This window comes from Labrus bergylta, chromosome 5 (genome assembly GCF_963930695.1).
Source record: "Labrus bergylta chromosome 5, fLabBer1.1, whole genome shotgun sequence".
Taxonomy (NCBI): domain Eukaryota; kingdom Metazoa; phylum Chordata; class Actinopteri; order Labriformes; family Labridae; genus Labrus; species Labrus bergylta.
In genome coordinates, this window is record NC_089199.1 from 5,629,143 (window position 1) to 5,731,973 (window position 102,831).

The 102,831-nt window shown below is 40.3% G+C and overlaps 6 protein-coding genes and 2 non-coding genes across 11 annotated transcripts; all 8 read right to left on the reverse strand.

Annotated features, from left to right (window-relative positions):
• Positions 1 to 8,964: 8,964 nt before the first annotated feature.
• Positions 8,965 to 14,192, reverse strand: LOC109980811 (protein unc-119 homolog B). Its single transcript, XM_020629335.2, has 5 exons — positions 13,744 to 14,192; positions 12,690 to 12,803; positions 12,389 to 12,488; positions 12,011 to 12,183; positions 8,965 to 10,299 (listed from the first exon to the last, which is right to left on the reverse strand). The coding sequence occupies exons 1-5, from the start codon at positions 13,967 to 13,969 to the stop codon at positions 10,187 to 10,189; spliced, it is 726 nt and encodes a 241-aa protein (XP_020484991.1). The 5' UTR covers positions 13,970 to 14,192; the 3' UTR covers positions 8,965 to 10,186.
• A 1,811-nt stretch (positions 14,193 to 16,003) lies between these two features.
• On the reverse strand, positions 16,004 to 17,908 carry LOC109980810 (axonemal dynein light intermediate polypeptide 1-like). Of its 2 annotated transcripts, XM_065954633.1 has the most exons (6): positions 17,734 to 17,908; positions 17,396 to 17,493; positions 17,149 to 17,318; positions 16,753 to 16,931; positions 16,359 to 16,523; positions 16,004 to 16,251 (listed from the first exon to the last, which is right to left on the reverse strand). In XM_065954633.1, exons 1-6 carry the CDS (start codon positions 17,812 to 17,814, stop codon positions 16,216 to 16,218), a joined length of 729 nt encoding a protein of 242 aa, XP_065810705.1. In that variant the 5' UTR covers positions 17,815 to 17,908; the 3' UTR covers positions 16,004 to 16,215. The 2 variants fall into 2 exon arrangements, with proteins under 2 accessions (XP_065810705.1, XP_029132368.2); XM_029276535.2 differs by having other exon boundaries at positions 16,004 to 16,523.
• Positions 17,909 to 28,002: 10,094 nt separating this feature from the next.
• LOC109980876 (inositol hexakisphosphate kinase 2-like) lies at positions 28,003 to 33,485 on the reverse strand. The gene is made up of 5 exons (XM_065954634.1): positions 32,971 to 33,485; positions 31,123 to 31,342; positions 30,334 to 30,518; positions 29,955 to 30,130; positions 28,003 to 29,408 (listed from the first exon to the last, which is right to left on the reverse strand). Exons 1-5 carry the CDS (start codon positions 33,227 to 33,229, stop codon positions 28,791 to 28,793), a joined length of 1,458 nt encoding a protein of 485 aa, XP_065810706.1. The 5' UTR covers positions 33,230 to 33,485; the 3' UTR covers positions 28,003 to 28,790.
• Positions 33,486 to 55,306: 21,821 nt separating this feature from the next.
• On the reverse strand, positions 55,307 to 55,379 carry trnaf-gaa (transfer RNA phenylalanine (anticodon GAA)). The gene has a single exon. It is a non-coding gene; the product is annotated as a tRNA-Phe (tRNA).
• A 2,026-nt stretch (positions 55,380 to 57,405) lies between these two features.
• Positions 57,406 to 57,478, reverse strand: trnaf-gaa (transfer RNA phenylalanine (anticodon GAA)). Its single transcript has one exon. It is a non-coding gene; the product is annotated as a tRNA-Phe (tRNA).
• A 2,864-nt stretch (positions 57,479 to 60,342) lies between these two features.
• LOC109980815 (G-protein coupled receptor 22) lies at positions 60,343 to 75,518 on the reverse strand. Its single transcript, XM_020629338.3, has 2 exons — positions 75,303 to 75,518; positions 60,343 to 62,021 (listed from the first exon to the last, which is right to left on the reverse strand). The coding sequence occupies exon 2, from the start codon at positions 61,914 to 61,916 to the stop codon at positions 60,390 to 60,392; it is 1,527 nt and encodes a 508-aa protein (XP_020484994.1). The 5' UTR covers positions 61,917 to 62,021; positions 75,303 to 75,518; the 3' UTR covers positions 60,343 to 60,389.
• A 1,388-nt stretch (positions 75,519 to 76,906) lies between these two features.
• On the reverse strand, positions 76,907 to 80,973 carry cidec (cell death inducing DFFA like effector c). 3 transcript variants are annotated; one of them, XM_029276523.2, is made up of 6 exons: positions 80,783 to 80,970; positions 80,547 to 80,676; positions 80,295 to 80,436; positions 79,834 to 79,983; positions 79,319 to 79,509; positions 76,908 to 77,847 (listed from the first exon to the last, which is right to left on the reverse strand). In XM_029276523.2, the coding sequence occupies exons 2-6, from the start codon at positions 80,609 to 80,611 to the stop codon at positions 77,667 to 77,669; spliced, it is 729 nt and encodes a 242-aa protein (XP_029132356.1). In that variant the 5' UTR covers positions 80,612 to 80,676; positions 80,783 to 80,970; the 3' UTR covers positions 76,908 to 77,666. The 3 variants fall into 3 exon arrangements, with proteins under 3 accessions (XP_065810708.1, XP_029132356.1, XP_020485073.1); XM_020629417.3 differs by having other exon boundaries at positions 76,909 to 77,847; positions 80,547 to 80,615; positions 80,783 to 80,958; XM_065954636.1 differs by lacking the exon at positions 80,547 to 80,676 and having other exon boundaries at positions 76,907 to 77,847; positions 80,783 to 80,973.
• Positions 80,974 to 89,774: 8,801 nt separating this feature from the next.
• On the reverse strand, positions 89,775 to 95,540 carry uqcrc1 (ubiquinol-cytochrome c reductase core protein 1). The gene is made up of 13 exons (XM_020629437.3): positions 95,388 to 95,540; positions 93,655 to 93,795; positions 93,430 to 93,516; positions 92,821 to 92,950; positions 92,449 to 92,647; positions 92,142 to 92,221; positions 91,932 to 92,047; positions 91,500 to 91,643; positions 90,923 to 91,083; positions 90,725 to 90,810; positions 90,552 to 90,640; positions 90,363 to 90,438; positions 89,775 to 90,278 (listed from the first exon to the last, which is right to left on the reverse strand). The coding sequence occupies exons 1-13, from the start codon at positions 95,448 to 95,450 to the stop codon at positions 90,214 to 90,216; spliced, it is 1,437 nt and encodes a 478-aa protein (XP_020485093.1). The 5' UTR covers positions 95,451 to 95,540; the 3' UTR covers positions 89,775 to 90,213.
• Between the last annotated feature and the right edge of the window lie 7,291 nt (positions 95,541 to 102,831).

Consider the following 102,831-nt stretch of genomic DNA (forward strand, 5'->3'; position numbering starts at 1 on the left):
CTTGTACTGTATGATGTAAATAAGCTGTGATTTGACCCTATATTTGTAATGTGATTTGACCTTACAGTAGCCTATATGATGATGCCAGATATAATCTGTTATGATGTAATGTGATGAAAACCCTTTATTGTGCAATGTAATGGAGAACGTGATCAAAAATGAATACAATGACAGTCACAGTGGTGTACCAGGAAGTGACCCCTTAAACATCCGGTGAGTCGTTTATAGCTGGTTATGAAAAAGATTGAAATGAATGCTGATGCCTCCATATGACATATTAAAGCAAAAATACCATAAGCAGCAATATTGGTTATCTATATATTTGTATTGTTGATGACAGAAACCACTGCTGAGGGGTGGGTATCTGATAAAGTGATTAGCAGCATGAGCAGAAACAGCTTTTTCACTTTTCAACAGCTAAGATTTTTGAGTGTTTACAGGACAAGATCCGCAATGAGAGAAGAGGTTTCACTTTGTCCACAGGTGTCACAAAAAATGGACACAAATTTCTTCCTAACTGAAGCTATGATGCTAAGATGCAATGTAATTTCATTAAATCTGATGTGATTGTGCATGATGTATGTGATATGGTGTGATGCTCTGTGATCTCAGATGGCGTAATAAATGTTATCTTATGTGGTTTTTGTGAATCAATCTAAAAGACGTCATATGACTCTAATGTGCTGATCCTATATATGCTTAAATGTAACATGATTGAATATACAGGAATGTAATGTGAACTGTGACTGTGGGCAATTGATTTAATGTGGTTTAACTTGTAATACACAATGCAATCCTGCATGATGATGTGTGTCATGTTCAAAAATTATATCATGAAATTCAGCGAGGATTTGTTTTATGATATAATGAAATGTGATATGGCTCATGTTCACGATAGGACAATGTCAAAGTATGTGTATTTATGACCTTTGTACAATCCAACCCCTCTAATCAAACTCCATTCTGGCAAGATCACATTCATAATATTGCATGTATTAAACTTCCTATATAGGAAACATTTAGTTTACTTCAATGTAGTGCCCCTTGTGGTCAAAGAAGAACTTCTAACATCATTGCTAATCCTTTTCTGGTTCTGTATTTAACATGTACCGATTTCTGATGAGAAGTCTCATCCTGCTGTCTTTTAACAGTCCAACGTATCACTCACCGTGAAGCTTTGCTGTGGAAAATGTCAATATAGGCTGATTCTGCAGGCTGCTGATAACTCATTATATCAGCTACCAGGCGGCTGTGATACAAGCGTAGAGAAATGAACTATAAAGACATTATACAAATTTTTTGCTTGTTTGCTTTTGTAGGTAACAAAGTGTTCTTAGTTCTTAGTGTTCTTTACGGTCTGTTTCATAACCAGATAAAAAATCTCCTCCCAGGAGCTTTCACCTCATTTCTGTTTTAGTCACCTTCTGGACTTTTTGTCATCATCAGCAAATTTAACTCAACTCCCACATGGTCTTTAAAAACCTATAAGCGACTCTCTGTTTGATTTACTTTCCATTCATCATCACAGCCCGGTCCCAAGCTCACACACCCCTCAGCCCACCTGTTCCTTCTACCCAGCTCTCATCCTCATCCATCACACCCCAAACAGCTGTGATCGACACTCTACACCATTCATTCTCTTCTTACCCAATCACAGCTCAACCCCTCATCTAAACCTGATCTTACTCACTCACTCACTCACTCACTCACTCTCTCACTCTCTCTTTCATCCCACGTGACAAGGCCAACCTAACCAGCTAAGTGGAAGATTAGCAGCATTACCTCTAAGTCAGCCTCTCTCTCTCTCTCTCTCGGCCAGGGCAAGCCTGGTCAGCTGAGCAGTTTCGTCACATACCTCAGCGGCTTGAACAAAAGTGAACCAAGTGCAACCAGAGTTATAATGAGATGCACTTGCTTGTGGTTAACCTTGATATACAGAAAACTTAAATCTCAAAGCTAACACATACTGGCTGTTTTTAAACACAAGGGTCAAAGAGGTTATTTAGTGATATTCTTTTTGGTCATGATAAACCGTTACAAGCTGTCTTTTTTATTTTAGGTTATTTGAACACTTTAATATGACTGTAATGTAACTGAATTAATCATTTATTCGTTTGTGAAACAAGGAAGAAGTGAGACTGATTTAGAGACAGAAACAAGCCGCTCTGCACCTGACAAAGTTTTTGGAGAGGATGAGTTAACATTCCCAGTACCACATGATGATTTCTGCTAGTGAATGTTCTCAGATGTGCTGTGTAGATGTGTGTGTGTGTGTGTGTGTGTGTGTGTGTGTGTGTGTGTGTGTGTGTGTGTGTGGCAGTGGTGGGAGAACAGGGGGAGGGTGTGACGTTGGCCTGGTGGACCATAGCGAGAGAACAGTATGTAGGACAGGGCCTTGCTAACCTATCCTAGCTAGTGCCATGGCTGGGCGTGCTGAATTTCTGCATGCATGATCAATGGCACTGAATAAAAAAGAGAAGAGAAAGACAGCGGCATGGGGGAGGGGAGAGGGCAAGTTAGAGCCACGTGAAAAGATACGGGTAGATAGAACTGAAAAAACTTTTGATTATGACCCTAAAACAAGCACACTTAAACAAATACAATATTGTGAATGGACAGTTGTGATAAAGGTGTCAAGCTCTTCCTAGAAAATATGGCTTATTTCTTCTTGATGCTAAAGCAACAGTTTTTTAGACATTTTCAATTCTGGTAAAGTGCATGAAAAGCTAAAATGGTTATTTTGTGTGAATGTTTGTGCACTATGCTCTCATTGCACTTTTAATCCTGTTCTTTCTCATCTCCCCCCCTCTGTCTTGTTGTCACTTTGTCACCTTGAAACACTGCTTTAGTTTGTTGAATCCGAATCCTCAGTGCTTTTGTTTCCTTGACCAAAGCTGACCCACAGTGGGAACATTCTTTTGTCTGTGAGCAACCTTTGACCAGCAAGGGCCTGGGACCTGTTCTCCACCACCCTCGAGGCAGTTGAAAGAGGGCAGCAGAGAGAGAGAGAATAAAAGAGGTGGAAAGGCAAATTTTGACCATCTGAAAGGCTAGAGGCTGTGGCTGTGTCAGCTGTGTGCTTCAGCTGCAGCAGTTTTTAAAGGCAAAAGCCAACATTTGCATGTGATGCAAAATGTAAACCAGCAACAAGTAGTTCCAGGAAGCTCTTACTGGAATAAATTCAGGCAATGGTTGATAAATAAGGAGCACACTGAGTGTGTTTTTAGTTGAAGACAAACAGCAAAAGCAAAGAGTCTTTTAAAGTGGAAGCCAGAAGGCCTTTTTTTTAAAGCTGTGGGTGTTTTTTTTTTCTTCCACCTGGCAGGTGGCGAGCCAAAGAAATCATTACATGAGAGAAGAGAAGCACACCTGTGGTTGCACCAGCAGCCCCACCTCCGTTCCTCCGATCACAATCCCTCCATCCCCCAGGGGAAGGTGTGGCAAAGGGAGAGACAGACAAAGGGAGGAGAGAAAGGGAGAGGAAGGAAGAGATTGAGGGGGAGATTTACAGGCCTCTTCGAAAAGTTGACTGAAGGTTGTGTTAACCTTTTATTAATCGTACGCACACACAAAGACAAGCTGGAGTGACGGTGGAAGTCTCTGAGAGGCTTCCAAAGGCGGCTGTGGGCTTCCTGCGAGCGCAAACAGACGGCAACCTATTTACCCGGATGACACAGGACTATTTCTGTCTGTCTGCTGTATGAGAGTAAGCAGCAGTGAAGGGCTATGCTGTAATACCACACAGACGGTAGGGCGGACAGACGCAGAGAAACACACACACACACAGCACAGAAGGTGCACAAAAGCGTCTGGTTACAAATCAGTTGAGACCTAACACTTAAAGACAGATTGTCAATACTGCTCTTGCCACCATGAAAATTGGTAGGAGAATCACAGTCTGTTAAAGGCCCATCTATCCATCACTGTAGAATTGAGTGCATTATTAACCCCCTGATAACTAATTATCTGTTATCGTCTGTCGCATCTATAAGCTTTGAATGGCATGACACTAAATTACTAAATCTATTAAAAAGGACGTTCATTCAAAAGAGACTTCAAATAGCTTTCACTCTATGAGTGTTTTAAAATAAGTTATGACAAATCTTTAATTTTTGAAGTGGATGTTTATATTAACATGTGCCACCCTCTGTGTGAGACCTGACCTCTTTTCAGGGCTGACATGATGTCACTAAACCATTGCTGGAAATGACATAATGACACATACAGACGGAGTCACGACCATCTCTGAGACCATCGTCGTGGCGACCTAGAAGACAGGACTGTGGCGTGACTCATCATCTCTTTGTTGGATGACGTACTGCGGGGTAATGCAGTGTTTACACATGATGGACTTCACACCAGGGCCTCGGAGCAAATCGGAGAAGAGGAAGAAAAAGAAGGGGAGAAAAGGAAGCGCCACGCAAAGAAAGGAAGAAAAAGAGAGGATGAGGAAGCGTGTAGTGTAAGTGTGAGAAAGAAAGAAAGAAAGAGGATGGGTGATGGGTATTTTTGTCAAGGGAGGGGGGGGGTCTAAGAGAGAGAGAGTTTTGTTGGTAGAAATCCATACCACCTTTTTTCTAAGTATCTTAGAAGGCACACATACACACACTAACGGACACACAAATACACATGAATCAGTGGAGTAGCAGTGTGTCCCTGTATCTCTTTTAATCCTTTTTCCACTCCCCCCCTCCATTTCTTTTCACAGGACCTATCAACGCCATTCCTGCTACTATTTATAGGCGACCACTGTCCCCCCTGTCCCCGCCTGAGTGTACATCTGTGTGTGTGTGTGTGTGTGTGTGTATTTGTATTTGTGTCAGAGAGAGAGAGTGAGAGTGTATGTGTGTTTCAGGGGGACCTCAATAAAGCAGTGCTTCTCACTCCTAATCTCAACCCGGTGTGATTCACCGAACAGGATATATGGGAAAGCCAATCACAAAGATAGGTGTGTGTGTGTGTGTATGTGTGTGTGTGTGTGTGTGTGTGTGTGTGTGTGTGTGTAGGGGGGAGGGGGAGAATGAGGTTGATTTATCCCACCTGTCCAGTTGTTTCCGGCGCGTGCGTGTCGATCCATGACTGACTGCTGAAATGTATTCCAACAAGGCCTGGGAACACACAAATCATCCCAAAAAAGTGTGTGTATTTATTGCCTTCACTGTGTCTGTGCATGTGCTTTCATTCATTGTAAACACTCTGGACTGGATATATTGGGATTTGTATGATACCAACACGTGGTTCAGTGCAATACAGCTGCATTACGTGCGTACTGCATTGTGCAGGCCCGACAGCCTGATGGAAGGCAGTGGTTATTGATTTATGAGCTCACAATTGTGCCCTGCTTTGTGCTCTAATCAGCAACTGACACATCAGATCTTCACACCATTCATTTTAATGTGTTCAAAAGGAGTGCCTCACTTTCTGATGTAAAATTGTGTAATGTCTAAAGGCTGTTTAAAGCTTGTGATAATAAAACAGGGGTTTTTGTCTTCTATGTTAAGTTGACACCAATAAGTAAAACAGAAAGAATAAAGTAAAAATAGAAATTGAAAGTTCTCCAAAGACAGTAAGCTAGTCAAAATAATCTTGTCTTGGGTATTTTTCTGTTTTGAATATTGCTACTAAAGCCCATTAGAGCTGGACTAATCATATTTAATATAAACAATGGATAACAGAAAAGGCAAGTTTTACCTGAGAGGCCATCACACAGCCAACTCTGCCATTTCAGCCATAGACAGTATAAAAACGTGCGAGTCTCCATGTCAACACCCACCCATTGGTTTCTGAGGAGTGAATTATGGCGGTTGGATATGCTGATTTCCAACCAACTTCTGGCCAAACAAGAAGCAGGCAAAGAGGTGGAGTTGAGTGAATGAATATCTTAGTTGCTTAAAAAACATTCCCATTTCGCTTGACTCCCTTGTCAAGTAAATTCCAAACAAATACAACTTGAACAAAGCTGATTGTGAAAGGTCAGTTACATGATTTAGGTAAAGGTAAGCCTATAGCCTCCTGTCAAACAGCTACAACAACCTGCTTGATAATACAAGCATTACCCCGTCAGTTTTTATTAATAAGAAAATGAGCTATGACCTCTCTAAGACTGATCTTCTTGTTATCCCAGCCAGTCCATCTACAACCACAGATCAATATCCAGATTGGACCAACCAAACTTAACCCATCTGAACCCAGGGTTCATGATTGGCGTCAGCTAACCCTTAGGGCTCATGTGACCCTGATCGCTCAGACATGTCAATATGCCCTCTACAACATCAAAAAGAACAGAACATACCTATCAGAGCATCTCCTGGTAGGCTACAGGCATTTGTAATATCACATATTGACACTGCAACTCCTTGGTAGGTCCTCCTAGCCCATTCAAACCATCCTGTACGCAACAGTGTAACTGGTCTTCAACCAACCCAAAACAGCAAATCATTCCACTGTTCATCTCCCTCCGCTGGCTCCCAGTTGCCGCTCACTTCAAATTGGAAACCCAGTTGCTTGCTTACAAAACAGCAGCAAACACGGATGCTGCCTACCTGAACCTCCTCATTCAGGTGTACTCTCCCTCCCGCCCAGTATACTCTCTGCCAATGAAAGATAGCTGGTCCTATCTTCACAACAAGTCACAAGCTAGACTCTTCTCCTCTTCAGTTCCAATGTGGTGGAATAAATGACCAACCTCTGCAGAGTCCATTTCCACCTTTAAGAAAAAGCTAATCTTTTGTCTGTCGGCACCTGAGTCCGACCTGACTTGATGATGTTTGTTGGCCCTGTTGTTTGCTCTTGTCTAGATCCTTGCTGTTGTTGCACTTACTGTCAGACGTACATTGTTTGAAAAAAAGCATCTGCTAAATAAAATTGTAACAATTTAATATTCTAACAATGCCGTTGACACCAAAACCACTTTTTGTACCAGGCTGTAAACATGTTAATTTCTGCTGGAAAAATAGGCACTTTCATTATCTTTAATGGGGATTCCTAGGTTTCCGGAGCCAGCCTCAAGCAGACACTCGATTCACTCTTCTTTTTTTTTTTGTAGAAAGCCATGGTGTCACCCTTTTTTTAAGGTGAACATCTCAAACCTTCCCTGCTGCATTCGGTCCTACTTGGCAGAGTGGATGTAAGTCAAAGCAACCCACTGCACACTACTTCCCAATTACCGAATAGCAAAGAGATCAAGGTAGCAAATAGCTAGCAAACAAAAACATTAAGAAGCTGAAGACGGGGGCGCCGGTGGTTGAGTGGTTTGCGTGCCCCATGTGTCGGGGCAGGCAGCCTGGGTTTGAGTCCAACCTGTGGGGGCTTTACCGCATGTCATTCTGCCTCTCCCTGATTTCTGGTAGCCCAAAAATCAAAAAGAAGAAACAGCAACGCAAGAAACTCTTTTCAGGTGTCGTGTAGAGCAAATTAAAGTATATTACATTTGGCTGGTGATCACAAACAAAACAAATGCCCCGTATAGTACTGTTTGCGAACATGCTAGCAAATATATTTTTTATATATATATATATATATATATATATATATATATATATATATATATATATATATATATATATATCATATATAAATTCTGTTGCCCAAGAGTGTCAATTATGACAAAATAAAATCTAATTATATCAAACTTATGACAAATTCGGGGCGCTGGTCCTCCAAGCGGGCTGCCCAGGTTCAAATCCAGCCTGTGGCTCCTTTTCCGCACGTCATTCCCCACTCTCTCTCCCTGATTTCCTACTCTTTCCCCTGTCCTCCACAAAAAGCACAAAAATAAATCTTTAAAAAAAATAAAAAAAACATATAATATTCTTAAAACAGCGACTCAAAATGTTAGCATTATTGGAAATCCTGCTATGTGAACATCTCTCAGTGGCCAATCATCTTCGAGTCTGAATCAGATGTAACCAGGATATATTTAAGAGGGATAGTAGGAATGAATTTGAACTGATAAAATTGTCAATGTAAGAACGTTTAAATTAGATTGTCAAGTGTGTAATGTAAGAGAGGAAGTGTCAACTGTTGGTCCTGTAAACAACGTAATGTGCACGTGAACAATGAAAGGTACAAGGACAGGAATGTGTCAGGAATTCAATAATAAGATTTAAGCGGAGAAAATATGAAGAAAGGGGTCATGCAACGAGAAAGTATGTGTGTGTCTGTGTGTGCAGCTGTGCAGGGACAAAGTGAAGGGAGGAGAGAGCAAAGGGGGTCCATTGTGGGACTTTGTGTGGCTCAGATTGTCCTCTTCTCTGGGAAAGTGGAAACTTAACACCCCTCTCCAGAGGTCTGGTTACCAGGTGAGTCAGGAGGAAAGAAAAGGGAAAAACAGAGCGGGAGGAGAGTGAGGGAGGGAGTGAGCGAGAGATGCATAGGTGTGGAGAGAGAGACAGAAAAGGCGAGGGAGGGAGAAAAGGAAATGGAGAGAGGCTGAGAGATCAAGAGAGGAACACAGAGATTGCGATTAACAGCCTGAGACAGAATAAATAGAGGATCAGATTTTGGCTTAAAATCCTAGACACCAAAAATGGATGATCAACAATTCAGAATAAATTGTAAAACGTATCTTCTGCTACGCTAGCCCATCACATGTGGTTTGTAGATGAACTAACGATGTGGATTAAAATGATGTGATTAGATATGTCCTCTCCCTATGAAACCATAGACAAAGTAGAATAGCGAGTGATTAGATCATGATCTCATCTGAAGGTTGAAGCAAATACTGGATATGAATGTCAACACAACCCAACATGATTATAAAACAAATACACTTGCAGCTTCTTTTCAAAAACCAAACATGAAGCTGAACTGGGGGCAGCGATAGCTTAGTTATAATATGACTCCTCCTAGTGGCCACTTTTGGGACTTCAATTGTTGTCTTTCATCCAAGTCAGAGGAACATCCTTCCACTTGTTTCCTCTTCAGAAATGATTCAAACATAACACATCTTATCAGACATTCTGTATTAGAAAATGTACATTTATTTTCTTATAATCACTTTTTACAAACTATACATAGTTTTTTTTTTTTTTTTTACAAACATCACCTTCAACCCTGAACAACAAAGTTTACAAAGTACAAATAGAGGACACCATCTAGCTAGGAGAAAGACCACTCTGTATCCAGACAAATTCCAACTTGATTTTTTTTAAGACATGCGTGACAGAGTCATGATTTAAAAATACAATTAAAATAAACTCAGAAGGCGGAGGAGGGATATCTGATGTGACTTTACAAGAACACTTTTAGTGGCCCAAGTACACTTCTTTTTTTATTTTTCACATATTAAAACCAGATCATTTCTTACAAATATATTGCCTTTTTGTTTGTCATCACATGCATCATGATATCAGATCATTTCTGTCCCTCTCAGAACTTATGGGCATATTCAGCTTTAAAATGTCCTTTTGAAAGCTCATTTGAAGTGGTTTCAGTGTACGGAGATAGCCTTAGAAGGCAACCTTAATGTGATCTATCAGAAAAAAAAAACTTAAAAACCTTTGATCAAACTTTTATACAGTTCTTTCTGTTTATATGTTTAAGTGTGTTTGTATGAAAGCCAGAGAGGAGGGGGAGATGGGAAGGGGGGGTGCTGGAGTGACCATGTGTGTTTGACAGGAGTGTTTTTGTGGATGGTTTCTCCCTTTCTCCCCCGATATTGTCTGGAGTGGATTGTGGAGGCGGCAGCTCTGAGAACAGCTGCTTCTGACACACACTGCATAAACACTATGTGTGTCACTTGGGGATTGAGTGTGTTTGTGTGTGTGTCTATGTGGATGTGTGTTGAGGGGGTGGTAGGACACTTTTAAAATTGCCAAAAGGGACTCTCTAATAACCATTTGGTCTGTTTGAGACACACGTCACATGGCCACTAGAGAGAGGAATCCTCTTTTGGTATTAAACACATCTGTTCATAATTAAAAGAAGATGAATTCACCCCTTTTTTTTAAACCCTTTTGCTTACTGTAGTGTCCTGTTAGTAAAGCAGAGCAGTCCACCTCTAATATCAAATACACTCCCTGATAAGGGAGTACACTGAACTGTGTTTGCTGCAGCTTGTGTCCATGAAAGTGACTGAACTGCATGTATGTTCAGATATGCATGTATGTGTGTATCTATCAGTGTGAGTACATGTTTGTGCATGTGTTTGTTTGTGTGTGTTTGCAAGCTTTCTGGCTGGCAGATATCATTGTCCTCCGTTATAAGCATAGTCTGCCTTGTTGTGCATGACCAGTCTGTTCTCCACAAAATAGAAGCTGTCTGACCGGGTCTCATAAGGACACTCCACCATCTGACGGACTGGAAAACAGACAACAGATGCATGTCAGTGATGCAAACAGAAGCCTTTTCAGTTTCCAAGCAATTACAACTGAACAAGCCGGACACAATTGATCAATTGCTAAAAACTACAAATGCAAGGTGCCTCTGTTGCTCAGTGGAAATAACTTGACTTTTGATTTGGGCCACTATTGCAAATAAGTGACACTAATATACCTCAATAATAACATTACATTTCCAAACTCAGTCATTGGTGCTTGAAAGGCATAATACAACCCTATTTAGAAATATGAACACTTTTTATTCAAGGAATATTAAAGCACAGATTGAAATGTATTTATAGCTGTTCTGACATGCAGATTATTCACACTGGAAAAATCATTTTTACTGATCATTCCTCCACTTCTTGCTGAACTTGCCTTTACACAGTTGTTTCCTAAAGCAACATGTAGCAGTTCAGTCTGAGCTTAAAAAAAAACGAGCTCAGCAGTTTGAATTGTCCAGATCAAGTAAGTGTTATCCAAATTTAGATACTCATGATGATATGCCTTTTTATGTTTCCCCCCCTGGCAGTCTTTTCATAGTTTTACATTTTTGGTGGCGGTATGTGGGTAATGCTGCGACCCAGACAATAAACATTGAAGGACAAAAAGTTACAAGTTACCTTCATGCTAATGTTAGCTTTAGCTGAACTCTGGAGCGAAATTTTCATGGAAGAAATATGGTAACCGCCCCCCCCTCATGTCTTTCGTTGACATTACAAAAGGAAGGGAAGATCATGGATGGAGTGGAGGGATGGTTGCAGCCACTAATGACATTGTCTAAGAACACATGTCTGATATTGCATAGGCACAAAATTCCAAAATGTTCAGGCGTCTGTGTAGGTTGTCAGTCATCTAGGTCATGGTAAATTGGAAGCATGATCCAAAGGCAACTGGACATTATTGAAGATGTTTCACCTCCTATACGGAAGGCTTCTTCAGTTCTAAGCTATCTATTGGATGGACCTAGAAATGTAAACCTCTGTGGATCATTAGCATGCTAATGCTACATCTTCAAGATCTCCAACCAAGTCCAGTTGCCTTTGGATCAAGCTTTGAATTTACCAAACTTTAGGAAAGTAAAGTACTTTTATGAAAACCAATAACATTTCCAGATTATATGTAAGTTAGTGCAGGAAGGAGCTACTAAATCTAATGGGATCATCCAGTCTCGAGTGTGATCATTTGAAGTTAGTATTCATTATTTTTTAAGGGTTTTTGTTTTAGGAGGAATTCACCAATATGTGCAGACAGAACTGCATTCACTACCTTTATAAAATATAAATAAAATCTTTGACAGATCTTTGTCATAAAAATGCAAAAATGGGGCTGGATGACATGAATCCTCCATGCAGCATAAACACAACATGTGATGCTGTCCATAATTATGAATGAAGCACAGCTTGCATAGAGATAAAAGATTTTGTTGCTAATGTGGGTTGAATGTACTTGGCATAAAGTCTTCCTCTATGACACAGGACAAAGGGGGCATCACCAATCTCCATTAACGAGATGTCAACTGAACTTTTGTATCTTCGCTTTTTGCATTATGGACGGATAAAATAAGCTCCTACTACTTTATACTAGACCTTAAAAAATAATGATATGATGTAATGTACACTTGTTTAAAATACCTGTTTTAAACTAGTTTTAAAGTGTTAACTGTTGTGAGCTAGAAGAACACGACTCACCCAGGCTCTCGGACAGCTGAGGAAACTCATAGATGTGCTCACAGGTGTTCCGACTGTTTGGGATACAGAAACCAAAGTCGAAGTCGAAGCTCTTCAGCAGGTGATCGCGGAAGTAGTGTCTCTCGATCATGCGGAAGTTGTTTAGAGGCCTGTTTCCAACTGTGAATTCCACCCTGATTAATGAACACAGAGAGAGGGTAGACTGAGATGTCACTACAGCGCTGTAGCTCTGATTGTGTGCAATAATAATATAATAATATAATGTTATTACAGTCGAACACAGAGACAAAGAGAGCTGCAATTGTATCCAATGTTTGTGAATGGAACAGGTGAGTGTGTTTTCCCTAGGTGTGCGTTGGTGGTGTGTGAGTCACTCACGTAGCTCCCACAGTTCTCAGGCGCAGGAAAGCTGGGGTGAACTGGTAGCGTACAAACCGGCCTGCGCTGGTGTCTGCTTCTCTGTTTTCCTCATCATCGTCTAAGACCAACAACATACGATTCACACTGAGGACTCTTTTATGATCCAAACATCTAGCAATGTTGTTGTTGTTTCTGATTATTACAAAAATGCTTTGAGACTTTGAAGCTAAGAACAAGTAGTCAGCAGAGAACACAGCAATGTTCAGAGAGAAGATTCTTAGCAGTCAACATCTTGATTTTCATTATTAACATACAGTACCTGCATGCGGGGGCTTGGCAATTTCAAACAGGACAGTGCCGGTCTCCAGGTCTCTGATCTTAAAGCGTACAAAGTCAATGTTGTAAATATTTTCCTCAGGTTTACAGAGGTACCCTGTAGCAATGATAGACAGGAGACGAGAGTCATAAATACTGAGAATATTGTCAAGCCATTTTAGTTAAGTCAATATGTAGACAGTCTGCTTGGACACGAACAAAGACAACCTGCAAAACTCTGTGCTTGACTTTATTCAACACTCACACTTAGTTTTGCTTATGCAAAGACACATGCAGTTTTAATTATCCTCACTATAAAAATACATAAGATACTACCATTGTTATCATTTTGTAGCTACAGTAGTAAGTCAATACAGTCATAATGGAAATTACGAACATACAATGACAAAGGGTGTGTTTTGTAAGAAACATTAAATAAAAACACAACTTTGAACTTCCAAGTTCAACTTCATAAACCCACATTCTCTTACAAGAAGCAGATGAAGTGTTTGATTAAATATATAGCTTCCATTCATATCAGATTGTATGTTTCCTCAACAGCTGCAAAAGTAGGCTACAGCAATGGCGACAACCTACTTTCATTTCATACTTTTTTTCGTTTATATATTTCCATACACTGTCGTCCTGACAAATCACATGATGTCACAGAAGTGCACTCCTGCATTTGCATCTGACATTTCCTGAAGACTTGGATGTCATTGCAGGATCTTAAACAGTTAAAGAGACACAGTAGAGGTCTATAGGCTGTTCCATAGGTGAAAGATGGTCCGATGACGTCTAACTTTATGATGTCATATGTAGGCTTATATCTGTCAGATAATTAGACTACAACTTTTATAAATAATTCCATATAGCCAATAAATCGTGCATCCATTTTTGATTAGGCTTACGTAATTTGCTCTATTTTAATTTATCCTAAAACTTACTATATTCTCTTTAGTGTAGGGATTCGGTTACATTATGTTCAAAAAGGCTACTCAATTCAGCATGGGCACCTCTCTAAGCTTCAGTGGTCCACATAAATAAGAGACTCAAACCTCTCGTAGCTACCCGCAGTCCTAACACATCCTCCGGCGTGATGTTCCCACTCTGTGTCCGCAGGTCTTCCTCCGTGACGGGCCTGCTGTCCACCTGACTCCTCCGGGACTTGAGCCTCTTCAGAACCCCTCCGCCGGGCTTACGCTGAGGAGCCGCAGTGCTGTGTCCGCCGCTGGAGACATTGTCAGCAACAGGCGCGTCGCTGCGGGCTTTCGCTCCGCTCATCGCTCGCTCTTTTAGGGCTTCCCTTCTCCTTGTTTTTTGACCGACTATCGGCTGCCTTCTTCGTCCCTGATTAATGCAAGAAGAAGAAGAAGAAGAAGAAGAAGAAGAAGAAGAAGAAGAAGAAGATGGCGTCGTAGATGTCGAATGTCGAGAGAACTGTCGGTGAACGGTCAAGCGCTTGTTTTTGTAAGCACATGCTGTACAGTTGCCATGACAACTCGTCCAGAGGAGCCAGAGGCAGCAGTGAAGTAGTTCTGACATGTCCACCAGGGGGCGACGGACGACCCAAAAATACTGACGCTACTGCTACTGTGGCCTAGCAGTGTTGCCAGGTCCGCTTGTTATAAGCGACTTTGGGCTTGTTTTTCTGTAAAGTCGCTTGCAAATATCGTCAGTCGCGGGTTGTGGGGTTTTAGGCTTGCTTTCTAAAGTGCAGTTGCTTGTTTGGGCTTACTTTGCTCCCTGTACGAACCCCTACTGATTCTCTCCCAACTCTCCACAATAAAGCCAAACAAGATCGCGACAATTTGTCCTTTTCCAGTTGCAATGATTGACAGCGAAACTATAATGTACTCAAACATGGTACATCTATTAAAGTTGTTTTTTTTTCTACTTGTCATGGATTATAACAAGTTGTTTTGTTAAGTTCACATGCTGACTAAAGACATGCTGGTTGTAGCCTACAGTACTCACTGGTGTGGAGTGCTGTGTGTGTGTGTGTGTGTGTGTGTGTGTGTGTGTGTGTGTGTGTGTGTGTGTGTGTTTTGGTTGAAGAATAAGTCATTGTGTGACAAGCCAGCTGTCATGTGTCTCTCATTGACTGGACCACAGCACCTGCAACTGTCCTCTCCTTACTCTCTCTTCTGCATTATGTTTGTCCTCATCCAGAAGTGGGACGGACACCACCCTCCTCAGTTTATGTGGTTGTATCACTGCTGCTATCTTGTGCAGAAATAATGCAGCTATGTTTCCCCCAGGGTGTTTTTAAGATAATGACAACTCATTAGGGAATATTCCTGGAGTGGGGAAAGTCCCTGTCAACTTCTCTACCGTCTTAAACCATTCAAGCATCTTGAACAGCTCGGACAGACATTTACATAATGTAAAAAAAACAATCTTACAAATAGGAGCCAAAGTGTTTCAAAAGTTTGTGGAAGTATCAGTTTAAATCAAAGTGTTTACAGAGGGCATTTGTAAAAACAAGCTAACACCCCTGTTGGATGAGATTTGAGATCCTTTAAGTTAAGTACAGATCCAAGAGCCCATTACAAATGTCAACTCGTATTACCAGTAAAATAAAAGTATTGCTTGTTTTTTTAAAAAGCTTTTCATTTATATACTTTAATATCATTTTGATAACCATTTGTCATTTAACTGTTAACTGTTGAACTTGATCTAAGGGTATAGGTTTATTATCAATGATTTTTTTTGGTTAATTAATCTACTGAGGTTTATATATTTTTATTTTCTGCTTGTTAAAATTCAAATACAATGAAACATATCTAAACAATGGTCCAAAAACCTCTGAATTATTTTATTTGCAGTATTATTCATTTTACCAGAAGATCTGAATTCCCACACCTTGAGAGACTGACTGATATTATTGCATGAAAAATTCAACAACTTACCAATAAACAAATAAAAGAAGAGGATTCAGCTTTGATTTAACTTTCTGTGAAGTTCTATCAAGACTTATTATCAGGTTTTTATAAGAGTCTTTTTAAACACCCCTAGATGTAATTCCTTAACTCGGGTGAACCCTGTCAAATTGGAGGAAACAAACGAAGTACTCAAGAACAGTAAATCTACTTAAAAATGGTACCTGGAGCGCATTTTTAATTACACTATTGAAAAATATGACAGTCAAGGCAACATGTAATGATTCTTTTATTTAAATTAGCCCAAAAAAGGACATATTAATGGAATCAAGAAGTTGAAAGACGGTGGACTTATAACAGGTGTGTATAAAGGGTTTTATCAAGTAGCCACTTGATGCCTTATCCTGACCGTGTGTCCCTCTCGGAACAAAAACTGCCTTCTCAACTTTTTCTCCCCTTCAACCAAGAACTGTGTTTGAATGACTTTTCATTCATCATAAACATGTGTGATGCTCTCTTGATGTTCAAGAGATGTGGACAGTACTTGAGCTGTTCTTGTCATGTCATGCTGTTGGAATAAATGAAATTCTTTCTGATTACACTGTGTGGAATTTTTATTAATAGATATTTAGAAACAAGATGGTGGTGTTACTTATTTGGTGTGTGGCTCAATTTTAGTTGGGTCTAAAGAGGAAAACAAAATAAGAATATTAACATCATAACCACATCCACTACAGGAACAAGTGCAGGGGGAAGATATATTTCTGTGGTATGAAGCCTTGAAACGTCACCTTGAGCTGCAGGTTGGTTCTCTCGAGGAGCTGGATCTGTTCCACATGATTCTTTTCTTCAGTCTGTCGCCTTTCAGTTTCTCTTTTTTCACTGGCATCACATTGAGACTTGACTTTGTTGATTTGCTTCTTCAGCTCCAGTTTCTCATCTTCAAGATCAGTACTCTAGGTGTTTGAAGTTTATTAAAATGCAGGATCAGTGACGTTAAGACCAAACATTATTTTAGAGGAATGCTGCCCTCTGCTGGATACTAAACCAAATAGCATTCAATTGTTATTCCTTCAGTGGCAAATACTGTATATTCTCTATCGATGGATGCCAGTATTGGCAAACACTCCACATTTGTATGCTATCTATTGTTGCTAAACACAACTAAAAAGTGAATGTCCTTACTTTTTTCTGCATGTCAACCTTATCCAGCTCTGACTGAAGGGCTTTCCTCATAGAAAAGGCCACACCGCTTTCATACAGAGTCTGGTAGGTAGCAATAGTCATTCGACTCTCATCTCTGACCCGCGAGAGCAGCCGGCCCCTCTCAGCACACCTGATGGTCATCTGTCTGATGAGCTCATCTTAAAGAAACAGAAAATGAGTAAATGCAACAGTAACATATTTGAGGAGAAAAATGTGCTTTCAGTGGTATACAAAATGCTTCAGAAGAAAGCTGTATGGCAATGAAATTTAAGACATGTGTACACAAAAAACTGGTTCAAATTCTTGTACTTTGATCCTCAATCCTTGTCAACACAATAGCCTCAGTGATCACAAATATCAGAGCCTCCTTCTCACCAAAGCACTGAGAATAGAGCTCCCTACTGACAGGGCATATTCCTATCTGTCTGGGCTGCCTTTGGTGCAGCTTTGTGTCCAGCAGCTCCCCTAGGTGAATAACATCTGTTCTTGTAGAAGGTGCACTGGACACTTGCTGCATCCACAGCCGGGTTCCGCCAGTCCATTCCCTGCAATAACAGAAGTTTAGATAAACTGAGTGGATTGAACTTAATGAATGACACACTGTAGATGGATGCAACTGTACCTGGGTGGAAGGATGGCGTTTAGGATCTCCTGCTTGGTGGTGTCAGTAGAGGTAGACTGTCCCCTCACCTGCTGTGGACCCACTTTTAAAGGGCGCCCCTGTTGTGAAAAGTATTTCATGTTACACAATGAATCAACTTTGCCTGAAATACATGATATAGTATATTCATCATCATTTAATAACTTTAAAAGCTTTGCGGATTGAAAGATGTTGGTAGAAAACATAGAAACAGCAGCCATTATAGCAGGAATATCTGTACGGTCAAAACTATTTCCGCCATCATGCCTAACTTTGACCACTAAACGTCGGCTAAACTCGGCTGGCGTTACTAAACTCACCTTTGGTGACTTTCTGTCAGTGCTTTCCCTGATCAAAACTGGATGATCGTATTTGAGGAGAGATTCGGCTGGTGGATTCATCTTTTTCCTTCTGATAATTTCAGCAACATAAAAGCAGAAACTCCTTTGTCTGTGATTCAGCTACAGGGATATCGCTGCTGTTTTGAAGGATGCTATTCTTGCTCGCTTTTTGTGTTGTTATAGCAACAGCGTCCCAGCGTTGCTTTTCAGTGGGTTAGATTAATATTTAGCAAGTGATTTTGTATCTTTTTTTTTTTGTCAATGCGCCACACATGCATGCTTGTCAGCTCATTTTTCGAGTATTATGTTGCATCGTTTATTTTTTTGGTATAATAATATTATTAAAAAAAAAAAAAAAGCAATACAAAAGACGACAGCTAATGGCAATACAAATGTTCGCTTTTTTTATTATTATATAACCTAACACTCTTAAACGTTTGTTAAAATGTTTTTTTATTTATTTATTTGTTCTCAAGTAACCGAGAAGGAACACACGGAACGATTTACAGTAATGAGATCATTTCAGAGTGATCCGCCAGAAGCGGAAGTTCGTAGTTTGCGCAACAGTAAACACTCCCACCGCCTCCTGTGATAGACCTCACCTGATAGACCTTTGACCTTGAGCCATGAGTGTTGAAGAATGATAAAAATCAGTACTGCAATTGACCAGAAATCTGTTTAAAGTCGTCATAAGTTTACTCTGAAAAACTTCAGAGATTTTGTTTTACCCTTGTTGTTTGAGAAAGACAGGACATTTAGTCTACAATTCTACAATTCACTTAGCAGACGCTTTTATCCAAAGTGACATACATCAGAGAGGAAGTACAACACTAATCCATTCATACACCGCAACTGAAGCAGCGGGAGCAATGCAGGGTTAAGCTGGGGATTGAACCCTTGACATTCCGGTTGAGAGGCAACTGTCAACTGTGCCACAGCAGGCCATTTAGTCACATATGATCATGCATGCAAACATTATGGTGATGTAAATTAAAAGTCTATAATAAGATGAAGAACTTTGTCAACCCTGAAGTATTAATGCCAGATTGCTCCAAAATAACTGCACAACAGTAAGAATAGCACGACAGTGCTGTGAATATAAAGCAGCCTATAAGGGCTAAATGAAAAGAAGCATTAGCAAATAAAATAAACATTGAAGCACAGTAAGTTCAACCCTAAAAAGGCTCTATCAGTAACGTTAAAAATGGTAATGACCATACAGCTCCCAATATTTAAAAGTATTACTGCACATGATAATGAGTTATGGTTAAAATTGCTTATTTTCAAAATTGCTTATTTTCAAAATTGCTATATGGCTTCATGGCATCTGTGTTTTAGTCCATGTGGGGTAATAATCTATGGGGTATTTGTTTTTCTCAGTATTTTCCAATTAGGATCCCTTTATGTGCGCTCATATATTTATTAATTTTCAAATTTTACTTTATTTATTTATTATATTTTATTGCACAGGGACAGTGCATATTAATCAACAATTCACACCAGAGTTAGCCAAAAGGCTAGTTTCCATCAATAGTCCCTCTCCAGATTTTGGAATAGGCCACCTAAAAATAACAAAAAAAAAACAAGAAAGGTTGGTATCAAATATGTATTCAGTGTCTTTTTGTATTTATTCAAATCAACCTGACTAAAATCACAAATTGTTTAAAGTTACTTGCAGTTTCCTGAACAATTGTGAAACTACTCAACAAACCCAGTCTGGTGTCACATAGCACTCAAGATATAGTATTTTTCTTTTGGTCTTTGATTTGTTTTGTTTTGCTTGTTTGTCAAATTAGTTCTAAACTCACTCTGGTAGAATGCATCAAATGGCAACATGTATGTTCAATATTGTACATGGTCCATTTACAAATTGAAGAAAGACAGAATAGAAACGTGGTTTCCCTTTTTTTTTTTCAAGGACCAACATTCAGGGTTTTGCATGAATTGTTTGACACATATTAAATAAATGCGCATAGAATAAGTGGCTGCAGAGAATGCATTTAAACACATGAATACTTACTGAAAAATAATCTATTAAGTAGATTCTTTTAATTTTTGGGAAAAATGTTGATGGCTCCATTTTCACGAAAATTATGGATGAAGCTCTGTTTTTTCTAATGCTGTTATTCCTCCTTTTCCCCTCTAGAGTTCAGTGTTCTTCCAGTGGTGAAATTTAGAGCCACGCTTCTAATGAAAGTGTGTGTGTGTGTGTGTGTGTGTGTGTGTGTGTGTGTGTGTGTGTGTGTGTGTGTGTGTGTGTGTGTTTTCTGTTGAAAATCTAATCAACTGATAGAAGACTGGTCCAGAAAGTTTAGACTGATAAGATACACATGTATGAAGGCTCCAGTCTTTATGCACTATAGTCCGTGATATCATCAATAACACAATTAAAGAAAGTTTCTCACACACACACACACACACACACACACACACACACACACACACACACACACACACACACACACACACACACACACACACACAGACAGAGGTTGGTGGTATAGTCTGCTCATCTGCCTCCAGATAAAGACATATTTGTAAATGAGGTTACATAATGAGCACAGAGCTGTGAGCTAACTTAAAGGTGAGGACATACAAATACCACAAAGCCTTCAACTCACCTCTGCTGCTCTCAGAGTTTTCAACTGCTTGTTATATTTTAGATCTAGTGTATATTTTTCACTGTTTGGGAGACCCCAACTTTGATATGTTATTCAGGAGTTACAGTAACACTGGCTAGAAGAAATGCATTTTTTTCAATTAATATAGTTACTGTTTTATGTTGTCTATTAACTGATGAGATACGTATCTCACATGCTAATCCTGCACTTCAAATTAGTCCCAATGCAAACAATTACACATCGGTAATCCCTGTGATCCCATGAAGTAATGTTCAGTATTTTTCTTAAATGGAAGTAATTATGCCTGTGTGCAACCTCCACTAATGTAAACTCACTAATGTGTCAGTACACGTCTAATACTTTGAACTAAGGCGAAAAAAACCTGGATGATTGTATTTCCACATTTGCATTGAGACTAACATATTCTAGAGTTGGGTGTATAGGCTCAGGTTCTTAAAAATAAAATAATCTGTGTTTTACACTTGAATTCATCAATAAAGCCTTCACATCACATGCAATAAGGTTTCTTAAAATATCCCTTTACTCTACATCCTTTAGTAAAGCCTTTTGATATTTGATCAATAAAATACTGATAAGGACACTCATTGGATGACAATTCATATTTGTTGTTTTTGCTAATCAAAAATAATCCTAACCAGGTTAATATGGAACAATAGTTGCTGCAAATATGTCAGCAATTAAATACTATTTACAGAAATATAGATACATATGTATATTTTGTATCTTGGTACACAGGAAAATGGTCTTTGTAAACAGGAAGTTCACTTTGTGTTCACATGGTACGATAAACAAAATCTTAAAATTGTTTAATTCCTTTACTAGTTATTTCAATAATATATAATAACTTACCCCCTTCATTAAAATATATTGTTAAATCAAGACATAAGGCACCATTGGCTGTGCATAATCAAAATACATTTTATTTATAAAGCACTTTTCAGGGAACTCAAAGACACTGTACATTCTTAAAAAAGAGAGAAAGAAAGATGACAATACAGTACGAACAAAGTAACAACCATTGGAACATTACACACAGGTCATAAAGACAACAACATATAGGACAAACAGAAACAGAAACACATCACATTCATACATTGAAAGCTCTTTTGAAAAGTTGTGTCTTGAGTAATGACTTAAATGTGGACGAGTTAGTGCAGTGATGAATATTTGTGAGCAGGGAGTTCCAGAGATAGAAGCTATAGAGAAGGCTCTGTCCCCCCAGGTCCGGTGCTTGGTTCTAAGTGGGAGAGACAAGAGGTTGGCGTTGGAGGAACGGAGGCTGAAGATGTGTGACGGTGGAGGAGAGCCGTGAGGTAAGAGGGGCCTGGTGGCACTCTGCCTGAGGGTGGTGGAGCTGGAACTTGAACAGGACAACATACTGTCATTAAAAGGCTAGTTTTATCATTTGCATCTGTTCCAGATGAGACACATTTTTTTGTCTCTGCTTTTTCTGAAATGTATAAATCTAAACCACAAACAGTCCCTGCAGGTGTTCAGGTCCTATGCACCTGAGTACAGTCGACTAGTTCAAAGTCTATAAAAAGTGGTCAGTTTGCATATGCTTCATGCATACAGTCCTAAAAACATATCGACTAATCCAAAACAAAATGGCATATGTTTGTTGTGCATTTTGTCGCCTTCAATCATCGTCATGAGTGACTTTTTAATAGACAGCACTCTATTATCAATGTGCACCCATGAATGCAGATCGTGATTCAACTCCAACATGAGCATTTCAAAATAAATGTGTCACTGTATCTGCTGTCCATGTCTGACTGTGGACAGCTCCTTTCATAACACACAAACTATTTCACAATGTTTTCTGTATTCACTGTATCCATCTATTTGTCAACATTAAAGCCACACTGCTGTAATCCTGAGTAATCCAATAGAGGCTTGGCGTGTAATGTGTGCCAGAGTAACACCCATGAACTGATGCAGGAGGGCAGAAAGTCTTCTTTTATTTCACCTTCATGGATGAGCCGTGAATAAAGAGTTTGTTTAGTGTTAATCTGTGCCTCTGATGCTTCATTATAGTAATTAAGAGGTCAGTGTAAATGAGTGTGACAGAGCTGGCTGGCATACTTTGAGTACTGCAGAGGCCTCAGGCCAGCTGGAAGCCTGACGCCTGGTCCACAACGTCACAGCCCGTACCGTTATGTAAGCCTCTAATTACATCTTGGCTTTATTTTGCTCTCCTCTCTTGGTCATTCTTATTGTTTATGTGAATGTCATGAGAAGTTCTTATAAACAGTTATTGTGATTCTATTAAATAGTTAAAGCTTACCACTCCCGGTTCCTGTAAGTATTAACATCGTTTAACTGCAGCGGCTACTTCCCTTTATATGAGAGCAGGATTTTATGAACTGCATGATTTAGTCAGGAATGGGGTTAGGACACCGTTTTAACTTCCACTGATAGATAATCAAGGGATTCTGTTACATCATGTAGTAATATTTGATCTGATTATTTCACAGATCATTCCTGGAAGCATTTTTAATATTTATGATTCCGTTTTTAAAATTGGTTTGTTGCTGAATTATTTCCTGCAACATTGAACTGCTAAGTCATTAGCATTATTATTATTATTGGCTCCTTCAGGAGTTTTGAACGGCACCTCGTTATCTTCCTGAGAGAATGATGCAGTTTTCCCAGCTGCTGGAATACAAAAAAGCCATGGGATGCTCCTGCAGGCTCCACAAAGAGCCAGAAACTAAAGTTTGAGTCACGACTAATTTTAGTCACAATATCAGCATAGCTATAAGCAGTCCAACTTCTTTATTGATTGCCTTAACATGTCTCCATAAAGATGCATGTAAACACTTTCAGATGTTACTTTGAAATTACGGCCATAACTGTACTTTGTACTTGATGCTTCTTAGTATATACTAATAAATCTAAACAAATATATTGTAAAAAGTTAAGTAGCTCAACATCAGTATGTTTTCATTATTGTTGTAGGCCTGGTGGCATACTGTGCTCCTTAAAGCTTGATGAAGCTGCTAGCTTGTCTTATTTTGGATTCAAATTCATGTCATGTCTTTATGTGGAGTGACACATTGGCCTGCTTAGAATAATTTCTCTGTTGGTTTAATCAGGGCAGGAAATGAGAGCTGAACTTAAAAATAGGTCCTTTGTTAAAAAAGAGAAGACCTCGGCTAAAAATTAAGTCTTTATAATAATATTTATGCTGTATATATAATTAATTCCATTGTTTTACAATGGAAACAGGGGGAAACTTGTTTCCAGTTTCAGTGAGATGCTAAGAGCTTAGGAGGTGGATTTGGAGTCAATTATTCAGAAACTGGAGACAGTCTGGCATTATCCCTTTTTAAGTAGTTTTACTCCTTAAGGAATTCAAGTTTTTTTTTATTGTTGTCAAAAAGCCACATTAATTACATTTTAAATAAAAATAAACATGACAGGAAAAAATTGGGATGAACGCCTGTTGTAGGCTGTGCCTATAAAATATGACACACAAAGACAAGCTGTGACCAAACCAGCAGTATTACAGGCCGTGGTCACTTAAATGCAGTGTAGGATTAATGTTCTGTTTTAGATGTTTCTGCTGCTGTATCTGTCTTCTAATCAGCTGCTCTAAATGTCAGTCAAACTGACCTGAAAACCAACTTTTCATCAGTAGGCACACTGAACTGGTGGCTACATTTCAATCAAATCACATACAGATCTTTAAACAGGAGATTTATCCTTGTGTAAACCACAGCACATATGCTTTTCCCCAGCATAATCTGCATGACCGTGAAATGCATTTTTGACATTCTGCCGGCCTTTCATCTCGCCCTCATTACATTATTGACTTGTTTATGTAACTGCCCGCAGAGCTTGTCACCACTGTGTCAGCTCCATTCAGCACCTGTCAAAAAGAGAGGGCTGTATTTGACTTTCAATACTGATCTCGCGTTCTGTCTCTATAGGATGAAAACTTCTAAAACTTTGTACACACTCCACATACAACATAGTCTCTGTGATATTTTTGTGCTTTTGTAGTCAACCTAATCAACTATCATTTAAACAAATTCCAAAATGTGTGTTTGAAAAAGTATCGTAAAGAGGTTTTCGTAAGACGGGCTGGTGCTGTCTTCTATAAATAGTGGAAACTGAATAGTGTAATGTGCTTTGCGACATGCTCACTGGTTTTAAGCCCCCTCTGTTTTCAAGCCTGAGGCAGCACCATCCACTGCATGCTTGTAAACCAGATTGCGTGACTGACAATGGAGCTCTTCCCAGACGGGCAGTGTAGTGAGCAAATGCAAAGGGACATGGTGCAGGGGATAACAAGTTAGAGACAGTAGGCCCGGACATCTCTTGGATTGGTTGTTTTTACTATTTAACCTTCATAATAAAAACCCATAAAATATGTGGGGGTTTTTTGTGCTGTGAGTTAATGAGCATTTAAAAAAGGCAGAGGATGTGGACAACTTTATGCATCGAGAATCAGGCAAGCACATAAGTAATCATTCAAACACTCACAAATTGAGGTAAGTGAGGAAGGATTTACACAGGGTATCAATCACACACACAACACAAAAACACAACCAAAAATTCAAAGATGTTAGAACAATGAAATGTAAATAGAAAGGACTTTTTTCTTGATGTTTTTATATTGTGTCATGACTCCATTTGACAGGCAGTCAGTGACTGTCCTATAAACATCAAGCAGCCACGGGAAAAGTTGATCTGAGCATGAAAAAAAGTCTGGCCTGTCCTCCATTTACAGAAAGGAAGACAAGGACATGGCCTTTCAACAATGTAATAAAGTTAAGTAATTCACAGTGATTAGATTCTCCTCAGCGAATGAGTGAACTGCTGAAAGGAAAAGGAAATGAGTTGATGGTAAGAAACAAACAAGTTAATTATTTTTGCATCATGCATGACCTTCACTTCAGCTGACAGAATGACTTCTGCGATGAGGAGTAAGGGAAATATTGATTTTTGGAGGTTGACATTTCAATCTGTGAGATTTCAATGAAAGTAGCGCCAATATTCCAGTATGAGAGCTTGCACTTGTACACAAACAAACAGAAAATGAAGCAGATTTGATGAATGAACATAGAATGATAAAATTATTTCTCAGGTGTGTGATTCTCGTGGCCCGAAACGCTATGGCACTGTTTCATTTCCAGTAAAGGCTGCGGTTGCCATAGTGATTCCAACTGCTGTTATGCAACTGCTCCACTTGCAGTGGCAACCTTCATAACGCCACTGGTTGGATGCAATTACACACATGTGTTTTACAGTGGAATGCAAGGCCCATGGTATAAAAACAAACAGTGAATCTACAGCATGCATGTTGTGAGCTAAACGTATGAATATACACAATACGATGACAGAATGGGATCATTTTGATGTTTAAAAGCAGCCCACTGACCCTGGGGCTGTTACACAACATGGGCTACCACCCCCCTCTCTTCCCAGTAGAGTAGAAATGGGAGAGCTTATCTTCTCCGTCTCTCCATCCTCTCGTGTATCAGTCCCTCTATCCCTCCGCAGTAATACAGCACATAAACACCACATGCATGCCCATGTCAGGACCCACTGGCTCTGCAGCTGATCTCTAGCAGTCTATTATGGCAAAGATGTGGCCTGAAAGTCTTATGTTAAGTCAGTATGTGCTCATAAACCATCCTAACCCCAGCCCTGACCTAGTGTCTTAAAGATTAAAGTGTCTGTTCTGCTCGGTCAAAGCCTTTAGTGGGTTACATTTAAGTGTTTGACCTTTCATTGTACTGTCCTAATTCACCATAGGAACACGGAATGAGCACAGTCGGTCTTAGAGCAGTCAATCGATGATATCAATGAGAAAACTGTTGTTGTTCATTGTGTTACATATTAAATCTAAGGATCACGTAGATTGTAAAAATAGTTGTTTTGACTCAAATTGTATTCCCAATTTACAATCCAATTGAAAACTTTTAATAAAACAAAGATATACTTCATTAACTTTCCATCCCCGTGTCCCATTTCTAAGTTTTTTTCTATAATCCCTTTTGTGTTACTCTCCAACTCACCACCAGAGGCCCTCTGACTTCTTCTCCTTTCCCCTCTATTCAGGGTTGTAGTTTTCTGACCTTCCCCATCCATCTGCTCATCTATTAACTTCTCCCGTCAATCTCACTACAATTAAAACGGACCAGTTTCCTTTAAATAGTTGGCATTGCAAATCTTGTTGCAGCGTCCATTGTTGCTGCCTTGATCCGTGTTTTTCCTTTGGGGCTTATGTTACTTGAACCTGGACTTGCTTGTTGTTTGCCCGCCTGCTCACCTGCCAGTTATCATCAATATGCTATCTAATGCACCATGAATTATTAAATTGCACCAGTCTGCATGGTACTGTGTGTTTGGACCCTCCTAGACTGCACTCTTGACTTTGACAGAAAAAACTTGAATTTAGCAGATTCATAGTGGAAGTATGTGAGGTGACCTATGTGTCTCTTTACTATGGAAATTTGCATCCTTTAGCCTTTCCTCACTACTTGCATGCTAGAATGCGTCTCAATTTCAGAGATCAAGACATTGCTTCTCGTGTGGGTAGACGACTTTGCACTCAGACAACCTATTCACCTCCGATACGCAGCTAGCATGTGACTGATGGGGATGTGCAGTACTCCTGCAGCAAGAGATCACTATTTTAAGAAATACATTCACATAGCCTCCAAAAAATGATGTACTGTATCCAGCAGGCAAGAAAAAGGCTGGATATGACAGCATTGAAAGCGTGATATTTTTAATGATTAGCATTTGGAAGTCTGCACATTCTGCACTAAGATCTTTGTTACATTGAGTACAAAACGGTGCATTATCATTCAGACTGACTTGAAGTTTGTTTGTTGGATGGATGTCTGTGCTGGCTGTACAGTACATTCCAAAGAGAGAGGACAGTGAAGTGCAATCAGCCCGTGCTCTCTGTTTACACAAGCCAGTGTCTGCCTAATAGCTCATTGCCTGAAGTCCTCTCATCACCGAGACTGCTACACTGAGAGCAGATTGTTTAACTCCACTCTAGCTTACACTGCTTCAGACCGGTTGAAGATGACCAGGACTGGCTGAGGCAGCCTGGGGTGGCGTCATAACCCCCCACCCCACCCTCCGACCAACTCTCCATCTCTATTTTAAAATCTCTACAACTGATAAATTCTGGTAGACAGAGAGGAACGAGTCTATTGACGTGGCTTAAAATTCTTATGTTCTGGCTGCACTCCATAACATTTCAAAATGAATCTCCAAAAAGCCACAGGCTTAGCATGAGCTCTAGTTATTCATCTTCACAACAGGTGGTGAGATTGGGCCAAACAGTGTGCTCATACTAAATGCAGCAGTCTATACATACCTTCCAAAGTATGTGTAGAAAAATGAATGGAGCTTTTATTATGTACTTCTTCTGTGCTCTGAAAGTGCTCTTAAAGCAGCCAATAGCCTCGTACACCCTCAAGGAATGACCTCATAACCAGGATTAATCATAATATTTGATTGATATGACATTACACACATAAATTATGTGAGCCTGGAGTTCCTTTCTTTATCTCTTGACTAAAAAGCTCCTGACATTGTCTGCAAACACACCACATATGAAAGATGACACGGATGCTAGAACAAACCCAAGTCTTTAATTTCTTTCCCAAAAAGACTGGACGACACAAACATACAAGATAGAGGTATCCCAACATGTCAAATAACAATATTAATATCATTATTATAACATTAATAACATGGAATGTAACACGTCTCATTCCCATTTTTAGTTTATTTTATGAAAAATGGCAAATAAAGAAATAACTCTATATCATCTGTCTCTGCTTCTATATGAACATAGCCTGTTTGGGTGAAGAATGAACAGATCAAAGCTGACTACTTCTCCCATTGACTGTCTTCACACACATATTACTATGTCTTTCACAAAGCCCTGTCCCAGTGGTAACACACACTCGTTCAACAGAACTTTTTTTCAGTGCATGTGTGTGTGTGCAAATTGCTGACACTTTCTTTGGATTCAGACACAAGGAAAACGTCTCTCCTATCTCAGACTTCAAACTGATTTTATTTGCTGCCTACCCTTTTTTTTCCCAAACGATGAACTGGGTTGAACAGAACAATGATGATGGTGTATCACTGAATCAGCCACGTCGACGACTCTCCTATGTTACGTGCAGGCCTGTTTCACATCCCATAGATGGACACACACACAATAGAAACATCAAGAAGCACCAACAGCAGAAACAGGAACATGGTCCACTAGATGGCCAGCTACAACAAGGTCATATTTTGAAGTGGAGACAAAAAAATGTCTCCCCAACTTCTGTAGTCCAGACGTCTGCTTGTCTCGCGAGGTGTGTGCGATTTTGTGCATCCTAGTCTGAGTTTGAGTCATGTCAGTCTTTAATCTGTGCTGTGGTTCTCCAGCTCGGAGATGATGGTGATCAGGTTCTGGAGACCAAACATGTAGCCGCTGTCCAGTCCCTCATGCACCACTCTGTCCTCTTGGTAATATTTGCAGGTGGTGTGAGCAAAGTCTATCATCCTCACATCCACCTCGGCGCTGCGGGGGTCTAAGTGAGACAAGCGAGCCTGGCTGACACCTGAACCTCCACTACTGCTGCTGACATCGCTAGACACCGAAGGGCTATGAGGAAAACCAAGGGCATCTGCTACGTCATCCACCTCCTCCTCCTTTTCTGGTTCAACCTCCACCTCTTCGTCCTCTTCTTCTTCTTCTTCTTCTGAGAGGCTGTCTTCATTGTGCTGCCGTGTGTGCTTTCGATGGGCTCCATCGTAGATGATGAGCAGGGAGCTGGAGTAGAAGCGGTAGGACTCACAGGCTTGCAGGGCAGCTTGCATGTCTCTGAGCCTGTGCAGCACTGGAGAGAGGAGTTCACGTCGTAGACGCCGTCCACTGTGGAAGAATTGGAACAAAGCCTCTTTGAAGTCCTGTCTTGTCAGCCTGCGGCCATGGAACTTGCTCATGAACATCAGCTGCCCTGTGTCAGACTGGTACACCTGAAGGGAAGCGGGAAATGGGGATATTAGAAAAGGTTTTCCACTGTAGTCAGTGTTGGAGGGTTGTCAAGTGTACAAGAACAGCAACAGCTAACTTTTCCTCAGCCCTGTTATGTAGTCCTTTTGCATGTTATTTTAAGATTATTACTTTTTTTTTTTAACTGTTTTAGAGAAATGGATAATGAACACAAGTGAATATTATGCAATATTTAGTGTGCTATCAATACTCTAAAATAATATGTATAACAAGAATTATAAATGTTAACAGCTGAGTTGCAGACTAGAGAAGCAGGACAGGTTAATTGCTGCCAGAGGAAACTGCATTGTCATTCCACCATTTTTCTTCTCCACGTAAGGAAATACAACACTTGTAGTTCCCATAATTCAGTTAAAATTCATCAACTTTTTAAAGAGCTTATATTTGTTTTAAGACATTGAACAAACAGCCCAACAATGTTTCCACTGCACTAGAACAGAAGATAGATCAAAATCACAGATGAATTGGACCTGAGGAGCCATAATCACTCAACACAGTCTAAAGCTCACCTGCATGCCAGAGAGGCAGACTCCGAGCGAGGACGCCGTACTCTGCTGGCACCTGCTAATCTTCTTGGCCTTCTTCTCTTCGGTGGCATCGTCTCCATGCTGCTGTGTGCCCATCTTCAGATCCAACACACATGGCAGTGTATGCCGCCATGTCAGGTTTTCTAGCAGGATGAACTCTGGGAAACTGAGTCAAGGAGCCAAGAGTTGAAAAAAAGGCCCTACTCCTTTAATTTCAAAGTGTAGAATTAAGCTCTGAGCTTCACCCTGCATCAGTTTCAAACATTCACATACATGCTGTCATCATTAAAACAGAAACAAAGTCACAGCATTATGCTGAATCTAATTGGGGTACTTGAAACCTCATTCAGTGAAAGGATACTGTACTGGTTGCGGTGCTTGGCGTTCTCTTTCATCCTCTGCAGGTGCTGCTGTTGACAGCTGAGACTCCAGGGGTTGTGTTTGAGCTGGGGTACAGCGTCACTGTGACTGTGCTCCAGTCTGTAATAAAGCACCTCGGCCTGCCGCAGCCACTCCAACCCCACATGCCCCTGCAGCTTGTGAACACTAGACAGCAGAGAGGGAGAGACTTTTCAGTTTTAGGCACAAAGGCGAAAGAAAAATCAAACTCAGCTCCTGCTTCTGTTGGTATCATGTTTGTAAGTTTAGCTTTAGGTAGCAGATCATAAAACCAGTGGTCAGTGATGAACTATGTTAGCTTGAATGAGAAGCCCACTGGTATAGTACCTCTTGTTTGCTACTGTCATATATTTTGCCATCAGATAGCATTATCCTTTCAGTCATTTCATAAAACCAGACGGGGTCTGGCTAAGTTTAGTGTTTGTGTGGATGCACAGACATGTATCTATTCCTGTTACGCAACACTCAGGCTGTGACCCTCTGTGTCGCTGCCAAGGCCAAGGATCAGTCTCTCACAGTATCCAGAGCCAGTTTTGCCTTAGGCTGCAAGTGTCAGTCACTGCGTGCGTCATCAGTTGATTTACGTTAGATTTTAGACTTTAGCTTTACCGTTCCTGGAAACTACAAACTGCTTTCAATGTATCATGGTCATGTAACGGTTGATATAAGTGTGAAAGTCAACTACAAAAATCAACTACACTTATTAATCCAGAGTAAGTGGTCTCTCAGTGCACTGCTTTCTAGGTCTCACCTCTTGTCCCTGTCTTTGCGAGAGTGACGGCTTCGGCTATCTTTGCTGAAATTTTCACTGTCCACAAGCACGGAGGATGAAATCATTTTTCCGCTTTTGGGCTCGCAGTCGGTCGAGGGGTCCTGGTTCTCAAGATCTGCAGCTGGGTCACTCCTGAGTGGGTAAGCGATGAGGCAAATGTTCCCCTCTTCATCCTCCTCAAAGCTCACTGACACCACACCTGGGAGCAGGACACGGAAGGAGACAAAAAGACATCAGTCAGAGATTTGTGTCAAAGAGCAGGTAAGAGAATTTGTGATGAATCTAATCAAAATGAAGCTGCCAAGATAAAACAAAGTGTTAACATAGAGAAGGGTAGTGTGTACAATACAGTATAGAGAGGTTTTTGTTTACACCCTTATTCCTTTATAACATCAAAAAAAAATATATATATATATATATATATATATATCAGACATGAGAGGATGGGATAGATGTACTGAGTGTTAAAAGCCACACAGTAAAATACAGAATTAGAGAACAATGAACCATCTAATCTATGTGTAGTGAATTTAACACAAAAACAAGCCATTTAGTAGATCATATGTTAAAAAGCAGGATGCAACAAAGAGAAAATCACAGCCCAATCACAAATGACACAAGGCTATGAAACATCATTTACTTCGGTTTATTATTGAAAAATGATTCTCACACAAATTGATGAGGAATATACATACAGAATATATCTTAAAGAAACCATTATCACAGACAAACACAGGAAAAAGAACACGATGCTAATCTATAGGCATCAGCTTAAGACAAAAAGAACCACAAATACTAGGAAGTATAAAAAGCAAAGACCCAGAAGTATTCCTAAAGCTTACAGCCTTTTATCCAAAGCAGGATGTGTAATACGGCTGAAGGAGAAGCTAAGGTAGGTAAGGGAGGAAGGAAAGAGAAGTTGAATAAAGAAAAAAAACTAAAAATACTTGTGGAAAGAAGTACTGTTACCGAAAAAAAAAAAGTATGGAACAGTCGATTAAAAAAGAAAGATGGCTGACAGATGTGATGTCATTGAAATGAGGTTGTTTTTTATGAATTCTCAGTCATTTGGAGATTAACATATTTTTTTTAAGGACATTCAGGGACAAGTGTCGGCTAATTCTCACCATACAATTCTCAGGTGGAGAGTGGAGACAAAGAAAAATGGCCACAGTGGCCCCATAGTGGCCCCATGGTGAGGGTCACATTTAAAGGGATGTTATGATACACTTCGACACTGTGACACATTTGAGTGATGAATGTGTACGTTCAGAAGGTGTCACGTTAAACCAATCCAACAGGCTCTTTTCGCTCTCACTCATGACACTCCACTTTTAAAGATCCTAAAAAGGGTGTTTTGAGTCTGTCAGGTTTTTGGGGCTAAGCGACAGGAAACCCATAAATGGGTCAGTTATGTTGACCTTTGTAGATGACCTCATCGTCTGTCGGGTAAAATCTCACTATGTATCCTGTTCACGGTGTTGGCTGTGTACCAGAATAAGAAATGTGGGAGCAGCCTTGACTTACCTGTATAATACCAGCCTCCTACACACAGGACAACAACTACAGGTTGCTTGTTTATAACGGGCTACATTTATTCTCAGCACCCTCTTGTGGCACCATTTTAGACATGCTGCCGACAGACACCTGGAAACAACATGAGCACAACCAGGGAGCTCTGTTTCCTTCAAATCTTCACATGCAACCTTCAAAACATCAATTCCCTCTGACTTGCAAATTTGCCTACAGTGACAGAGAGGGGGGGGGGATGTATAACAACACACACAGCCACAACACATGCTTAAAGAAATGGTAGGATTGTGTTACCTCTATACTGGGGGGTAAACCTCCTTATTGCAGCAGGCAGACTCTTGTAAAACTGATGTTCACGGGGGACCAGGGGCTTGCAGATGGTTTGTTCCCCGAATCGCAGGACACAACAATGTCCCCCCACCTGGTGTATGAAGGGCTCAAGCATCACTCCTTTCTCCGTGTAGCACTGCTGATGCTGCAGCTGGTTCTGCTGGTGCTGCTTTTGTTCTGCATCCATGGCCTTCTGGGTCTGAGCCTCCACAGCCGGACCCATCCTCCTCTTGCCCCGACCACACTGCCGTGGGCATTAGGAAACAGAAGAGAAACAGAATAAAAAAAAGCCAAGATTTAGAGGATATATAATTCCTTTTAAGTCCTTGTCTGGCAGTTTGTGTAGCTGAGTAGAATCAGTCAGATAACCACGAAGTCTCTATATTTGAGGTTTGGGCTAGTGCTGCAGCGGCAGATGAGGGCAACAGACAGATTCTGCTTGTTCCTCTACTGCAGACTCGATGCACACTAACAGCTCAGAGTTGGCTCTCCGCTGGTAAAGCTCTCACAAGCCTGTCACTCGGCCCACCCCCATCCAAAGCAACTGACCAATCAGGAGCAGCCAAAGCAAGTTGTTGGGTGGTAACCCTTCAAGGGAAATGAGAAAGCAAACAAAGGCGGTGGTGGGAGGGCGAGGGGAGGCCTTGGCGGGGGGGGGGAGAGAGGAAAGAAGACTCAAAACAAGGAAATAGAGAGACGCTGAACCCAGCTGTTTTCTTCTCTGTGTGACCGCAGATTCAAAGCGACGTGTCAGGAATGGGACAACAGCACAACACAGGTGTAAAATAAAAATAAAACGAAACTGACATGTGGTTGAAAATATAAATTACCATCTAGCTACAGACCGAACTAGGCTTGAAAGAGCTGTATCAGCACATTTTTGTGTTTTATAGAAAAACATGGTGCACTCATCAAAAACAATCATCATTAGAAGCCACCTTATATGGCTGTAAGTTTGTTTTGACTGACACGACCCTGTCCTGAGGGGCGCTGTCTGGATTTGGGCCTGTCATTTATTAGGATACTGTGGGACACATGAGCACAATCTAAAGTATGTCTTCTGTGCCGGGGTAAGAAGTAGATTTTCGTAAAACATAGTCTGTTTAAACTAAATTCCAATAAAGTCAAATGAATTTTATTGATTAATTTGACACCAACAGTAAACAGCATATGGACTTCCCAGTGACCATGGGACATTCATGCAGTTTTGTGATCTATTGAGTTAGGGGAAAAGCTGTTGAGTATTTATATCATTCATTAAGTCCTTACTTAATTGTGTAACAATCAGTCTGTTTCCATATGTAGCTGTATTTAAGCATCTGTTAAAGTGAATGATATGGTTTCTTCACAGATCATTGTAACCCCTGTCACAGCCCAGACAGCTTTTTTTGTGTGTGGCTGCTTCTCTAACAGGCCCTATGACATGTTAAAGTTATGCATCGTCAAATTTCCAAATGTAATATCTCCAATTATAATCCACCAATGGAAAATGTACGTCTTCAGTAGTTACCCTGTTAAGATCGCTAAATGAAACTTTAGTTCATGAAAAAACACATGTTGTACAAAAGAGACTCAAATTTAAAGCCAAATTTGATGGATTTATAGAAACTGCAAGAGAAGAAGTTGGAAATGCAAATATTAACACAGCTTGGAATGTGATGTAGAGTTAAGATCAGGGAGGATGTTAGGGTAACAGGAAGGGCCTTGCTGGGAGCTCATGCTGTGTAGCCAGTGTGGAAACTATAATCCTCATCCTGCACGTCCAAGCCCTTCTTAAAAATAACATCTGATTAAGCCAGTCACTGACCGATGTCTCCATTCATTTTAATCCACCGTTTAACAACTAGAGAGCAAACACAACACAGAAGAATGCACGGTGTATTACTACACCTGTATTCATGGTGGTGCATGTGTGCGCTTTAATATCCTCATGTGTCTGTTTGTGTATGTGTGATGTGTGTGTTGTACAATACTGTTGGACACTGGCTGGCTGTGCAGGGAGCAGAGTCAGAAAGCTCAGCACTAATCTGTTTAATCTAATCCTGACTCCTCGAACACTCGCGGAAAATAGGCCATGACCAACAAGTGGAAAACAGCCACACTAACTTGTTGTTTTTATACTGTACACGATAATCCATCTGAGGAGTTCTCTCTGATGAGGGACAGAGATGTTGGGCATTTCTTGCATCTCCTAAGCATCCCTTCAAATAACTGACCTGTTATATATCTTTTTTTATCAGTGGACATCGTGAAAAACAATGACTTCCTTTAAACATTTCATTTTTGTGTTTTGGGATAGCCAAACACATATTCTCAATATGTTGTGTTGTTTGTCCCTTTGTCTTTGAACCATGTAGTTGTCGCTTAGTTTGAACATACAGCTATGTTAATGACAAAACCTATATATCATTAAAACACCTAAGAGTTCAAATGATTTACTGTAGATGAATGATAGTTGGCAATGTCAAGTGGCAGACAGAGCAGCCGTCACAAACATAAATGTTCGTTATCAAACAAACATTTCAGTGATTTAAAATACGAGCAATAAACCTTTAAAAGTCTGTGGAGGAAATAACGGGTGCTTGATATACAGTGACACCTAAACTGTAAAGCAGCTGAACTGTGCAGCGGAAATGAGAGACATTTTTGTAGACACAAAAAGAAGAGGAAGGAAAGTGAAAGCTCTGACCTTGAAATAAATTAGTGGAGTGCAGTAAGGGGCGGTTAGCAGGAGCTTTCACAGTGCTGCTGAGGCGTGTGCCAGACACAAACAGAGACGCTGGGATATGCAGTAAACAGGAAGTTGGACACTTTACCTCCAAAAAGGGAGCATCTGACATGGAGTTAGAAAAAGACCTCCTAACATGATCAGAGCTCTCCCAGACTAAAGGGACAGTACAGATTTGAATCAGTCTTTTGAAGCTACATTGGGGAATCAGCTTATAGATTTCTAATTCCTTTGTTTGTGACCTGCTCTCTTCTTCAGCCTCATGACTGTAGGTCAGTCTATAAAGATAATAGTTGCTTCAATAACAGCAAGCAAGGCTCAGGAAGGAAAACAGGCTGAGTCCCCAACTCGTGTCCTGAAATCACTCTGTATCCACACATAATGCACAACATTATGATCATACAGTGTCACAGGGGAGAATTAAGGACAGCGTCTGTAGACATCACCAGTCCATCATAAGCATTACAAGGACTCACAGAAAGAAAATCAAATTTTTCCAAGAAAGTTTCCAGTTACAGAAAGCTGAGGTTCAAAGTCCATAGTTATACAGCATTTGGGTCACCAGTATCAAATGCTGCCTTTTAGCTGTTGCCATGGAAATAAAATGAACTATCAAAACATGTCAATAGGAGATATGGCTCACCAACATATCTATACTGCTTCTCTTATTCTAAATGCTTTTAGCATGTGCACATGGCTTAAGCACTAACAATCTTTACACTTGTACCCTGACTAAAGCAAAGCTGTTTAATGGATAAAATGCAATTTAAGAACAAAAGACGCATGCCTAGGTCATATCATATTTATGTCTTTGGCGAAAGCTGATTGAGGACAACAACACTGATATAAGAAGCATAAATGCAAAAGAAAGGACAAATCAAATCTAACATTGACTTATCCTTCTTGCTGTAACGACGATTGCGCACGATAAATGTTATTATTTATTTCACCTCAGATGTCTTTAACTGTGCTTAAGTTTATGTTCCATATTCAGAGTTAAATAGAGGCAAAGTAATGTGGACAGCTCCCTTAACATCCTCTCTATGATCAACACATTTATGGGGATCAAGGAGCTCACTTAGCAAACTTAATCTGTGAGCTTTCATCCATCAACAATAACAGAGCAGCAGAGGCGACAGAGGGAGAGCAGGTATGAAGTTATCAAGAGGGTCAATGCGTCATTGAAATAAGGGCTGCGGCCGCTCCAGAGGGCTTTACAGCACGTTCAGGCATCTCAAAATGTGATCAGCTGATGTGTGTGTGTTATAAGAGGGCTCCTGAGGGAAATGAGGTGGTAAATGCAGGAAGAAACGATGGATGAGGTTAGTCTTTTGACCGTGTGTTGCCATGGACATCGGAGAAGGAAGCTAATATGAACGTGCTGAGTGAATTAAGTTATAAAACACGTGCATGGTCTTGCAAGTTAGGGAGGGATGTAATGGACAAAGTTTAAAATCATACACAATCACACCCACACAATATAATTGGATGTTTCTTACTTGCAGTAAAAAAAACAATGTTTTAAAAAAGTTCTCGGCCATTTGTGTCATTTATAGATGTGATGCCTTTTGGCTGCACTCTGCTGTCAATTGATCTAAGACATAGTTTGCTGTTTGTTTCTCTACTGATGACCTAATCTACTTCAAGAGCCTTAAAAGGATGAGACAAATAATCTGAAAGAAGGGGCAAGCGTCTGGATTTACCACGACCGATTTACTCATTGAGCAAAGGGAATGTTTAGATATGTCTCAAATTTGGCTCATATTACTTTTCAAGACACTAAAAAGCCAGATCACTCCCAGACAAACTCAGAAAGAGCATAATTAAAAATGCACACTCATACACATACAGTAACAGCCTACACAAAGTGTAAAAACAAAACAAAAACACTCTGACTTTGCATGCCCGGCACCAGGTGCAGGTGTCCTGGAAAAAGGCTAATCTTACCTGTGTGATGATTTGCGGGGTCAATTTCCAGACTGATTACCTAACATCAGCCAAGATAAACCCACTAACCAAATCCTCAAGGGTCACCAAACGACTAAGCCTCCACCAAAAATATCACATGGTGTGAGCAATCCTGGCTGAAAAGTAACTATTAATAGGCTAAGTATGTTCAATGCCAAGAGATACAAATAAACACAACACACAGAAGGAAAACAATTCCCTGGCTGCCGGCAGTGGTAAGAAACTGGTGGCACTCCCTGACTACACATGTAACCACTCAATTGTACAGACTGCATGATAAATCTTATTTTCAATATTATTTCATTATGATCAAATGCAAAGAATACACAAGTAAACATTTCCAGAAATGTAATGTTTAAGAGAAAAAAAACTGTGCAAAAGTATATGTAATGAGACCATTTTATGCTAACACGCACCATCTTTGACCTGTTTCCTTTCTAACATCTCTAATCTCTTCCTGGGAGGGGGGAATAAAATGGTAGAGGACAAATGGAGAGGCAACAGAAAATGAGAAGAGATATTCGTGCTGTGGTAAAGGGAGAAAGAGTCAGATAATGATCAGGACGACTCCACCGGGTTCCTGCTTTGTGATTGGCCTAATTCCCTTGTAATTAGAAACACTAAAAATATCCTTATGTCCTCAATAAAACTTTCACTTTGTCTTCTTTTTCAGAAACGTATGTACGGCGGCTGACAGATGCAAGCACTCGGAAAAGGCTGAATTGACTTACATTTAGAAAAACGTGCAGCAAATTCAAAGCAATGTAAATGTCCTAACCAAAGGTCTCGGCCGAAATGCGCTGGTTTTGATGCCCGACATGGGCACAGGACATAGGTCCACTGGAAGAATGAACTTGTCAGGCCCGGGGCAGGGGGTAACTTGGGGTGGAAAGTTACACTGTTTGATGACAGGGAGTAATGTTAAACCGAAGCCAAGAGCTTAAGAGCGAGTTCAACCTGGACTCTGACTGTGGGGATGGTGAAAGCACAGTGGGTAAGGCTTTGACAGTGGGGGGCATATAAAAGTGTTAGAGAAAGAGCTCATTAGCCCCAAAGCTAGCACTGGTTCCAGGCATCCCGGGCTGCAAGCGACAGAATCCCAGCTCGGCGTGTCTCATCCAAGATCTATTTTTGGGCTTTTGCCTTTATTTAGACAGGACGGTGGATAGAGTAGGAAATCAAGGGGAAAAAGTGGACAATGATATGTAAGAAATGGTTGGACTTGAACACAGGCTGCCCGCTTCTGGCAGAGAACTGCTGACAGGTTCTAATTAATGCTATAGCCTTTTGCACATTGGGGTTTTGTTGTTGGAACAAGATTTCCAATACACTGACAGGGACAGAAATCTCAACAAAACTAATTAATAAGTCAACAAGCTATGAATGTTTTAATTTATTCTGCATCTAAATCTGGTTTCATGCTCATCTGCTGTCTTTATTTTCAATATTTTATGGGCATTGTATTCAAACAATTCAAAACTATTATCCTCCATATACTGTGCAGGCTTGACTATTTCTATGGCCTTTTAGCTCTGTTCCTCTTCTACAGATTAGGAAGGCCAAAGGGCATTGGCTGACCCCACTTTCTAGTTCAGTTTCTAGGAAGCTTCATAGATATGACAATAGTGTAGTTTCTTCTCTGTCCAACAGCCGTGTAGTCTGAATAAAAACAAAACTTTGACTGATTGCCTTTTATAGTGACCACACAAAGACATAAACCTGTAACTGTACTGAGAGAAAAACAATAAGTTATTGTCACCACAGCAATTCCACAGTTGCACAGCCACGAGAATTACACTGAGGGCGCGGTCAAACTGGCAATCAGTACTATGCCTATAAGCATGCTTCACCCCTAAAGTCCAGTTCGTTTGACCAGTGCGACCGCTCCGGGCCGTACTCAACACGGTACACTTCCTTGGCCATGGCACACTTCAGAGAGGTGTGCTTCAGCACGGTACAGTTCATGCACGAGCACAAGCACGCGGGTAAACCACGTTGACAGCCTTTATTAAGGAGAAATCCAGAGTGGTCTGTCTGTATCTGACTAACATGACTCAAAGAAAAAACACAAAGTAGCTGTCATGTTCTCCGATGTGCAGACTCGGCAGTGTGTCTCTGTTTATGGCTGTATCTGATTAAAATGACTCAAAAGAAGACACATCCTCACATTCTCTGTGTTGTTCTCCGATGTGCAGACCTCGACTGTGCATCCCTTTTTAAAAAAAAAAAATCTCGAGCCCGTCTGTTTGTAAACACGCTTCATAATAACATAAAGCCATGCATGTGCTGTTACGAAATTATGTACAAGAGGGGACCGTAAGCGTGCAATCGTGCTTCAGTACAGCACGGTACAGATTGCCGGTGTGGCTGCGCCCTCAGTGGTCCTTTCCAAGAAATGAGGAAAACAACATATGTGTTAAGGTAGAAAGAATGCAAAAGTATCTGTCTTATATTACCATTCTCTTAGCCCACAAATTACCCTGGTCTGTTAAGTGAGACAGTAACATAGTCTGTAGTTGTCTTAGTGTCAGACTAATGTTGACTGAGCCAGGCTGTGGGCAGGTAAAAGTTAGGTCAACCCTAGATACTCACTATATTCCCCATGTGTTTGGCAGGGACCTTAGAGTTGGGTTACATTGTGTGAGCAAGTGATACCTGTCGACACATCAGTGTCTCGAGCATCCAGGCAGACGGACTCCTATTCTACTGTATTGGGGATGAAGCCAGAGTTTGGTTAATCCTAAACATAGGGCCTCTTGACATATTTGTAAGTCAACAACACTCAACACCCAATCAGTGATTTCACATGTTGCTCTGTGACTATATAGACACTTGAAAGCCTGCCAAGTCCATCAAAACATATGCTGCAGTTGTAAAGGCACAAGTAAGGAATAAATACATTTGTGTTTACTGTTTTCAATAGATAGCGTTTTCATCCAGTAATAAATTAGCCGCTGAGGAGTCAGGACCCATGTAAATGGTAAATGGACTTGAGCTTATATAGCGCTTTTCTAGTCTTCTGACTACTCAAAGCACTTTTTACACCACATGTCACACCCACCCAATCACACCCTTTGGTAGTGATCACTATGTAGTGTCATCCATCAGAAGTAACTAATCCATTCATACACCACCACTGAAGCAGCGGGAGCAATTCAGGGTTAAGTGTCTTGCCCAAGGACACAACGGACATGTTGCTCAGCTGGGGATCGAACCCTCAACCTTCTGGAGAGGCGATGACTCTACCAACTGAGCCACAGCCGCCTGTGTCTACTGAATATCTTGCCTGTGTTGCATTGAGGCAAGGGTACCATCATTTCAAAAGCAGCGGAAGTGTGCTTTATTGACAAGGTCCATGTTTTCATGTAACAAGCATGTAGAGATGTAGGGCTTATATGTAAGACAAGTTTCACGTCACCTGGCAAAGGAGCCACAGCTAATAAGATTCTATCCACAAGAATGCAAGCAAAAACATATTTCATCTAGGTGAGGCAAAAAATGTGAGAGAGAGTAAGGGTACATGCTGGTGTACAGAACAGACAAAGGAAGTGTCTGTTTCTAGTGAACTTCACACAACCTGCCTGGCATCATAAGTTAATGTGTTATTTTATTTATTTAGAATGTGTATGTATGTGTGGGTGTCTGTACAGTTTGTGTCACACGTGAGGGGACGAGATTGAAGGTCATCCCAAATATAAACACACACACACACACACCTCTCTTACCATAAATACCAGCACTCACACACCTTATCACACTCTGTTGAAAGCTGGTCGCTGACATAAACACCATGGCATGCTCTCACACTCCAAGGCCAGCTCTCTCCAGACACTCACCACTGAGGAGGTAGAGTGCATTCACTGATGGAAGATCAGCGGTTTGATATCCAAGTGAGCTTGGAAAGGAACTCAACGCCAAAATACTCTTGAGCACAGTGCCATTTGGGGGCGGGGGTGCAGGGGTGTATGTTCATAAGTATAACATAAGTGTTGATCTTACATTCATGTTTTTACTTTGCATAATATTACGTAATGGATGTAGGTACACTAATTTGTACTGAAAATGTCAGCTATATCATGTTCTGTATCCTTAACTTTTCATGCATCCTTGTTATATTTTGGGCAAAAGCACAAAAATGTATATGATTTAATAGAAAAGTGTTCGTCCTGATGAGCAGGTTGGCACGTTGAATTGCAGCCTTAGCCATCATCATTTTAATATATTAGATATTTCTTACCAAAGAAGGCCAGCACTCTTTTAAACTACTGGTATGTATCTATATCATGATATGTCTTCAAAAAGTAAGGACACAGCATTAATCACTCAAGTGCCATTTCCAATCAAAATAATCATGACAAAAAAACTGGATCGAGGAAAATGATGAAGGAACAAGGACCAAGCAGAGGTGTGAAGCAAAGGCTTAAAACTTGATATAGTCATATTAACAGACACAAGACAAGAAACTGCTCTATCCAGGACACCTAATACTGAAATCAACACAGTGTGCAGAAGGCACACAGTCTCAGCCTTTGCCAACTGCTACCAAATGAATATTAATCCTTGGAAAAAGCCAGCACACGTGCAAAAACACAGTGCTGTAATATAAAGCTCCTAGACAGAGTACAGTTACAGCTCAGCAACTTAGAGGCTTGGTACATAGTCACCTCAAGTACGTCTGTGCACGCACTCTTTATATGCACAGGCATATCCAAGCAAGCATCAGCACATACCATTTCACACAGAAGGAAACAAACCTGAAAGTGAGTAGTTCTTTTCTTTGTGACAGAACAAAAGATGCTTGGGGCTAGTGGCTAGATTATGAACTACTTTAAAACTCTGCCGTTCGTTAAAAAGTCCTGTGGCAAGGACAGCAAATAATCTCTTACCCTCAAAGTATGTTTAAGATACAGACGTGTTAGTTAGTTAGTTCTGGTTAGTCTTCATGGAACCTGACTTATGTGGATTTCAGATAAAATGTAATATAGACAGCAAGCCATCACTTGTCCTAGTAAGCGTTCAACATATTTTTTTCCTACATAATATATGCACAACAACACATAGGTGAGAAGTGTAAAATATATGTTTATCCAAATAAATACAAATAGAGCTATTCTCATATTATTTCATATCTTTTAGTTGGAAACCAAATATGGCAACAACTAGTACTGAAAATCTAAGTAGGTCAAGAAGCAAACCATGATCCACATTAGTACTGTGACAGCCGCTGCTAAAGAATAAAGAAAAAATAAACAGTACGTGTGACTTCACGAAGAATATTATATTGTGGCAATTCAGGGTAAAGGAGGGTGAGTGAGCAGAGCATTTAAAGGCTTACAGTAGCACAGGTGAGACACAGAAGGGAGATCTGTTCACCGATCTGTGATGAAGCGCGGTGTGTTTACAGTCTGTGTGTGTGTAGGGACATTGGCTGTTGATACAAAGCAGTGTGGACTGCACTGGCAGCAGTGCGGCGTGTATCTGTGCCATAGTCAGATCTGCACTGCAGTGCTCGAGTGTGCACGTGAGGAAGAGTGCACATGTCAGAGGATTAGAGAAAAGCCCATCCATATCCCCCTCCATAGACCCCCCTCCCTCTTCTGACAAAATCTGCACTTCTTGCTGCAATAATGTAGCCATCATTTTGTTTCCTTTGTCCAGTGAACATTCAGTCCTTAGTTTTCCCCAAATAGCAGCTTTTATGATCTGAATAAGCATTTCAACACCTTTTACCTGCGGCCTGCCTAGCAATCAAACATCATGTAGAAAGCATTCAATCTACTAATAAAATAAATTAGGTCTAAATGTGCAACTTTGTTCTCAAAGCACACCCCATCATTGTCAGTCCACAGCAGCACCCTCATACAACCACTTGTCCATCAGTTATCTTAAAATGTATACACTGTTCTGACTCTCCTCCCATCACTCTTTCCCCTTTTCACCAGAGCTAAAACTCTGTACCTGATAGTAAGCCGTGGAGGTGATTCATAAGCAGGGTGACGGAGTGGGCTCTGAGACCCCTGGGGTTTGGGGTGCCGGGCCTGATGATGGTATCTTCATGGGTGCTGATGGTAAAAAATTGGTCTTGTTCCAAAAGGCTGACTGTACAACACCTGAGGTCCACAGAAAGCCAGAAAGGGAGAGAAAGAGAAAGAGAGAGAGAGAGAGAGAGAGAGAGACAGAGAGAGACGGGGGGTGGGGGGGGGAAATGATGCACAGTGGAAAAGTACTGTACTGCAGCCTCCTCGACAAAACACTGATGTAAGACAAAAAGTGTACACCTGCATGCAGAACACAGACTCCATCCCCCTGTTTGGCATTACATTCCAGGTGATATTTGCAAAAAGCAAAAGACAAACGATATTTGCTTATGAGTGAAAACAGAACAAATGTGCAAGTCTTACTTTTGTCTTGGACTGAAAATAAACAGCAAACATCTGCCCATTCTAACTTCTGTTATGGATAGACTTGAATTGTCTCACAACAGGAACAATGTGTAAGTGGATCTCTTGGAAGGCAACACATCTCATTTGGGCTGCCTTCACAGTCCACATGTTTCCTACATAACATAACTTAAGAACCTAGTAACACCACACCTGAGAGGGGTTAAGGTCAGATAAGGAGGTAGAGAATAAAACCAGGATACAGCGAACAGTGATGGCTGAAATGAGGCGAGTTGCAGGCAGGTGTCCAGAGAGGGTCTTTCCTACCTGAAGCTTTAATAACTTTGGCCTAGCTTGGTGTTCTCAATGGAAAACCCTTGTAGGGTCCAGTTTACCTGCAAAAAAACACAGAAACACATGAACCGTCCAACATCAGAATTGAAAGTGTTCATGTGTTGCATACCAAGGGATCAGCAGGGTTAAACACAGGCACAAACAAAAGCGGGTCCCAAAAATAGAAACAATGTTTCCGTGCCATTGACCCCTTCTACCCTCACAATGTTTTCACCATGGATGATGTTAGTTGAATTTCTCTAGTGGCCAATACCAAACTTACATGTAGTCAAATGGAACAAATTAGAATTCACTTTGCCTGACTCCTTATGCCCTGAGGGAAGGGAACAGTATGGTCCTCAAAAGAAGAGTAATAAGCACACAAACATAAATACATGAATAGTCTCAGACAGGGCATGGAAGATGCACGTGTGTGCAATTCTGCAGATAGACAGAATCACAGTAAGTTGAATTGAGAAAATTTGATGTAAATTTAATCAGGTGCATGATAATGTTGTTAACAGAAGAATACTCAGGTCCTGCAGGTGACCCACGGCTGGGACCACCACAGGGAGAAACTAGGTCCTGCTCTGGCTAAAATAGATCAAGGAGGGAGAGAAGTCCTCGAAACAAAGAGATGCCAGACAGAAAGGCTGACAATGTGGAGGGAGGAGAGTTGGACGCCAGCCAGACACAGATATGGATTCGAAAATAAGCTGGCAGTACCAACAAATGCTTCAGCAGTCCAAGGATATTGCAAACATAGGTTAAATATAAACTCAGTAATCCCTCAACAAAAGGGCTCTTAATGAGAGCCTGCCTGGATGGTGGGATATGAGCTGGAGGGAATGAGGTGGAGGGAGGAATGTTGCTGGCATAGGCCCAAGTTTGTGCCAAAGCTACTCAGAGCAGGTCAGCTACTCATCAAATGGAAGGGCTCCACGCTCAGTGTCCTCTCAATGACAAATACCACACTCTCCTTTTTCCAGCTGGTTTGTCAGGCATAAGCCAAAAAATTCAGCTCGATCCTAAACCTCACAGAATCATACTTCTCATTTCAAACTGGTCTGACACTAACGAATCAGAACATGTAGGCTAGTGAGAGGATTAAGGAATCATTGGGATTAAAACTCATCACACTTTCCATGACCGAGAGAAGATGATTAACTGGTAAAACAACGCCATGCGGGGGAAAGTATCCTAACAGTAACCCTGTGGGATTGGGATGAGAACCTAAAATATTCATAAAGGTCAAAGAAGCACTGCTGGCTTAAGGCCTAGGCCACACTTTGATACTTGAGCCTTAAATGACACAGGGCTACGTTCTCTCCCTAAAACAACCCTGGTGTTGTTTAAGCACATACGTGCGCAGTGTCAGGTATCTGCTTCTCTGTATAGTACATTCTGACCTCAGAGGGAGGCTCTCTTTAATGTAATACACACGGGCCAGGAAAGGCACTGAGGGATCTTTTCTAAAAAAAAAACATGTCACGAAACATTTGCGTGACTCTATGTTCCTCATCACCAGAGAATGTTTTCCAATAAGCCAGTGCTGGCCAGCTACTCATCTGAATGTGACCTCATACACCTCAAAGCTACTGCCAACATGATGACCACATCTTTGTGGCAACTTAGTGTTGAGAGTAAACATACCAGCACTAAGAAATCTACTAAAAAGGTAAAGCAAACCCTTACATACAAACATATACATAAAAACATTCCCATCCTTATGAAACCACCTTAGCTGTTTTTCCAGCTGAAGCATCTAAATCCCAGTTAGCACAATGCCAGCAAACATAGCAGTGCGTATGAGTATGTAATAAGAGCTCTCAGATCAGTGGTTTGGGAGATTAACAGGGGCTGAATGATTGACTGCAAGAAGCTGCATGTCTAAAGCGTGCGTACAGAGAGTAAGATGGAGGTCATGCCGAGGCTTAAGGCTGGGTGTAACTATAAAACAGTACTACAAGGCCAAAGAGTGCTGCAAGGCCTCTTGCATTGTAACTAAAGTGACCCTTTAATGTTTGTAATGCAAAATGAACACATTTGCCATGATCTTAAATATTTCAAAATGCATGCGAATCAAGGTGTATTCTGCCAAACAAGTACTGGTAGTTTGTTCAAGACAATAAATTATTCTTTACAAAAAGGTAACCCTGAGAACCTGCTGTTATTAACCTATGAGGGATTTAAATAGTGCCTGGCTATTAGACTCTATTACTGCAGACTATTCTGGCCTCTGCACTGCCACTGCAGAGTTGATGAGGTATCCATGATCTTTTGATTTATTTAACGGCCCTCAGCCAAGTTGTCAGCAGCTCACCTTCCTTTTGCAGAGTTGCTGCCAGATAAACAGGGGAGATCCCTGTTGTCCAGAGGGACGCCATAACAACAAGGATTTAAGTTCAACCCGCCACATGACCTCAGCAGGCCCTCTGCCAGTTTAAAAGATCTACAGCAGGTTGGTTATCAAATAACTTTAAATGATTTGTCTCTACTGTGACCTGCTCAGTTTGACTTTAAACCAATTATGAAGTGGAATTTAGACTAGGAGAAACCGCTGGTGTTTAAAAATTAAGCCAATGCAGAAGTGCATTAAAAAAAAACTGCCTTAAGCGATTAATTATTATCAAAATAGTTGCAGATTATGTTTCTGTTAATCAAATAATTGTTTTTTCTTTATTTAACAGAATTCTCTATTCAACAGACCACATGCCAAATAAACCCATTAAGTTACTGTACGTAAAACAACATTTTAGACCAAGTCCCAGTAGAAACAAAATGCAGATGAAACCATCGGTGATTACCATGCAATAACTGTGTGATAGAACAGATGGAAGTATGTAACACTAGACCTTTTACAATCAGTATTCAATTTCACCAGGGATTCGTCCGGAAAATTAACCTAATTAGTTTAAATTAGCGTGAATTAAATAAACCCCAAAAATGAATACATTTAACCCAACACAGTTTATCCCAGTACTTATTTTATATTTGTTTGTGAAATCCTCAAAGTAATGTATACCCCACACGGAACGTTGCGTCACCAAACAATTTAATTATAACAAAAATATCCCTTTAATCAATCCCTTTATAACTCCAAAATAAACTAAAAGTCCCCAACTAACTAAACAAATTAAGAACCCCGAAAGTTCACATTGAATTGTCTTTTTGTCTCTTTTTAAAGGTCCTATATGTAACCTTTTATATGTATGAATTGTTTGTCACAACAGACAAAAATGAATTTGCTTTGTATAACAAGCCAGTGTACACATGCACTGTGGGAAAAACATGCAACAGAAAATAAGTGTTACTTTTTAGTACAAACAACAATTTAATTGAACATGACTTCAACAATGTCGACAGTCTTTCCTGAATAACTTAACTACAGTAACGTAGTCTGGTGTGCATTTTCCGGTTTAGACAGAATGCTGTGATTGTGGCCCACTACTCCAGATGTTGCTGGTCAAGCTGTCATGACAACAGGGATGAGTTCCGACAACAATTACATTTTGCAGAACAACAAAATTGAAAATTCATTGTTTTGAGTACACCACAAGTAGCTTACTTACTGCTTCTTATATTAATTTTATTTACTGCAATTTATAGAGTAGTTCCAATTTATTAGATATCCTATACGGTAAATATTCTGCACTCTAGGGTCTAACTATGGCCTTAGATCCACTAGGCCTCTATTCAGCCTTTGTGGTGGCTGTATGCCTGTAACTGCATATTAAACGGTGTTACAAAATCCTGAAAGGTAATGCGTTTCTTGGCTTTAAACTTGTCAAAGTTATGATGCAGTTATCAGACTCTGCTTCACATGGGGAATTTGAAGTAGGCTATAACAATTCTCTTACTTTTTTAAATTATTGCCGTGAAGAAGGCCTTTGTTTTTTTATACCAGCTCTTTAAATTGTTTGTTTACTTAAGGAAATGTGTGACCAGAAAGTGGTGATAAATAATAATTCCTTTTAATTTTCACTGTGAAAAATTATTGTTGTCAGAGGTGTTCATAGTTGTGATGATCCAGTACAATGGTTAATGGTCAGACTTACGTAACAGGTCATGAACTAAGTCTGCAAAGAGAGGGGAGAGGGAGACCAGCCACAAGGCTCCAGACTGATAGCCTAGACAAATGCTTTAGAGGGGACACTCAATCCTACTAAGTTTTTCAGTGTGTGTGCCTGTGTGTGCTTGTGTGTGTGTGTGTGTGTGTGTGTGTGTGTGCCTGTGTGTGTGTGTGTGTGCCTGTGTGTGCCTGTGTGTGTGTGTGTGTGTGTGTGTGTGTGTGTGTGTGTGTGTGTGTGCGTGTGTGTGTGTGTGCGTGCGTGTGTGTGTGCGTGCGTGTGTGTGTTTGTCAGGGTGAGAAGAGGAAGAGACACTTTCCCTGTCTGAAAGTGTTTTCTTCCAAACACCAGTGATAACTCAGTAGGTTCTCTCCAGCAATACTCAGCCTGCATGTAAAGTTTCTCCCCCTAGGCCCTTGAACGATAGGGTAAACACCACAGATGCACCAGCCATGTGAGTAAAAAACACACACAAGCGTGAAAATATCCTGAAATAATGATGCACATATTCACACCAGAGAGGGACAGAACCAGCATGGCAAAACCAACAATGCTGCCATTGGGAAGTGTGATGACTTTACTGACAAATGTTGATGGAGCGTCGCTTAGATAACTGGCATAATGTCACAGTCAGTCATTAACCCCTGTGCCCTCTATGAGTCAGGGGGGAAAGATTTGAAATGTGGATTCATAAGAATGTGATGTGATAGTATATGCGGTCCGAGTTCTTTAATCATACACTGGTCTACAGCACCTGTTAATGTCAGTCCTCAGTCAGGGACGTCAGTAGATCCTCACTGCAGCCTGGGAACAAGCGTTGAAGGGGGTCAGTGAATTACTCATAATCCGTATATGATCTTGTACAGTAGCTCTACAGTAGCCCAATTATTTATTTTACAAAATGAAAGAAGAAAAAATGTATTGAATCTAAAAAAGTCACGACAAAATTTGTTAAATCGAGCACTTAACTTAGCATGAGGAAAAAATGGGTATTAGTTGTTCTATTTGCTAAATTAGTTGTATTATTTTTTTAGTTTCCTAAAAAACACATTTCTCTATTTATGTAATTTTGTTCTCAGTGACACCATCTTATGCATTAGACTTGTTTTAATAGACCAAATGATGTAGGAAAAAGTCATATATAAGAAGTTAATTGGAAAATATAGTTATAATAATATATAATATATAATATATTATAATATAATATGAAGTATAACAATTAAAAAGAATAATGTAAAAAATAAACACATGCCAACCAATTGTATTCAAGACAGACAAAAAAAACTCATACACGATTATAGGAATGGGTGAATTGGGGTTATCATGACATCAACAAACCTACAGTATATAGATAGGTGGCATAATCATAATGAACGCATTTTTGAAACTAATTTAGTATTGTGGGGATTAACAGCAGGAATTCAGACTTTTCATGATATTTGGACTTATTTTGTTACACGATGCCTCAAAGTTCAGTCCCCCTCTTTGTTCTGTGAAGAGAATAACAGCAAACTTTTCTGAATTGAATCTTTGATTTGATGACGTAAAACAGCACCCAGGCATTTGAAAAGGTCAGCCCAATTCAGAGAAAGACCAACACCAATCTGTACGACAACATCTTCACACAGAGGCTCCCCACTGTCCTTGGAGCTTGTTCAAGGAACATTGTGTGGGTTCCTCACTTTCTTCTAAGACAGACTGGGAAGACAATGTCTCCTTTTTTCAACAAGGACAAAACTGAGGTCATACTCTGTTCCCTCAGACAACCTTCCCTTGTCACACTTGGACTGCATGCAACATGGTGGGTTATGTCACAAGAGCTCCACAACAAGAGCATTTCAGAAACACTCTGGCATACTTCTCCTCTGTAGGCTAGATTTCTCCAGTTTGGGCACACACTACTCTGAGCTATCCAACAACTGATGAATAGTTGTTGCTGTCTGTGACAACAGGAAAATGCTGAGTCCCATTCATTTGAGTTCTTGAGCTCTTCTATCACAAATTGATGGAGTTAGAATATGTCAATTGTATGTTTACAACTTCCTTTCAACTACCTACTACACTGAATTAATTGATGCTATCAAGGGTAAGATGGAGTGCACAAGATCCTACACCTAACATAACAAACAGCTTAAATTGTGCATAGATTCACCCACACATAACATGCAGCCTCCTTCTTACAGAACTGTGTTCTATTTGAAAAATTAACCTGATTTAAAAAAAAAAAATGAGGTAAGAATTAAAATATTCCAAGTCATTTTCTGACCTTTATTCTGCAACAGCCATTATTATAAAAAAAATGAATGAATGATTAATTCAGCAAGGCGAAGGAAAGCATTAACTTTAGGATTTTAAACCAGATAAGTATTCACTGCACATTTGTTTGTTACACTTACATATCTGAATCAATACAGTCAATACATAAGCCATAACAGCTCTGTCATGGCTCCTTACAAATACATAATTATGTTAAAAAATTATGGACAATGTCATACATGTTTTATCTAACTACATGTTCTTTTATTGATGTTGTAGTTATCAGTGTTATTAAGCCTTTTATTTAACCTTTATTTCAGCAGGTTATATCATTGGGAAACAAGAGTTCTCACCTTGTATTAAACTGAACTGTGTTTTGAAAGTGTTTTTTTGTTTTTGTTTATTCATATCACCACATGAGAGTGGCAGAGATTGGAAACACCTTTCAATAGAATGCTCTCAAATCAAACGCAATCACCATAAACATGCTCCTGTGTTTGTGGTTTTGGCTGTAGTAGAAATATTATAGAAACAAATGTACATAACTGACTCTAAAAGAATGTCCTACATCCCTCGGGTGCACTTGTAACCGTTTAAAATCATATACCTCTTTCTCTATAAAAAAAAAATGTCTAACTTTATTTTGAGTCAGATTTCCCTATGGTCTGGTGTTAAGACTTCAACCCCTTCACTGCTTGCAGCTCCACCTGTTATGCAACTGGGACAGAATCTGGGGAAAGTTTGCTGAATAGAAGTCACTTCTGCTCCAGTTATGCAAGCCTTCATGCGATGCCAAGCTGACCTGTGCGTCTGTGGGAGCTGCTTGAAAGTGGAACTAGACTGAATAGAGTTTTGATTAATTAGAGCCAAAACATCCTCTCCTTCCCAACAGTCTATCCGTCCGGCTGCATGGACTGTTCTCCACCTGCAGGTTTTATTCAGTCACTTAAGTGAATGGGTTTGGAGCTTGACTGGCATCCTCAGGAATTCTTTGTGGCTTTCCAAGAGCAGTGGAACAAAGCCGCCAGGAAACCAAACCGCAGCAGTGAAAATCGGGAGGAAGACAGAGAGAGGGCGCTTGCATAACCAACAGCACAGGATATTACATGGCAACTAATTACATAGCAACAAATGAGAAAGCAGAATGTCTGTTAGAAATAGACACATGCTTAGCTTGTAATCTGTGTTTTGTATGTGATTAAAGCAAGGAGAATCTGCAGCACTTGCAGCATTGCATTATTGCAACAGAATAAAAACAGATGTCAGGATAAAATGTGTAAGACTTTAGACTTTAGACTTTATTGTCCCCAAGGGGAATAAGGTGTTGGAAGATACAATACAACCTAATATAAGATAAGACATCTTAAATTCAAATCCCTGTTTACATCCCTAGCTCCTACCGCACTTTCAAAAATCTCTACAAAAATGCTAGATTGCTAAAAAACTAGATTTTCTTTGAAAAATATCCACTAAGTAAACGCAGGTGTAAATTAAAAGTGACCATTCATAGGCCTATATATAGACTGAAATTTGAAACTAACTAACTAAAGCAGTCGAACCAGCAAACAGTTCACTTCAGTCACAAGTGAAATCCTGTGAAGTGGGTAACCTGACTGACATTTATCATTTTTGACTTGATACATTGACAATTAAACGTGTTTTTAAGTATACATTGTTAATTTTTATCAAGTATTGTTTGTACCATTAAAAGTAAGTGCTATATGGGGGGGGATGGTGGATGAGCGGTTAGTTTGCGTGTCCAATGCACAGAGGCTGTAGTCTACCAAGCGGGTGGTCTGGGTTCAAATCCATCCTTTGGATACTTTCCCTCATTTCATTCCCCACTTTATCTCTCTGTCCCTGATCTCCAATCCTATCCTCTGTCCTGTCTCTACAATAAAGGCTTAACAATCCCAAAAATACATCTTTTAAAAAGTACTTGTGCTATTAAGGTGTATAGGGTTCTGTATGTGGTTTTTCTACTTTTGTCTTCTGATTTCATTTATCTATAGCTTGTCCCTAGTCCTATTTTTTTCACTTTTCCTCTTTAATGCTTAATTTCCTTCCTGACTATTTTAACTTTTTTTTTTTATTTTAGCTTATAGCTGCTTTTCAATTCTTAACTAAAATGTCAAAGGAATCCCATGAGTCACAGGAATAAGGTGAACTATATGTTTCACTGCATCACTATCACAACTATGCAGCCTTTTAAGTTTGAACAAAATGTCTCAGTTCTCAGCGTATTGTTACTGTTTCTGCCTTTGATTGCAGGCTGGTATTGAAGTGATTGTTAACCTGCAGACATTTTGTTTCTTCAAAATCCCTGCAGCACCCCAGAACATTTTGCACCTTTTCTGTCCCCTCCTGCCAATCTCCCGCGTTGTTAGTTCTCTGAATCGTTTTCTGTCTGTTCATTATCAATGCACTGCTGATTAGCACATCACCACGGAGAGCCGGTTGTCCATTCATTCAGCGTTCAATGGATATGACGCAAATCCCTGACCTTTTGGATGCCCCGTGGCCTGGACCTGCCCTCTTGGATTGTGGCTCTCTTGCCTCTACACGTCCCAGCTGGCACTCAGACAGGTCCGAACAGCTGAGAGGGCCAGAACACTGAAAGTACCAGAGGGGTCCAGTAGACCTGCTGCTGTCCTGCTGAGGTGCTCCTGGCAAGATCTGATGTCTGACTTTAAATATGCAACACAAGATGTGTTTTATTGCATAATGGTTCATTTTACAGCCACACCTGAAAAATACATGTTCAAGAAAAAATAAAGCAGTCTTCAGTGCACTGTAATCACTTCAGTGATGCTTTTAAAGTATCAGGCTATCATAAATCCATCACTTAGAGTTACATACAGATTAAGCGATGTCTCTTTATATGTATTTTTTATACCTTCAGGCTCCTTTTTAATCTGCTGCAAAAGAATCACAGATGCACTGGTCATTTTCAGTTATGACATCTTTCTGCTTAGTCATACAAACATGTAATACAACCACATGACCTCTCTCCCACAATAACAATTTAATGTCCCCACTCCCTCCTCTATCCCCTCATGGAGTTGTTGTAATCAAATATTCCGGAACCCCTTCACAGGCCTATTTAATAACAGAACGTTTCTCCATAAATTATTGTTATCATTGCTGCTTAGGCAAATCACAAGCAGTGATTCTACCTCTACAAATCTCGCCCTATATTTCGTCTTCTTCTTTTATTGTTACCTGTCCTTTCTCAATCTAAAACAAGTGTTGCAAATAATTCCATTGTCTAGCCTGTCACTGGTCTTTATCTGCGTATTATAGTAGCTTACATAATTATCTAGAAATTAGTTTAAGTTATAGTAGCCTATGACAACTGCTCTAGATAATAATAACATTTATTCATTTTTTTTTTTTTTGACGAATATAGGCCTAAGCACTGTTGCTTTAAAACGATTATTTATTTCCGACACCCGGGACCTTCAGATCTTCAGGCTAATGTCTCTGGTCACCCACATTTTTAAAATCTGTTCAGATTTTAAAATTGTCGAGTGTGTGAGCTATCTGGACTACATTCATAGTCGCTCGTGGGCCTGATTATGAGCGAGTGTCCACCAGAGGTCGTTCTAGCACAGGATGTTGTGTCCCAAAAGCACCGTCACTAGAGTTTATCGAAAAGCTTCATTACTTTAGCACATTCGGGATGCTTATCTTGAGTCATGAAATAAGCCGACTATCAACTTCAATGCAAGTTAAATAGGCCTACATTGTAAGCAGTTTTGGGCCCTCTCCCATGGTGCTGATGGTGCTGATGGTGCTGCAGAACCTCCAGAAATCAGGCACAATTAAAACCATCAAATTAGAAAAACATTTTAATTGATGTTAACCCAATTTTATGGCATAAGCGAATAAGTAGATTCAGCACAGCAGTGTGTATAATCTTCTGTTTACTATAGGCTATTAATCTGTAGGCTAAATTAACTTATCTTCAGGCTAAATTAATAATTTATCTTCAAAAGAGTCGCTATTTTATCAAATTGTCATGTAAAAAAAGGCTAAGTATTTGTTACTAAATAACTGATTATTGAGGGGTTATTATAGGCTACATTTCTTTACAACAATGGCTGTATGCTATAATCATTAGTGAGATGTGACCACAAACAAACCACAAGCAGGCCCACGTCTTTTCACAGAAGTGTTTTAGTTTTTAGTATAGAGACTGTCTCCCAGATTTGAAATCAGGTGATGTCCTAGCAGCTACAATCGTTGACCTGGACACCGTGATGTTTGAGTGAGCTTCGGCACTACACTTTTTAATACTGCAGAACAAGTCACTCTCATCAGTAACCAAACCCGCCCAATGCAATTTGTGTTATTATTATTATTATTAGCCTATTAAAAAGGTATAAGACAGCATGCTGGTTGAAAAAATTACAAGACAGTATCTACAGCCTATGTGTTACATGACAGTTCTGACTGACTCGTCTCTACTTCTGATGTTATCCAACGCGTCTCTACTTTATTGTATAATGTTTTGCGCGTCTGAAATAATTAGCCCACTAGCTGGCATGAAAAGCGAGACACGCTGCCGAAACCCGGGATCGAACCAGGGACCTTTAGATCTTCAGTCTAACGCTCTCCCAACTGAGCTATTTCGGCTTGCTGTAAGACTTTCATATGCAATTTGACCAACAGACCACCAGAGGACGGTCTTGCCTCGGATAATGTACTTTATGTCCCACTGACATTTGTCTGTTACTGTTTCATCATTGGGGGAAAAATACCCTTGTGAAATGTAAATGTAAACGGTAGGCTATATTAAAGTAGTAGGATCAAATATTAGGTAGGCTTAATATCTGAAAATAGACCTACACTCCCCTCATACTTACAGTGTTTTCCAAAATGCTGATAAAAGACATATCACTGTTGTATACGCAGGTTGAACCGAAGCCTCAAAGCTTGAGTTGAGCACTAAACTCCTTTACATTTAGGCTATATGCATGTTCTACTTTTGTTTTTTTTGTTTAGGAGCACTGTGTTTGAAATAGCCTACATGCCCTTGCCAACACAGAGCCCAAGACCAGAGCTACGTCAACAATGACCTTTAGCTCTACTTGTGCAAGTTAAGATGTCCAAATCTTAAAGTTCACTTCTGGTGAGATGCCAAACCTCATTTCGTTACTCTATACTTGTATATGTGTAATGACAATAAAGTTGAATCTCATCTCATCTCATGTTAAACCTTGTTTCCATGGACATGATCCTGTGGTTACGCACAAAGAGCTGAATTTTAGTCACCATCACAAACGTTCTTGCTGATGGCCACATATTCATATTTGATCAAGCAAAAGCTATCTGCAAAGGGCCTGCACAACAGGCGATCAATCAAAAAAGAGAGCTGAAAGACTGACATGCAGTGTTAGTTCAACTGAAAAACAGTATTTGAATGAATGTGTTTTAAGGAGACTATACTTTTCAGGTCCTTTCCATGGGTGCTTCTGACCTCATGCATCTTCAGATCAGATAAGAACTTAATGCTCCAACATTAAGACTTTTTCTTTTTTTTTCATAGCAAAGCATCACTAAAGCATTAAAATACACATGGAGGAGCTCAGGGTGTGCTGGATTTCCTCCTGAGAGCTGAGAGAAAACAGAGAGAAGAAAAGGAGGAAAATAATATTATTTCAGATTGTTTTACATACCAACCTAAGAAAATTAATATTCATAGTAGGCCTATTATGCGTTTTGGCATATCATGTGAAGGTAAGGCTGTATCTGCTGTGGGGGTATGCCTGAAGTTGGGTCCTAAACTTCCATCCTGTCACTCCCTGTGCAGCTAAAGAGACACATTTAAGCCTTAGTTTGCCTTTAGGAGGTTATAGAGGAAACAGAGAACAAATATGCCTATATCATACAGACCTTTCAAAGGGTTACTAAAAATGTCAGAAGCCTATTTCAATTTTATTGCCAGTGCAGAGAAGCCAGGACAGGAGTGATGTGGTCCGGTTTAAATTTATTGCCGGTAAATATTGCCGGTTTAAACAGCAAAACACTTTCACGAATAATGTGAATTATAGCCTAAATTTCACAATGTGGGAACATAGAGTTCTATTTTTTTTTAAATGTTAAAGCTGCGGGGTAATGTCAACTCTATGATGTTCCAGACAGCAAAAATGACACTTAAACTAAATTCCAAAAAACACCCAAGTAAAATTCCGTGTATGGCCTATCTGTAGCGTACCTGGCCAGCAAAGCGGATTCTTATTTAGCCTAAAAATGTATTTATCCTTAAATCTTTACCGCGTCATTCTTCTAACAATTTATTGTAGCATACTTTAAGAGGCTGATTTAATTCCCTAATAGGATATTGTAACAAAGTCGATTCCTTACTTGGACGCCACGAATGTAGTGTCTCGAAGTATATGGAGGCCATTGATTGGTTGTGTGTCTTCTAAATGTGCAACGAGTCGTAACAAGCTGTTTGATGATTGGAGGGGCGGGACATGGTCGGGACAGCTACTGAGGGAAAAGACACAAAAAAAACGGGGCTTCACAAGCATTGATACTTTTTATTTACAGTTTATGCTTCACACGAATTTCAAAAACTTTAGTATCCAGGGTTTATGATTAACAATAAGTTCACTAAAAATCACCAAAAAAAAAAAATCACTAAAAGTCATTCGGATGCCGAAACCCGGGATCGAACCAGGGACCTTTAGATCTTCAGTCTAACGCTCTCCCAACTGAGCTATTTCGGCCCGCATGACAGCGGTGTGTAATATCACATTAAATCGATAGAGGCCCCCCGCGAGTTATATATAGTGTTTAATTTGAAGATGTCCTTCATTTTATGGAAAAAATAAATCATAAATTATGAAGTATTATAACCTCATAGCCTGGAGTATTCTAGTAAGTATTTGGTGTAAGTATCTCACGAAATGCAAAAGTAAATAAACAATAGCCTATCATACAAGGAAAAAGTATAGGTCTGATTGTTCTGGCTTTGCCCTGTAGGCTTCATCCCACATATGACCCTTTTTGCAGAGGTCTGGAGCGCATCACTCCCACGCAACACAAAGCCCACGCAAGTTTTCAAAAATCATGCTGGCAGCTTTTCTAGTGCGTGCAGTAGACCTATAAGTCGCTGGATGGGGCAGGGCTTGAACACTGCTGGTTTGAAGCTATGTTTTGATTCACCCACTAAAACAGCAAAGTATGGCTTTATTCTCAACAGAGAACATAAACATAGTTCAGCCTTTGAGCTCGATTTTACAATGCCAACAGTAATAAGACGATGCTAAAATTAACACATTAACACATTGCACCACCTACTCAGTAGCCTTTATTACTGGCTGCTTTCTGATTATTGAATGAGCACAGGCATTAGCATGAGCCTCTTTAAAAACTGACAATCATTACAAATGTCAAACACAAGTAAGTTGATTTATTGGAAGAAATGTACAACTGTGTCCAGAAGGACTCAATGTTCTTTACGTCTGCAGTGTATCTCTGCATGTCCATTTATGTTTCAAGTGAAAAATCATGTGAGCTTCAGAGACAGAGCAGTACATTGTCTCCATGTTGTTCCCATCACAGCAGGTTTCTCATGCAGTTAGCACAGAGACACCCAAGGCTGGGGCTTTTAAGCCGTAAAGCCATGGGAATCTCTGGCCTTAGGCTTTTTGGTCAAAAATATTTTATGTTGCAGTGAAGAAGACATCCCTTGTTGATTCATACAAATATGGAACAAATGTATTTTATATTTATTTCTATACTCCAACATTGCATGGTAACACATTCACATAAAACACCATGAAAGCCAACAACAATGACATATAGTTGGTGTACATTTAATACAGTATACGTATACGTTTCTGGTGTGTTTACATTCAGAAACGCATCCGTTGTGTGTGTGTGAGTGTGTGCCAAATAGAAAGAGAAATCACATTCCTTCTATATTGAGCACCACTCAGAGTACAGAGGACTCAAAGCAGTGAACACACAGGCTGGTAGATCACAGTCAACAACAAAAACTAGTCTGGGCTAAAATGACAGTTACTCTCTTGTGGTTGCTGGTTTGCTGAGGTTGAGTTAAACTATGGGACACATAATCTGAATCAATCCTCAAATGTAGAAAAGTCAGTCCATATTTAAACAGAGGCTGAGTGACAGTAGAGTTCTTCTATAATAAACTCACATGTGCTCAATATTCACATATATGTACATAAGTGTTATTGAAAAGTTTCAAAAATAATCCTTTCAACATTGTAAACCCAAAATTGAACCACAAAGACACCTAAAATAAAAAATATTTTCAAAACAACAGACAAGTGCAATAAAAAATACTAATTATCAGTAGGTTGTCAGTAGTCAATAGTTGATGAGAACGTACTCAGAGAGGTGTCGAGTAAAGTCAGCAGTCAGTTTTGAGGTTTGATTTCTTTGTGATGACCTGGACGGCATGACGTCAAACTTTTTTCTACTTATTTTGTCTGCCACTTGTGTCATCCCCACTAGCTACTTCAGGTGATTTTGTTATAATTCTAATTGACATTCGATTACGTATTAACTTCACTTTAGTCAGAAGAAGGTTTAGCGCTTCGCCTAGCACAAGTTCACCACATGGGGAAACAACTAGACTAACTCTGTCATAGGACAATATGTTATTTGTTTTTAATTCATTTTGATAAAGTGTAGTAACAAGAGTTAAAGGTGTTTTTTTGTACAGAGCCAAGGAAGATGTGTCCTCTGGTTTCCAGTCTTTGTGCTAAGCTAATTAATCTGGCTGTGGCTTCATGTTTGCAGTACAGAAATGAACAGGTTGAATAATTGTTTAAACAGCAGTCTCAACCTTTTTCACGTAGTATTCCCGAAACATCTGTAAGATATTAAACAAATTTATACATTAGGGAGCAAAAAAGTTACATGTATGTGAAAGAACTTTGCAGGTTTTATAAAGACACATTGTAAAATTGACCCTCTGAATTACTACTGTAAAGTAAAACTGCATCTAAATCCCAAAGTAGCCTGTAATTGTTCACTGACTTGTTCCTCACCTTTTCTCTATAGAAAGAGTCTCTTTAGCCATGACTGATTTATATTCTGTCTTCTTTCATGTACTCACTTTGTTTGTATCCAACATGTTCCTCTTTTAGTTCTGAATACACTATAACATCGGATAAAGCTTTCAGAACAGAAGTAAGATAGACACAATATTGAACACATTCAAGGAGTGGGTCAGAGTAATTATCAGAGTGTATAATTGTATCAACATTTCTTTACAGCTGCATCAGATCCGGTGAATTGTTTTTAGATCGCATTATTTGCTAGAGATGTAAGCACCGCTATGAGAATGTGCTATCATTCATATGTAAACAGTTCCTTATACGACAGAGTGTGTGAACTATCTACACCCTATATACACTTGTTTGTTTTTTGTATATTCTTCTTCATATGTAGACGCTGTGCACACCACAGTGACGACAGCATCATGCTGCCACTGCTGCCTGAGGTGAATGGTAGCTGTGTTAAGCCTTTACTGCTGGTTTTATTGAAACACCTCCCAGAGGCAGAAATGTGTTTTTCATGCACTAGTGAGTTTCATAAAAGAACACACCAGTGACTCATTTCTGGTTTTAATTATACAGTTTGTGCCCATGTGTGTCCGTCTCACAGGACCTCTGCCAGGCAACGGTCAGTTCCTTCGCTTGCTTCTAGCCGCACCTGCCGGCTGGTTTTTCTGTTCTCCACCCAGGAGTTGTGTATGACCGTGGCCCCTGGAGAAGGATCCACCTGAAGCAGGGACACCACCCTCTTTTTAACCTTTGAACGAAGAACACGCCGCAGCTTCTGTCGGGTGAAGGCATAGAGCAAAGGGTGGGACACGGTGGTGCCATAGGCCAAGGCAAGGAACCAGAGGCGCACGCTGACCAGGGTGTCACTGGGGCCCAAGCCCAGGATTAGTACATTTGTCACAGAGAGGGGAGCCCAACAACCCAGGAAGGTGGTGATGATGATGAGGGACATCCTGAAAACCCGCCTCTGCCGCTCTCTGCGATCCCTGTGTCGCCTCACTGCCCGCCTCAGGGCAATGATGGCAGACACAGAGGCCTGGACACCCATGGTGGCAGGCATAGGAGTCGCAGCACCTGAGTCTGAGGTCACCAGCGGGGCAGTGGAGGACAGGGCAGGAGGGGAGGTGGCTGTGGGGGTTGGGGAAGGTGAATGTATGAGTGGAGGATGGCTGAGCTGTTTGGTAGCATCCATGGTGCACTGCTCCCCTCCTTTATCCTCGCCATCATTCATTCTGAGCCCTTCCTTCTTTTTCTTTTGTTTCTTTCGGCGCTCTCTGCAGGAGGGGCCCTTGGGCCGCTGGTTCTTCTTCATCTGGGAGCCAATGCGGATGTTTAAAGCCCTCAGTATTTTGGAGTAGGTAAACAACATGACCGCCACTGTGGTAAAGAAGATGGGTACCTGCAGAAGGAGATGGTAATACATGCCCAGGTCTGTGTGATAGCCCTGCCCGCCAACACACAGCAGAGTCTGGTTACGCCACGCTGGCACCACCATGCCATTGACACCATAAGAGGAAAACGACATAGGTGTCTCCTGCCCTCTCTCCTCTGCTCCGTCTCCGGTGGACCATTGCATCTCCAAGAATGGGATAAAAAACACAGCCACAGAGGTGACCCAAACAGCAGCCAGGAGCAGCGTTGCTCTACGTGTGGTCAGCAACCTGTTCGCGGGTCGTACTGAGATGTCATATCGGTCCAAGCTGATTACCAGGATGTTGATGGCTGTGGCTATGCTGGCGAAGGTGACGCAGGCCTCGTGGAAGCAGCAGAGCAGGGCCAGGTTTGGTCCTGGAGGCAGCAGCACAACCACCAGAGTGAGAGGTAGACACAGCACACACACTGCCACATCCAGCACGTGCAGATTCACAGTCACCATGTTGCTCACAGAGTCCACTAAGTTAGATTGAGAGCAGTAGAGCACCAGCACAGTCAGGTTGCTGCTGAAACCCAATACCAGCTCCAGCATGAGGAAGGCGGTGAGTGACACCTGGAAGCCAAGCGAGTACGGCATGTACCAGGACGCAGGACTGATGGACAAGCCCTCTCCTCCCATTCCCTCCAGGCCGGCCGATGACCCTACCCACCCTGTGGTGGCTGGACCTGTGGTGGCGTCCGTCTCCATGACGACCTGTCAGCCCTTATATATTGTATCTGTCAGTCTGAGCTCATATGATGCACCAGACTGAGCGTCCATGATGCAGGGATGACAAACAGCTTGGTGACAGCACTGGGGAGACAGGAACACAATGCAGACAGATGAGAGAGAATCAAACACATTTTCTCCTATACTCTCATACTGCTCTTACCCCTACCCCTTCTTAGACAATATGCATTTGTTCACAAGCAGATGGTGCAAAGCCGGCAAAGACATTGTGAGAAGCTAAACAACTATGTCGACTGACAAGGTACAGTAATATTACCAGATTTTGCGCAAAAATGACTCTGCAAGCGTCTTCAGCCTTTTGTTTGCAAACTGTTTTAATGTGGAGTAGGTGTATGTATATTCAACTGTTGCCATGATATGTACAGGCTGTGGCCAAATTGCTACATTGGAGACAGTTATTTATTATACTAGGTGTGATAGGTTTGTATGGTTCCAAAGTTATTAAGCAAATTTGAAGATTGACAAGGAAAGATGAACTCTGGAATAAGATGGATGTATTGATTTATTTGTCTGCAAAGCTGAGACAAAACTTGGAGCAGATGACTTTCTACACCCGGTAAAGCTACTAAACATGAGATGATGACACCGATATCCATACAGCCAAACATTCTGTCAAAGTCTAGTATGAATAATATCTGACTGCATGGATGTACACTGTTTTTTTTTCCCGGTCCCTCTCTCTTTTTACCTTCTAAGCTTCATCCATCTCCGTCCTCTTCCTCTAGCTCCAGTTATTGTGTCAAACTGCACAGATACCGCCTAACTGGCTTCTTTTTAAAACTGAAGGCTGGTGCGTGAACTAGTACCATAAAGCCATACGCGAGATTACACATTACAAGGATTGCGCTGCATTTTGGGAAACTGGCTTGCAGACAGACGCTTTTCAGCTCTAGGCCTTCATCAGCGATCAGCGCTTTAATGAAGGCCTAGAGCTGAAACACATCTGCTCTTACCCAGATAAAGGAAACTTGAAGGACATTTAGTGTGCTGACTTTTCTGTCTCTTTCTATTTCGAGGATGACAGTGATCCAATTATTTATTTGAAAGACTGCACTTTGCTGTCAGTATCGTAACATTTGATAAAGTCTAAAGTGTTCTCTGCTTTTATTTAGTGCTGCAGCGCACACCTGTTATCTGCTGCAGCAGTCTGACAGAGCCTGTTGGTGTTGGTTTGCACACAGAAAGCATCTCTCTGTATTGACAGCCAGAAGATTAAAGGTTTTGTGTCAAACAGTCCCTCAGTCATTGATTGGAAGGTGATTGCACCTGTGGGAAATCAATTGAGTGATTACAATCACAGCTTCCTTTCCCCTGAATAGATCATGAGGTGAACATTTCTGCATCAAAAGTAAAAAGAACAGAAAACAAACAGCACAGCAAATCAACTCTCAACCGTCATCTTCACAACTCCTCTCTGGCAACAACACATCCAGTCAAGCGATGGACTCTTTCTGCAGTTCTCCCCAGTTTCTGTTGCCGCGGCAACCCCACCACAAGGGCCTAGATTAATGAGGCCACAGGTGCTATAGTTTTGAAGTGTATGACACCTGGCTCGTTGGTAATGTCATGCTGGTGGCAGTGTAACAGTAGACATGTTTAAGTCTCTCAACTACAAAACAAAGAGCTTGTAAAACATGTTACATTACCACAGAAAAACGCAAAAAAAGACACACACAAAAATTTTCATGCTGCTGCATCAGCGTTGGCCTGTTGAAGTTTGAATCAAAATGTCAACTGAATATTGCACTGAGGAAGTGAATGCTGCTAAATTAATGGTTCACCTTGAAACTGATGTATGATACAAAAAACAAATAGCTACTTGTGAGGGGAGAAAAAAAGAAATATTCACATTTGAGAAGAAGGTTAGTGAAAAAACATCAAGTAAAAAGAGGGAGGGGTAGGGGCGCTGGTGGCACAGTGATTAGTGTGTGTATGGAGGCTGCAGTACTCCGGGCGGGTGGCCCAGGTTCGAGTCCCACCTGTGGCTCCTTTCCTGCATGTCATTCCCCAACTCTCTCTCCCTGATTTCCTATCTCTCCATTAAAAGCCCAAAAATAAATATTTGGAAAAAAGGGAGGGGTCAGATTTTTAGTTTAAATTGTTTGTCTTTGTGTCTTTCAGGCTGTTGCAGTATTGTATGCAGGGTTACTTAAAAATCCTTAATTTCAATTCCTCTTTTCCTGACCTCAGCAACAATCGAGAGGTTTGCATCAGGGGATTTGAGGGACTTGGCAGGAACATGAGTTTTAACCACGAAGACAGATAAGACTAATTTAATTCTCTGACCGACAGGTAACTAATGTTTTAAGATTGGAGTAATGTTGCCTCTGCTTTACTTCAGAGCATGTGCTGCTGGAAGACAAATGCAGTAGTCCAGTCTGCTGGAGATAAACGCATATATGAACTTTTTTGTCTAAATAGCAGCAGTATATGTACAGTAGTTCACATTTATATGTCTTAAAAAATAATAATCTAGTCAAAGTAACTGAGAACTTGGACTCTTACTTTTTTCAGTTTCGTTTTAATTAGTTTAACTGTCAGTATTTTCCTGATGAAGGTCTAGTAAGGACACATACCGATAACTGTTTGTTTGCAAGTTTGACAATGTGCAGGAGTAATGATGAAAAGAATATAGTCAGTGAGATTTAACACGCCAAGCACAGAAAACTTAAATACCCTTGATAATAAAGTTGTAAATAAATCCTGCCCACTACGCTCTCCCAATGAAAGGCGTCTGATCCAACCTTCACAACAGGGTCCTAAGTCTCTAACTAGACTCTTCTCCTCTGTCGCCCCCCGGTGGTGGAATGAACTTCCAAACTCCATTGGATCTGCAGAGTCCCTCTGCACCTTTAAGAAAAAGCTAAAGACCAGCTCTTTCATGAATACCTACGACCTTAATGATGACGGTCTCCATATTATTGATGACGATGGTTTTTGTTTGATAACGATGACTTATGAGATGGTTTCTATACTGATTAGAGCTCTCAAGAACTGCGCTCAATGTTGTGCTTTGCCTCTGTGCAATGCCTGTCAGCAAAGCTGATTGTTTGCTCTTACTGACATTGTTCCCTTTTTTCTAGATCCTTGCTTGTGTTGTTCTTACTCTCTGATGTACGTCGCTTTGGATAAAAGCGTCTGCTAAGTGAATTGTAGAATTTTTGAAAACAACGTTTTAAAATCACTGGGATTGAAGCAAAGAATGTAGACAAAAACATTCTGATATTTAAGATTTTTGTCAACAGACTCATATTAGAGACGCATGCAATTGAAGACACTTAGGCTAACTGGCATATGATGTTTAGTATGAACTGAATAAGCGTTTTCTACGAGTGTTGCAAAAAGGTGATGTGTTAAATATTGCCTATTGTAGTCTGTGTAACATTGTCTGTTTGACTTTCAAATGTTGCTGTTCTTCCTGGGCATTTAGATGGCAGACTGGGAATGGAAAGCCCCTCAGATCAACAGCACTCTTCTTTATCTATTTTCAGTAATATAAGCAAATATTAGACTTTATGGAAACAAGCACTACAGCATGAGCTAAATTAATGAGGAACAATTTATAAGTTAATAGTTAATATCTCACGGGAAAATAAGGAGAAATAAAGAGGGGACAGTGGGAACTGTAATTTGTAGAAAAAACAGGGGCTCGGAAAAAAAGCGTACAGTGAACAACTGAAGGTGTGCACAAGTACAGACCTGCAGCCCCTCTCTCAGTTTGCAAGTTTCCAGCTGGTCCGTTCGTGAGCAGACTTTCCGATTTTCATCAGAGGCTGGAATTGGGGGAGAGGGCAGATAAGGAGCAAAGCGGGGTTGTCTGGATGGAGACTGGAGAAAAACTGAAATGGATTCTTGCCAAAAGAGTGCAGGCATCACCTGGAAGTTACAAATCTGAATGCTCCCTAAAAGGCGGGCACAGATTACACAGCATGATAGGAAGGAAGTTGAAAAAAGGCCATAGCCAGCAGCTCAGGTAAACAATAAGTCCCATGGAGCAAAGGTGGCAGATTTTTTTTTTCCACTCTAAAATCTGACATCAACCTCTCCGGGCTGCTGCCGGTTTCCTAGTTGCTTTCAGTACCCAACGGACCACTTCAGTCCCAACAGACTTTGCTCATGATTGCCTGAGTGAAAAGCTGCATGATGACTACACAGGTTAGACTCTTAACGCACAAGGAAAGGGAGGTGGAACACATTTTTTTTTTAAATCAAAAGAGAAAAGTAATCAGGCTCAATGGCCCAGCAGCCAATCATCAATTGAGCCATTACATATTTTTTATATAGAGAGTGATGGCTTTGGTTTGATTTTTATGTAACCTTATTTTTTAGAGGTAATTCTCGACAAAAAGTGCAGTTAAATTGGTTTTCTCTAACCTTATTATATGGAGTCTAAAGAGATATCCATGTGGAAAATAAATCCTTCTTCTGACCCAGCTGTGGCCCAAAATGCCCCATCTGCCTCTGCCATGTTCACACTGTTTCAGCAGGTTATTAGGAATTTCTCCCTCTTTGGAAAACTGAGTCTGACTGACCTCAGGGCCACCAGGTTAGACCGTCTAAGGCTCAGTTCAACTCGAAATCCAGATGAAACCTTGTCAGAAAGCTGCACAACTACTTCTGATTAGTAGCTTTGAGTCAGGTGGTGAATGTGAAACCAAGAACATCTAAAGGTTTCCTAATTAAGTCGCTGCGAGTGGAAGAAGCTCACCAGGGAATGCTCCAGGTGACGTGTGAGAGTGACCTTCTCTAACCTTGTGCAAGGCAATAATGCCACGTAGACCCAGACATACAGAGAGCCGGTAAAATGTCACACCAAGGTGATGACTTTAATCAATGGTAGAGCCATTTTAGCAACACCTTCTGCCTTTACTTCTGACACATTAGGAGATCGATTGTGAGAGCAATGACAGCAGACACTGGAATTCAAGTCAAGACGAGTTGAGCTCCAGTTTAAGTTGAACCTGGAGGATGGAAGTTGCGTGATATACAGACTTCAGATTTGTCACTTTGAATCATGAATCTGAAAAACTGGTTGAAGAAATACATTTGTTGTTTTGGAATATTCACTTGTTATTTTTGTTTAAGAGAGTAGGATGAGAGAGAGTAAGTGAAAGAGAGAGTGGAAATCCATGCCCTTATTTGTTCATTATGAATTTGGCAGCCAGGAGGTTGTTAGTTTGTCTTATCTTAGATTAGCTCAGTTTAGTGTAGGAACTGGAAACAGGCAATCAGATAGCTGGGTTATCTCCACCGGTAATAAAGGAAACCAACCTGCACCTCTAAAGTGTATCAATGAACGCGTATCTGACGAGGAAAAACAACTTAGAAAAGACTTGGTTATGGTTTTGTTGTTGTCTTCGCTGGTCAGGTGATTCACATTATCAACCAAAAAAGAAACTCTGTGTGTCAAAAAAAGCTCTTGTGTTTACATAATAAGTGGGCTTTAGAGGTAGTGGATTTAGTTAGGAAGCCATTCATTATGCCGAGGCCAAGTCCACGGGCTCCTGAATCCAGCTTTATAACTCTACTTTACATGACATTGGTATCTATCCTCTCATCTAAGCTTTGAATGTACAGTATATTTCACTACCTTTCTTAATAATCTATAGCTAAAAAACAACCTTTTCTCCAACATTTCAATGTGTGTGTGTACTATAGTCTCGTTACATGCCATGTCAAGCAAATCAACTGAAACTTATTATGCTGTAACCTTTTGCTTGTTGATACTAAAGGAACACATAGTTAATTGGCCACTCTGCTACAGAGTGTGTGCATCACCTGCCTGTGAACATGCATGTGACATGGCAACCGCCACAGATATGTCATCTGGATGATCGAGGCAGGCATTAAGTATGTGGCTATTTAAATATTAAATATGTGTTTTTAAATTATCAGCAGCACATTGTTCAGGTGCTTTGGCTACAACAGTGGACGAGTTGATTTGCAGTTTAGTTGCTTATCATGAAGAGCTCATAAGCGTAATGTTACATGGGGCACACACTGTGTAGGGTTGGTTAGGACCTTAATGTTATAATCCCTTTGTATCAGGATGGTTTATAGATAACTCTGTTTGAGTTGGAGAATATTGATTTCTGAGCCGTGCCAAACACTTAGCAAACACCACCTCTCTACCTGTTCTCCGTCAACATGTCCATGCTGGTGCTGGAGCTGCCAGTACAGGGCTGGGCAAGTACTGGAAAAATATTGACTGTACAGCACCAATAGTTACTATTATTAATGTTAAATTGTAGCTATACATGAAGTGCACTCCGCATTCGTCTTGTGAAATGTCTTCAATTAATTCACATCTCAATATATGTAGCTGGAAAAAAAGTCTTACAATCTCAGTCTCACAAAATCAAACACTAGAATCTAAGAAAAAAGTGTTTGACGCTCAAATTAGTTGTTTCTAAAAGACAAACATTTCATTGGGAACCCTTTCGACTGCCCCGGGACTCACTCAAAGCCGCTACACTTAAAAACCTATCAAATTGCTGAATCTGGTGTTTTCTTGGTCATTTCTGGCTGCAGCTGATGCCTGATATTTCCAAATATATCTAGATATTCCTTTGTTGCTGCATAGCACTTGACATTACACCTGTGTCCTTAACCCATTCATTGTTCAGTTCAGTTACGAGGAGTGTCTCTTTAATGTGCATCTCATTGTTGTTCTGTTTATGTTCAAACTTATACTGTTGTTTTTATTTGACTGTTTTAAGTAGATTAATAGTGGAAATGATAGAAATTATATCAGCCTTAAATCTATCATCAGAAATATTCATTTTAATCTAAGAGGTACAATAAATAATATCAGCATTTCATTTAATATAATGAATACAAATATTAAAGTGAATCTCTATCAACATACTTGTTACTGCAAATATTACACATACTTTTACCATTATCACTGACAGAGCTAAAAATCTATCTTATCCATTGTTGGTGTTGTTGCTGCTCTGTCACTTCCCTTCTTCCTGCATCTCACTCTATCCCATTTTTCAAGTCCAGCACAGTTCAGCAAATGGCTGTTCATCATGAGTCTGGAACTTTTTTGGGTCTTTGTAGACCCAAAATTGGGTCTTTGTAGATAATATAACAACCAGTAAGGTTTTTTTTGGGGGGGGGGGGGGGGGCTTTTTGTGCATTTAATTGAGATATAGGACAGGGGATAGATTCAGCGAGAGGGAATGACATGTGGGAAAGGAGCCACAGGTGGGATTCAAACATGGGCCACCCGCTTGGAGGAGCAAAGCCTCCTTCACTGCGCCACCAGTGCCCCACTTTTTTTTATTTACAGAAAAAACTCAACAGGGTGCCGATAAGGTGATGACTTCTTTCAAATCCTGCCTCAAAAGCCATAACATTTGTTGAAAATTGGCGCTGAACAAATAAAGATTGATTGATTGACAGAAATGTGTCGTTGACTTTACATCAATGTTCAACAAAAACACAGAGAACTCTAAAAGAAAGAATGCTTTGGATTTGTATGAATCACTATTGGCCCCATTGAAACAGACTTGAATGCAACAATGTAGTTTGGTCCCTGAGGGCTTTAGAAAGTAATTCTGAAAAACACAAGAAATCAATGCAAGTTGAAGACAAGCACAATAAAGACTTTAATTACAACACCTCATCACGAAGCAACTCCCAAACCCTGGAGATGTGTTGGATAATATGAAGGACCCCACCCCCCTACCTTTAACAGTGCATGAAAACCTCAGAAACTGAGGGTTAATTTTCCAAATGATGCAGCATTCAGAGCTTTCATTTTCCGCACAGTGTTAAGCGATGCTTCACAACCTTTCCCACTCAGGGCTAGGGAGCCAGAAAATATGTGACAAGAGACCGTATAGCATGTATAATTGAACAGCTATAGCCACATCAGTATTTCCCAGAAGCAGCAGCACAACGATTGAAAGATGAATGGCAGAGAAGATAATCTTGCTATTCCTGTGAGACCAGCTGATGTAACAGGTTGTCAAAATGACATATAGTGTGTGAAGACAGGAATGCACATTAAGGTACAATGAAAGTAAAGGGGACACTTTTGATGTCAGTTTTATTATGGGAATACTTCTGTGTGCATTTTCCAGTATTTGTATCTACATCTGTACTTATCGGAAGGAAGAAGGAGTCACTAACTTCTAGAAGTATTTAAGCTATGTCATTAAACTAACATTATATCAACCTCTGATACTTTATTGAACTCCATACAGCATTACAGGCTAAACAAAGTTTGCAGTAAATCAGTTTTACTTAATTGAGATGCAAAATTATGCAGCAAGGTGCCAAAAAAAAAATCTAATCAGAGCGTCAACTGAACCGAGTGATGCTGTGGGGAAAGTATGAAGTTTCTGTCATGTTGTGCTGTTGAAAATTAAGAAGACAATGTGGAAGCAGGAAGGAACCAAGTCATTCAGCAAAGTATGGGCGTTCACAATCAAATAATAAAGTGTTTATAATTACATTTGAATCTAGTAGTTGAGGGTGGATTTTGCAGTCATTACAACAGTGTAAAAAAGTGTTTGGTTTTTAGCAGACAAAAGCAGTGCACAATGACAGAAACACTTCTGCAGTACAACAAACTAGGTTGGAGTCAACGTGAGGACACGGAGCATGTTCACTCCCTCTATACCATAATCACATATTTCTGTGTGTCTGTGTGTTTCTGTGTGTAAATAGACTCCCTATTGAGACATCAGGCTTTTTGTGAGCACTTACTCCAGGCGCTGCTCCATGATGGAGACTGTCATGTTGGAGCAAAACACTTGCAGGCCACTGCTGGGCCACAGCACAGGGAGAGGCACATACTCCTATAAAGTACTACACATGCCTCACACAAACTCACACACACACAGTTGTACAACAGGACGCCTGCTGAGTCTGAGTGGTCTTGTGGCTGAAGATGAATACAGAGAGGAGTCTCATCCAAACCAAGAATGGAACATATTACAGGGTTGTAAATGTTAGGGATTATTTTCTTCTGCCAGCAGATGAAATGTAAAGTACAAACTGAATACAGAATTCCCTACTGAATCTATCACCCTTATACGCATGTCTGCCTCGAACACGATAACTCTTTATGCATGACTTTGACCTTTGAATACCCTCCACTACTACAATGACTATATGTCAGCACTCTGGATAGTATAAATAGAAGTCAAATACTGCCCACATACCAACTGTGTACATGTTTAAGACACACAGAGTGTAGCAAAATAAACGTTTGCACACTTACCGGTAATTGTTGTGCACTTGTGGTGAATAGACTATAACTGCATTTCAGCTTATTAAGAAAAGATTACTTTGTATGAATAAAGCATAGATAACAACAGGCACACCACACACAGCATCTGTGCCTCTGTGAAGATTATAGAACCTTTAATCATCATTAATCATATTTACTTTCACATTTTAAAAGTCATTTTAAAAACTTAGTCATGGTCAATTTACATGCTGCTTTTTTAAACATTTATTTTCAACGTCAGTTATGAACGTTCATGCACATCTATGAGGGTGAATGTAGTGTGATCAGCCACGGTCTGTGCTGATTTTATTTTGGTTCAAAATGCCAGTTTATTGCATTTGATATTAAAACCTCCAAACTAAATTACATCAAATTAATGCAATTCAAATTGAGGTTGAAGTGACATGAATCACATGTAAAAAACTGTTGGGATTTTTGCTGTTAGCAATCTAAACTAACTTAAGTTTCACTTTCTGAGTAGGTGGAGACAGATGTTGTAAGGAGACTGATTTCTTTAACCACTTCATGTTGATATTCATCGCTGTGTTAACATGTTTATTTAAATTAATATCTTTATCGTATAATGGAAGATGATATTTTCCTGTCAGTAGCGCAACATAGAAGTTGACAATGCATCTCCTGGACATGACTGCGTGTGTGAAGATTAATTGATGTTCCAACAACAACTTTATCATCTTTTGCAAATGAAAAAAGCTCAATCATTATAATTCACATTCCCTGGACAGAAACTGAATAACATTCAACTGTTTGTAATGGCTCCTACCCTCCAAAATATACATCTCACTGTTAAAGTTGAACATGCTTTCAGCTCTAGACAATTCAACATCTACAATATACCAAAAATACTCATACAGCTGCGTTACAACAATGACGGTACATGAAGGGTTAGGGGTCTGCCTCTCTCTGATTGGTTCATTGACCCTCTGTCCAGGGATTTTATAGCCCTTAATTGTGGCCTTTGTAAAAACAACTATTCCTTCTTTGCAGAAATCCAATTATCATGTCCTTCCAAGACATAAATATTTTGTTTTGTTTTATAACGGAGGTGAAGAGGAGGACAGCAGGCAATGTAGAGAAATACACAACGAGGAGCTATGAGGGAGAGTAAAGTAAAGCAAAAACTTGGCTTTTTCAGAAGACTTATCTTTTATGTATGAATATTTTCAAATGACAGCTAAGACAAATCTGAGAGTGCACCTTTTGCTATCTCAGTCATTGACCAGAATACACTCGGTATTGGGAAACAAATCCATTATTCAGACGGACTCTCCAAACTCCAGGCAATTCAGGTTTGAGCAAAGCACCCAGGCTCGCTGTGGGTCTTTGTCATGTCCTGTTACCTGAATTATTTATTGCCCAGAAAAAATATAGAGCTGAAAAAGCCATTCATTGAAAACCTGAGCGTGGGGAAGAGGATGAGAAAAGGGAAAAGGTGGGAAAGAGCAAATAGAGACAAGTAAAAAAGGTGTAGTGCAGCTGACAGATCCTGTACAGAAAGCCACTCGGGGATAATTCACGAGCTTTTTAAATGCAGAATTAGATAAACAGAGGAAAATCTAAGAACTGGAGCCAGTAAGATGGAAATGGCATGATGATACACACACACACACACACACACCTGCATGTGTCCAGCAGGATTTGTATTTGTCTTCCCTCCTTTATGTTCACAATCAAAGCAGTCCACAACAAAACGCAGGAACGCCACAGAGGAGTAACAGCTCAGACCCAAACGCTTTCGTCAAGACTTCTCTCTTTTTCTCTTTGCCTTCCTCCACCTCCACATTCTCTCATCCAACCCCTCCCTTATCCATTACTGCTCATCTCACCTGCTACGTCTGCATTTAGTTTCATTATTACAGTCTTAATTTGTCTCTTTTAATGTGTCTTTGATTTGTTTCTATATTTACGATAAATAATCAAACTATTGCTTGTAATTGATGGCTGAAAAGGAAATTGGTGAATATAGCATGTGGTTTGTGTGAGTATGAAATAGACTACCGGTAAGGAGGGTTGGCAGTTCTACATTTCTGAGCAGCATTACCCCATCTGACAAACCTCTGATGGTTAATGTTTGTCTGATATGCCCATCTAATATTCTCATTTCTGTTTGTCCTCAACAAAAACTTTATTTCTCTAAAGATTAGCTGCGGTAGCTAACAGAACCACAGTGGCAGCTTTTGTAGCTACCAGGTAGTAAACTGATTCCACAAAAATAATACCCTGGTCATACCAATCCAGAAGGTGCCAGAATTTCTGCATCAGCTGTAGCAGGTCTCTGTAGCTTCAGTAGCAAAGCTAGTTATTTACTATTAGTACTAGTTATTTATTATTAGTTATTTACCATTACAGCTCCCGGTAGCTACAATATCTGCCATGTCAAGCTACCAGAAATACTGGTTGCTACTATAATTGAGCTTGCCCAATGCCCTTGCTGAGTTTTTTTCTACATTTTTTATTTTTATTAAATCATTTATGTAGTAATTTTAGTCATTTTAGTCCCCAAAACATTCTGATTTTGTCACCACTTCCCAAATTAATGCAAATTCATTTTTAGAAGAATACAATTATTGTTTGAGGACTAGAGATGATAATGTTAGACAATAATAGACACTAATTATAGTTGGGAGATGATTTGGGAGCTGGTGTTAATAGCTGCGTGCGGCTACCAGAAACACAGCAGTAGCTTCTTGGGATGTGTTTTGGCAGGCTACCATAATACCCATGGTCATTAAAATCCCCATACAATGAAAAATACATTTAATTAAAATAATTGTCCAAAGGCTGCCAGAATTTCCGTGGCAGCTCTAGCAGGTCTTGGTATCTACTGTAGCGAAGTTACCATTGAAGTTCCTGCTAGCTACCATAAGTGCCCTGTCAAGGTACCAGAAATACCATCTGGTGGTAGGCAGCAGCTACCAACTGTTCACTTGCAGCTGCTGATAGCTGCCGGTAGATATCGAATGTGGTGAGCTAACATACCATAACATCATTGAGCTTGCCCTCTCTCAAAAAAATGTTGATTGACTGGTTTGGTTTGAAACCATTCTGCATGATATAATTCAAAGAAGACCTGAATGAAACCAACTGATGATTATAATTAATTGATTAACTAATTAATTTGAATTTGGCAGGGTGGGGTGGAGGTACTGTTTAATATTTTGGGTAAAACAATGGAGTAGTTGTTAGGTACTGTTATTAGATTTGAATCTCCTCTTCATTTAATCCTTAAATCAATGATAAAGACTTTGATGTAATAACTTGAAGTTGCAGTTTTTTTGTTGGAGCCACAATTAATCAACAAATGGACTCTAATGAGCAGTGAGGAAAAAGGGGAGAGGTTTAATACATAAAAGAATACTTAAAGGGTTGTTTTCCCCCTTGGATGTTAGCACAAATATCATAACTCAAATGCAAAACATGGAAAACAGAAACATTATCCAAACAGACAACCAGGCTCTGATGTACAGTAAGCATGGTGGGATGTTTCCAGCGGACTGCAGCGAGGACTCCCTGAGGAGCGTGGGAGAAACACAGCCTCAGAGCCCGTTACCGTGTCAAGCACCTACTCCCACATGCAGCCCGTTGTTTCTAATAAAACCCTGATTCAACGGCTAAATCAATATTTGTTGGACCTCTGAGTGCCAAACAGGTTGCACGGAAGAAATGCAAGTACCCACTGTTGTAAAAAAATAATAATAATAAAGATAAAGGTAAAAATAATGTACATTACCAACATAATGTTTGAAGATTATACAGTTTACAAACACTAGGCTACAACTATATAATGTTACTGGTTTAAAAAATATACTGCGTAAAAGTTTCACTGATGCATTTTGAAAAGTTAACAGGCTTTTTAGTTTGTGACATTGATAAGCACATCTTTATTACACATAGGCTAATGAAGAACTGACTGGTCGAATCGACTGGACAGATAATGGACTCTTGATGGAGACCTGTGCGCAAAATGCTTGCTCAATTTAAATCTAAATTTATTTTACAACAAAAATGGCGGCATAAAATGTGATTTCTTTACAGCTTCAAAGCGCGTGAACGTTTAAGGAAAACTGCACTCTTACCTCTTGTGTGGAAATCGTGCGCTTAGCGTGACATGTCGGAAACCTGTGTGCTGTTGATGAAGCTTCCCTTCTGTCCTGTGGAGCAGCAGAGCACATTCTCAGCAGCTGCGGCAGCTCCACCAAAAGCATGAGAGAGTTAACCTGCTCAATGGGATGGATGAAGCCATGCACTACCCACGGACAGAGCTCAGGCTCCTGCTGGATGGCATCAAGACTGACAGATGGTGGGAGGTGCCTTATCTATTACCTATGTCACACAGAGAAAAATACTCATAACTGAGAGTAGTCATTGGAATATGAATTTAAAGTCCCAGGCCATTTTTTGTGGGCTTAATTGTCAGTCACATTATATAATGATAGGGGGCAGCTGTTAATGCAATTATTAAAACAAGGGTATAAAGAAAGCAGTTTGAAACGGCAGAAATGTATCAATTAACCCAAGTGATGTCACTTGAATTAGGTGAGGGTTTGAGCTTACAACCCCAAGGTTAACCATTTAATTAGATAGTTGACTTAATGCTTCATTAGCTGCTGCTAGAAGAGTACCTTTTAACAGTTGTTGTGGTTTGTGTGATAGAGTCAAGCTGTAGCAAACTTTAGGAACTTGTGGACTTTAGGAACTTGTGGACTGATTAAATGCCTATTGATGTCTGCATTTAGCAACATCTGAATGCCACTGTGTTGGGTCATCACTGAAGACTGAAGGGGCATGATGGCTGTTCAATCAACTTCATGAAGACAAAATATAATTATGATATACTGTAAAATTGAGAAATAGGCTTACATTGTCATCCCAACACAGGTCATGTAACATTTACATCTGTTGGAGTCCTATTTCCCTCCTCTAGAAAGACAGGCGACCATGATGCTTTGCTTTGCTTTGCGTATATGACAGTCTGAACTATCTGCCTTCAGGTGACATGTCACTAGGTGTTGACAAGGATGAAAAATGCATTGAATTAAAATGAAATATCTTGGGTTATGATGGATCAGTTTGGATCCCTTTCTGAAATAATGTCCATTTGAGTTCACATCCAAAAACAAGTACATTGATTAATTTGTGGACTTATCTTTCAGCGAATACCAGATTCTTATTGTTCTTGTTTTAAAGGAGCTCTCAAAGAATGTGGCAAGTGTAACAAGTCCTGATCATGTGTTTGTTTTAAAGGTTGCAAACTCAAATGACCACAGATTCAGTAAACAACTTAAACGTCATCTGCACACTTTCAGTGAAGTGGAAGAAAATCTAACCTGTCAAACAGAACTGTTCAACAGGTGGAATGTGTACAACCCATCTAAATGCAGAAATTGTACAGAGCTGCAATAAAAACACATTTAAACATCACAAAAGCCCTATTCAGTGTTAACTACAATGAATGTACATTAAAGCAGGAGGCAGCCAGCATGTACAGTATCTCGAGTGTTTTCAGTGCACACAAAGAAAAGCATATGACCAGTGTTAACTTTGACATGGTGTGTATGAGGGTGTGTAGCTAGAGGGCTAGAGGTCATGTATAAATATATAGTTATAAGAACAACTGTGTAAATCTCATATGGTCCATGACTCATTCCATAAACTCTCATGTGTTTCATGTAAATATGGAGCAATCAGAGAAGACTGCTTGCAGTTCTTTTATTTTCTTAATGTTCCTAAATTATCTAAAGTAGATGATGAAACAGAGAAGACACTTGACCCATTGAATATCTCTGCCCCAGACAGTTCAAATCTGTCCTCAGCTTTTTGCTGCAACCTTCCAAGACAAGATGGCAAAAGTGGCACTTCTTCCTCCAGCTAAGGCCATCATCTCTCTCTCTGCTGTTAGGATAATGGATTGTTTCCAACCCCTCGCCCCTTGCAGCTGCTTGCCTTTCCTTCATTCTCTTTCTCTGGTTTTCTGAGGCACCAGCAGGCTGCAGCTGACAGGACGGTGTAGACCAGGGGACAATTAGGGAAGCGTGGGAGAACCAGCTGGACCTGTTGCCAATTATGCTGACTATGACCAGGAACCACACTTCCAAAGCCAACTTAATGGGCTGACCCTGTACATCTTTGTAGACCGATTGTGGACCCTATGTAGACACAAACTGACTGATATAATTTGGAAAATAAAAAGTGTCAGTTTAATTCATTCATCTTTAAAAGGTAAAGTTACACAGCAGTGAGTAAAAGTGCTTTCTCAAGTAAAACTTTTATCTACATATGTGGCAATGAAATGTAACAGAACAAAAGTAACCAAGGAAGGAATCTGAAAAGTCTGCAGACTACGTAGATTACACACACAGGCAGAGATCAGCTGTTTCATCTACATTTTGTCTAAGAGGGAATAATGTGTTTCCTGCCCCGTTGTCAGCTCCTGTGCATCATCAGTGGGCTATCTTCCCCAGCAGCATCCCCTGCAGCTGGCTGATCCTGCTCTCCTGTGGCAGCGTAACGCCGTTCTCCACTCGCTCGTCCTCCTCCAGCAGGTGCTCGATGTAGCAGGAGGAGCCCAGCAGGATGTGGCCTGTAGCCTGCATGGAGAAGATGGTCCATCGCAGAGCCTCCCTGGAGGGAACAGCGCACAGACGAAAAGATGGAATGATTAGTCATAAGAAGAAAACTTTTTTCAGCAGATACAGTTAACACACACAGGGAAGAATCATGAGTAAGAATGAGCATGCATGAATATATGAAGAGAGAAAAAAATAACTTGGAACAACTTGAGTAATTGTTACAGAAAATGAAATAGACAAGCATGACAGGTTAAAAAAATTACTGACAGGATATATTCACTACCTCAGAATATCAGTTTGGAATTAACTTCACATCATACAACTGACTTCTAAAAATGTCGCAATGTTACATTTTCCTTCAGCAGAAGCTTTGGTCGAAAGCCACGTATATCTGAGAGTAAGCACAATACAAGCAATGATCTAGACAGGAGGAAAAAAACTTAGTAAGTGCCAACAAACAGCTTCTAGTCCGATCGGATTTAGGGGCTGCAAGGCAGTGCACGGAGGCAGTGCTAAGGGAGTATAGTTATTTTTTTTATTATCCCCATAAAAAACATTAATGGCTTCCACATTGATATCATCATTAGCATGAATATCTTTATCAACACCATCTTCAATATCATCATTATCAATGTCATTAAGTGCACAAGTGTTCATGTGTGCAGAAAAGGGCTCTGCAGATCGATCGGACTTAGGTAACTCATTCCACCACCAAGGGATTAGAGATGAGAAGAGTGTAGTTAGCAACTGTTGGCCCTGTTGTGATGGTTGGAACTGGGGACTTGGATAATGGGGTTTAGGTATGGAGGAGTTGTTTTTGTCTTGATTTTGTAAGCCAGTAACAGGGTTTTGTATTTGATTCAAGCATCAGCTCTTTCTGTTGATTAGGGGGGTTGAAGACCAGTGGGGCTGCTGAGGTCTGGATCATCTGCAAAGGTTTGAGTGTGCATGCATGGAGACCTGCCAGTAAAAAGTTGCAGTAGCCAATGTGTGATATAGCAAGAGCCTACACCAGGAGTTATGTTACATGTTTGACAGGTAGTGTAATTTCTAAGAAACAAACCTATTGCTGCATGAAGCAACAAAAGCCACATTTTCAACAAGTTTGCAAAGTTTAACTCTCTTCAATTGAAGCTTCATGCAAAAGAGGAATTCAGCAGATCTCATTAGGGATGACATAACTCCTCAAAAAAATGAAACTATTAAAATCTAGACTATGTTTTTCACCAATTCGACTATTTCAGCTCCTCTACCAATACAGTGAATTTAATTGAACCCATTCAGATAAATTTAGAATAGCTGTGCTAGGTTTTGGACACAGACTACCATGAGTGGATTATAAATGAATTAGGAACTCATTAACATTGATCAATTTTCATCTCCAGTATTTGATTTTCATCTTGCAGTACACTGTTAAGGGGTATCCAAAGTTATGCCTTGGTGCATAAAACAGAGGAACACTTTTAATGAAGAAACAAACAAACATCAATTACATAATAATTGAAACAAGTATTTTTCCTCACTTAAGCATCGTCTTTGCAGCGTAGCAGCGCAGGTTGTAGGACAAGGAATAAGCTCCATACAGGGTTGCTTTCACGTTGAGGCAGCCGATGAAATCATTGGGGTTGTTCTTGTAGAGGTCAAAAGTCAGCTTCGCCACATCTGTCCTATTCTGCGGCCTGCACTCACTGAGCTGATCTTTGGAGGGGTTGAGCTGTAGGGTGATAGAAAGGGAGGCATAATTCAGATAAACAAGGTGCAGGCACATTTGGATGCTCTGACTCTAACAGGAAACCGGCCAATTGGCAGCATGCAGTATGTGTTATTCTTCAGTCTTTAGAGCCTTGTAATCATTCATATTCATGATGTTGTATTAAAGAAGCAGATATTTTCCTAACTGTTCATCTACTACATCTATCAGCTGAGCAAAGACAGATGATTAAAATGATAAGAGCTCCACTGTGCAATTTAAAGCTGAGGCAGTTAATCAACAGTGTCCCCTAGTGGTTGATGTGAATAGTTTCAATCACTGTCGTACTGTATTCGGGGTCCACTTCTGCTCCTTCTCCAGCACCATGAGGACAGCGTTTTTAGGCAGGGTCTGGAAAAAATCCTCACTGTCCACCCCTGTGCCGTCTTCATCCAGCAGCAGAGCGCTGACACATGGCACACTAAACGAGTCGCTGGTCTGAGAGGTCAGGAAGGATACGCTCATTAAATATGCCACACATCACGTCAGCCAGCTGTACCATCAGATATGTGAAAAGTAACGACCAATAATAGAGTGAACAACTTACTCATGTGAACTTGAGTCAGCATGAGTTTGAAATGTCCATGATGAAACAGATGGTGCTGCAGTAAGTGAGTCAGAGGTGACTCTGTATGAGGTAGTTTAATCCTTATACACACCCTGCTTCAAGTTCTCTTTGAGTAACCGGGTGATCATTCATCCACACGTAAATCACAACATCCTCTGCCCTTTTAACCCTTCACACTCACCTTGTTCATCAAGTCCTCGAGCGTGTCCGCCATGATTCCCTTCTTCACACTGCGATCAGCATTAGTGACCCTAAAGGGCTTTGGTCGAGGACCCCGACCAGACAGGAGCTGATGGGTCATTGAGGCGCTGGCTGTCACACACCTGAGGAGAGATCAAACAAATCAGTAGAACTTCTCAATGTTAAACCTTCACAGCAATAAAGGGTAACAATACGTTAGTCTTCTATCCAACTGATAGAGCAGTGCTTTTACTTAGAGAGGGAAGATGGAGTCAGAAGGCTGAGGGACTTCATTGCATACTCCATCTGCGGTTTCATCAACCTTAGAATTAAAGGAGCGTCAGTTAAGCATTAGACATGAACTGCAGGGCAATAGATTATCCCTAGGAGAGGACAACAAGAACATTGACATGTTTTACAAAAAGAGCACCAAAAACAGCTCATTTTGAAATTTTACAAAATTGCACAATCAAAATTAAATCAACTTACATCTTCAAAAATGTGGCCCTTCACCACCTGTTGTCCTGAATAGAATCCTTACAGGGGTCTCCCAACTTCTCTGGACTCTGTTTTGATAAATAAGCCTCTCCTGTAACTCACACTCTCTGGTTGGTGTTTCTTGCACCACTTGGTCACTGAACTTTGTGCTGATGATTGCTGAACTATTTGTAAGCCGTCAGCTTTATTGTGTAATTCTCTATGAACACTCCCATTGACACTGCTGTGTGAAAGCCGTGGATTACTTGTTGTATTTACAAACAGTTACTTTAAGTTAGCATCCTAAAGAGGCACCACAAACAACTCTTCTCTGGTTGTAGCATATGCAGCATGTGTATCTAGCAAGACAGTTTTAGTTTAATTTATAAATCTTTTAAGGCATCAGCATATCTGAACAGTCTCCATTGAATCTTATTTCTACTTAACAATTAGGACAAAGACAATCATGTGTGTCAAGTAGATTATCCAGATTAACTTGGACATTGTGATCAGAATGAGGTTAAAAACAAACATTTTTAAGGCTTTGGGCTGCACAAGCCTTATTCATATTGCCTCTGCTGTAATGTTGTGGTGGCAGATTTTTTTTATCTGTAGCAGATGGTTAACTGACAATGTAAAGTGAATATAATTAGGATAAATATTCTATTCATAGATGATATGAAGGTTTATGGTCAAATGACTGGAATTCTGTGATAAGAAAATATGAAATAGGCCCTGAACATAAGCTGATTTGTCGCAGTAGAGTTTCTAGATTCTGATGTCACATTACATAGTCCTGACCATGTAACATAATGTGTTCTACTTTAGTACACATCTCTAAACTCTCATTATTAAAAAAAAAATGTTTTGTTGTGTTTCATAATAACTTATTCAGACTTTAACTTCTGAGTCATTTTTGATAATTATTTGTGGTCTTTATTTAGGACAATATCTCAGTGGTATAAGAGCTGGAAAGCAAACATCTTGAGAATTCCCCAAATTAGGTCACCGTTCAATGTTCAACATGTTATCTGTTCTATCAGCATTCAGTATGTAGAAAAGGAGTGACCACTCCTACCTGTGTTATTACATTATGTTGTACATTGAGCTACAGGTGGTTGAACAAGATCCCCTATTTACCTTACATTGTTTAATATTGTCTGCTGTGACAATCAGACATATTGCCAGCTACACTTAAGTAAACTTTGGTTCAGATGAAAGGCCAGAGATAAAAATCTCAAACCAGACTGCCATTACCAGAGGCTATATTTCACGCTTGCATAGAGCCCAAAAATCTACACACAGCTGAGCAGCATAATTTGCAATCTGCATCCTCCTGAACAACTGTGACATTGTGAATGGAAATAGAGGATATCGGTCCAGTGATGCCATCAGTTAGGACACCCAGTCAGGACATCAAGTCCTGACTCCTGACATCATGGCTAAAAATAGTATTGTATGCCGCCTACAGGACAGACATACACCCTCGTTTCATGTTAAATGGCACAATTATTAAGTGGCAGAAAAATACTTTCTGTTAAGTCCCCTAAAAAGGGAGCATCAAACCATAAGGAAAGTGTGATTTTATTAAAATGTTGGATTTTCAGTTGTGGATTGGGGGTTTTATGAGACACCTATATGAGACACACATCATACAACCAAGTCAAGAAACCTAAAGCTTTGATTTTAATTATTTATTTTATTTTATTTGTAAAGTGACCATGATGTTCAATATTAAATATAAATGTAATTTGATGCATTGTACCAGATAGCTTTGAGCTAGTTTACATCTGCAGTCCCTCTGCAGGTCAAAGTTAAAACATCACATAGCTATAAAATATCAATTAAAAATAAACTATAAAAACATAGCAGAGTATCCTAGAGAAGGCTATTTTCCAATATTAGGCCTATATATGGGGGGGGGGGGGTCAACTTTGCAAGCACTAAAGAGAGGCCATTTTCAGGTAAAACAGAAAAGAACTGTAACCTTTTTCACGGACAAGGAAAATAACACCACATTATAAAATGTTCCCGGATTATATGAAATATGCAACCTCATTTCGCTGCTATTTTATAGGCTAAAACAACATAAAACCAAAACCAAAAAGCAGGTAAGAGACACAAAGTAAAACAGATATACAGTAAATTAAACGACCTTACTTTTCCCTGTGTTCGGTTTCTGTGAAGAGCCTCCAAACGGGCACGCTAATTAACAACACCTGATTAACGACTACAGGAGGCCGATGCGCCATTTTGGCTCATGTATGTTCACTTTACCTTATTCTAGCGCTCGAGAATGTAAACCATAGGCTATACTAACATTTATTGGATTGAATGTTGTGAATATTTGACGTCTTTCGCCAAATTGTAAGGTAATACAAATCGCAGTCGTCGACGTGGTGGAGAAACAACGAGGACATCACGTGGACAAACGACTAAACTGCAGCAGTTTTGACACAGGTAAGAAACCCAGCGGACAAACTTGGCCTATTATAAAACGAAGTAGCTTATCAATACAACATTATAAAATGGCCTACTATAGGACTAAAAGGGTTACATTCAAACGTATTATTTCATTGTTAATTTAAAGATTATGTTTACAGGACCGGGTCGATGAATGTGCAGACTTAAAGGTGTAATTATTGAAATGTCTGGGTTGTATGACTTGTTGCATTGAGGAGTCAAATTCAGGATAAAGTCAACAAAATAATCATCTGTATTTGCTTGTAACTTTAAACAACTAGCTTCCCGTATAACTTTTTACAAAAGTAGCCTAATAAGAGAAAGTGCTGTTGTAGGCTACTGCATAAATGGCAATGATTATCTTGAAGAATAAACTGTAGGCTATAGAAAATATGTGTCTAATCCTACACCCCTTACCCATGGACCTATAAGTCTTATAGAAATAAATATGTTTATTCTATTCTAAAGAATTTTCTAATGTTTAAAGTCGATGATCCAAGCTCTTTTAATAATTATAAACCTATCTTGCCCTGTTTTTCAAAAATACTAAAAAAAACTTGTATACAAAAGGATTCTCTTTCACCTTGATAGAAATTATATTCTTTATAAACATCAATATGGTTATAGGAAAAATCATTCTACCTATATGGCTTTGCTTGATCTAACTGACAAAATGACTTCTGCACTGGATGATCATAAATCTACGTGTAGTATATTTTTAGAATTTTCAAATATTGAAAAATATTATAAATATTGTTTTCATGATGTTACACACAAATGGGTAAAACATTATCTTTTCAACAGAAGCCAGTTTGTTTCTGTCAAGGATTGCTATTAGGACAAAGCCAGAATGCATTGTGGGGTTCCACGGGTCCATTTTGGGAACGTTATTATTCCTTATCTATATCAATGATTTGTATAATGTTTCACATGTTCTTTCTCCAATAATGTTGCAGTTGTTCTTTCTAATTAAAATTTTGATTCTTTGATGTGGGATGCTAATATTGGTTTAACTGATTATGTGAAATGTTTTAAATTAAATAAATTATCTTAAAAAATCTAACATTATCATTTTCAGTGGCAAAAAATTATATCCTAAAAAATTATATCCTAAGGATTTGTCCAAAATTACTATATAATGATGAGAATTTGAGTTGGAGAGACCAGATTGACTGGGTTAGCAGAAAAATAAACAAATCTCTTGGTATTATTCGAAGGCTCAGTCATCTCGCCACCACCAGTTGTCTCCTTACTCTTTATTATAGTTTAATTTAACCTTATCTTTCATATTTTAATATAGTTTGGGCGAGTACTTTTCCTTAGAATTCTGCTCTCCAGAAATGCTTTGTCAGGATGGCAACCCGGTCAGAGTCCTGTGCTTCTTCTGCTCCTTTGTTTCAGAAGCTCCTGATTCTTAACATTTATAATATACATATTTCTCAAATATGTGTTTTTATTTAGAAAACATGGAGTGAAGGAAATATCCCTGAGCACTTCAAGAGTTACTTTATTCTTAATTCCCAGGTCCATTCTTACTCAACCCGTCAAGCTTTAGATCTTCATCCTCCGAAATATTTGACTTGCAGAAGTAAATTTTCGATTTGGATTTAGAGGCATAAAATTATGGAACATGTATTCCCGTCTGTCAAAAACCTGCTGCTCAGTGAAATGTTGCAAAAAATGTCTGAAACAACATTTAACTACTCTGTATGCATGCATTTATGGTTTATCAGAATTACTTGTAAGTTTTTATAAGCAGTATTTTTGTTTTACTGTCACTACTACTACACACACACACACACACACACACACACACACACACACACACACACACACACACACACACACACACACACACACACACACATTTTTGCATTATTCAGGTGGAGACTTCAGATAAGCTCATTCAGTTTTCTGCCTCTTCCTGCACTGAATGTTGTCCATTTTTTATTATTTGTTTAATATGTTTTGTTTCCCTTGCTGTGCAAAAACAAATAATACTAAAAAGCCTACAGCCATATAGGCCCCAACAAGGCCTACGAAGTGATTAGCAGCCAAAGTTGTGTTTATGCAACATATTGAGTTTCTCCCCAAAGCCCCCCCCGTAATATTAGCATTTGTAGTAGAAACGCACTTGTCAGGGTTTATAAAGAAGCAAAATGAAACTCAAATTGAGTTGACTAACCTAAATAAAGATTACCATTTTTTAGAGGACTGCACTCATTACATAAAACAGAGGGACACAATCATGTGCAGTAAATGCCTTATGACGAGTTTCCCAGACTCAGATGCTGTAGCCCAGTGTGGGACTAGTCTGTCTTGAATGTAAAGCATATTTTTCAGAAGAAGCAGGAATGGTATTTTCCTTTGTTGCTTTGTTGCCTACGATAAGTGTTGTAACAGAACCCGTTTTACAGTGTTACAAATACTCTCATCTCACCACAAATAACCCTACTTATGTCTCCGAACAACTTTTAGGTCATTTATATTGGCAAGGGTTTATTTATTTTTGTTACTAATTATTATTCAGTGACTTGTTTCTGGTTTATTACTTGTACATTTGCTGCACTGTACTGTCAGTGTACTAACCTGTATAGAATCTAAGCTACCACAGCTTGAAATGAAATGAGAAATAATTCTGGGTCACGTCCAATTTAAAAAAAGAACAAACTCAAATGTAATTCAGATGAGCAGTTTATTTCACTCTGTTGCTTCACATTTCATGCTCAGTGCAGGAGCACAGATGAATCATCCCACAGATATGAGACTAATGAAGAGCTGATAATGCATCAGACTGAAAATAGCTGCAACTTGTTTGCCAAATATATCAAGTATTAGTGAACAAAGGTCTATAGAAATGGCCTTTTGTTCTCTCAGAGGTCAATATCCTGCCCACGTCTTTGTCCTGTTATCACATATCAGACTGCGCTGTGGGTGACGCAGGCTCGTGAGGCTCAGATCATTCATTTGTGCGTTATGTATGGGTTTGCTGATGCTTGTAATTATACTTAGCATGTCTGTTATCAATGCAGTGAAATGCCTTGAGAAAAAAAGGGTTATAATATTGGATTTAATTGCAGAACCTTTGCTGTGAACACATGCTGAAACAAAGAGATTTCAGAACTTGATCAGTTTCTGACCATGTGTGATTTTTTTTTTTTGAGACAAAAGACCAGCTTCATCTTACATTGATTGATATTGTTTGCATTGTTGTTGTTTACATTTACATATACTTCATATTTATTTATGTTTCAAGAGTCAGTCTATGTATATCATATAAAAGATCTAAATGACAGTTACTGATCGCAATGTCTGTATTGACAGGAACTAACACTGTTTTTCTAAACAGGAGCCAGTCGCACAATGTAGGAAGTAAAGTCCTCTGTGAGGTGACATTTTGTCCGTCAAGCCCCTGAGAGCTCCCTCTGATCCTCTTATTTCCTCTTGCCTATTCGTGCCATCAGTTCTGCGTTGGCGGCTGCTTTGGTCCTCATGTCTTGGTTCTTGGCCAGGTCTATGAGGACACTGAGGATGCTCGTGGGAACATCGAGAGACAGGGCAAAGCGGGATCCCTGCTGGGCTCTCTTTGGCACCTGGGAGGCTGGTCGTGGTGCCCGTACTCGTCGGAGCATAGCATGGTGTTCAGAGCGGAGCAATGAGTTCAACAAACCGCTGCGGTTCAGGATGTCGACAGCCAGCATATCCCCCTGTGTGTCTCCAACAAGTTTTGTAAGAGCAGGGCTGCTCCTCACACACCAAGGCAGCAGCAGAGCGAGGCAGAAACACACACGCACACTTCTCATGGTCAAGACTCTTTCTGCAGGAAGAACAGAAGAACATTACATTTCCCAACACTGCACAAATGGAGATTCAATAACTCTCCACTGAGCAGTAGATCTAAGATTTTTCTTCTTCTTTATTGGCCAAAAAGAAAATCAAGAAAATAACAACATCAAAATGCACAAATAGAATGAAAAAAGCCAGAGGAATTGAGAACAACCAAACACTTAATTAAACATATCAGCCATGTTTGGCCACAAATTTACGTGCAAATTAAGATACTTTAGAGAGATCTCAATCAGGAGGGAAGGCCATTATTAAACATGCAATGTCAGGAAATATACAATGATTATATAGTTTTCTGCAGAGCATAATACATATCCACTTTTCCTGAAAAAAGTCCAGCTTTCTTTTAAATCATGTGACACCTGGGTAAACTTCATTAAATGTCATAATTTCAATCATTACTTACTCGATTTCCCCGCTGTGGATAGTTGGTAACTTGACAAAAGGCACTTCTTCTTCCTCTGGTTTACTGCAGGGCTCTGGTTATGGTGACTTGTCTTCGATCCTCAGATGTCCTATGTTTCTATGTTTTCTGTTTCCCAGCTTCTTCTCCTTATTCTAGTGGAGGATCAACCTTTGTGGCACGCAGTCAGATGTTCAACTGGAGTCCTGCAAGCTCGTCTTCGACTTTGTTTTTATCCACGTCTGTCTTTGGCGTGACACTGCCCCTTCCCCTCTCTGTTGTATCTTTGACATCTCAACACCCCATCACCCTCCCCTCATTTCATCTCATTTCCCCCACACTCATTGCAATCTTTCTCCTTCTAAAAATAACATGATGGTAATCACAATAGTTTGTCTTTAATGAATCGGATGATTGCTCCAGTCTGCAGTTAAAGCACATCTGAAACCCGGCGGCTCCATTCAAAAGTAAAGTACCTTTAACTATTTCACCTTTTTATCATGCCGTTACTAGTTCATGTGTGTTCAAATATCCTTTCAGACTCTGACCATGGACTTAATTTTAATGGGGGGGTGTCATATGAATATGCTTACAGATGATTTGAAATTATGTTCATACACAGTTAGATATATTTTAAAACTGCCTGATTGTCATGCAAGAAAAAGAGTTCATGTCAGTTACCGTGTATTAACAAGACAGAATAAAACCTGAGAACAATCTTAACACCCTGTTTCTGTTACCATGAGGAATCTCTGAATCCTGCTCATTGTTTCACCATTAGCTTCAGTTATCTTCAACACAGACTCTCCAGGTCTCTGAACTCTACTGGAGGACTCTACTTCCAAAATGCCCTGAATAACAACCATCCACAGCCATGTCATGAACTTAAAAAAAAAAAGTTCTACATGAAAGAGCAGGCCCAAATTCTTCCACATTACTGTGACAATGATTTAATTCTACGGGGGCATTAAGTGGGAGTAAAGGACTTTAAGCGAGGTGTCATAAATTAGAGTTAGTGTTTAATGTTTAATATGGGTATCATGTGTTTCCTTATAATTATATAATATAAAAGGATCTGCTTTTTTGCTCATTAAAATGTTTGACCAAGTGGGCCTCAGATATGTGTGCAAGTCTGTTAAAATACTATGCACAGCATTATTTTACTTACAGGAACATAATGTGAGTACAAAAATCTTTCTTGGTAAAGAACATAGAGGAGGAGGTGCTGGGAGGATAGATAGTGGAGGAATTAAAGTCCACGAGAATAAGGAGGAAGAGGCTGTCAGGCCGAGGGGAAGGGCTGAAGACAAATCCTACCCCGTCTCCTGACTCACCTCCAGTCCAGCTCATCAAGGGGCTTGCCCTCATCTAACTGATGATATATAAATATTACAAGTACAGCCTCATTATGATAGTTGGGCCCTCGGGGGCCTGAGTATTGCGAGTCATCTCAGTTACCCTAAAATAAACATACCTCGGTCACACAAAGGTCATCCAGCAGCATGCAGCTGTCCATTCTCGGGTCGTAAACGAGCCTGAGCGTTATTGTCACTGATACTGCATGACGCAGGACTGCACATGCATGATGTCATCTCTATGAATTTAGATACAACATTGTGTACATGTCATAGCAGGTTGTGGTTATTATTCCAGCAGCCCACTGACGTAGGTTCTGAATAATATCATTCAATAAATGAGTATCTCATAACAATTACGTGTCTGAAAGCTCTTGCCATTTAGTTTAGAAAAAGGAATCAACTCTCAAAATATAATCAAAATAATTATTATAGCAATTGGTAGTGAGCAGAGTTTAAAGTGAAGACATTACTTACTCTGGGAGTAGGCAATCTTCAAAGTGTTCACAATAAAAACTTAAGATGACCAATAAAGACAGTCTGCTTCTCAATGATGGAATATAAATGAGCATGACTTTTTAGTCCAGGTAAATACAATGAAATATGAAGAAGCAATTATGTATGTAGAATGTGGGCCTCTTTTCAGGAGGCTAAAAAGATGGTTAATTTTTGTCATCTTATTTAATGGCTTTTCTAAAATTATTGTAAATGTAGATAAATCAAAAAACAAAGAAGAATAAGTTATGTGACAGGTAACAACCCTAAACATGGTAGCTGAACCAGCATATTATCGTAGCATTTGTAAAGTTTGAAGAACAAAAATGTTTGTGTTTTTACCATGACTCAAATGGATAGATGAAAAGTTTGCAGAAATGTGTATTTTAATCCATGTTGTGTTCTTGAAACCTTTACATGAAAAGGAGACAAACCAACCTGCTCCCGTGTTTTACAGTTTTTTTTATTTTGTCGGAATGAGAGCTGTTATGTACAATAGAGGACAGAAACACGCGTTACAGAATTTATAAATATACTCTTGCTCCAAATGATCTGTAATGAGGTGTTATGTCCTGTAGATGGTTTTATATGTTTAAGTCCAGCCTCCTCTCTCTAAGTCAGTTCCAGGTAATGAGGACCTGTGCACTACAATCAAATGATAACTGACATGTTATTTCAAAGCTAACAATGAGCAGACTGGCTGCCCCCCCCACCCCCCACTGGCAAGTGGGGAGAAGAGAGAGGATGGAGGGTTGTCTGTGCTGTCAAGACAACATGTGGACGATCCTCAGGGACTTAACTCTCACATTGATGACGGGAGGAAGGCAGGGGGAGATTGAGAGGAGCAAACTTGAGATATTTGGAGCAACACAACTATCATCTTAAAACCTCAACCAGTACATGGCACTGCGCATTCTGTTGTAGTCAGGGAGCTGCTCAACGGGGCCTGGTGGAGAGAGGCAGGATGAAAAGGTTAGAGAAACGCATTCCAGCACAGGTCCCAAAAACACCAAAACCACACTGAACTCACCGACAGCTGCCACAGCGGGACACTTGTCATAGATGTACTTGGAGCAGACGTCACGTACCATCCTGGGGGTCACAGCCTGAAAGAAGAGATTGAAAGACAAGAAAAAATATTATTCCTGACTTAAAATACTTTGCAATTTTAATGATTTTAGAAACAGCCCGGGCAGATCTCTATTGAGAATCAACTCACATCTATGCGAGCATCCCACTCTGCCAGAGGAATACGCCGCCCGTAGTTCAAGACGTGTCTACCGATGTCATCACAGATTGGGGTTGTTCCTAAAAGACAAACACAATTGTTGACTCAGGATTCTGAGGAGTTTATATGTGGGTTTGTGTAACAGTGACAGACAAGTTACACACCATTGAGCTGTCCAACCAGGCTGGCCTTGAGAGCAATCTTGCCTCTAGCTACATCACTCTCTGTCACAGTGGTACACAGATTCATCCTGCAGGGGAAAGTGGGGGAATACAAGAAGAAATACAGGTATTTTTGTTTCAATCAAAAGTGACAATATAATAAAGTTGTGGTCTACTCTCTGTGCTGGAGTCTGTACTGACCAGGCGTTCTGGGACCAGTGCATCATATCCTCGATGTAGTGCTTATCAGCCACAAAGTGAATACCCAGCAGGCCGGTGTCGCTGTAGGACGAGTGGAAGGCCTGGAAGCTGTGACACAGTTTCTCCTCCACAGCCAGGCGAGCCAGCCGGCTGCTCAGATGCTACAGAGACGGCAGAAAAAAAATCCATGTTTATAGATTGATGTTTCAAATAAGTTTATATGATATTACTTGTGATATGTGGTGTTCAATGAAATTGACAATATATTTCACCTGTTACTGAAATAAAAGGAAAATATCATTGGTGCTATAATTGAGCTCTTGTTCCTCCCAAAAGGTCCAGAGGAAGGGGTGAGACCCCTGACCCAGGTTTAAGAGAGGATTATATTCTAGCCCCTAATAATGGCCACTCAAGATACTTAAAACCTCAAGTGGGCAAAGCTAACAGGGGCGAATGTTAAAAATCAACAAGATGAATTTATTTTAGGATGTATTATTTTCTGATGTCAGTTTCATCACTACTGTCTTTTCTTTACTGCCTTCACTAAACCATGCATGTACAATAAAATATCTCTAACCTTTCCACCACCATAGGTGAGGTCAAAGCTGCCGATGATGGAGTTGGCCACCATGAGAGGCACGATGTCCGGGCTGGCAGCACTGGCTCCCTCAACAGCGATGGCAACGTGTGCAAGAGGCAAAGCATCATCACGCATACGGATCTGACGACAGGGAAGAGAGAAACGGATTAATACAAATATTTTATGCTGACAGTTAAAATCATCTCTACTTGTACTCGATCACAGCCCAGAATCACCTCCAATCCATAAAACCTTTACATTTGTCTGAGTGTGCTGCATAACTCTGTTATAGATTCATGGTTACAGTCAGTGAAGTGAACGCTCTGAATTGTAGTTACGATGGATTGAAAAATAATGGTTACATGAAAAAGCAGTGGAATAAGTGATAATAATAAAGCTACAAAAAAGTTCTGAAACAAAACATCTCACCTCACTGCCTGTAAATCTGCAGGGTGACAGCAAAGGGACAGCATCTCCCTCATACTCAAATGACACCCCACTGAAGTGAGTTTTGGCCAACCCAACTAGCTCTTCGTGGGTTACACCTGTGGAGGAAATGCATGAGATAAATACTGTTCACTTATTCCAGTAAAAGTGGAAATCTTCCTCATACAAAGAGTGAAATGGAAGAGGACTTACCTCCAGCAGCAGCCAGCACCATGCGAGGAGCTTTGTAGTGAATGTTGACATATTCCACAAGGTCCTGGCGGGTCAGGGTCCTGGAAAAATGTAAAATGATGATTGATGATAACTTGCACAGCGATACAACATTTATAAAAGTTTGATTATTTAAGTTAAATACTGATAAATTAAGAGTGTTGTGTGATTAATGTTCTGCAGCAATAATTGTCATAGCAACAACACTGCCCTCTTCTGACAAAAGTTGCCCTTTGATGAAAGTGAACTTATAATTTATAAATGTGTTTGATCAAGCAGTTCCCCTTGCCTAGCATTGTTGGAAGGTCCCAGCACACTTTGTCCCAGGGGAGTGCCCTGGAAGGCCGTGGCGTGCAGGAGGTCCAGGCAAACTTCCTGAAGGTTACTCTCAACTTCCTCTAGCTCACGCAGCACCACACCTCTCTGCTGCTCGATCTCTGCCTCGCTCAGGGAGCAGCTCTGTACCACCTCAGACAGCAGCTCCACAGCTAAAAAAACAGAAGAGAAAACTAAGATATGTACTCGTGCTAAGATATAGTTACGATCTCAGCAACTATTCATTAAATGACTGAGCCTATTAATTGTGATCATCATGACAAACAACTTTTCTTAAATAGGGCATAATCAACTTATTTCAATGCGTGTAAGCAAGTCATCTCACCTTTGGGCAGGTCTTTAGCAAGGGTCTTCATGTAGTATGCAGTGTGCTCCCTGGAGGTGTAAGCACTCAGGTGAGCACCCATTGATTCCACCTCCTGCTCCAGGGCTGTCTGAGGGTGCTTCTTTGTTCCCTGAAGGACATCATGTTTTCCACAGTTAAACATTGCTATGGACAATTATATACTTGTTTGACTTTACGGTGTAAACTTTGCATTTTGAGCCCTAAAAACGTCCACAAACTACAAAACTAATGGTTGTGAAATCAGAAGAGGGTCATTTAAATTTAAGGTAGCAGGCATGAAAATGCTGGTCCATTCTATTCACTGCTCTTACACATCTGGTGAGTTCTCTCAGTACACTTGGCCAAACCACTTTTGGACCAGACGGTGGAACATCACCTTACAATCTACTCTGCTGCTGCTGAGACGCTGTTGTGCTCTAGGATTTACTAACTGAATAACACTTCTGGAAGGAAATACATCCAACCCATTTATTAAACCTAAAGAACACACAATGTGTTCTTGTGCACAATCTCAACATAACTATTATTTTTATTTACAGGAAAACTCAACAGGGTGCAGATAAGGTGATGCGCTCTTTCAAATCCTACCTTAAAGGCCATGTGTTCCAGGAAGAAACCTGCTCCGTTGTTCCTTTCACTCTCATAGCGACTGCCAGCACTGATCCACAGTCCAACCTATGACAGTGACCACATATTAGAGAGAAGATTAATCTTGCACAACACACTATTTAATTCATCTATAGGGTCAGGGTCTATAATGTCTTATCACAATCTCCTACATGGCTGTAAAAAGACACTCTTTTACTTTCTTACAGTGCAGGTGGCATGTCCAGTCTCCTCTGATGCAACCCTCAAGCCATTGTCCAGGGCAGTGAGGCGAGTTTCTGGGGCTCCCAGCAGGCTCTGGGCATAGCTGACTGAGGCCTGTCCCCGCCTCAGAGACAGCAGGATGGGCTAGAGACACGAAAGGCAAGTAGATTAATTTTCAAATGTCTTACATGACCTAGCACTGCCACAGTAACTGACACCTGTGGTCACATTAAACCCATTAGAAAACCACTTTCTAAATGATTGCCACCCCTAAAATAAGGGTGCCAGAGACTGAGGGCCAACATAGAAGGACACAATAATCCAAAAACCATAAAATTACATAAAAACCAAGAACCATAAAATTATTTTATATACTTTATATTACTTTTATATACTTTATATATTTAATGTAAAAAAGACTGGAAGCAAGTCATTTCCATGTCTATTCTTTAGCACTGAGTGGACATACAGAAACACAGGTGTGTGCTTCTCATTCTGTAAAATACAGAGACACATTTTTGCAGTCATGTGCAAACTTACGTTTTTCATATTGTCAACATTCTTTTCATTTTTATTTCAGTTAAAGAAATGTTAATGTATATTTTTACAACGTGTAAAATATTCAAGATTAAATGAACTGTTTATTAAAGTAAAGCACAGCAGATCCTGAATAAGAGGACATCAGTTACTGTTTTTGATGCATGGACATTAGAAGAAGCTGAGACAGGATGTTGACATTATGTGTGTATCAGGTCACCTTTTATAGAGGTCACATGCCTGTATGTGCCAGGCAAACTGTACTTCATGCTTTATTGATTAATAAACAAGTGTAGAACTGTTCTGTGTAGGACAACACCTCAAATTAAGGCTGACAGCTATTAAAACCAAAGCAACCTCCTGCTATGCACCAATGGAATGGCTAAAAATAGACAAAACCAAAAGTCTCTATATCAGCTGACATGAATTATTTCCAAACGTCAAATAATAGTTTATTTATTTATAATGTTCATCACATAGTATTGTCGTGTAATGGGATAGTTTTCTGAAGCTATTTTAATTTTATATCCGAAAAGTATTTCGCTATGATGATTTGCAATCAGTAAGATTAAAAAAGTGCTTTCTGAGTATTATCTGTTTGTAAATATGGGAACACAATGAAGGTTTATGAACGTAGACATTGCACAGCCCAGTGTCACGTAGACTAAAGTCAGCGTCACTACCGACGTAGAATACGCCTTATCACTTAATACATTTAAATTAAGATATTAAAGATAGCACATTCTGAGTGTGTAAGTGCTGAAGAGACCGTACAGTCAGCGTACGTGTCTCCAAAGTCACCACAATAAATCTGCTAACACGGAAGCTTGGCCGCGGTGTGGGGCAAGTGAGGACAAGTGACACACTGCAGCTGCTGACCTTGTGACTGACCAAAGACAACTAAAACCAAGGCTAGCTGACATCAATATCACGTACAAAAGATTAACATTACACATCAGATCTGTGTTAGAAGACATACCGCCTCATTTGAAAGGTGACCTTGCATTCACTGCTAGCTAACCAATGCTAACCGGTTAGCTACGTCCTTTCCGTTTCTGTAATACGGAGCTGATAGTTCAGCAAGCAAGTCTTCTTCGATTTCCATTAATGTATCAATAAACGTGACCACACACTATTACTACTGTATGTGTTAATGTGCAGACAAGCTGAAATGCAGGGGGCTTGTCAAATATACTCACACTGCGGGTTTTAGCGAGGGTTCGACCCACGGTGCTCCCGACTCGGCACACGGACGCCGCCATTTCTAAGTACTGTTATGTGAGCTGGGCCCGGCTGTTCTCTCGTGAAGTCTCTTCTTCGCCATCACGTCAAAATGTGTATTCAAGAGCTCATTACCGCCACCAAGTGTTCAGTAGAGGGTAAGGGCGTGGACAAGAGTGTCAGGTTTTTAGATGAAGGAACATTGAAGTAATAATAACTGAGAGAGAAACGACACATCCCATTTTTGTGATGCCAGTAAAGTTTACTGTTAATTAACTTTTCCTTTTTATTATTGCACCCTTTTCTATATTGTCTTTGTATACACATATAAATTGTAAACGCAATATATTCTGAATAAAGTTTTTAAAATTTAAAAAAAAAAAGTTTACTGTTAATTTTTTAATGCCAATTCTTGCAATCACTCAGTATTTCCCCCTGCTCCAGTCCCTTTAAACAACTCTCCTACTGACATACATATTGGATTTGCTTATTTCTGTCATGTAAAACTGCATTTTCACTGCCATTTCCTATCTTTTGTTATCCATAAAAAAGTGACACATCTGTAATCAATCGTCAAGGGTGGCAGTAGCTCAGTCTGTAGGGACTGAGCTACTACTACTAAGTGGAGGAAAAATTCACACAGGGGAACCTCCGCACAGCTTGGCAGGGCCTCAAAAACATGGCTGCTGTGAACACTGCTGCTACCAACATCAAAACCATTGAGGTTGCAGGCAGCAGCTCTACTTCTCTCCCCAACGATCTCAACTCATTCTACACCAGATTCGAGAAGGACAACACCACACAGCTGGAAGGAACAGTGTCCATGCTCATGCCCAGTGACTCTGCACTCACCTTCAGCAGAGAGGATGTGGTGAGAGCAGCTCACCTGGTCCAGACAACATCAGTGGCCGCATCCTGAAGCACTGTGCCCAGCAGCTAGGGGGCGTGTTTCAGACCCTGTTTCAGAGCTCTATGGACAGCAGCACAGTCCCCCAGCTGTGGAAACACTCCACAGTTATCCCCATCCCCAAGAAAAGCCCCGCCAAATCACTGAATGACCTCAGGCCTGTGGCCCTCATGTCTCTGTTGATGAAGGCCATGGAGAGGATCATAAAACAACACATCATCAGAGAAACCGACTCCCAGATGGACCCGCTACAATTTGCTTATCATGCAGGCAGAGGTGTCGATGATGCAAAAACATTCATAATAGACACTGTTCAAAAACACCTGGAGCACCCCAACACCTCAGCCAGACTCCTGTTTGCAGACTTCTCCTCTGCATTCAACACCCTGCAGCCTCACATCCTGGCTGACAAACTTTCAACTTGCTTCCATCTGAACGACCAGCTTATCCTGTGGATATTGGACTTTCTGACCAACAGATCACAGAGAGTTCTGGTCAACAACACCTTCTCCAACCTCCAACACACCTCAACTGGCTCCCCTCAGGGCTGCGTGCTCTCACCTCTGCTCTTCATCCTCTACACCGATGACTGCAGAACCACACAGCCAAACTGTCACCTGGTGAAGTACGCGGACGACACAGTTCTCCTGTCTCTGCTGTCAGGCCCCTCTCAGCACCATGGACCAGTTCTTCAGGAGTTTGTGGAGTGGTGTGACAGCTCCTGCCTCGAACTGAACGTGAGCAAGACCAAGACATGGTGGTGACCTTCTCCAACAAGCAGAGGGAACTGGCTGCATCAGCAATCACCACAATCCATGGGAATCCTGTCGAACTAGTAGAGGAGTATAAGTACCTGGGTACCATCTTCGACAGCCTGCTGAAATTCGCCTCCTAAGAAAATACCTCCTAAGGAAGCTAAATTCCTTTGGAGTCAGTAAGAACATTCTTCTGACCTTCTACTACTCCTTCATTGAGAGCATTATTACTTTTTCTATAACCTGCTGGTTCCACTCCACCACCCTCCAGAACGGAAACCGCCTGCAGAGCACGGTCACAGTCTGCTCTAAGATCATTGGACTACCTGTAAGGACTTTGACATCGATCTATGAGCAACAGACAATCAGGCTAGCAGGTGGGATTATGCAGGACCCCTCACACGCTCTCTTCCCAGCGTTTGAGTGGCTCCCCTCAGGACGCCGGCAGGACACAGAGGAGAAGAGCAACCTTCGTTCCCAGGGCTGTCCAGCTCCTCAACTCCTAACCCCCCCCCCAACAGACACCAACACCTCTCACCCACTGCAGACTCTCAGCTGTGAACTTCCTTTATATTGACATGCACCTTAACTGCCTCTGCTTTATCTGGTCTCATGCACTACATCACTTTATTCTATCCATTTTATATCAGTACTCATACAGTTCTGGTTACTTTATTCCTGTTGTTTCTTATCCATCATTGCACTACAGTCACTTTATTTATCTCATATTTACCTTACAGTTATATTGTATATATTAGTTCTGTTGTTCCATTATTCACCATGCACCTTAATAACTTATCATTTAGTATTTGCCTACTTACACATAGCTCTGTATATATATATATTTATTTCTCGTTTACTGTACATAGTTCTGTATATATATATTTATTTCTCATTTACTGCATATAGTTCTGTTTACATCTGTTAGTCTGATCACTGTCCACTTATATCTACTCTTTTATATTTTGTATTTTTAAGTTAAGTTTAAGCTTTAAGTTGTATTTAAATTGACACTTTATACTTAGGTTAAAATGTTTTGTTTACTTGCACTGTTGTTCATTTACTGCTCTGTGTGCCTTTGAATTCCCCCCCGGGGACAAATAAAGTTTTTTGAATTGAATTGAATTGGGTTGGGAACCGGAGGGTCCAAGTCCCGGTGCGGACCAAATATGGAAGTTGGTCTGGTAGCTGGAGAGGTGCCTGAGCACTGCCGAGGTGCCCTTGAGCAAGGTACCAAACCCCCTACCCACCACCAGCTCAGGAGCGCCTGCTGTGGGCTGCTCCGTCACTCTGACATCTCTCCATTAGTGCATGTCCATAGGACTCTGTTTGTGCATGTGTGTATATTTCAGCCTATGTGTGTGTTGCATGACTTACAGAGTGTAAAAACTGAAATTTCCCCTTGCGGGATCAAGTTTCATTGCAGACCACGTCTGGAAGTTAGGCTGGTTGCTGGAGAGATGCCAGTACACTTACTGAGCTCTGCTGAAGTGCCCTAGAGCAAGACAAGAACTCACAACTGCTTGGGGCTCTTTTAAGTGTGCAGCCTCTCATTCTGATATCTCTCTATTTGCCTGTACATGACCTTTTAGTGCTTTAAAAGATGCTACAGTAAATCCTGGATCAGCTGTGTGGATGGTGTGACTGTGTGGTAAAGCTTTGTTAAAGTTGTAACGCACATACTCATATGCCTTTGGAGAGTAAAAGTGCAGTGTGGTGGCAAACTGCTTATAAAATATAAAATAGTATTTTATTGGTGAGGTCCCCCAATCAAAGTGTCCTACAGAGTAGCAGCAGCTTTAGAGGGAAGTGACGAGCGCATTATGGAGAGGAGCGCACCAGAGGGGGCGAGCTGGAGGAGAGACGCACAGCCTGAGAAAAAGGAAATCCCTGTTTAAAATATAATGTTGGTGAAAAGAGGGAAATAGGAAGACATAAATGTCAATGTTGAAATTCTTTTGAATGCAGAGGCTGTGAATGTTCAGTTTTCTTTGGCTATAAAAAGGCAACAACAGCCTGTAGTTTGGTGTTTCTCTTTGTTAACGATTATTGAAGCGAAATAAAAAATAAATGCATGACATTTAAAACATATTAACATGTGTGGGGAAAAACGCGATCTTTATGTCTTCTTTTATTGTGCCTATGTCTCCTCCTAACTTCAATAACAGCAGCATGTTGTGTGTAACACTGGTCTCCTGCATTAACACCTTCCTTTCAAAGGTGTTAAATACAGACACAGTCACAATCACCGCAATGTTTGTCAGGTTTTGTAAATGTTTAGAACAATTTCTCAATGAGCGTCATTAAATTTACAATATGATTAACTTGTGACTGTTGAATTGGTGTGTGTGGAAGACAATGCAGAATATTTATCACGTTTAAGCAGCATGATGCTCAGTTAATATTACATTACACCGCCAGTTGTTGATGTTTGCGTTCACGTTTCGGTTAGTCTCTTAAATCAGTAACAGTTATATTAAATAAGATCTTACCTTTAGTTTTATCTGGATACATTGAGGAATATTCTACCCTCGTATATAGTCCTATGAATTTCAGCCTGCACGGTGAAAGTAAAACCTGTTACTCTCGGTATAGTCCACTTATCACTCAGACTGTAAACATGTTCACATTAGTAATGATGCAGGCCAGATTTAAATTACGTGGCTTTGTTTTTGCCCTAGATACTTTTTTGAGACTTTACCAGACTATTTATTTTTGCTGTAAAATAACTGTACAGTCAATGAACTGCATCTATGAGCGGATTTTATATTACGATTCTTGGTTTTAAATACAATTTCAATCACAATAACGATATAACAATATCAAGAAACATAGCATGTCAGTTATTAGGTTTGCTCATTTAATAAAATAAAATAAAAAGATAAATCATGCCGGATAAGTAACCTAGCTTTACAACATTTCAGCTAACCTTAGACTGCTTATGTGTTAGCTAGCTAGATAACGACTTTAACCAATGACACATAAATCACTTTTTTACTTACCGAAAAATCTGCAAAGATCCCTTAGCTCCCTCAGGTCGGTTGTTGCTATTCACAAAGAGAGCTACGCAAGATCGGCGGCTGTCAATCATCGTCAAATATGACGTAAAATCCCGTTTTTCAACCTCAAATAACTTATTTAAAACAAACTTCACAGAAAGATGAGCACTTGAATACAATGTAGGGTGATAATAACTAATGATCACAGCAGAGTTTAGGTTTGGAAAAGGTGCAAGATCTGGGTGCAGGTTTGGTTTCCCGAAGCAACGGTGCAGAAAGATGATGATAACAAGACCTGCAGACGATGAGGGGTCACTCAGGCTTGCAATGGCAAAGATAAAACTGGCACCACTGATTCAGCTGCTGAATGAACCTGCAACTGCCTCCCTGAGTTTAGTAGAGGTCCTCGCTCGATTTGATTTAACCATGAATTAATATGAGCAACACCTGCACATGATGAGCCATTCCAGCAATATCATACTCCAACGTGATCCAACGGACTGCTGGGTAAATCCTTACAACCCTCACCTGCTTGACATGTGGTCGGCAAACATGGACCTACAGTTCATCCTGTTTTATTACGGTCTGATACACTACATCTGCACATACATGTGCAAAAGTGAGAACTCTGTGAGTCGATATCTGCAAGGACTCATTGAAAACTCCAACAGAGACTGTGTCAATGAATGTGATGAGATGAGGGAAATCATGCAGGCATATTCCAAAAAGAGAGAGATTTCTGCACAGGAAGCTGTTGCCCGTTGCACTGGACTTAACATGAAAAGGTCTTCCCGTGGTGTCGTGTTCATTCCCGAAAGATGACAACGCAGTTAAAATGAGTCTCCCACGCTCAAGCCTTGACAACAGAACACCAGATAGTCTGAATGTTTGGATGACATCTTTGACAGACAAGTACAAAGCCAGACCTGAAACGCCGATGTTTGAGCAGATGTGCATGGCAGACTTTGCCTCTTGCTGAAGATTTGTGTATGGACAACAGACGAAAGGGAAAAATGTTGTGCCTCTGCTGAATGAGTTGGGCCATGTACAGAGGAGAGAAGCTGATAAACCTGCAGTCATCAGATATTGCCGCATATCCAAGGAGAAATATCCTGAGCAGTATTATGGCACGTTAAACTGTATCTTCCTCACCGCTCAGACCAAGAACCGAAAAGAACGTCTCTACCCACGTACGAGTCATTCCACAACAGTGCTATAGTTCAGCTGCCATATCCTCCCCGTCCTGAGTATGTTAGAAACATCGTGGACAGAAACAAACAGAGATATGAAAAAAACAGTGACGAAATTGAGAGTGCTGTCCAGGACTATGAGGAAAACAGAGACGTGATAGATGAGTGGTCTAATTTAGCACCAGAATCTGAAATAGTGAGGATGGAGTGTATCGATGAACTGGAAGCCAGACAGAGCGATCATGAAAATGTACAAGAGAATGTACCTGACTACAGTAGACAGGCTAATGCTGCCACAGAAGTGAGAGTCACAAGAGAGCCCCCTGTGATCGATCCCACACTGTTACGTCAGATGTATCAGAGTCTGAACCGGAAACAAGCGTGTGTTCTATGCTGTGAGAGATTGGTGCATAAAGCGTGTCTGTGGACTAAACCCAGAGCAGTTCTTTTATTATGTAAACGGTGGAGCTGGAACCGGAAAGTCACACCTCATTAAATGCATCTACTCTGAGGCATCCAAGATACTGTGCAAACTGCCCACACGCGCCGAGGAAGCTGACATATCAAACCCCACTGTGCTGTTGACTGCTTTCACTGGAACTGCAGCCTTTAACATCTCCGGTACAACACTGCACTCTCTCCTCAAGCTGCCCAGAAGCCTTAAACCACCATTTCAAGGTCTTGGTAACAAACTGGATGAAGTCCGATGTGAGCTTTCCAATGCCGAAATCCTTGTTATTGACGAGGTGTCCATGGTGTCAAAGCCCCTGTTTGCATATGTGGATGTCAGACTGAAACAGATCAAAGGTAATCACAGACCCTTCGGAGGCATGTCAGTTATAGCTGTGGGAGATTTTTATCAGCTGCCACCTGTACGACAGTCCAAACCACTTTGTGTCTATGACCCGTCTGAGATTGACCTGTGGCAGGAAAACTTTCAGATGATCACTCTGACAGAGATCATGCGACAGAAGGATGACATTGTCTTTGCAGAGATGTTGAACAGGATCCATGTGAAGGGAAAAGCAGAAGAGCTTTCTGTAGCAGACAGAGCTTTGCTGTCACAGTGTGTCACTGAACCAGACTGACGCCCTGCACATTTTTGCAACCAATAAACAAGTAGAGGCACACAACTCTGCAACTTTATCCCTGCTCCATTCTCATGTCACCACCATTGATGCAGATGACTTTAAAAAGGACCCACACACTGGACACATGAGAAGACCAGGTGCACCATTGAAAGGAGGCAGAAATGATTTACCTAACACACTGAATGTCGCTGAAGGTGTTCGAGTCATGCTAACCAGAAACATAGAAGTGTCTGAAGGTTTGGTGAACGGATCATTTGCTACACTAGGCAGAGTCATATCCACTGAACAGAATGGCTGTACTCATGTCACTAGGCTTGGCCTCAAGATGGATGATGAAACAGCTGGCAGGAGTTATCGTAACGGAGCAGGAGCTGACAATCTGGTGTACATAGAGAGATCGGAGGAGAGTCTGAAACAAAATGGAGTGGTGCGCAGACAGTTTCCAATGAAACTTGCCTTTGCATGTACAATACACAAGGT

Excerpts from the sequence above, each read along its gene's own strand:
- LOC109980876 (XM_065954634.1), bottom strand. The coding sequence starts at position 33,229 with ATGGGTCCGGCTGTGGAGGCTCAGACCCAGAAGGCCATGGATGCAGAA. Across the intron at positions 30,131-30,333 it reads CAAGCACCGCAACCAGTACA|AGTTCATCCTGCTAGAAAAC; the intron begins GTATCCTTTCAC and ends TCAGTTTCCCAG. Across the intron at positions 29,409-29,954 it reads TCTGCCTCTCTGGCATGCAG|GTGTACCAGTCTGACACAGG; the intron begins GTGAGCTTTAGA and ends GCTTCCCTTCAG.
- uqcrc1 (XM_020629437.3), bottom strand. The coding sequence starts at position 95,450 with ATGGCGGCGTCCGTGTGCCGAGTCGGGAGCACCGTGGGTCGAACCCTC. Across the intron at positions 91,084-91,499 it reads TCACCTATGGTGGTGGAAAG|CATCTGAGCAGCCGGCTGGC; the intron begins GTTAGAGATATT and ends CCGTCTCTGTAG. Across the intron at positions 90,439-90,551 it reads AGTGGGATGCTCGCATAGAT|GCTGTGACCCCCAGGATGGT; the intron begins GTGAGTTGATTC and ends CTCTTCTTTCAG.
- LOC109980811 (XM_020629335.2), bottom strand. The coding sequence starts at position 13,969 with ATGAGCGGAGCGAAAGCCCGCAGCGACGCGCCTGTTGCTGACAATGTC. Across the intron at positions 12,804-13,743 it reads ACTGCGGGTAGCTACGAGAG|GGTACCTCTGTAAACCTGAG; the intron begins GTTTGAGTCTCT and ends TCATTGCTACAG. Across the intron at positions 10,300-12,010 it reads TCAGCTGTCCGAGAGCCTGG|TCCGTCAGATGGTGGAGTGT; the intron begins GTGAGTCGTGTT and ends TCTGTTTTCCAG.
- cidec (XM_020629417.3), bottom strand. Across the intron at positions 79,984-80,294 it reads TCGAGGACTTGATGAACAAG|ACCAGCGACTCGTTTAGTGT; the intron begins GTGAGTGTGAAG and ends CTGACCTCTCAG. Across the intron at positions 77,848-79,318 it reads GCTGCAAAGACGATGCTTAA|GGAGGCTCTGCGATGGACCA; the intron begins GTGAGGAAAAAT and ends TGTTCCCTCCAG.
- LOC109980810 (XM_029276535.2), bottom strand. The coding sequence starts at position 17,814 with ATGAATCCACCAGCCGAATCTCTCCTCAAATACGATCATCCAGTTTTG. Across the intron at positions 17,494-17,733 it reads CTGACAGAAAGTCACCAAAG|GGGCGCCCTTTAAAAGTGGG; the intron begins GTGAGTTTAGTA and ends TTTTCACAACAG. Across the intron at positions 16,524-16,752 it reads AGGTTGACATGCAGAAAAAA|AGTACTGATCTTGAAGATGA; the intron begins GTAAGGACATTC and ends TCAAACACCTAG.
- LOC109980815 (XM_020629338.3), bottom strand. The coding sequence starts at position 61,916 with ATGGAGACGGACGCCACCACAGGTCCAGCCACCACAGGGTGGGTAGGG.